This window comes from Adiantum capillus-veneris, chromosome 2 (assembly GCF_014529385.1).
Source record: "Adiantum capillus-veneris isolate H3 chromosome 2, ASM1452938v2, whole genome shotgun sequence".
NCBI lineage: Eukaryota > Viridiplantae > Streptophyta > Polypodiopsida > Polypodiales > Pteridaceae > Adiantum > Adiantum capillus-veneris.
The window spans coordinates 173741543-173876548 of record NC_140932.1 but is presented as its reverse complement, the minus strand read 5'-3'; the positions used below and the strand labels follow the sequence as shown (position 1 = coordinate 173876548).

The window sequence follows — 135006 nt, the reverse complement described above, 5'->3', positions numbered from 1 at the left end:
ATCAGCAGCTAAAAATCTTTTATATTTTTGATTATAGGAATTGATATTCAAAGATGAAATTGGAAGAAGGACAATTACACAAGGTCCACCTATGGCAATCCCCATATATATCACATGAAATACCATAATGCCTTTTTGGATATCAGCTTTATAAGCAAATTTCTATGGATTGGAAGGCAACAATGCATGTAAGCTAGATAATATTTGTTTTGGATGGAGTTTTTTTGGAATCAATTAAGGACAGGGTGTGCGATGCCAAGTCTGTATTTTGTTATGAATCACAACATGTATGTCTATGCACATAAGCCATGATGGGCTTCTTTGTAGAAATTCATCACATACTAACAAATGACTTAGTTAATTTTGATCCATACATTCAAAATGTCTTACATAAGGGGCTAAACCATATACCTACTCAACCCTTATGTATTCACATACCATGTGAAGAATTATGGAATTTGACACTTCACTCACAGATAAGGTGGTCTCTCTAAATTGTCCAATGGATCAAGTCAAAAAGCTATTTTGGGATTTTTGCAGAGTGAATTTACCAAAACACAAGTTCATCAAGCACATCCAAGACATAGATCAAGATGTGGATAAGTTAAAAATGGATTTTTTGGTCACATGTTTGGATAAAGCCCCTAATAATTTTGTCCTGGTATGTAAGGCTTACATGATAGAATATGCAAAACCAAGACTAGTTGAACCAAATTTTGCCCCATATAAAGTGTCTCAACTAAAAGCCTTGCAAAGCATATACTCCATATGTAAGCAATTTCACATCTTAAATGCCTCACCACTTCCCTACCTAATGGCTATTTATAAAGCTCACAAAAAGGATCTTAGATGGATAACTAAAGGGTCAAATTGCTGTTTTTCAAATTTATCTTTGTTACTAACATGTATCTTTAAAACATGCATACCTCTTACCAAGAAGACAACCTTTTTTCTGAATTAGAAGGCTTTGCTATGCTAACACATTAAAATCCAATATTGATGGGTTGTGGATTCTTTATATGATGTAGTCATCACCTTTCTCTAAAAACGTCATCAATTTTCTCAATAGATGTGAAAAAGTGCTATGAAAACATCGCCCATGAAGGTGAACGAGGTCTGCAATCCAACATATTGCAACTCATTAATTATATGCCTATGACCGATCACATGGGAATTATATCTCCTTCAAAACTTTCCACTATTTGAGTGAATGGAACCTGGTCTGATATGAGATATAAGAATGGATGTTATATCCTATCCCTAAAGACAAACCTATTTTCATCAACTCATGGCTTGTTGACAACATGATTGTCCAATGTAATGGAGACACCTACAAACAGGTTAATGGGATACCCCAATGGGATTACCTTATTCACCTATACGATGCAATCTATATCTTCACTCTTTAGAATATGACTACATCTCTACAAAGTTGCAAGATCCCACAACTAGGCATAAGGTAGCACTGCTCTAGAGTGCCTTTAGGTATTTTGATGATATACTATTGGTCAACAATAACGACCATTCTTTCTTGAGCATTGTCCCAATCCCCCTTGTTCAACAATTGCCCACATTGCAATAACCTTCTAGAATGGAGTAGGAAAAAGACAACATTCCTTAGTATGTAGATTGAGATAGAGGATGGTAGCATCAATCAAAAGAAATTGGAAAAAGAGATAATATTCTAAACTCAGATCTTCAAGTACATTCACAAAGCACACATAAGGTTATATCGTCACAGATAAAACCTATCCTTTTTTTTCAAAATCCTCATATCAACATGGGGCCCAAGACATAAAAAGGATGGTACATGACTTCTATAACAATGGGTTTGAAAGGCTCACACTATGGAGATGGATAAAAGGGTATATGTATGATTATCAATCGGAGTTTCACTATATTCCAAGTGTGTTATACTGCTTAATGGTGGGCACTAGATCCCTAAGGGAGCCCAATGCCCCCTCAAGTACCTCCTATCTTATACCTCGCGCGGGAAGGATGGAGGGCAAATTTCACTCTCAATAGCATGAGAGTTTTCATCGTGGGATTTTCAAGCAAAGCACTTGTAAGCCTTGGTTTAAGTCTAACAATTATCTCATCATGAGTAAAGATGGTTTGTTCTTATTATAAAATCAATGTTAAGTGGTATGAGCTGAAAAAACCGCATGCGTAATCTACTTAGATGGTGGGGAATTCCTCCATTTTCACCTCCGTCACCCCACTTCATAAAGCGAGAAATTGCCATCAGAACGGAAGCTTGCAAGAAATGGACCCATCTATCTTATGCTATTTAAAAGCATGTATATGGAATTTGCAGAGCTTAAGGCTAAACGATATACTACTTGGCCCTCACTTCTCCAACAAGAGCTTCCCACATATGGCTAATCAGGTCACTACAAAGCCTATAGTCCAATCTATGTCGGTATCAATAACAAGTGCATTGTTTCAAAGACACATGCAATCCATTAATTAAATACCTATTAAGTTTTGGTTTATGATGGATACAGGTAATAGGGACAATGCTTGCATAGCATGGCACTTTGGTTAAAACTAAGGGGAATTAACCAACATCATGATGGGAGCATAGATTATTTTACCATATACCTTGATAATAATTTGAATCTTTTTGCTTTATGCATAACTATGAATTGTCTTATTAATGTGGTCATTTTTGTATGTTGCTTATACACACACACAAACACACACGTATTCTTTTACCAAGGAGTGAATTATCAATATTTCATGGGGATGCCCACACCTACTTAATTATGACTCTTTACTAATGACTAATTGACTTAGTGGCTTAATGGTGAGATTAGGGACTAGGGATTAAGAGATCTAATCTCAATTGGTATAGGTACAAATTAATATGCAAAATGCATATAGTCTCCTTATGTAGGATTGAATTGGGCATCTAGAGATGACACACTGCATGCGCTAAAATTGCACAACTGAGAAAATCCACCCACAACTCTAGGGATGCCTATTTGACTCTAGCACATGGTATGTGGGAGCCTCTTTTACGTTCATGATTCATGACGTATTCTCATGGATACATACGTCAAATGGGGGTTCACAAAAAAGGAGCCATATGCCAAAACCAATTTCCTGTAAACATGCATGTATCATTCTAGACCATCGAGATTTCACAATAGGATGCTTTCACAATAGGATGCTGATACATACTTTTCAATCCTCTTGTTTGTATCACCCACTAAATTTCCATGCATGTTGTAATATTTCTACCTCCATATTGAGATTGTTTCAATGATGAATTTGGCTTCAAATGTGAATTTGATAAACAACTAATACACTAGATAAAAACTCCTTCATAAATAGCTTGGTGATACGTTCACAATATGGATGCTACTTGGTCTACATGCCCTTATTAACCGGAATCTGTAAAGATTGTGCTAAGCTCTACAAATTGGTTCCAAAGGTAGTGCTCAGAACATCAGTGCCACAGGCTCATAACGCTTTCCCATCGCGAAAAAAAAGAAAAGAACGCAGCGATGGGACATCACCATCACAAAAAGCTGTTTACAGAGCAGCCCCTCACCCCAAATTGCTTGCTCCCTGTGGCTTCCCTCTCCATGATGCCGCCTTCCCCTTCTGCGCCATTCACCACTACAAGTGAAGGACCACCGGGAGACACGCAAAGAGAAGCAGTGGCGCATTCCATTAAATGATCTCTCTTGCCCTGCGATGCAAGAGGGCTGGAGATGACGCACACCGAAAAAAACTCTCCCTCTATTGCCTTTGCTCGCACATGGCAATTATCTCTCTCTCTCTCTCTCTCTCTCTCTCTCTCTCTCTCTCTCTCTCTCTCGCCATCACCGTGGGTGCATTCCAGTAGTCCCTCACCCATTGTCTCAAAGGAACAGGCGCAGATTCCCCTCCGCAATCAAGCCCGCACTTGGCTTGCCCTCTCCCTCGGTGGGCTTGCACTGAACACACTGCCTCTCGCTCTCTCACCATGTGCCCTCTGTTCCGCCTCCAATTGCCTCGGTTATTACCTGCAGATGGCTGGAACCTGCAAACCCACACTCAGCTGCCTCTACCTGTCGCCAAACTTGTTTCCCTCTAGCATTGCACAACGCCAGCCAAAATCATGTCCGCCTCGGTCCGTAGTGTTGCAATTTGCCAGTTTTGGCCCTGTAAACACTCAACTGGCCTTTGCTGTGCCTTAACCACCATCCGCAGCCCTCTGCCCCTCTGCACTAGCCGAAACCACTTGGTCCTCGCTTGCACTCCGCGCCTCCCCTACACAGCAGCGAGACACACAAAGACAAAGAAAAAGGGTCCACACAAAAATCTCTCTCGCCTTCCAAAATACCTCCTCAGCCTCCTCCTCTCTCCACCACGTGCCCCTCTACCCCTCTTTTCCCTCAAAGCTTCAAAAGCATCTAGCGAGATTCCTATTAATTACCCCCTTCCCAAAATTGGGAGGACCTATAGCTTGGTGATACACAACACACTTACACACATCAAATTGCTCACAAAACAATACAAGACTGGTTAAATAGTGCCCCAGAATCCATATTGGGTTTTAAATAACTAGCTTGTACACTTTCTCTTTTTCAAAATGGTACATACATAGCAAGCAAAAACCTAGCAAAAGTGCCATCTAACCATAGTATGTGGTAAGAGGTGACAAGTGACACTCAAGATCAAGATGGATAGTTCAAAACAAGAACCTTCATTTGAGCTAACAAGTATTAAAATTGGAGTTCACATGATGTGCAATCTTAAAGCTTGCCCGAGACACAAGTATTAAGTCTTCCTATTTGATAATCTTTCCCTTTTAAAATGCTAGGGATTTTTCTCGCTTCATGGTCAACTTGATTATCACCATTCTAACTTCTCCAAATCCCTATGGTATGACGATGATTTGGCATCTTTTGCCAATTGATTAAACTTTTGTTCACACAAATTTTGACAAACTTTTTCATGTTGTAGTATGTCTAAGCTTAACACCCATTTTTAGACTTTCAAGCAATTTATATCCTATGGATTAGACGTGCTATGTCCACAACTATGTAGGTGCTACATTAGGTGCATAATGTGTCCTTATGGGTGCAAACATTACTCAAATACAATGTGAGCTCTTTTTAATAAGACGAAGCTTTCATGTCTTTTAAACATTGTATCATAAGTCGTAGTTAATGCGCTCAAGCTAGAAGAGCTGAGGTGCGTAAGTGTACCGCTATTACATTAGGTGGCATAAGAGTCAAACTTTGTAAATTGGTGAAGCAGCATAGAGTCCAATAGTCATGACAAGTGCACAATGAGATGAGAGCTCTTAATCTTGACTACAAAAACCCTTCTTAAAGGGATGGTAACTTGAAAATCGTTGCTCCGATGCTTTGATAGCTACGCCTACTTTTTGAAGTACCCATCAATACTGCTACTACATTAGGTGGCATAAGAGTCAAATTTTGTAAACTGGTAAAGCGGTATAGAGTCCTATAGTCATGACAAGTGCACAATGAGACGAGAGCTCTTAACCTTGACTACAAAACCCTACTTAAAGGGGTGCTAGCTTGAAGATCCTTGCTCCAATGCTTTCATAGCTACATCTACTTTTGAAGTACCCACTATCACGTTATATGGTTTTCAATGCAATTTTGTGCACTCATATGGATGTCCCACCATTGGAAATATACATTAGAAATTCCTTTTCTCTTTCACCTATCGGCAATTAGAACGTCATCGGTTCAACTTTTAATTCAAAAACAGCTAAGGTATTGACTACCTCGTCATTGTATCACTCAGGCTCCCTACACAAGGAAGCTTTCAACACAGCTTGTCTACAAATATAAGGGCCTAATAATCAAATCCTCTTGACAACCCACTGCTTATTGTAGAGGCTTTGTTTTCAAGGCTTTAGATCCCCATGCGTTTATACCAAAGGTATGTTTTTCCTACTTAGTTTTTTCCCTTTTGTTATCAAGGTTGTTTTCCCTTAATATTCCTTATTGCATAATAAGCTCCTATCTACATGCATGACAAGAAGGTCCCTTATATCTACACTTAATATGGATTGCTTCCTTGGCATTGGCCCTAACCTCCCGTTTTGATGCAGATACTGGCTACATCTACAAGAGCCCAAAAAAAAAATACAAGACACTGCTGAAAAGCATTACATTCATGGAAGCTGTTCATAATCAATTGCAACTAGCCTTTTTCAATGCAACTGGGTCCACCATTCTTCATGGCTAACATGCATTTTTGAACTCAATTCTAGAAAAGTAACACAATATATTTCTCAAATGTAGCGATACCATCGCTATTGCCATTCGAGCCTAGCCACACAAATTGTGTTGTCTTTAGACTCTGGTTTTAAAAGACCCATGCACTCCATAACTAGCTAAATAAGCATGGTTTTGTTAGTTATTGCAAGTATATGGAGAAGGGGGGAGAAGGAAAATAAACCACATTTGAGTAACAACATGGATGAGAGAGATTGGCAAGGCATGCTATCAATAACGCCCAACGGACCAGATGGAGGATAGCAAGAGTTGATAAGTCTCAGAACTTTTCCTAAGCGGATGAAAGACTCCGCATCCAATCACACAAGTCCATATGATATGATCGAAGGAGTTGCTCGTTTGCATGTGATGTTGTTGCTGAAGAGAAGTCAAGGAGTATGTTGGAGCTGCGATATCTTGTCTGCATTTTTGCATACCATGTGAGAGATCTGCATTCAACTAATGTCTCTGTGGAAGGCCCATCCTCGTCGCATTTCTCCATTCTGCACATTGACCTACTTTTGAGAGCATTAATAGGGTGGTAGCCAGTCTATGCAACATGAAACATAAACATCCCTTAAGCATTCAAGGTTCCCAAAGAGAAGAGAAGAGTGCAGCTTGAATCGAATGCCTTCTAAGACATTCGACGGACATGCTAAGGGAGGTTGAAGGAGGAATACACAATCTTGGGACAGAATCATAATTCGCATCTAGCTTTACAGATAAGTGTTTGAGCATCTCTACTCATGTAGAATCAAGCATCTTTGTTAGCTTGTCTGAAAGTTTGGCAAAGAATTTTGATTTTAAGGCCAAACTTGTTCAAGGCAAATGTAAAGGATGTCTAATGCTCATAGTATTACCATCGATGAGAAATTTTATTTAAACAAAATATGCAGTCAGTCTCACAAATTCCAAACTCTACCTTAAAGTCACATGATTGGCACAAGTTCCTACAATGTTAACTGGCTGTCAATAATATCTGATTGCGCAGGTCCAAAACATTGGAACTACAATATGCAACATCAATCCCTATGTATGGTGGGTTAGAAAAGGAGAGAAATCATAACACATTACAAAAATTGTCTCATGTAAGCATCATATTGAGGAGCCAATTATAATGATTCAAAAGATGAAGGAGAAGCAAGGGCACACAACACAAGAGGTCGTATTACTGAGCGTGCTAATACAAAGGTAAGTAAATCCTACCTGGGAGTGATCTAATGAACATGAGCTCACACTTATGGGGTAGGGAATGGCCCTTGAGTGGGCATGCCCTGTAAAACTTGCCACCAACTAGCAACCGACTGAAGCCAGCAGCCATGCTGGGAGAAAGTTTTACAGTAAATGGCCACTCACGGGCCATTCTCGGCCATCACAAGTCAGGGGGAGGAGGGGCCAAAGCAACAATTTGCAACAACGAGTTTTTGAGGATAATTGATGACGTGTTGTTGCCTCACGACATTTTTAGAGCTGACCTATAAGCACGTGATTGGAAGCTAGTACACAAAAGAATTTTTTCACAATGTTGAGGTGTCAATAGATTAGCCCATTCCTACTGCTTACCAACCAGCATTTGATTGGAGGCTTAGGCTTCAAATTTCATTTGTTGATGTGCTGCAGATTGGATGGATGGAGCCTTTGATTATGATGAGGAAAGGCAGTTGAATCAAGGGCGTGGATCCACTGCCCCCGATCCTCAACTGTGACCTATAAGGAAGTGCCGGACCTTATGTAAAAGGGGAGTAATCCCAAATATTTTTGGAAAGTTTCAAACTTCTCACAAGGCAAATTTCAAAGCCTTCGTGAAAAGTTCAACAAGGTTGTCTTCCATACGCACATGTGCCAAGCTAACCGTTCTTGTAGAAAATTGCTCCTTGACATAATGATAACGAACTTTGATGTGCTTTGTGCAAGCATGGAATACTAGGTTCCTCGCAAATGCCAAAACACTATGACTGCTAGTGAAGATCATGGTGGAAGACTTTCATCCAATGCCCAAGTCAATGAAAAGGTGGCTGAGCCAAATGCATTCAATAGTACCTAGAAAGGTCGCCCTATACTCACTATCATAACTAGGGAGTGGTCACTATATGCTGCTTCTTGCTCAACCAAGGTATGCACGAGCTATTGAGGATGAAACAAAAACTACTAGTGGCCACTCATGTGTCATAGAAATTAATCCAATCTAAGTCTAAAAACGCATGTAAATCTATTGGCAATGATCACCTTGGGATTAAACTACCCAAGATGGATAGTGTCATTCAAGTAGAAAAAGACAAGCTTATCTTCCAATGCGTAGACCTTGGGCTATGCATAAGTATGGTCACCTGCGAGACTGCATAATATTGACCATATGGCCTCGTAAAGCATACATTAATTAGATAACCAACTGATTATTGATGATAGAGAGTGACATCAAAGTAGTCTCCAGCATCATGAAGACTAAGCTTCACACCTGTCTCCATATGAGTAGCAATAGGCTTGCAATCTTCATTGTTGAATCTATGCAACACTATTTCAATATACTTTGTCTATCACAAATCAATATCTCTATCATCCACCTTAAACTTTATACCCGAATAATGGTAATCATACGCAAGTGGGAAAAAAAGTCTCATCCAAATTAATGCCCTTCTCTTCAGCATACCCTTTTGCCACAAGTCTAGTCTTATAGCGATCAACCCTATCATAAGGCTTATGTACTAACTTGAAAACCCACTTGGTACTAATGGCCTTTTTGCCAGAAGGCAAGTTACACAAAGACCATGTGCCATTCTTCACAATAGCATCATACTCACATTGCATTGCAGTTAATCATTTTTTTTGAATTTTGTGCTTCCTCAAATAATAAAGGTTCTTCCTCAATACACAGACTAGACACAGCCAGAATACGGAAATCTATTGCATACGCAAACATGCTCAAAACATGGAAATCTATTGCATGTGTGGCATGCTCAAAACCTGAACAACTTGGAATAGATAAAGGTGTATTCAATTTATTGTCACCCAAGGTTTGCACTAACCATTTTGGCATACCTCCAACCCTCACATTTTCAACCCTATCCTCATCAATTACCTCTTATAAATCTGCATTAAAATGGTTGACCTATGATGTTATTTGAAACCTGCATAGGCTACACATGTCCTTTTATTAGGTCGTACAGTCATACTTCCACCATTATATAGAGGCAATAGTATATCATATACATTGTTTGAGCTCATATATGTTTCCTCAGTATATGCTAACAATTGTTGAATTTCATCTTCCATAAAAATACTATCTAGAATAATTAAATATGTTTTGTTTATGAATGATATAGATGGAACCTTTGTTTTCTAGATTGTAGCCAACAAAAATACATTTCACAGCTTTATCATTTAAGTTTTTGTGTTGTTGCTCAACCACCAAAATGTAAGCCAACTAACCAAACACATGCAAGTGACTAGTTGATTTCTTCTTGCCATGCCAAACCTCATCTACAGTGATAGACTGAAATGCTATAGTGGAACACCTTTTTGGCAGATACACATCAGATATGAAAGCCTCAAGAGAAACCCTATGTGTCAAAGCTTCATTTTTGTCCATATATCTTACCACCTCCATAAGTGACCTATTTTCCCTCTCACCAACACTATGTTGTTGACATTTACACAACTTTATACATTGGTATTTTATCCCATGACTCATTATAAATGCATTGAATTTCAACATATTCTCCCTCCCTCGATCAAAACAGAGGGTATCCATGATACAATCATATACATTTTTAGCTACAACTAAAAATTCCTTGAAACACATAAACACTTCGGACTTTTCCAAGATACCTCCATGCATGTCTAGAGAAACCATCAATAAAGGTCACAAGGTACAAATGATTCTCAAAAATATATGCACAAACGCCACTTTGGACAAGCTACAATTTGGGAGTAGCTTGTATGGAACCATCCTCGAGAAACTTAGAGCGTTGCAATTGCCCAAAATATAGCCTTCACATACATGTTTAAATGGTGCCTTAAGAGGGGGCAACAAATCAATCATAGTAGATTTTTGCAAACATAACAAGCTTGAAAAGTTCACATCACCAAAATGTGCACATTAATGTCTTGGGTGAGAAAGAGACTCCACACAAAATACTTGCATTTTGAATCTTCAACACATTTCTCATAAGTAATCAACTTATATATTTCACAAAACAAAGTGTCAAATTCCATAATAGCATCTGCAATGTTCCATTTTTCTTACAAGTCTCTTTAGCTTTAAGCTTGGGACATTGCATGAGTAAATGATCGTTTCCTGTACATTTATGGCATTTAAGCTTCTATTTACCTTTATCACCAGAATTTGTAAACCTATTGTTGTTTTTGAAGAAGTATCTTTATTTGAGGAAGCATGTATAATGGTTACATTGACTCTTTCTTACAAGACTCTTTAGTTTTAAGCTTAGGAAGTTACTTGATGAGATGATCATTTGCCCTATGATAATGACATTTCAACTTCTTCTTGCTTTTATTAATGGATTTCTCAATCCTATTGTTTTTTGAAGAAGCAAGCAACTATAGGGACAAGCCTACTACCTGCAAAAGCATTGAAGGTGGAACCAGTGTATTCTCCTGTCTTGCGCTACCACAAACGCATGTTCAACCACATGCTGCTTAACCTTTTTTTTTTGGGATCGGGCCTCTTGTAGCAATACATAGATGAGACCATCAAACCACATCATCATATATATTCTCTATCACAATCCTAAATGTGGAGGTTGAAGAGTGATAAGGATCTAGAAAAGCATCATGAAATTTTTGCACAAGAGTACTATCAAGAATGCCCTCACCAATGGCAATTAATTTCTCATTGACATATGCAATATTCGCAAGAAATACATCTAGAGAATCCTCCTTATGCATAACCTTGGATTCTGGCTCTTTATGTAGGTAGGGAAATTTTCCTAAATCAAAACCTGCATACAAAGAAGTTAGTTTGTCCCATGTTTGTTTTGCTACTCTTGGTGAGTGAATGTGTTGGAGTAACTGAATGCTTACAAAAGAATAATCAATACATGAGCCTACCCAACATTAGCATCCCACTATGCCTGCTTAACAATAGGCAAAATGACTCCAGCTGTGGGCGTGGCGGGGGGGAGGGGTTCCACCTGAAAGTATGCAAGTGCAACACGTGAGTGCACTTGGACAGGTTTTTCATATTTCAAAGAGTTATAGAACTACATGTACAAGAGGCATTAAAAAATGAAGTTTTTTAACAAAAGTTACGGATCTAGGAAAGAAAAAGGGGTCTTTTACTTCATGGTGAAGTGTGTATGTAACCCCTTGAAAAATTTGATGGCATAATTTTTAGATCATATCCCATCGTCCACATAACCCTATCTTACATCATAACCTTGCACAATGTTCCAAGTGCCCTCTACAACAAGGAGATGCTACAACAGATCGTCCCATCATCCACATAACCCTATCTTACATCATAACCTTGCACAATGTTCCAAGCGTCCTCTACAACAAGGAGATGTTGCATCAGATATGCCCAAAGTGGGTAGTTTTCTTCATCCATTTCTTCCTCAAGAGATAGCATGCAAAACACATCACTATTGTCAGGTGATTGCAACTGATGCAAAAGCTGCCTTCATATAGGAAAACATACACAAAACTAATGTGTTATACCACACAACCTATAGTAGACGATAAAGTGATTGTTTGAAAATAGAGTTGGAATTTGATTTTGGATGCTAAAAATGGGTAATGATTGAGCTAAGAATACAATTGCTCTGTGCTTGATTTCTAAGACGGGTAACAATTGTATAATTGTGCTACTTTTTCCTTCAATTTCAATTGCAAGCAAATAATGGCAAGCTAGTTATGGTGGGCTAAAAAGGAGCGAAGACCAATAACAAATTGACCACCTTACAACATTGATATCCACTTATAATAAAATGTATGTCATACAGCCACATGCCCATTCACACATTTTGTTTTAGATGTGTGCATGCTCTCTCTCTCTCTCTCTCTCTCTCTCTCTCTCTCTCTCTCTCACACACACACACACACACACACACACACACACACACACACACACACACACAACCCTTCCTTGAGGAAGGATTTTTGTGTGACTTGCCCTTCATAGAGAAGAGCATAGGAGAGCTACAAAAATTTTCTATGCATGTGCAAGCTAAAAGGAAGGGCAAGAAGGATTGTAGTTTTCATCTCTCTCTCTCTCTCTCTCTCTCTCTCTCTCTCTCTCTCTCTCTCTCTCTCTCTCTCGTGTATGTTTTATTTTCTCCATTAAGTACACCACTCTAGTCGCTACTTAGTAATCATTAATCTTAGAAATTATTTATAATAAATATCAATAATATACCATTATTTCACCAATTTCTTGAACATACATTAGATAAAGGCATATTTGTATGCACAATTATCTCTCTAATTTTTTGACGAGTTGAGAGAGAGAGAGAGAGAGAGAGAGAGAGAGAGAGAGAGAGAGAGAGAGAGAGAGAGAGAGAGAGAGATCATACACAAAATATACACGGTTCACCTAAGAGTGTGGGCTACGTTTACGAGAAAGCAATCACTCAAACGCTTTACACGTCAAACTTGAAGTAATTCACAAAGGGCTTAGAAACCCCAAATGGTTTTCTTGTTTGTTTCCCTCTCTACTTTGCACTTCTTGCTCCCACTTCATGTGTAGAAGAGGCTTCCTTTTATGGATGAAAAGAAGCCTTTATGGACTGTCCTCTTGTAAATCAGGCTCTATACAAAATAATCTTCCACTCGGAGACTAATCTCTTGCAAACCTACGTCTCCTTGTTAACCACTCAATGTGTTTGTAGGATTGTGGCTTGTGTGCACCTTTCTAGGCTTTAGATTTTCCTCTTCCAAAAGATTACGAATGAAGTGATACCTCATTTCTATATGCTTTGTCCGAAAGCTGAATTCTTTGCAAGGTGAATGGCACTCTAACTGTCACTATATAAGACACAATTATCTTGCTTATATCCAAGATCCTCTAGACATCTGTAATGCCATAAAACCTCTTTGCTAGCTTCTGTAAGAGCTACATATTCTATTTCCGTGGTTAACTTCCAAAAATTCATTATTGAAGTGATCCTGATGATAAGCATGCACCAACAGTAAAGATATAGCATGTAGTACATGTATCCTTGTCACATGCCTTATCTGCATCAGCATATCCTTGCAAACAAATGTCAGTGCCTCCAAAACAAAAAGCATTTGTGGTTGTTTCTTTTAGATACCTAATTATCCATTTCATAGTTTGACTATGTTCTTTATTTGGATTCTCCATGCTACGTACTCACAACTTCCATTGCATGTGCAATATTTGTCCTTGTCTAGACCATACCATACATTACAGAATCTACTACTGCACCATATGGAACTTTAAACATATAAACTATCTCCTCTTGTGTCTTTGGATACATATCCTTGTTTAATTTAAAGTGATTAGTCAAAGGTGTAGAAACTGGTTTTACATTTTGCATTGCAAACCTTTTTAGTACCTTCTTGATGTAATTTTCTTGAGATGGTTATAATTTCTTCTTCAACCTGTCCCTTGATATTTTCATTGAAAAAGATTTAGAAAATTCTTCTTTTAGGTTGCTTATATCTTACATGTTAACACTTGCAATTAGCATGTCTTCAACGTACAATATTAGGATGATACATTTTCCATCCTCAAAATTCTTTGTGTATACACAGTGATATGAGTTGCATCATTTGAATCCCGATCTAACATTCATTAGTCAAATTTTAGGTAGCACTGTTTTGATGCTTTCTTTAAACCATACAAGCTCTTTCTCACCTGCATACCATTTTCTCCTTACCCTTTTTTTCATGCCCCTTTGGTTGAAGCATGTAAATCTCCTCCTCCAAGTCACGATGAGAGAATACCATATTTACATCCATTTGCTCAAGATTCAAGTCTTGAGCAATCACAAAGCTTAAGACAAATCTAATGGAATTCATCGATACTACCAACTCAGCTATGATGGTCTACTGATGGTCCCCATATCTGCACCCATAAAGCATAGCTGAAGTAACCTCATTTTCACAATAGGAGAAATTATTTTGTTAAAATCAACACGTTTTTTTAAGAGAATCCCTTTACCACAAGCCTAAACTTGTATCTCTTTTTCCCGCCTTCTCCTCCTTCAATTTATACACCCATTTATTTGATAGTGTTTGTTTATACACCCATTTATTTGATAGTGTTTGTTTAGATTTAGGCAAATCAACCAATTTCCATTTTGATTTTGATGCAATGAGACAAGGAGCATGCATGCAGAGATAGACTGCTCCTCTTTGGATTCATGTTGCATGGTCTTTTCATATGACTCTGGCTCTCCATAATCTATGACTAAGAGATGGTTGAAGGAAGGAATGAATGTCTCTTTGAGGGTCTATTAACTCTCGTAGATCTTTGGGGTATAGGTTGAGTTTCCTCATCTTGTTTGCATTGTTGCAAATTGTCACCACTTGCACTCTTTGAATCTTCGTTGTCCTCAAGCTCCATGTACTCATCACTTGTCCAAAAAAGACTTTATACATATTATGCTCATTAAAAATAATATCTCTACCCCTAAATATTTTACCATCTTCAAGATCCTATAAGTGATACCCAAAGTCTGATTCTCTATGGCCAATTGAAAAACATTTCTTAGATTTTGCATTTAACTTAAACCTTAGACTTTTGTCTATGTACATAAAGGAATCACATGCAGATACTTTGAGAAATGCATAGTTTACCTTTTTACCTGTCCATGCCTCTTTTGGAATTCCTCCATCCAATGTTGTTGAGAGGCCAATTTTTCTAGTAAACCGATGTACTTACTACTTCTGTCCAAAGTTCATTTGACAAACCTGCATATAGCCTCATGCTTCTTACTTGCTCTATGATCGTCCTATTCATCCTTTTTGAAACTCCATTTTGTTGAGGTGTCCTTGGTGTTGTCTTCTTCCTTTAAATGTCATTGCTAGCACAAAAGCTTTCAAATCCTTGGCTACAATACTCTCCTCCATTGTCTGCTTCATTTTTCACAAATGCTTTCTACCTTTCCCATGTCTTTCTAGTTGTACCATCTATAAATGTCACACAATACAATGAGCCACCAAGAGATGGTGTACTAACAAGACCCCATGTATCAAAATGAACCAATTCAAGTTTTTGATTTCCTATTTAAAAAAAAAAAACCTCCTTTGCTTTCCAAAAACACAGTTCTCACATAACTTCAAGTCTACTTCTTTCAAACATGGTAGAAGTTTCTGATTGAAGGATTTGCATTCCTTTGATACTACAATACCGTAGAATCAACCTTTCTAGATGTTGCATAAATGGAAGATTGTGTGCTAACGGCACACAAGTAGAGTGTACCCACCTTGTCTTCCTTTGCAACCACCAAAGATTCTTTTGAGATCTTTCGTTGTTTGTTTCCAAATGCAACAATATGGCCTTCATCATCTGATTGACATGTAGAGATTAAGTTTGTGTGAAGAGAGGAAACATGCCTAACATCTTTAAGCTTTCATTCTTTTTGCGGTTTTAACGACAAAAATGCTCCTTTGCCAACAACTTTACAAGTATTATCATCCCCCAAGTAAACATATCCAAAATTACCTTTGATGTAACCTTCTTGTGGAGTGTTGCATGGAGTGAAGCCCTGGAGTCTAGTACCCAAAAATTTGACACATTGTCCAATGAAAGAAGCAGAGCTTGCTCTACTTTACCTACCACATTTGCATCGGATATTGGCTTGTTTTGTTGAGATTTTGATTCCTTCTTCTTAGACCAGCAATGTTTTTGGGCGTGGCCCTTCTTGCCGTAATTCCAGCACTCTAGAGATGACTTTGTTCGTGATTTTCTACGCCTTGAACAATCACGACTCCTTTGGTTTTTGAATCTCTCCTTTGATCTTCCTCTTGTTTCTATTGACAATCCAGCACTTGTTGATGTTTTGCATGTGCTCTTCTTTCTCATTTCTTCGCTTAAGAAAACACCCACAATATTATTAAACTTGATAGTGTTTGTACATAAAATGGAATTACTTTACAACCATCACAAGACTGTCCCAACCATACAACAAAGAAGATAATATTAGGAGAACTTGGACTTCATCATTGAAGCTAACTTTCACCAATCGAAGCTGACTTATGTTGGTGTTGAAGTCGTTTAAATAGTTTACAACCGAACCATTCTTTCTCATTTTTAATTTGAACAATTGCTTCATTAAAAATACCTTGTTTGATGTAGATGGTTTCTTGTAAAGGAGTACGAGCAGAAGTGCGACGCGAGAGAGAGTGCGAGAAGAAGAGCACGACGATATGGTGAACTCGCTCTACTGTAATGTGTAGAGCATAGTGAGTTCTTATTAGGTTTTTACAAAAGAATATGTGTACATACCTGGCGGCCCGCCCACTTACCTGGGCGACCACATTGGGCTTTATACCCCAACAACCTCCCACTTAAAGTCCAATGTCGTACTTTAAGTGTGAGAGAAGCTACTATACAAGCTAATATACAAGAGATGTAGAGAAGTGATGTACTATCCTACACCTAACTGCTTGCGAAAATGCGCAAAGCTCTCTGAGGGAAGTCCTTTTGTAAGTAGATCAACAGGATTTTCTGTGGTGTGAACTTTGACAAGCTGAAGTTGCTTATCTTCGAGCATTTCCTCGATGAAATGATACTTCACATCCACATGCTTTGTCTTTGAGTGATAAACTGGATTGCGAGCCAATTGTATAGCACTTTGACTATCACAATATAACACAGGCATCTCTTCTTTGATTCCCAAATCTGTTACTAGTCGATTAAGCCAAATTGATTATTTGCATGCCTCTGATGCTGCAACATATTCAGTCTCTGTAGTAGACTGAGTGACACAATCTTGTAATCTAGAACGCCATGATACTGCTCCACCAGCCAATGTAAAGACATACCTTGACGTAGACCTTCGGTTATCTAAGTCACCTGCATAATCTGAGTCTGTAAACCCTTTACACTTAGCTCCTGACTCCCATAGCATATACGCATACTCTTTGTAGCTTTCAGGTATCTCAATATTCCTTTCACTGCCTCCCAATGTTTCTTGCCTGGGTTTAACATGTATCGACTTACTACTCCCACTGCAAATGCAATGTCTGGGCGAGTAGCAATCATTGCATACATTAAACTACCCACTGCAGACGCATATGGAATCTTATCCATTTCAGCCTGTTCTTCCTCAGACACAGGACAATCTTGTTTGCTAAGCTTCACATATGGTGGCAATGGAACACTCAATGCCTTTCCCTTCTCCATATTGAAACGTTGCAAAACCTTGTCAATATACTCTGTTTGAGACAACCAAATCAACTTCTTTGATCTGTCTCTTTCAATGCGCATACAAGTATATGACTTGCCTCACCCATGTCTTTCATGTCAAACGATTTTGCCATCTTTGACTTCAAAGCTGAAATTTCTTCCAAGTGCTTGCCAGCAATCAACATGTCATCCACATACAAAATAAGGATCAACCAACTACCATCCTTAGCCTTCTTTGTATATAGACAATGATCGAACTCACTACGTTTGTAGCCTTGAGAAAGCATAAACTTGTGGAATTTATGGTACCATGCCCTCGGTGATTGTTTTAAGCCATAAAGACTCTTTAACAACTGGCATACCCAATCTTCCTTGCCTTTCTCAACAAACCCTTCTGGCTGCTGGATGTGAATTTCCACATCTAAATCACCATGCAAGAACGCTGTCTTGACATCCATTTGGTGCAACACCAAATCTAATATGGCAGCCAATGCAAGAAAGCATCTCAATGTAGTCATCTTAACCACCGGAGAGAAGACTTCATCAAAGTCAATGCCTTGTTCTTGCTTAAAGCCCTTGGCAACAAGCCTTGCTTTGTACTTTGGCTGACTATCATGAGCGGTGATCTTATACCTGTAAACCCATTTACAAGGTAGAGCCTTTTTGCCCTGTGGTAATTTAACTAGCTTCCATGTCTTGTTTTTATGCAGATCTGTCATCTCTGACTGCATGGCCAATTGCCAATTCCCGGAGTCCTTCATTTGCACTACTTCCTTGTAACATGAAGGCTCATTGCAATCAGTCAACATGACATAGTTCATAGATGGAACAAACCTATCAGGAGGCCGCGTGACACGTCCAGATCTACGCACAATAGGTGGCTCAGGCTCAGTCACAACATGTGGTTCCACTCTATCCTGTCCTTGCTCCTCTTGAGCCCTGACATTTTGTCTTGCACGTGCAGGTCCATCTTCTTGGAAGACAACTCTTCTAATCTCCTCAACCCTCTCTGGTTTAGAATGATATTTGGATTCATTAAAGTGAACATCATTGCTGCGGACAACCTTTCTGGATTCGGGATCCCAAAGTCTGTACCCCATCTCACCAGAATTACCATAGCCTAGAAAGATGCACTTTCTACTCTTTGGCTCAAGTTTGTTTCTAAATTCCTTTGGAACGTGAGTATATGCCTCACAGCCAAAGACTCTGAGATGCTTGTATGAGGGCATTTTGCCTGACCATACCATCTCTGGAACTGAATCCTTCTGCAAAACCTTTCTAGGAGATCTATTTACAAGATGAACAGCTGTTCATACAGCTTCAACCCAAAACCCATTTGGCAGCTGTGCATTAGACAACATACTTCTGACCTTTTCTTGTATGGTCCTATTCATCCTCTCAGCAACACCATTTTGAGGAGGATTGTAAGGAGCAGTAAGTTCACGTTTTATACCTTTTGACTCACAAAAGTCCTGAAAGGCCTTTGAAACATACTCTCCACCATTGTCAGTGCGTAAGCATTTAAGCTTCTTGCCACTCTGATTCTCCACAAGTGTCACAAACGTTTTGAAAACACTAAACGCTTCATCCTTGTGCTTGAGAAAGTAAACCCATACTTTCCTCGAGTAATCATCTATAAATGTCATAAAGTAAGAAGCTCCCCCTAGAGATAGGTTAGGCATAGGTCCACACAAATCACTATGAACAAGTGCCAACTGTGTATCTCTTTTACTGCTTCTATGCTTATGTGGCTGCTGTGTTTGCTTACCATACAGACAATGTTCACAGAATTCAAAATCATTAAATGAAAAGCTAGGCAAATAACCAGAACGAGACAAGATTTCCATTCCCTTCTTGGACATATGTCCTAACCGGCTATGCCACAAAGAAACGTTCGGCTGCTCGGTTACATTAATTACATTTTTAGAGACATTTGATACATAAATCATGTAAAGTCCTCCAGACTTTACTCCATGTGCTACTGTCATAGAACCCTTGGATATCTTCCACATGTTTTGTCCAAAACTGGTGACGTAGCCAGCATCATCAAGTAAACCTGTGCTGATCAAGCTCTTTGTAATTGCGGGAACATGTCTCACATTCTTCAGCGTGAAAGAAGAGCCATTCTGAAACTTCAATTGAACATCTCCAACACCTAAGATCTCACATGTTTGCCCATTGCTAGCCGAACATGATCTTTAGTGGTCACATAAGAGGTAAACCACTCCTTGTTTGGAGACACATGAAGTGATGCCCCTGAGTCTATAATCCAGTCACTCAGTGCATTTCCATCAGATGCTGTAAGAAGAGCTGAGTCCATTGTATTCTTCAAGAAGTAGATGTCTCCTGACACTAGACTGTCATCCTCTGCAACAGTGTTTGTCACATTTATTTCTTGAATCTTCATTGAGGACTTGTTCTTCTCACCATGGTCTTCAGCTTTCTCTTTGCCTTTTTCTGCTTTCCATTCTCTGCAGTCTCTTTTCATGTGACCCTTCTTGCCACAATGGTAGCATTCTATGTCACTCTTGCCTTTAGCACTGCGGGACTTGCTACGAGACTGATTCCTCTTTCCACCTTTGTACTTTTCTTTGGTCCTTCCCCTGACAACTAAGGCTGTTCCTTTGCCTTTGTCCATTGTCTTTCTATTGGTTTCTTCAGTAAGCAGACTTCCTTCTACACCTGCTATGTTCAAACCATATGGAGGTGCATAATTACTCAAAGTTGTGCGAAAAGTGTCCCAACTTTCTGGCAATGTGATCAACAGGAACATAGCTCTAACAGGTTCATCAAACTTGACACCTTGAGCTGACAACTGACTATAGATTGTGTTGAATTCATTCAGATGATTGGACATAGGTGTCCCTTCTTTCATCTTCAAGTCAACAAGCTTCTTAAGCCAGTATACTTGTGAAGCTGCACTCTGCTTCTCATAAAGATCACTCAGCTTTAACCATGCTTGAAAAGCCGACATCTCGTCTGCTACATTGAAGTAAACGCTTTCTGCCAAAGTCAGCATAATGGTAGAAAGTGTCAATTCATCCATTTCGCTCCATTCATCTTCGTCCATATCTTCTGGTTTTATCCCCTTGAGCTTTATAGGTTTTATCTGCTTCTTTTGTACCAACACGTGCCAAATCTGCTTCTTCCACAATGGGAAATTGGTTCCATCCAGCTTCTTGATATTGTAAAGATCAGTGTCCTGTGATCCAGCCATAGCTACGCTTCACAGTAGTTTACTTTCCTTGGAAAAATTCGGCAGAGTTTCCCCTGTAAATTGACCTCTGAACCAATATCAACCTGTCAAATGAACCAAGAAAGCTTTAGATTCTGCATAAATTTCGGCAGAGTCTTCTTTGTAAAATGGCTATGGTGTACTAAAAAACAGACCAAAAAACAGCTCAAAAAACCATTGTCTCTCTAACACTGTAAGCTATGGGTAAACCTGTCCTGCACCTGTACTGTCTCTCACTGTCCTGTAAGCATAGACTGCGACAATGTCTCAACGACAGTAAAGCAAAGATGCAATCCCAATTGTCTAACTCACAGTCAATACATCCTAGCTGCCTATCTAAGGGTGCTCGAGGGATCGCTCCAAGACCTGTATCACCGAAAGGATCTCAACATTCGAGAATCCCCCAGCTCAATAAAACCTCACTCGACCCTCAACAAAGGCTGCAGTAAATCTGACAGTACATAGACTTCCCACAAAGTCATACATCCACAAATTTCCCACTGTATGCTATAACCGCTGCGGCGGTTGTTTGCTGCGTGACTCACAGCCAGCAAACCCTCAACAGACATACATCATCTCTGACAATACATCCCATGTGGAAGTACCTGCAATGTCAGGATGAAATCTGGAATATCAAGCAGCAAACACAAGCTACCTGATGAACTAGTGAATGTCGCCTATAGTCTGTGTGTAGATGCGCCCATGTCGTATGTGACACGCCTCCAAGAACTGTGAGCCGTCCTTCGATGTGTAGACAGCCACAAATCAACACTCTGGGAGTGCCGATATCCTCAGCACCTGTAGTCGTAGGCCGAAACCCCAAATTTGCAGAGTCGGATCTGCACCCACCGAGACCACGTAGTCGAAAATGGCATGCGCAGAACTTTGTCGAAGCCGAACGGTGGCCGAGATGACCTCAGAATGAAATTCTGAGAACAGCAAGCCCCTCGGGCTTGCCCACAAGATTTGGGGCCATGTCTTCGCCTGTCGAATCTCACTCCAATTTGAGCAGGTGACTCTGGCTACTGCAAATGCTACCTCGAGCCTCGATCTGAGCTCTGATACCAGTTGAAGGAGTACGAGCGGAAGTGCGACGCGAGAGAGAGTGCGAGAAGAAGAGCACGATGATATGGTGAACTCACTCTACTGTAATGTGTAGAGCATAGTGAGTTCTTATTAGGTTTTTACAAAAGAATATGTGTACATACCTGGCGGCCCGCCCACTTACCTGGGCGACCACATTGGGCTTTATACCCCAACATCTTGTAGAGGCCGTCAAGAGACTTTATCAAGTTCTCCATGGTGTTCATCTCCAAAATGTTGAATGTCACCGTTATTGTTAAGCAAAGCCAAATTATTCCCCATGCCTTTTGATGTTTCAAGCTTCATCTTTCATTGTTGTGGGCTTCTTTGCCATACCTCCCAATGACAAATAGAGATCCTTTTGGTAGAGATAATCTTTGATATGCATCTTCTAATGTTAGTAGTATTTGTCATTGAAATTCTCAATTTTGAACTTACCATCCTTTGCCATCACTGTCACTCAATTCAAGGAATACTTTTCTTTATATGTATTAGCTACTAATAGAGATAATCTTCGATCTCCATTTTCCAATGTTGGTAGTTCTTACCATTGAATTTTTTAGTTTTGAACTTACCCTCTGTCATCACTGCCATGCTCAATTCAAGGAATGCTTTTCTTTATATGTATTTGCTACTAATAATTTTTTCTCTGATACCAATTGTTAGGATTAATGAGTTACTAAGTAGCGATTAGAGTGGTGCACTTAATGGAGAGAAATAAAACATACACGAGAGAGAGAGAGAGAGAGAGAGAGAGAGAGAGAGCGAGCATACACAAGACATATGTGGTTCACCAAAGTGCGGGCTACATCCACGAAAAAACAGTCACTCAATGGCTTTATACTTCAAACTTCAAGTAATTTACAAAATGATTAGAAACCCTTAATGGTTGTCTCACCTATTCTCTCTAGCTTGAGCTTCTTGCTCCTACTTCATGTGTAGAAGAGGCCTCCTTTTATAGATGAAAAGGAGCCTCTATGTGCTGGCCTCTCACATGAGAGGTAGCCGTCCATGTGTTGACACGTCACCCAAAACGGACCACCAGCCATTGAACGTTGACCACCATCCATCAACCATAGACTATCGGCCATTGACTATTGACCACCGGTTATGTATTTACCGACCACTTTCCGACCACAGTTGGAACCATGATATTCCGTTTAAAATCAATATTTTGACAAGTGATTTTTCTCATACACAATAGCTTTCCCTTATAACAAGGGCCTTACAAATGTGTGTTTCTAGAACAAAAACTACAAGGGTAAATTGGACCAATTAATGAAAGTATTTCTATCAAGCTAAAGTAACACGTTAAATCTTACCTAAAACCAACTTAAGTGAAAGATTATTTTGTAGATTCTTTCAAATACTCAACAATGAATAGAATGTAAGCCAATACAAATACAAACACTACTAGTTTTTTTGGGAGCATGAATTAAAAAATTCAAAATAGAATCACATTGCCTTGGCCAGACCTGCATCCATCATTGTAGTTCATCTCAAAATAATGTTGGAATTTTATTGCATGTGTAGCTCTTTATTGCCATAAAAAATATTTAGAATGATAAGTGTTGCCTATCATGAAACATATGCTAGATTTTGTGTCCAAAGAAGGCATTTAATGCGATAATGATGTATGCTATGTGGAAGGGTGCTTTGAGATACATGATCAATCATGGTGTATTGTTCAAAGGTAAAGTTGATGATAAGGCACACTTCTCCCCTATTTGTGGTGTTCCATGGTTACAGTTGTCAAATGATGAACCAAAAATTTCATCATTCGCATGACAAAAAGGTATACAAATGTTACAACCTTGCAACATACAAGTAAGAATGGACAACGCTATTGTGTTCAATAACATGAACATTTCATATAGTGCAAGGGAAGTTAGGGCCAAACAATGTAGTTGCAAAAATTTGACAATATTAGCCTTTATTTTCCCGTATAACTATGCAAACCATTCTATGGTTTCGAAAATTTCACTCAATTTGAAAATGAGCTTGGACACTGGTGTTATACCATCTAACAGGAATGTTGTGCGTAAAGAAGAGTATACAAATAAGGAAAATTTACAAAGTCCATGCGTACCATTATGCAGATGCCAAGGCTGATCAAGTTGCTCATTGACGAGGGGATTAGAAATATGTTCGACACGTCGTATTGCAATGAGATTTTGTGTTTACTAGAGGCCACAAACAAAGTCTATTGGATGTAAGTGGATGTACAATGCAAAGCGTGGCATTGCTTCCATGATAAGTAGGTCCATGGCATGAAACATGGTGTATTTGTGAACTCTAGGCAGTGATTATTTGCTCTTGTTGCAATGGTAAGAGGTGTGATTGTGGTGGATGCATTCAAGGTCTTATTTTTGCATCATATAAACATTAAAACATCTTATTTCATGGTAATCCGTAAAGGAAAATCAAGCCCCACTTCTATGGTGCAATAAGGTCTTACAGAGTTGTATGTAGACTATATATTACTATGTATGCATGCTAAGTGATGAAAGGCATTGTTTTAAAGGAAGTTGAGGAGTTTTTAGAGAAGATTCTTGAGTACATGAAGGATTCGGGGTATTTGTGCTCGAGTTTTAAGTACTGAGATTGCATTGACAATATGTTGAGGCATGTTTTCTAGGCGGGTAGCATAGCTTAGTGGAAGCCTAAGCAATGCCATTAGATTAAAGTGAAAAGCTTAGTATGAAGTCGGGTGTTTTGAGAACCCTCCCTTGCAAACGAAGATGGTGAGCAACTTGATTTACATCACTTTAGCACACCATAATTGAGCTATGTCGTTGCATGGTTAGTCTATATATAGATGTCCCAAGCAAGGCACAATTGGAACGTGATTTCATCTTGAGATACTTGAAATTGATTCTGGCCTTTTACACATTCGTGCAAATCAGGTCAGGAGTATTTCCTTGAAGCAGTCTGCCAACAGTTAAATGTTCTCATTTGGGGCTGATGCCATTGATTAAAATAGCAAGAAGCAACCCACAATCGCTTGTTGCTTTATGTAAGAATCTTCCCGATGGAAAATCCCTAAACTCTTGGAACGTATATGTTCTCCAACATATGAAAGTTAGAGAAGGATGAAGTATGCTCGCTAATTTCTTCTGCATACTCCTAAATTTAACTAGCAAAATGACGAAAAGCATTTTTCATATTTAAAAGCCATTAGAAGGCATTCATGTTATTTAGACTTCTTACAACAAAAGCAATACGGGCTTCACTGCAACAAGAATCAGTGCCATTAGAAATATGCTTTAAATTCATATATATCCAAGGTATCCGCAACAAGAGCATTCCACTGAGCAGCAACATTTAAAATTAGTTCATATAGACCCAAGGTATCCTCAATGAAAAATTTGCATCTTACATGCCGCCGTTTACAAAACTGTCATCTTGAAACTCTTCCTTCGCCCCTTGTTACATCTCAGTAGACTAAATCAAAACAGTCAAAGATTGAATATACAACAAATGGTTGACAAAATAGAAACCTACGCCACAATATCATTATCATGGCTCTTTTAGGTAGATCATGTAACTGAGGTCACACATCTTCAAAGGCGACCACCGTTACATCTCAACTGCCACAATGTTATCCTATAGGGAAAATGACAGCTCTCTATTGAGCCAATGCCATGCCCAAGAACAAATAATTCGACCAAAATGGAAACCAGACACTACAAGGGTTCGGATGTTTGAGATTGTTGAGCAGGTATCCCATCATCAACCTCTGATTGCTGGAGGTCAGCTGAGTAATCTTGAGGGGCTGCTCCCTCGACTGATGCTTCTGAGCCATTGCTTGTTAGCTGAACTTCTCCATTTGCAAGAGACTCTGCAGCATGAGAATTAGCATTGGGTGGATTTTCTCTTCGATCATTGATAGCATGCACAGGCGATGAGAACCCATTGTTGTGTAGAACTGGAAAAGATGCTGTGAACACCAACTTGCGAAGGTTTTCCAGCAAATCTTTCGAATCTATCAAGTTCGAAGCAGGATAACATCTTTTAAAGCTAGAGATGCAATACGGGCATGCCACCTACAAAAATCGACCCCCTTTATCAGAAAATTCAGACTCTCCAGGCACACTTTTAACATTTATTGTTTCTTTAAAGACAGTACTGAGATAACATTCATCAAACTTCTCAAGCAGGAAGGTTTCAAGAACACTGCCACCACCCCTGCTTCCATCCTGGCCGCTCCCCACACGTGCATCAATTAAATTCAATCTAATGCAATGTAACCTTCAGTTTTTGGATCTTTCCAAACAAAAATTACATCAGAGAGAAAAACCTACCAACCTTAAATAGTTGTAAAGCTTAAAATATTAATATTTGTCCTTGTAGCATACATTCTTTCAAATGCTGCATAAGAATAATGTATCTGAAAATTCATTTTGGAAGACCATTGCATCAGGTATATTTCAAAACATGTCAGTATGCTACAACTAAGTCCCAAATGTGCTACGATGTGGCCTCGGGGTCCAAAAGCTACCCATTCATGCATACACACAAAAAATTCCAATGCATGCACACAATCAATTCCAAGTTCATCTGAGAGGATAAAGGGATTAGCAAAACCTCGATGAAAGCACGGCACATGGACATAAAGAGATTGGACTCATTTTCTCTCAGCATACAGGTTGCGTTATAGCGAAGAAGAGAATCTGATACAGCCTGTAATGCTTTCTGAAGTTCCGAGGCTAGAGCGTCCTTTAGATTTAAGGGAGCACAATGTCTAAGCTCATTAAGAGCTGCTAGAACACCTAAACATCAAAAAGAGAGTGTCAGTCAAGATGGAAAGCAAACAAACAGACAATTTAAAGATGAGAAAGTTGGGGCATTTGACTGCCTCTTACCATTGACAAATGCAGCAAGGGGAGGATGCTCCATCAGGACATACGGTGGATCTGCATTATCACTCAGGTTTCCATCAACAAGACCTCTATTGCCAGTACCAACCGTCGGAAGGGAGATCCATCGATGGGAGTCTAGAACATGCTGAAAAAAGAAAATCCATGTAACTACATTTTCCACATTGCTTAGAGTACTCCCTTTCATCATTACTGCGTAAAGCAAATAAAAGTTTCACTAATGCCTATGCCATACTTGTCGAGGCAAACTAAACATAGTGCATATTCAGCAGACCAATAAGCAAGTGATACACTGTGGTGTTACAATAGAGGACGAAGTTGTCCAATAGACCACATACTTTTGTGTAATTATTGATTTTGAACTAATTTTATTTACCAGTCCACCATCAAAGGGTCCAAACTTTAGCTTCAAGAATGCAGCAGAAGAGAGCAGGAATAAATACATTGGAGCATGCAAAGGGCCACAGAGAGAATATCCCACAAATACCAGCCCATCTTATAGTTGATTCAAGCTTAAATTACAGAAGATAGAACATTGCATGCTCAGGAAATAAACTAGATAAAGCAGGCACAGATTCACAAACGAGAGTCCAACTAAGTGACAAGTTAACCTGGAAATTTTCGATGGTAGCTGCCATGTTACTCGAAAAGAGGTTGTACACGGATCTTCAACAAGCAAAAGCATCAAACAGAATATCAGGCTCAGTAAACAAACAAAGTCCAGCAACATTCAAAAAACAAAATAGAACATACGTTTCAAAGAGAGGAGGTAGCAGACCTCTGAAGTCCATACCCACACGTCCAAGACTCATGCCACAATACTGTCAACAATTTCAGGTTAAACACATTTCTAAAATCAATGTAGCTGTGCCAAAACCCAAACTACAGCAGAATCTCGTCACACACATTAAACACAAACCTAACATCAACATCCAATTGTCTCAAAACCAAGGCTATGACAGAGCACTACGTCCGACTCTTACCATGCATTGCTCAAGCAGTGTTGCTAGCGACATCCCATCTGATATTTTGGGAAGTAAAGCGTGTAGCACAGCCAAGTGCAATGTAATTCTATGCATAGCCCAGCTGTAAAGAAGGCCTCCATCATACTTTTCCTCATTTCCAGACGTGTCATCTGTGAAAATTGCTCGGTACTGAGTGACTACATCAAAGAGGTGTACTCTATGACAATCGGCTAATCTCTTCAAGTAATCATAATGGTTTCCTTGATCCAGATCATCTAGAATCCCAGCAAGCCATGTATCTCTGCATCTCAAAAACTGTAAGCAAGGCTTAGACGTAATTAAGGAAAGTTAGCACACAATGTAATATTTCCTTTATCATATAATAAAACTATCCACTTCATACAATGCTACCTGAAGACGCATTTCATGCTCTGTAAAGACTCCCAGACGCCGTAGATATCCTATAACCCTGAGACATTCTGGCAACTAAAAAGGATAATATTGCCACTCAACATCATAACTCTTCAATTAAACATAAGAATTATTGTATGCAGAACTAATATCCTTACTTGAATGCTAGACCGTAATCTTTGTAACAGCTGTGAGAGCATAGAGTGAGTAATTTGTTTCACATCTGTCACCAATGTTTGAATGACAGGAAGCCTGGAAAGGAAGACCAGATCATTAAACATCCCGATACAAGAACATCTTCAAGCTTCAACAAAATCCCTCAAAGAATCCGTGTACTACTTGGAGTGCATAGTTGCCAGCTTAGAGACAAATGCCTCTAAATCAAGTGCTTCATCATAATTCCCATTTCGTACACACCTGCCAAGGAGTCAAGTATTGGATCAGTGCTTTGGTAACAAGAAACGTGATTTTTAAAGCTAAGCAATAAAGTCTTGTAATTCAACAAGGCCATAAGACAATCAAAAAAGGACTGTGCATCCTACGTGTCCCTACCAACCGAGCTTGTGCAAATCAAACAGCAATTGCAACCTGGTAGAACAATTGCAGTTTGCTGCCTTTCGCATGGCTGCTGACTGTGAACTCCAGAGCATGACTAACCCTATTCATAAATGAAAGTGTCTTCCTACGTACTTCTGTTGCATTTGCAAGGTTACTATGTCTTTCTCAGGCTGTCAGCTCAAAGAAGGGGTTTTGCAATAATGACCCTTACGCTAAGCAAGTTTTAGGAGACTTTTCAAGAATTGCAAGGTCACAATGCTGATGAGTGATAAATGTTATCAGGATCTTGCTGAAAGAACCTTGAGCATCTTTTTCTTAAATTGTGAGATTAAAAAGGGAAAGAAACCACTCTCGCTCACATCTCCATCAGCTGAGTAGTCTCTAGCAAGTGCAAGCTTGCACTAAGATTTGCTAGAAGCATCTGATATTTTAAAGGAATGTGGACACAATGTTCTTGAGTGAGAAACGTTATCAGGATCTTGCTGAAAGAACTTTGAGCGAGCATCTTTTCATGAATTGTGCAATTAAAAAAGTCGAGAAACAACTAATCACTCACGTGTCCATCAGCTGAGGAATCTCTAACAAGTCCAAAATTGCGCTATGATTTGCTAGAAGCATCTGGTTCTGGATGCGCTTCTCCAAAATCTGTTGCCCGTGCTCCATGAACTTGTTACAACCACCAGTAAGTTGAGGAATCTCACTTATCTGCAAACGATACATGTGAGCTAAGGCAAAAGTTTCAGGGGGTTCAAACTATCCCAAGAAATTGATGCACCATTTAGGCAAATCTCAATACTGAAAAACCACCCAATTCTATTGCAGAAGCACCTAAAATACAACTCCTTGGGAGAGTATGTGCCTGTGTGGAGGGGTGTGCATGCACAAACATATGTAACCAGGAACGCCAGAATCACCTATGAAGGAAAAGTACAAAATATAGACTCTTATAGTCATTTGGATAACACTATTACCATCATCAGCACCCAATAATGGAGCGTGTGAACTTAGGAATAAATAAATGCCCGCACGCACACACATGGGCACATACATTAATACCTATTGCAGAGAATAAGATGGCCTTTATTGCATCCATTACTCTCTACCCTTACTCTCTCTGAAAGCCTGAAGAAAGGCCTTGCATCAATGCTCTTTCCTCTCAAAGGCTTGAAGCTCCAGAGTCCACCGGAGTCCAGTCATACGACCCCCGCAGAATGGGGAGATGATCGCCTTAATGTCTCGCTTTAAATATAAGTATCTCGTCACTGGTTTTTTTTAAAAAAAGCCTAGTTGCTACAGCTCTTCCATAGATATGGCACAAGAAAATAATAATCTATCCCACCCCCACACCAACCGTCACAGGAAATAAATAGCCAGACAGGTAACCATTACTGCATCCCCTACATTCTGCCAAAAAAAGGGCTCTATCTCCGAGCCTAGAGCAAGACCCAGCGTCTATGCAGCTCTATCTCAAGACTCCCTGAAGCAGCTCATACTAACACCACAAAGGGCGAAACTCAAACCAAATATCTCTCACAGCCTCAACCCGACAAGTCCTCTGACCCTCAGAGGCCCACGTGCTGCAAGCTGTTCAAAAAAACCAAGCAGTGAGGTTGTGGGTCAGCTTTCAACAAAAGCCCCTCTTGGCCAGAAAATGGGGTCAAAGAGGTTTTCATTCTATGACAAACCTGTATCAAAGAACTATAGTCCAGCGGGCATACGCCCAGCCCCTTCAATGTCTGCAAAGCGGCTATATCAAAGCCAAATTTACCACGCTATCAGACAATCCCAAGCGCAGTAACATTGGAGTCTTGTGCAAAACATGGCTAGACTTTTTCTTCATGGGAAACATATTCCTGTTGACTAATAATAATGTAGTTACGCATACTAATCAAGGCATATGTCACGTGCACATCTAACCCTATGTGCATGTGGACAAGCTCTACCTACTTCTAGGGTTTAGGTAGCCTAGGAAGTGTTCTGGCACCTTTGTGAGCCTATACGCAGAACGTGCATGTTCAGGCACTTAAGAGTAGCTGCATACCCTCTGATTGCACAACCCATTAGCATTAGCATTAGTACCTAGTACCAAGCATAAGCATTTTCACCGCACGAAACCTCTTTCCCCAACAGCGCGTGAACAACCTCAGTATCAAGCATCCATTCTTCATTGCCATGTCTTTGAAGAAAGATCAACATTGGATACACGAAAATCCAAATCTTGAGTACCAGGATCTACTTGCCTCTTATGCAGATATGGAAGGAGTTGGAGACATGCTACAGGATCCCTAACCCTCTTCTGCATTCGCATTCACATTCGCATGTAGCGTGCATCCACTTCCGTTGACAAGGAACCCTTGGGAATACCTCCAAGCACCCTTATCTTTCAGCTTCACCCGCAATGTTTTCACGACAAGACTATGTTGGTTTAAATGTGTAAATAACCCCTTTTTGTACATTTTTATACTTTGTCCTGGTTCATATTGAACCTGGACACATTTTTTTTAAAGTCACTTATAATAAAAGTGGGAAAACCCAAAACTCACTTATTGAGTTTTCCCCAAAAACGTGAGCTCTCTCTCTCTCCCTGCTTCGATCCCTAACGCTTCCTCTCTGCTCCACTCCGCCTCTTGCTTCTTGCCCCAATCCTGCACTACATCGCGACGCGCACCTACCAGTACCTTTTGCTTCACGCTTTCAACTGGTATCAGAGTCCTAGGGTTTCAAAACACCCCCTTGCAGTCTGTTGGACAGTGAGTTAAAATTGCTCTCGTGCAATCAATTTCGCTTCCATCGCGAAGCCCTTTGCTTCCAGAGTCGAAAAGGTCACCAAAACAGCCCAAAAAGGCTGTTTTCATATCAAAACAGGTGATTTACAGGTTATAACAGGTCAAAACAACAATACGCAGGTGTATCAAAGTTGTGGGATCACATGTATTGATGTTTGTCGCGACAAATTGAGTGAAAAGCTGATTACAGGTGCTTGAAATTGCACTTTTCAACTGAAATTTCAGATTTGGATAGTTTCATGTAAAGAAATTGTGGTCTATCGTATGCAAAGTCTTGTGGTTGCTCCTATTTGTTGAAATTTTCAGGCTATTGCATCTCCCTTGTATACACACTTGTGGTTGAATTAAAATGGCTTCTTCCTCTTCCGCATCTGACACTAAAAGTTTGATGGTCAAGGCTTCGACCTCTGGCAAGAACGCATGCAAGGTATCCTTTTCTTAAAGGAAGATGCATTGGAAGAGAATAAGCTGCCAGGTTTGTCTGACGAAGAGTGGGCCAGGTTGAATAAGAAGGCTATGGCCTACATCAAAATGGCTATCAATGATGACATTTTGACGGACATCAAGCGTTTGGACTCTGCTTATGCAATATGGCAAAAGCTAAAGTCCAATTATGAAAACACAACGCCTGTGAACAAGGTGTATTTGATGCGAAAGTTGGTGAATATGCAGCTTGATGACTCGAAGTCAGCTTCTGAGCATTTGAGTGCTTTTACAGGTGTGTTGAGTCAGTTGCAGGACAGTGGGCTACGGCAATTCAATGATAAGCTGAAAGATATTTTCTTGCATATAACATTGCCAGATACTTGGGAAACCTTGGTTGCCTCTTTGAGCAACAGTCCCACCCTCACGTATGACGGTGTGAGAGGGTCTATTCTCAATGAAGAGATTAGACGCAAGTCTAGTGGGGAAGGTGGTAGTTCTGCCTACAATGCAAGAGGTAGGAATCAAAAGCGTGATGCGGGTAATAGGACTCAAAATAGAAGTAAAAGCAAAACAAAGGATAAGGATGTCACTTGTTATCAATGTGGCAGAAAGGGTCACAAGAAACCCGATTGCAGGTATTTCCAGAAAGAGCAGGAAAGGAAGAAAGAAACGCAAGATAATAAGAAGAAAGATGAGAAGAAAGGGGAAAAATCAGCAGGTGATTCCTCCAAAGATGCTGAGAATGCAAATGTATCCTCTAGTGTGGTCATTGAGGAGTTGTCAGATGTTGAGGAAATCTTGGTTGCAGCTTCATGCCCCTCAGATTTAGTGATAGCTAATGCACAAGACATGCTTATCTCGAAGAAAGATGTCATTGATGCATTGCTCAGTGCTAATGATGGCCTATCCCAATCATGGATAGTGGATTCTGGTGCTTCATTCCATGTGAATCCATCTTTGGAGTGTTTTGCTACATATGCTGCAGGCAATTATGGCAAGGTGTACCTTGGTGATAATTTTGCTTGCAATATTGAGGGAATGGGTACTATGCGTTTGGCTCTTAACAATGGTCAAGAGCTTGTGTTGAATGATGTCAGGTTTGTACCAGACATTAAGAAAAGTTTGCTATCTGTTGGCCAGTTAGATGCACATGGTTATACTACCATCTTTGTTGGGGGTTCATGGAAGTTGCCTAAGGGCTCTATGCTTGTTGCAAAAGGGTCTAAACGAGGTACTTTGTACTATCTTCGATACAAAGCTTTGCCTGGCAAGTTTCTTGCTGTTGCTGAAGTTGCTTCACACACGGAATTGTGGCATAAGAGACTTGGCCATATGAGCCAAAAGGGTATTGATGTGCTTTCCTCTCTGAAGAGGGTTGATGTAAAAGGTAAAAACTTGGATTTTTGTAATGATTGTCTTTATGGAAAGCAAAAGAAATCTTCTTATTACTCTGGTGTCTCTCGCAAAGCTAATCCTCTTGATCTTATTCACTCCGATGTATGCACTATGCCTATTAAGTCTTTTGGTGGTGCATTGTATTTTGTTACATTCATTGATGACTGTACTAGGAAAGGATGGGTGCATTTGTTGAAAAGTAAGAGTGAGACTTTTAATGCTTCTAAGAAGTTTTACGCTTTTGTCACTACGCAAAAGAGTACTAAGCTTAAATGTCTCAGATCTGATAATGGAGGAGAGTATGTATCTACTGAATTTCAGCGTTTTTGTGATGAAAATGGGATTAGAAGAGAGTGGACAGCCCCTTATAATCTGTCTTCTAATGGTGTGGCTGAGAGGTATAATCGTACTTTATGCGAGAGAGTGCGTTGCATGTTGTCCACCGCTAATCTTTCCCAAGAGTTTTGGGGGGAGGCATTGAAAACTGCAGTTCATATTTGCAATCACTCTCCTAATAGTATGTTGAAAAATGACATTCCAGAGGAGGTTTGGTCTGGCAAACCGGCCTCTTATGATCATTTGAGAGAATTTGGCTGCGAAGCTTTTGTTCATGTACGCAATGACTTGAGAACAAAGCTCGATATGAAGTCCATTAAAGGAGTCTTCCTAGGTTATGGGGAAGAAGGTGAAATGGGCTATAGAGTGTAGTTACCACAGTTTAGAAAGGTAATACGCAGCCGAGATGTAGTGTTCAATGAGGCAAAATTGCTTAAGAACGCTACAAAATCTGATGTTGACAAGACATGTCACGTGACACATCCCAACCCTATGTGTCCGTGGACAAGCTACACCATAGCAAGGTTCCCGTCAGCCAAGTCAGTTTAGATTAGCAGTGATCTGGCACTTTTGTGAGTCTATTCGTAGACTGTGCATGTCCGGTCACTTAGCATAGATGCATATCCTCCGGTTGCACACAGCATGATCAACGATTCCCATCAGAATCCATTCGCATCAGTTAGGGGAATTTTCCAGTGCATTTAGCCTATTTTCCTATTTATTGGGATTTTCACTTATTATTTTTAAGTGACTTTCCTACAAAAGTACGTAGAGAAATTTTGCTAAGTTAATATATAGGCAAACCAAAGTTCACACTTTCTGGCAGAAGAGGCAGCAGGAGCTTCCCGCTCAACAGGCAACTTCTCAACAGTACCCCCCCCCTCAGCACCCCCAGCGTTTGGAGTTCATCCTCGCCGGGCCAGATCTCCATCCACTAGCGTTTTCACAGACCATCCATCGCTTGAAGCCCTTCCCCTTCCTGGCGATAATTCCCTTGCAGAATCAGCCCCTGTACCTAGCGTTTTGGGATTTCAGCCCTCAGCAAAAACGCCAGCCTCACCTCAGTCCTTAGCGTTTTTGACCCTCAGAAACAGCAGCAGATTCTAGCGAATTTCAGCATTGCATAGACCTGCAGTAACCAGCGTTTTCAGCCCCAAACACTAACGCTAGGAACTTTCAGCATCAGCGTTTTTGCAGCAGGATTTCAGCATTGAAGAAACGCAGTTTTCAGCCTATGAATCGATAGCAGAACCACCCTAGGTTGGTTGCAGATGCTCCCCCATTTTCAGCCATCAAAACGCAGCCAAAACAGTCATTTTCCGCCACCGAAACAGTCCCGAAAAACAGCAGATCGAAGACCACAGATTTCAGCCGTCGTCGTCATCGTCGTCACCATCGTCGTCATCGGCATAGACCAAGTTGCATAGTCCATTGCATACACATTGTACACCTTTGTGCAATCAAGACATAGACCACTCTCGCTGACGAGAGTGGGGCCTTCGGAGGAGGGTTTTACAACCTCTCTGTGTCGTATCTCTTCTCACTCCTTCTCTCAGTCTCATTCACTTGCACGCACAATCCACTCACTTTGTTCATGATCATAGCACTCTCCACAAGACGGAAAGCTCTCTCTTTCCCTAAGAACTAATAGGAACCTTGAGCAATAAAGATCACTAATCTTGAGAAAATACAACATTCATTCCGCTGCACCTAACATTGGTATCAAAGCTTTGGAAGTGTTCTGCATTACTCAAGGAAAGAACCACAAGAATTTTTTTTGCTTGTTGCGATCGCACGAACCCAAGTTTACTTGGGCGTAGCGATTCCTAATCGTGTTTTGTTGAAGAGTGACACGAATCCCAAGAAAGAAGGGCTTGTCCAGCCTCCCCTTGTGTCTCTTTTCACTCATTGAGAGCGGACCGTGCACTTAGCGGCCGGCCAATCGACGTGAGGTGGGAAAAAGCAACCTTGGTGTGAGCGCAAGGCCGCCAAGGGGTGCGCCCGCAGAAAAGGGTAGAACTCGGGTGAAGAGAAGATCCTTCTCAACGCGATTTGCAAGCGAAGGAAAACCTCAAGAACCTCAAGAAACCAGGATCCTCAAAACTCAAGAACCTCAAAAACCCTAGATTCTCACGAATCAAGGACCTCAAGAACCTCAAGAACCCTAGATTCTCACGAATCAAGGACCTCAAGAACCTCAAGAACCCAAGTTCCTCGTGGACTTAAGAACCCAAGACCACAAGAACCCACGATTGCAGAATGATCATCACTCGAAGCGGATTGGATACTTCGCTTGGAAGTGATGAGCATGAGAGAGGCGAAGAAGAATTTTCCCCACTAGGAGGTTTTTCCGACCCTCCCCCTTTTCCATCTACGACAAAGATTGCACTAACTCCTATGGAGGCTTTGAACCAGATGTTTATGGAAAGGAAGTTAGAACGCGAAGCAAGAAATGCAGAAAGAATGACAAAATTTGATCGTGAATGCAAAGAAAGAAAAACAGAAATGGAACGCAGACACGCAGAAAGAAAAGCAGAAATGATCGCAGGCACGCAAAAGACAAAGCAGAAAGAGAAGTAGAAAGAAAAGCAATACAAGAACAAAGCGACCGACAAAACAAAGAGTTTTGGCAACTCTATTCTCAAGTTCAGGCACAGATGCAAGAGATTTGGGGAAAGGAGACTCTCTCAGTCTCTTCTTCTCCAAAGCATGACACACAAGATTTGCATGATTGTGTGAAGCATGATGATGATTTGATTGACAATGACTTGCATGATGATTTGAAGCACAATGATAAGCATGATGATTTGGATGCCAATGATTTGCATAATGATTTGAATGATAAAGACAAGCATGATGATTTGCATGATGATCAAGATGTGATTTCTCACAAGCATGATGAGTTGCATGAAGATGATGTGATTGTTCACAAGGATGATGTGTTAGTTGATGCTTTTTCTAGCGAAGCTAACCTCGTTGTAGATTCGATCAATCACGAAAAAGCGATCTTGGCTTTCGAGTCGAGGTCCAAAGAACCCCCACAGGACGATTCGATCATTCAGGACGAACCGATTTTGGCTCTCGAGCCTTGGTCCAAAGACCATCACACGAAGTATTATGTGTTCGCATGATTGATACGCACGCATTGTTCGAGTGTTTCATTCGCGAAGGTTTCCTGTATTTTAGTCAGCATCGTTATGTGATCCCTTTTCCTAGGCATGACATATTGTATGTTGAGCACGTTTCTATCATGGATGAGCACGAATGTATGCGGATTGTTCATGAAAAGTTGAAAAGTATGTATGTAAGGAAGTCACATTCCATGTCTCTTCCTTGGCATGACACAGTTTTTGAACGAGCACATGATTGTATGAGCACCAAACATGGGCATTTCCATTGTGATTTGTCACAGTTGATTGATTTCGATCAAACAAAAAAGATTCGATCTCATTTTTTGCATGTGTTTGATGATCGGTTTGTCACTCCGTCTCTATGTTCATCTACATTGCATACACAGTCCTTAAGAGAAGACAAGATTTTTTTCCTTCACTGTACATGGAATGGGTATGTTCATGGTTTTGTGTTGGAAATGGTTTCAAGAATTTTCAGCCATGGAGATTCTTGAAGACCAGAGAAGCAGGACTCTAGACAAAGTTGAAGCAAGAAAGGAGATTCAAAAGACTTTGTGTCGCTTTCGGCGCGGCCCAAAGAAGCAAGCGTTGCAGACCTTTATGAAGTTCAAGTACCGCACGACCCACACATCAGAGTGGGCCGGCGAAGAGTCCCTTCCAGGATTCCGGATGCTGTTGGCGATCTCCCTCGACGCCATACAGTTCGGTACCAGTACCTCACTTTGAAAAGGAGGGGATGTCACGTGACACATCCCAACCCTATGTGTCCGTGGACAAGCTACACCATAGCAGGGTTCCCGTCAGCCAAGTCAGTTTAGATTAGCAGTGATCTGGCACTTTTGTGAGTCTATTCGTAGACCGTGCATGTCCAGTCACTTAGCATAGATGCATATCCTCCAGTTGCACACAACATGATCATCGAAATTCCCATCAGAATCCATTCGCATCAGTTAGGGGAATTTTCTAGTGCATTTAGCCTATTTTCCTATTTATTGGGATTTTCACTTATTATTTTTAAGTGACTTTCCTACAAAAGTACGTAGAGAAATTTTGCTAAGTTAATATATAGGCAAACCAAAGTTCACACTTTCTGGCAGAAGAGGCAGCAGGAGCTTCCCGCTCAACAGGCAACTTCTCAGCAGTACCCCCCCCTCAACACCCCGAGCGTTTGGAGTTCATCCTCGCCGGGCCAGATCTCCATCCACTAGCGTTTTCACAGACCATCCATCGCTCGAAGCCCTTCCCCTTCTTGGCGATAATTCCCTTGCAGAATCAGCCCCAGTACCTAGCGTTTTGGGATTTCAGCCCTCAGCAAAAACGCCAGCCTCACCTCAGCCCTTAGCGTTTTTGACCCTCAGCAACAGCAGCAGATTCTAGCGAGTTTCAGCATTGCATAGACCTGCAGTAACCAGCGTTTTCAGCCCCAAACACTAACGCTAGGAACTTTCAGCATCAGCGTTTTTGCAGCAGGATTTCAGCATTGAAGAAACGCAGTTTTCAGCCTATGAATCGATAGCAGAACCACCCCAAATTGGTTGCAGATGCTCCCCCATTCTCAGCCATCAAAACGCCACCAAAACAGTCATTTTCTGCCACCGAAACAGTCCCGAAAAACAGCAGATCGAAGACCACAGATTTCAGCCGTCGTCGTCATCGTCGTCACCATCGTCGTCATCGGCATAGACCAAGTTGCATAGTCCATTGCATACGCATTGTACACCTTTGTGCAATCAAGACATAGACCACTCTCGCCGACGAGAGTGGGGCCTTCGGAGGAGGGTTTTACAACCTCTCGGTGTCGTATCTCTTCTCACTCCTTCTCTCAGTCTCATTCACTTGCACGCACAATCCACTCACTTTGTTCGTGATCATAGCACTCTCCACAAGACGGAAAGCTCTCTCTTTCCCTAAGAACTAAAAGGAACCTTGAGCAATAAAGATCACTAATCTTGAGAAAATACAACATTCATTCCGCTGCACCTAACAAGACAACAGTCAGATTTCAGCCTTCCGTGCCACCCATTGATGTTGAAAAAGAGCCTCATGATGCATTACCGCAAGCTGAAATTGATAATCAGCCGGTTAACCTTGAGCCAGAAGAGGTAGGACATGATTTTGATGCTCCTAATGAGGATGGACAGCCACCTGAATTGGCTGAAAATGATTTTTTCAGCAGCATGATAGAGCTGAAAATGAGTTGCCTTATGATGTAGAACCGTTGCGTGAGAATGTAGATCATTGGGTACGTAGGTCAACTCGTTTGAGAAGGCAACCGCAGAGATTTAACCCCTTTTTGGATCATGTAATGTTGACAGATGAGGAGGGTGAACCTCTTACATATAAAGAGGCCAAATCATGTGAGTCAAGCAATACGTGGGAGCTTGCGATGCAAGAGGAAATGAAATCCTTGTATGCAAATGATACTTGGGATCTTGTGCCATTGACTAAAGGGAGAAAGGCTCTTCCTAACAAATCGGTATACAAGATTAAGATGGATGAAAAACCCAAGTACAAAGCAAGATTGGTTGCAAAAGGATATGCACAGAAAGAAGGAATTGATTTGCAAGTACTTGACAGATTTAATATGGCTGATGCTAAGTCTCTTGGGGTACCTTTAACTCCTCCATACACTAAGCTTAGCAAAGCAGATTGCCCAAAGGATAAGGTGGCATTGAAAGCAATGAAGGGAATCCCTTATGCATCAGCTTGTGGTTCTCTTATGTATGCTATGGTTGTCACTCGTCCCGACATTGCTTATGCAGTGGGAGTTGTTAGTCGATACATGTCGAATCCTGGCAAAGCGCATTGAGAAGCTGTCAAATGCATTCTGAGATATTTGAGAGGTACACAATCAAAGTGTATCTGTCATGGCAAAAGTGATTTAAAGTTGCACGGATATTGTGATGCAGACATTGCAGGTGACATGGATACCACGAAATCTACCAATGGATATGTATTTGCCATTGTTGGTGGTGCAATCTCTTGGTGTTCTAAGTTAAAGAAAATTGTGGCATTGAGTACTACTGAGGCTGAATATATTTCAGCCCACAGAGGCTTCAAAAGAGGCCATTTGGTTGGGCAGACTTGCAAAAGAACTTGGCATGCCTGCTCATACACCCGTGTTGGGTTGTGATAGCCAGAGTGTTGTCTATTTAGCCAAAAATGCCATGTTTCATGCGCGTACCAAACACATAGATGTGCGGTACCACTTCATACGACAGGTATTGGAGGATGGTCTAGTCACCTTGACTAAGATTCATACACAGGATAACCCTGCAAATGTTCTCACCAAGAGTCTTGCTAAGGCTCAACATGAGCATTGCATACAGCTGGTGGGAGTTGGTTAACTTAAAGGCATCATTGAACCTGGACACATTTTTTTTAAGTCACTTATAAGAAAAGTGAGAAAACCCAAAACTCACTTATTGAGTTTTCCCCAAAACGTGAGCTCTCTCTCTCTCTCCCTGCTTCGATTCCCTAGCGCTTCCTCTCTGCTGCACTCCGCCTCCTGCTTCTTGCCCCCATCCTACACTACATCGAGACGCGCACCTACCGATACCTTTTGCTTCGCGCTTTTAGACTATTCGAGTGGTAGTACATGCTCGCAAGGCAAAGTCAGCACCAAGGATAGTATTCTGCAACAGTAGTAAGGCTACCTAGTAACTTGGTTGGTCGGTGCTTACATCACAGCCGATCTATATCCGCAATATTCACCCGTTTGGAGGAATCTTAATCGGTTATCATCCACAAGCTTCAGAAGTCAGCATCAAAAGTACAGAAAGAATCTCAAGATAGAAGTTTGGCAGTTGTGCCTTACCTTTAATGGGGGGATATCACGTGCGCACTTCACTTGCGCTACGTGGACATGCTTATGCTACAGTCTAGAGTCAGTCTTAGTTTAGCTTATGACCTAGCCTGGCACCTTTGTGAGCCTCTAGCACAACGTGCATGTCCAAGCCGGTCATAGTTGCATACCCTCTCTTGCACAATATAGCATTTTCAACATGTAGGTGTTTTGCCGCATGTGAACCACCTCTTAGCCTGGCACTTTTTTATTTAAGCGACTTTTCATAATCCAAGGTCGTGGGGGCTGATTTGAGCTTGCTCAACCCAGTTGATTGGCACCTATAAAGGCAGCCTATGGACGCCAATAGAATGTAGAAGACATTAGGGGCCAGGAGTACCAGGCAGCACCTATAGCACCACCCAGCCCTTGGCATTTTCTCACCAGCGTTTTCAGCCCAGAAAGACCACCCAAAAGAACCAGTGTTTTCAGCCAGAACAGCCAGCAGATTTCAGCCTGTCGTCGTCCTTGGCGATAGCATTCAGCCCTTACCTCGTCATGGTCACAGATCCTAGCCATCGACATCGCTAGCGTGTTTAGCATTCAGCCATAGCCTCGTCGTCGTCGTCGACATAGTATGCCAGGACCTAGTACCCCTTGTGTTTTGGCTTGGCTCCTGCCTAGTTCAGCATAAGGACTCCCCGTACCTCGTTGTCGTCATCATCGTCGTCGACATAGAACCCCTCAGTACCTCGTCATCGTCGTCGACACACAACCCATTAATAACTCAGTACCCGCAGTACCCCTCGGTACCCATCAGTACCCTTCAGTCTCTCAATGGTACCCAGCATCGGTAGCATCCGTACCCATTAGCATCAGCATCTCAGCATTTAGCATCATTGTATGAGCATTGTGCAAGAATAAAGAAGTACTTGCTCTGGCAACAGAGCAAGGGGGCCCCTGAGGGTTTGGAGCCCCACATTTGGTGTCATCTCTTCTCTCTCTCTCTCTCTCTCTCTCTCTCTCTCTCTCTCTCTCTCTCTCTCTCTCTCTCTCTCTCTCTCTCTCTCTACATCAGAGGCATACCCACACACTGCACACTCAGTTGGATCGGAGGCAATATTCTGGGAGCATGCCCCAGAATAGTTGGTATGATGAGGAGTGCAGAGAGATGAGAGCCCAGCTTCAAAGGGATCTTCTTTTAGGAGTCATCACTTACAGACAATCTCGGATTGCTTCTAGATGGAGCGAGACTTGTGTCAGTTGTTCTAGAGTAGAGACTCAGGAGAGGCATGGCGATTCTTTTATGAGCACTCCCCTCCCCCAGTGATTACTTCTCATGATGTGTGGGGCTAGTATGCCTCATCGTTATATACGGTTCCTGGACAGAACCCCCTTCCAGATCCTACAGAGCCATGCCCACCTACCAACACCTTCTTTACCACTAAGATGGTAAAGAGAGCCATTGACAGGATGAGGACCAGCAGGGCATATGATCATGATGGTCTAGTAGCATAGCACTTTACACATGCTAGAGATATGCTGGTAGAGGCTCTTGCAGTGTTGTTCAATCGTGCCATGCGTGAGGGATTACCTGAGACTTGGAGGTTATTGTGCCTATCTTCAAAGCAGGTGATCCTACAGAGCCTGGGAATTACCGCACTATTATGGTTAGGCACACATTGGCACAGTTGTATGCATCCATTCTTGAGCAGCAATTGAGTAATTGGGCAGAGGGTGAGGGTGTAAGAGCAAAGGGCCAGGCCGGTTTTAGGAGGGGTTTCTCCACTCTTGATCATATTTGACACTCAGAGCCATCATTGAGGAGGGTAGGTCACATGGAAGACGGATTTATTGTAGATTTGTGGATTTCCGCAAAGCATTTGACATGGTATCGAGAAGCTCGATTAACGCGCAAACTGCAGGAGATGGGGGTGCCCATAGTGTTGATTTGGAGGATTATGGCTCTATACAGATCAGTGATGGGACATGTACGCACTTTGGAGGGCATATCTGATCTAGTTCACTCCACCATTGGGGTGAAACAAGGTTGCCCATTGTCTCCTACTCTATTTGGTATGTATGTTGATGAGGTGTCTGATTACATTGACAGAGAGGGTGATAGAGGTGCCCAACTGGTAGGGACGTGGATCCCATTGTTGTTATATGCTGATGATATTGTGTTGATCTCTAACTCACCAGAGGGTATGCAGCGACAGTTGGATGCATTACACACTTTTGCAGAGGATAGTGGATTGTCTGTAAATTTTGGTAAATGTTGGGTTAAAGGCCCGTGTGCCCGGCTGCCCGTTGTTTAGCCGCCCATGTACAGCCATTCATTTACTCATTCATAATAACTATACTCATAACTACACATTGTAGCGTGAGTACCGCCCTGCCACACACTGTGTCTATCTCCTTCTTCGTGTTGTCTCTGTGTGTGTGTGTGCTCTCCGATCCCAACAAGTGGTATCAGAGCTTGGTAGTGAGAGCATTGAGAGCTTCATCATCATTGTTGAGTGTGTTGAAAATTGCTGTTGTTTCATTGCCGTTTTTCGGTTTCGCGCACGCGCGCATTTCTAAAGAGTAGAAGGTTTTTCTGAGCTTGGCATTGGAAGGTTCAGCACTCCGCGAGTATTTTCACCGGGCGTCCTAGGGTTTAACCCCCCTTTCGGAGCCATTCGTGCCATCAGAAATCCCATCCGAGCTACAGACTAGGAGCTGCGTTTTTCAGCTCTCTTTGGTAGTTTTCTGCTGCCAGAGCTTCCATAGCCATTACAGGTGCCATTGTTGTAGTGTCTTCCACTTACGTGAGCCCACAGCTCATTTGAGAGTGTGTAGCCTCTTCTTGGAGTGGCCTCATACACACAGATAGAGTGGGAGTTTGGCGACATTGTCTTCTTCGACTACAGGTACAGGTACAGGTACAGGTGCAGGTACAGGTACAAGTACGGGTACAGGTTACAGATTACAGGGAGCTTTGGATACAGGTTTCTTCTGTGGTTACAAAACATGTATTTTGACTGTGGGACAGCCATGTATATGGTTGTGGTTTGAGTGGGAGCTTCTACTCTTCTTGGCAGTCTGTTTATGCGTGTTCTTGAGCTACAGGTTGACATCATCTATGTATGTTGATGGATGAGGATATGGTGTTTGATATATTTAAGCAATGGTTGGCTCTTGTTGAGAACCAATCAGGTTGTAAGTTGAAGTGCTTACGTACGGACAATGGGGGTGAATTTATGTCTCATGCTTTCACAACATTATGTGTTGAGAAGGGTATACGGCGCGAGCTTAGTGCTCCCTATACACCTCCTCAAAATGGTGTGGCAGAGCGCATGAACAGGACTATACAAGAAAAAGTCCGTAGTATGCTTTCTATGGCTGGTTTGTCAAATGGATTTTGGGCTGAAGCTGTTGCCACTTCTGTGCATTTGATAAATCAGTGTTCCTTTGGGCTTCAAAGTGCCTGAAGAGGTATGGACAGGTTTGCCACCTTCGTATGGTCACCTTTGTGTTTTTGGCTGTGAAGCTTATGTACATGTACCTAAGGCAAAACGCAGCAAATTGGATCCAAAGAGCAAGAGATGTATCTTCTTGGGTTATGGTAGCTCTGGTGAGATGGGTTATCGATTGTGGGATCCTATTGACAGGAAGATTGTACGCAGCCATGATGTTGTTTTTCATGAGGACTCTATGTATAGAGCATCACCGCGAACGGTTGAGGTTCGGCGTGTGATATTTGAGGAGGATGGTCATCGGTATGATGGTCCCATGGCTGCTCGTGGGCAGCCCATTGACCCTCAAGTGGGAGATCAGCCCTTGTTGGGAAATCATGTAGATGTGGGACAGCCAGATGCACCTCCTGCACAGTCTTTGAGGCGTTCAGAGCGGCATGCAAGACAGCCTCAGCGTTTTGTGCCTTCTATGGATTATGTATTGTTGACTGATTGCGGGGAGCCATCATGTTATGATGAGGCCATGTCTAGTGTTGACAAGCTCAAGTGGGAGCAGGCTATGCAGTCAGAGATGGATTCGTTGATCCAAAATGAAACGTGGGAGCTTACTCCTTTGCCAAAGGGTAAGAAGGCACTACCATGCAAGTGGGTTTACAAGATAAAATTGTGTTCAATGGATGCAAAGCCTAGGTACAAAGCAAGGCTTGTGGCCAAAGGATTCAAGCAACAGAAGGGCATTGATTTTGACGAGATCTTCTCCCCAGTGGTGAAGATGTCTACTTTGCGTATGTTGTTTGCTTTGGTAGCTACAGAAGACATGGAGTTGAAGCAAATGGATGTAAAGACAGCTTTCTTACATCCGGACTTGCACGAGGATTTGTACATGGAGCAACCAAGTGGGTTTGTTATTCATGGTTCAAAGAAGATGGTATGCCGGCTTCTTAAGACCTTGTATGGGCTGAAGCAATCATCTCGTGAATGGTATCGTAAGTTTGATGCATTCATGAGTTCATTGGGCTATGTACGCAGTTATGAGGACCCATGCCTCTATACTCGCAAGGCTGCAGATGGTAGTCTTATTGTTTTGGTTTTGTATGTGGATGACATGCTGATCGCAGGGAAGTGTATTTCTGATGTGGATGCCTTGAAACATAGGCTACATGAGACCTTTGCCATGAAGGATCTTGGGGATGCCAGTCATATTTTGGGTATGCGGATCACTCGTGATCGTTCTCACAAGATGCTCTTTCTTAGTCAGAAAGAGTACATTGACAGGGTGCTTGAGCGTTTTCATATGGAAGGGGGGAAGGCCATTAGTACCCCGTTGCCTCCATATGTAAAACTCAGCCATGATGACTGCCCTCAGACAGATTTGGAGACTACAGAGATGTCTCAGATTCCCTATGCGTCAGCTGTTGGTTCCTTGATGTATGCCATGGTGGCTACGCGTCCAGATCTTGCTCATGCAGTTGGTGTGGTTAGCAGGTACATGTCTAACCCGGGCAAGCGTCATTGGGATGCAGTGAGAGGTATTCTCAGATACTTGAGAGGGACTTCAGAGTTGTCCCTATGTTATGGTGAGAAGGATATGTATGTTTGCGGATATACAGATTCAGACTATGCAGGGTCAGTGGACTCGAGGAAGTCTACTAGCGGCTATGTGTTCACAGTTGCAGGTGGACCGGTTTCATGGGCATCACGTTTACAGCCATGCGTTGCTTTGAGCACTACAGAGGCTGAATATATGGCTGCCACTGAGGCTGCCAAGGAGGCCGTATGGCTCTCACGACTAGTGGGAGATCTTGGTATGGCTGGTGATGCTCCGATTCTACATTGTGATAGCCAGAGTGCCATAGCGTTGGCACGGAATCCTGTCTTCCATGCGAAGACAAAGCACATTGAGGTGAGGTATCACTTCATACGAGAGGTGCTAGAGGACAAGCGCATAGAGCTTGTCAAGGTACACACTGACGATAACCCTGCTGATCTACTCACGAAGTTGTTAGCCTCACAGCGGTTTGCACACTGCAGATCGCTGATGGGTATGGCTTGACTTCTTTTGCTGTACTTTGGCCACTTTAAAGGCACACTGCCTTTAAGTGGGAGATTGTTGGGTTAAAGGCCCGTGTGCCCGACTGCCCGTTGTTTAGCCGCCCATGTACAGCCATTCATTTACTCATTCATAATAACTATACTCATAACTACACATTGTAGTGTGAGTACCGCCCCGCCACACACTGTGTCTATCTCCTTCTTCGTGCTGTCTCTATGTGTGTGTGTGTGCTCTCCGATCCCAACAGTAAAACCAAGGTTATGGTGTTTAACACCACGCCACAGTGGATCAGGAGATCAGCACCGACTTTCACATATGGTCAGGAGATTGTAGAGTATACAGATGCATATACTTACCTTGGGGTTGTCTTCACTAGGCCGAGGTTTTGTTTGGGGAGAGCAGCAGAGACTAGACTAACTAGAGATTTTGTGGCCTTGGGAGGCTTGGAGAGGATGTGTTCGCAGGTTCAGTTCTAGGAACCTCGGACAAAGTTATGGCTCTTTGATACTTTAGTAGCCTCAGCTATGTTGTATGGGGTGCACATATGGGGACCTTCTGTAGGCCAGGATGGTTGGAGACGTATGGAGAGGCCCTTGGTATCTATGATCTCTTGACTCATCAGAGCTAAGGCCTCCATACCCCATGCTATCATTCGAGCAGAGCTAGCTGCCCCTCCTATGAAGATTAAGGCGCTTACCAGATCAATCTACTTTGTGCACTGCTTGTGGGATACTACTAGAGACAGGTATGCTAGATTGGCCCTTGAGTCTTCCAGACAGTTAGCTCTTCAGGGGGACACTTCATGCTGGTATGTACAAAGGACATCAAGGTTTCAGCTTCACCATGGATAGGCTGCCCCCTTTCCAGTACTCTCTTCAGGCACCCTCAATGTCTCTTACACGGGTGGAAATTACTAGACTCGTTCCTCAGGACCTGATCCAGCTGGATACCAGGAGGACATGGATAGAGCCGCCACAGGAGTTGGGTACGCAGATGGCTTTCTATAGAGAGCCTCTTCTCCACCTCACATGAGATGGATTTGTGATTCGACCCAGCTACATGGACACACATATGTCTCATGGTTTGCGGTGTGCCATTGGTCAGATACGCACATCCTCCATCAGCTGGAGATTGAGACTGGTAGATTCATAGGGATACCAGCAGACAACAGGATATCCACTTATGCCAGCTAGAGCCAGAGACAGAGCTACATTACATATGTCATTGCACAGTGTACTATGAGATACGGGGCCGTTTCCACTGCTTATTCAAAGTGTGTCACAAACTGCTGACGTGTCAAGCCACTGAAGAACGGGGCCAACCTTCAGGTCCCGGCCAAGGGGCCAAAACTGTAAGAAGAAGTAGCAAAAAAAGAAGAAGTTTTACAGACTTACAAGTCTTGAGGAGTGGCCTATTTTTTAAGAAGAGTTCCCACCAACTTACAGGACCCCGTCCGATGGGGCCCAAATGACATAAAGGCTTAAAAAATAAAGCAGAACACACTCAGAAGACTTTGCACATCAAGATATGATGACATGCACATGTACGGATGTTCTGCAATTTGCGGCGCACCACGTGCCAATAGAAAAAAACAAACTGAACAACTTTAAGCACTTCAAATAACAACTGAATGCACGACACGAGACGGGGAGTGGCGGAGTTCCACCCCAAGGAAGCACTGCCCAAATGCTGGCGCCCTTTTCAGTATTTCTTTATTATTGCTGATTCGCAAAGTACAACAGCTGGGGAGCACCTCCTTTGCAATCTGCGCGTTGAAGAGTGCCAAAGAGGGCCCCCAAGGCTCATATTTAAAGGCCCAAAGCCTAAAAGCATCAAATATGAAAAGCTGACCCCAAAAAAACACTTTCGTAAAATTTCGGGATTTCCCTAAAAATTCGCCGCAAACTGCGGAACGTCCGTACAGGTGCCATGTCATCATATCTTGATGTGGAAAGTCTTCTGAATGTATTCTGCTTTATTTTTTAAGCCTTTATGTCACTTGGGCCCCATCAGACTGGGTCCTGTAAGTTGGTGGGAACTCTTCTTTAAAAATAGGCCACTCGTCAAGACTTTGTAAGTGTGTAAAACTTCTTCTTCTTCTTTTGCTGCTTCTTCTTAGGGTTTTGGCCCTTGGCCGAGATCTGAAGGTTGGCTCCGTTCTTCAGTGGCTTGACACGTCAACAGTTTGTGACATCCCCTCTTCTTGAAAGAAAGTAATCGTCCGCGATTACAACATATCTGCAAAACAACTCAAGTTAGCTCAAAAATTTCCGAGGGTCATTCCGAGGGACATTCAATTTGCTCTTTTCGTTAAGGAGTTAGGTTCTCCTTTCGGGTCTTTTGATCAAGGAGTTGGCTTCTCCTTTCGTCGTGATCGGAACTCTTGATATTCCGGCGTAGTAAAATTAGCCATCACACTTAGACCGCATTGATCTTCCACGGGTGTCTTGATGCACTAAAATTAGATACCCAAACAATCTCATCCAATTAGGAATATTCAGTGGTTGGCACATCACAATGCAACACAAATGTTCACATATGCATGTTATAAGACATGGAAACATATAGCCGCCGATGAGCACTCCTCCCGCATAACCTAACAAGGTCCGGGCCGGGAGATAATCAACGCTCCCTTATCACTCCTCTTGCATAACCTAAAAAGGTCCGGGCCGGGAGATATAGAGGCCTTTTACAACCAAACGCCCCCCAGACCCCGCCTGTGTCGTTTGGAGGTGCTGAGAGTAACCACTGCTCAAACTTCTTAATACTCCTCCCGCATAACCATCCATGTCTGGGCCGGGAGTCACAATAACAATACTCCCCCCGTAAATAACCACAAGGGTCCGGACCATGAGTAAAACCAACACTTTTCAATCATGCAATACTCCCCCCACAAATAACCACAAGGGTCCGGGCCATGAGTATGAACAAGCATTCTCAAACATCATTTCTCACTACTCCACCCGGGGGTAAAATCACCAATCATTGAAACCAGTATTAAAACAGAGTCAAACAGTTCAAATCGGCACCAAGACAGCTTCAAAACAGATACCATCCATTTCAAACAAATTCCAAACAGGATCACCAAACAAGTTCTCAAACAGATTTCAAACTTAAAAAAAAACAATCTCAACATCAATCGAGCTCAAAAAGTTGACTGGCTTTCCATCCTCAAACCTTCACCAAAAATTAGGGTTAGATTCCTTCCATAAGGTCGTAGCTGACCACAGCATGGTCCATCAACTCTCGGACAAACAGTGTTCCTCTAGCGGCAATGGTAGTCCCAAGATAACAATCGCATCGGACCTTCAAGGTCATCAACTCGTGAAGAGACATCTACTAAGAGATGTGAAGAAATTTCAAGTTATAATCTGCTAGGGTTTCCATGGCAAGCATTTCAGGATTCCCCACTCTGCCAGAAGTTGCACTCCGAAGCGAGATGTCAAAAACCATATAACTTCGGGCAAAATTTTCTTGAAAGCTTGCCAAGTCCTTAGAGTGTGCGGCTTGGTAGCTATCAACATCTACATGGCACTGCTTCTGAGAAAAACAATGACTCGAAACAGATCTTGGATCCTTCTCTTGCAAGTGATCTTAATGGCTTATGGCCTGTAAGACATGAGCGGTGAAGACGGGAGTGCGCCTGATGCGCGAGTATGAAGGGTGGGAGTGGCTAATAAGTCCGGCGTTGGGACCTAAAGATACTTCAAATAAAATTCCATTAGTCCCTCGTTTGCTTTGTCTGCTCTTTGGTAGGACCGGTATGCTTTTAGAAAAGCACACGCCTGATGCTCTAATACCATTGTCACAAGACAAGCACCACGTGCCAATAGAAAAGAACAAACTAAACAACTTTAAGCACTTAAAATAACAACTGAACTGAAAAAGATGCACGACACGAGATGGGGAGGGAGTGGCGAAGTTCCACCCCAAGAGAGCACTGCCCAAATGTTGGCGCCCCTTTCGGTATATCTTTATTATTGCTGATTCGCAAAGTACAATAGCCGGGGAGCGCCTCCTCTGCAATCTGCGCGTTGAAGAGTGCTAGAGAGGGGCCCCAAGGCTCATATTTAAAAGCCCAAAGCTTAAAAGCATCAAATATGAAAAGCTGATCCCAAAAAAACACTTTCCAAAAATTTCGGGATTTCCCTAAAAATCCGCTGCAAATTGCGGAACGTCCGTACAGGTGCCATGTCATCATATCTTGATGTGCTAAGTCTTTTGAGTGTGTTTTGCTTTATTTCTTAAGCCTTTATGTCACTTGGGCCCCATCGGACGGGGTCCTGTAAGTTGGTGGGAACTCTTCTTTAAAAATAGGCCACTCGTCAAGACTTTGTAAGTCTGTAAAACTTCTTCTTCTTCTTTTGCTGCTTCTTTTTAGGGTTTTGGCACCTTGGCCGGGATCTGAAGATTGGCTCCGTTCTTCAGTGGCTCGACACGTCAGCAGTTTGTGACAGAGAGGGTTTCGGTCCTTTCTCTAGGGTCATGACTTATGAGGATCAAAGATGTCTTGGGCTATATCTACTTGAGTTACACAGATATAGAGACACTTTGCTGGGGAGAGATAGAGAGAGACAATCGCAGAGACAGATTACATGTTTCTTTTCACTAGATATGGGACAGCCAGAGGAGTAGCCATCACTGCAGAGCTTGGCCCACACTCATTTGACCACTACCGGCACTCTCATCAACCGAGCACTGGAGCTACGGAGATCCAAACGGCCACGATTGAGGAGAGCGGCTACACAGCATCGACGGAGACTACAGCAGAGGATTCGAGCCATACTCTCTCGACATCCAGAGTGCAAATGAGGATGGATTCTAGTAGTATCTTTGTTCTAGTTCTTTTGTACCTAGACGGGGTATTAGATTCACCATTTTGTAACAGATTGGTCTCATAGGTCATTTTGGCCTTTTGAAGACGTTAATATAACATTTCACTTCATTTCTCTCTCTCTCTCTCTCTCTCTCTCTCTCTCTCTCTCTCTCTCTCTCTCTCTCTCTCTCTCTCTCTCTCTCTCTCTCTCTCTCTCTCTCTCTCTCTCTCTCTCTCTCTCTCTACGCGAAATGTATGTTTGACATGTATGCTTGATGTGGGAGAATATGTATAAATAATATGGAAACGCCTTTGCATATAGTGCAGTCTTGTTTCTACTACCAAAAGTTCTCGTACCCTCTCATTTGTGGCAGCCATCAAGCATGAGGAAGCACAATTGTAGCAGGCTACAGTCACTTTCACAGGACACACAGTTAGTACAATTGGTCTGGTCTGGTTCACATTGGACGGACTCTCTGGGCTGAGCAGTGACACGTGGCACGGATACGGACGGTGGTCTAGTGGACATCGTGGCCAAGTCACCACCACCACTCAGTTTGGGGATAGACTTAGATGGCTGACATTTATGAGCCGTTGGTGGCTCTTTATGGTTGTACATGTGAGTAGTAGCTGTTGGGTCATGATTATCATCTTCTTCGTATATGGTCCAACGTGCTCGTCTAGAATAGCGAGTCTATACACAGCACGTCTACACCATCCCTGCACATCTGAGTCTCGACACCCCCATTGTACCCGTGAGTTCTGGGCTGGAGCTAAGTGTGCTGCCACGCCAGAGTCTGTATCGGTTCCTTTGAGATAGTCGAGTCCATATGTTCTAGTCTGCTGTTGTGTTTGTGTTGATCAGCTGTTATCTATTGTTTCCTTTGTTTTTCATTCTGTTTTGAGTGAGATGTCACGCACATTGCACTGAGGAGCACCCACTGTAGAGAGCACAACACACTATCCGCGCTACAGGTGCTCTCAATTTTGGCACGCCCGGTGGAACCTCAACTGAAGTCTCACTCTCTGTTGAGGTGCAAATCGAGGAGCTAGCTGGGTTTTACCTAGCCTCGCCTACTTCGCCTTGCCCAGTGAGCCTGCTGGTCTGGTCCTCTCTCGCCTTGCTGCTCTAGTCCTCTATCGCCTTGGTCCAACCAGCTCTCGTCCTGGTCTAGTCCTTCCTCGTCCCTGGTCCAGCCAGGTGGTCTAGTCACTCGCCTTGGTCTAGTAGAGTCTAGACTTGTGTTCAGCCAGTTAAAGGTCTTCTTGCCCAAAGCTTGGTTGGGTTTGTGGTCACTGCATGACACATACAAGGCGGTCATTAGAGCGTCAAAGCGCACTACTCAGTCCTCTGAAGTAGTACAACAGAAGACGTCAACCCTTGGTACCTAGTAGAAGTCCACCAACCTCATCACCCATACCTCCACATACGGCATTATCCATTCCTCCATCCGGTTGCATTTTTCAGGTCACCTTACCTAGTAAAGCTCTCTCCCATTTTGTTACAGCAAGCTATTGAGCAACGGGCTCCTGAGCAAGGGGTCATGGAGGCGTTGACCAGTGTTTTGGCCAAGGTAAACATCAAGTTTCCTACTTTCAAGGGACTCTCCTCAGAAGATGCAGATGACCATACAAGGAGGTTTGTATCTCTCTGTAGAGGTCGTGGTCTTAATAGAGAAGATGCTTATTTGGTACTCTTTCCATCTACCTTGGATGGCTTAGCAAACAAGTGGTACAGTCAATTTGCAGAGAACCATTTTGCAACTTGGGCAGCTTTAAGACAACAGTTCTGTGCAGCATTCAGGCCAGGTGACTTCCAAGAAAAGGTTTTGGATGAGTTGGCCACCATGGTGCTCCAGCCAGAGGAGACTTTTGCACATAGTTACAGGGGACGGGGGGGACGGGCCCTAGGGCCGGGGAACGGCCGTAACCGGGCTGGGAACAGTTGGGAACGCCGAGGGACGGACGGAAAACGGGCCGGACGGGCGGGTCGCAGGGGGGACGGATCGGGGACGGCCGGGGCCGGACCGGGGTCGGACGGACCGGACGGGGACGGCAGGGGTCGGCCGGGGTCGGATTCAAAAAAGTGACCGTTTTTGACCGTTTGCAACAGCTCTGTGCAGCCCCAACTGCCATATTTTTTAAGCCTTGGCCCTTGGGAGGCTATAAAAGGCTCCCTTGGGTCTCTTAATACTCATAGTCTCAATGCTCAATGCTCATTCCATTTCCCTCAAGCTCAAGGCTCAAGCTCATTCCATTTCCCTCAAGCTCAAGGCTCAAGTTTGAACTTTGAAGCTCTCCTCTCCCTCTTCTACCCACTTTGAAGCTCTCCTTTACTCTCTCTCCACACAAGCTCTCCTCTAACCCTTCTAACTTCTAAGCTCTACTCTCTCGAGTCTCTCCACCATCATGTCATCTCAAGCCAACTCCCGAGCCGGAGCCCTCATACGTTGTTGACGACCTCGACTACGACGACGATGTGGAGATTCAGCAGGCGAGCACTTCTTGAGTTTGATGATCATTGATCACTCGACTCTCGAGTCTAGACTCTTGAGTCTACGACTCTACCTACTACATAGCCCTTTGTACTTTTTGTTATCCTTGAAGCCTCAGGCTTGTCCTAAGTCCTTTAGGCTTTTTGACTCTTGAGCCCTTGTGGCATGCACTTCTCATTTTGTATCCATCGATCATCGATGTTTTATTAGCACATTTCAGCCTATATGACTCGTGTTCTTTGGTCTATTTAGTGTAAATTTATGGTCAAAGTGATGCTCTATGTGTGTGGCATGTGTGTAGGTCAAAAAATGCCAAAAAAACTCTCTTTTTTTTTTTTGCCGTTCCGACCCCCGTCCCTGTTTCCTGACTTTTGCCGTCCCGACCCCGTTCCCGACCCCGACCCGCCGTCCCATGTAACTATGCTTTTGCAGAACTCATGACTAAAACCAAGTCTCTGGTTGCCAAGCTTCCTCAGCAACCAGGGGAATTTATGGTCAAGAAGTGGGTAGAGAAAGCTCTTCCAAAGACGTCTCAGCAGAAACTACGCGAAATTCTTCGACCTGATGCATCTCTGGAGGAGTTTATAGCGGCCGCTACCAGGATAGAAGGCGCAAGGAGGCTATTCAAGGACCCCCTTCAGGTGGAGACTACCTCAGCACTCACGGAAAATTCCTCTAACCCCTTGCTGTCTTTACGTAAGCAGTTACAAGCACTGAAGTTACAAAGAGCACTTCAAGAGGAGAGGTCCTTCTCTCTTAGACCGGAAAAATCTCCACAGCAAGAGGTTTTAGAACAAATCAAGCGGGAGCTAGAAGAGCTTCGGGCACAGCAAGACACTAAGCCGCTGATAGTGTGGTGTTCCTCCTATCGCTCTCCATGGCATCCTCCTCAGGACTGCCCACTTCGAGCTTACTGCCATTTCTGCGAAAAACCTGGCCATGATGACAAAGAGTGCTATTATCTGAAGGGAATGCGGCAACTACAACAGAGCCTCGCCCCCAACCTTCAACAAGGGTTGACACTTGCATCCAACATGGTTTCACCCTATGGCCATCAAAACCCGATGCCACCTCTGCTGACAACACCTCCTATGCAAGGTATGCACAACAACTTTGCATCCCCCAGCTTTTATCATGCTAATGCTCATTCAGTTCCCCAAAGCTTCTACACATCAGCATTCGTCCCCATGCAGCAAGGGCCGAGACCACCTCGTCCCTCCAATAGGCCAATTTTGTGCTACAGGTGCGGGGAGTATGGACATTATCAAAGCAAATGTTCGTTGCTAGAAGGGTCCCCTCCTTGATCACACTGCCCTGAAGCTAAAGATCACTATAGTAAGGATTGCCCAAAACAACGCGCATCCACATCTGCAAGCACAAGCAAGAACGAGCAGAGTTTACATTCCCAAAGATTAACCTAATCACAGTTGCACCATTCCACAGCCCCTGCCTTCCATTCTTGTAGTTGCCTCTCAAAATGGGTCGAAAGTGTGCTCACACGGGCACAGAGAGCTGCTCTTGGTCTCAGCCTCCCTAACGGTCCAACTTTTTCATCTCTAGTCACACAAATGAGTCAAACTCCCCTAGTAGCTAAGAAACCAGCAAGTAGTGCCAAGAGCCAATCTACCTCTCTTCTCTCAGATATTGATGGTGCTTTCATGGAAGCAGTAGAGGACTTACAAGCTCAAGATACCAGAGCAGGCACTGATCAAAAGAGAAAAGCCTACAGCAGAGACTATCTTGAAAAACACCTTTGAGCAAGTGTCCTTGTACGACATGCTTCGACTTGATGCAAATTTTCGAAGTGACACCCTTTCCATCATTCAGTCTCTGTATCCTGGTGCAGGGCCTAGTGGCGGGCACCTACCAGTGCAGCCCTTGAGACCTACATAATTTCATTTCCCGCTACACCGCTCACTGATTACAGAAGTCCTCGTCTACCGCGTCTATTCTAGGGAGCGACTTCTCCGGTGTCAGTAGATGGTGGGTCGGGTATCAACTTAATGCCCGAATTCACTATGATGGCATTGAGTCTCCAGCGGCCCGCTCCCTTTACAGTGACTTTGGCAAGCCAGAGAACTGTCTACCCTGTAGGAATAGTAGACAAGGTCCCTCTGCAAGTACAAGACTTCACATTCAACCTAGATTTTGTTGTGGTTCGCCTCCCTCAAATTGAAGGTGGATTTCCATTACTCATCGAAAGACCATGGCTCCGACACACAAAGGCATTCCATGATTGGGGAACTGATTCGATGTGGATACATAGCCCGGGATATCCAATGAAACCTATCCGCCTTGAAGGGGGATGGATCCGGTGGTGAATCATAATTCTCTATCAATGGAGTCAACTCCCCAACTGAACCAGCCTACTCCACCGGATGGACCAGAAGAAGACCTGCTAGAGTGGTTGGAGGCTACCCACTCTATGCCTTGCTATGTGGTCTCTATTCAAGCCTTGCTAGAGGACACACCATCTTCCAATGTTGCTACAGTGGTTGAGCCCAGCGCACCGACTCCATTGCTCCCAGAGGTTGATAGCTGAGTTGGCCCCTCAGTAGAAGCCTTTGGACTTGGGGAGCCTATCAAAGACCATTGAAGGGGTAAGAAATCTCCTTTACAAGAGTTGACCCACGCCACACCCTCAGCCTCACCTGTGTCTAATACCCTACCCCAGTCCAAGCTATCCTATGTACCAGATGAACTTCCCTTCAACGAGCTTCCACCGGGATGGTTACAAGAAGAGTATGCCGATTTCAATATCGATCAGACGCCAGCTCATGATGTTCGGAAGCTTACAGAGGCGGCAAGGTTTTCTCTTCCTGATGCATCCTCGCCAACTACACTGCCTGACCCCGTCAGAGAAGTCAACCTAGGCGACCCTACAACCATCAGCCCATCCTATTAGCCGCTTGGTTATGGGATCACCCCACGCTACTCGACCAGGTAATCTCTTTCGTGCACTCTTTCAAGGATGTGGTTGCCTGGTCTTACCACGATTTGGAAGGGATCCCAACAAAGTTAAGAGTCCACACAATCCTCTGGTTGAGGGGGCTAAGCCGGTCAGAGGACGGGCTTACAAGCTCAACCCCAAGTATGCAGAAGAAGTCAAAGTCGAGTTAGAAAAAATGCAAGAAGCAGGTATTATTGTGCCAGTGGAGCACTCATAATGGTTGTCCCCTATGGTTATCGCTCCCAAGAAGCAGTCCAACAAAATTCGAGTTTGCGTCGACTACCGGTTCAAAGTTTTGTAGGCCAAACATGCTATCATCGGAGGTTCATTCGCATGTATGCAGAGGTTGCCCAGCCCTTGACACGCCTTACTAGTGCTATTGTACCCTTTCAGTGCTACATAGCTGAATCCCAAGATTTTGCCTATCTCAAAAAGCGCCTAATTGAGGCACCTATTCCTGATTGGTCCACTCCTTTTCATGTCTATACTGATGCTAGTCAATTTGCGGTCAGCGCGGTTTTGACTCAACCGAGCAAGGAGTTCAACCTAGATCGCCCAATCCACTATGCCAGTCACCTGCTCACAAAGGCTGAGTGCAACTACAGCACCACACGAAGGGAAGGTTTGGCTATGGTGTATTCTTTACAAGTTTCGTCATTACTTGTTAGGGATTCACTTCACTATCATCACGGATCATCATGCGTTGCGCTATCTTCTGAATAAACCCTAAGTTGCAGGAAGAGTTTGGAGGTGGCTACTCATATTCCAAGAATTCAATTTCGACGTAGTTCTCCATCCAGGCAAGCGGCACGTCATGGCTGACCACCTCTCTCGCATACATACAGGTGACCCCGATACTCGGGTTGATGATGACTTTCTGGATAGTCATCTCTTCAAGGTCGACACAACCCTAGAATGGAATGGAGATGTGTTACATCTGCTCTCTACTGGCCTTTATCCTGAGAATGCCTCTCCCTTGCAAAAAAGAAGACTCTTGCTCAAGTCTAGACCCTTCTCTTTGATTGGTGGACAGCTCTACAAATCTGGGCCAGATGGTGTGCTGCGCAGGTGCATCTCCCCTCATGAAGTAGACCACATTCTGAAAGATGCACACAGTGGTCCTACAAGTGGCCATTACCCTGGTCACATCACGGCACAAAAAATCTTACATACAAGCTTATGGTGGCCCTATCTATTCAGAGATGCTATTGCTCATGTCAAGATTTGTGATGTCTGTCAGCGATGTGCACCCAAGCCTAGCAAGCAATCCAATCGCCCTCTGCAAGTATCTATGGCGTGGTTGCCCTTTGAGCGATGGGGCTTGGACTTTGTTGGTCCAATTGCTCCATCTGCTCAACCCAGCAATCGTAAGTATCTCCTAGTAGCGACGGATTATGCAACAAAGTGGGCCGAGGTGGTGGTTACCATCGACTGTACAGCCACCACGGTTACAAAATTTTTGTATGAAAATATTTTTTGCAGGTTTGTGTGTCCTCTGGAAATCACAAGTGATCGAGGTAGTCATTTCGTCAACGACCTGATCTCCACACTCCTCACGAACTATAAGATTTTTCATCGCAAATCTTGCTCTTACTATCCCAAAGCAAATGGACAAGCCGAGAGTACTAACAAAATGCTAATCGCGCTTCTCAAGAAAGCTCGTCACCTGCATCCAACTTCTTGGGCTCAAGCTATCCTCAGCACAATCTAGGCTTATCACACCTCCTTCAAAGCAACCATTAACCACACTCCATTCCACCTAGCTTTCGGTCTAGAAGCACTCGCACCATATGAGTTCAACTCAAGCTCAGCAAGAGTGAAAAGCGTTCGCGTCACAGCGGGGAATGCTTCCGCAAACCTCTCTCGTCTCTCAAAGTTAGAAGAAAGCAGGATGTTAGCTTCACATGCTCTGCAAGCCAAACAACTTCGTCGCAAAGCATGGCATGATCGCCATCTCAGGAAGCTGAAAATAATGCAAGGAACACTGGTGCTACTCTATCAAGCTAAATATCTAAAAAAAGCTAAGAAGTTGGTCCCAGCCTAGCAAGGGCCATTCATGGTACAAGAGATTTTTCCACAGGGAGCTGTTCAGTTAGTCACTTTGGAAGGTGTTCCCTTTGCACTAGTAAATGGATATTTAGCTCCTATATCAAGCTAAATATCTGAAAAAATCTAAGAAGCTGGTCCCAGCATGGCAAGGGCCATTCATGGTACAAGAGATTTTTCCACAGGGAGCTGTTCAGTTAGTCACTCTAGAAGGTGTTCCCTTGCCACTAGTAAATGGATCTAGAATCAAGTGTTATCACTCGCCCTGACTCTTTAGAAATCTGGTGATGTTATCCCTTCCACCAACAACCGTATGACTATCCCATCCTCAACTCTCTTCGGCCGTCCATTCTTCCCTCTACTGAAGTCTTCCTCAAGTCAGTTCTCATCTCAGTTGTAATCAATGTTATCTTTAAAATTCTTCTTGTTTTACTGCATGCATCCATTTTCCTCTCATATCATTGATATAATTCGGTTTTTGGAGTCCTACTATGATCCAGCTTGTCCTTTTAATTCTTTGAATTCACTCATAGATTGGATTGTCATCCTCCTGTTTCTGTTTCTGTCTCTGTGTCTCTATCTCTAACTTTGTGTCTTTACTACTCTGTCTCTACTGCCTCTCTATCCTTGGAGATTTGTTCAATGTCCGAGGTTCAACTCTAGTCGGATAGATCTTTCATTTTCCATGGTATTGTTCCTAGGACATTAGAACTACTCTGTTGCATCTCTCTCTCTCTCTCTCTCTCTCTCTCTCTCTCTCTCTCTCTCTCTCTCTCTCTCTCTCTCTCTCTCTCTCTCTCTCTCTCACACACACACACTCACACACGGTCGCTTCTCAAGCACCCGAAGTTCCAAAACCAAGCTACCCCCTCCCTCTCTCTACACTATGTCTCTATCAGTGTGGAAGTTTTGATTAGCCCATTAATTCTTCAGCATCTCTCTCTCTCTCTCTCTCTCTCTCTCTCTCTCTCTCTCTCTCTCTCTCTCTCTCTCTCTCTCTCTCTCTCTCTCTCTCTCTCTCTCTCTCTCTCTCGTGACACATCCAACCCTATGTATCCGTGGACAAGCTACAACACGACAAGGGTTCAGTCAGTCCAGTCAGTCTAGATTTAGAAGTGATCTGGCACTTTTGTGAGTCTATTCGTAGACCGTGCATGCCCAGTCACTTAGTGTAGATGCATATCCTCTGGTTGTACACAGCATGATCATAAGCATTCCCATCAGAATCCTTCAAGGGAATTTTCCAGTGCATTTAGCCTATTTTACCTATTTTTGACATTTTTCACTTATTATTTTTAAGTGACTTTTGTTGGAAAGTAGGTAGGGCAAATTGACTAAGTTTGTATATAAGCAAACCTAGACTAGCACTAATTGGCAAAAGAGGCAACAAGAGCCAAGCTCAACAGGCAACTTCTCAAGCAAGAATCTTGGTGGTTTCGCCTCCAAGCAAGATCCCATCCTTAGTGTTTTGCATCAGGTGTTCATCGCCCTCATCAGCTTCAGCCTAGCGTTTTCAGCAAGAGGTCATTGCCATACAGACCCCAACATCTAGCGTTTTTGAAGATCTGCAGCCCTAGCGTTTTTGGAGAGTTCTAGCGTTTGCAGCCTTTACAACTTTCAGCCTTGGCGATTTTCAGCAATGAAGACCAGCAGATTTCAGCCCATAGCGTTTTTGGACAGCAGATAAAAGGTTGCAGATTTCAGCCCTTAGGTCGGTCTCGCCATCATCGTCGTCGATACCGAGATAGCCTAGACTTGCATCAGTCACATGCATTCAGTTTGTACCAGTTTGTGCAATCATAAGTAGACCACTCTCGCCGACGAGAGTCGGGCCTTCGGAGGAGGGTTTTACAAAGTCTCTGGTATCGTATTTCTCTTCTCTCTCTATCTCTCAATCTCATACACTTGCACGCATAGTGTCCATTCACTTTGTTTGTGTCCATTGCACTCTCTCATTAAGAACAGAAAGCTCTCCCTTCCATAAGAACAAAAGGAACCTTGAGCACAGTTCGGAGCACTCATCTTGAGCAAAGTTCAAGCATTCATTCCGCTGCACCTTACATTGGTATCGGAGCTTTGGCAGTGTTCTGTAACACTCAAGGAAAGAACCACAAGAATCACAATAATTTTTTTGCTTGTTCGGTCACACAAACCCACGTTCGCTTGGGCATGTCAATTCCTAATCGTGTTTTTGAAGAGTGACAGGAATTCCAAGAAAGAAGGGCTTGTCCAGCCTCCCCTTGTGTCTCTTTTCACTCATTGAGAGCGGTCCGTGCACTTAGCGGTCGGCCAATCGACGTGAGGTGGGAGAAAGCAACCTTGGTGTGAGCGCAAGGCCGCCAAGGGGTGCGCCCGCGGAAAGGAGTAGAACTCAGATGAAGAGAAGATCCTTCTCAAACACAGATTGCAAGAGAAAGAAAACCTCAAGACCCTCAAGAACCTCAAGACCCTCAAGAACCCAAGAACCCAAGACCCTCAAGAACCCAAGTTCCTCGTGAACTTCAGAACCAAAGATCATAGTGCATGATCATCACCCGAAGCGGAATGGATACTTCGCATACAGGTGATGAGCATGAGAGAGGGGATGAAGAGTTCTCCCCACCAAGAGATTTTTCCGACCCTCCTCCTTCTCCATCTATGCCACGAGTTGTACCAACTTCCATGGAGGCGATGGTCAAGTCGATGTTGGACATGATGGCCCAACAACAAGAAGCCAATCGCGAAGCGACTCGCCTTGCGCTGGCACAACAAGAAGCAAATCGCATTGCTTTAGAACGCGAGCGCGATGAACGAAACGAAAGAAAAGCACAAAGAAAGGAGGAACGGGAAGCTCAAAGAGCGGCTTGGAGGCCGAGCGTGAGGCTCAAAGAGACCTCCGCACTCAAGAATTGGTTCGACAAGTACTTACCTCGAAGTCCGAACCAGCCAAAGATCATGGGAGTTCCTCAAGTGGCGCAAGCCACGATGCAGACTCCAACAATCCAGCCACAGAGAAGTTGACTTTCAGTAAGTATGATGGTAAGATGGATGCTACGGTTATTCATTCTTGGTTGCATCAATTTAATGCTTATTTTGCGACAACTAAGAAGGCAGGGAATAGCAAGGTTTTGATGGCAGCTATGTACCTTGCCGGTGATGCCATCAATTGGTACTACGCATGGCAAGAGGCAGAGTTAGCCGCGCACCTAAAGGAAGCCGACGAATTCACGCCCCTTTCCTTCAATTGGGCTGATTTCCAAGACAAGCTCAAGGCACGGTTTATGCAACCTCAGTACCTCGCATGATTGAAAGGACAATTGGCGCGCTCTCAAGAAAAATGGTATGCCGGTTATGTCTTTTTCTAATCGTGTTTTGCAGCTAGGTACCCAATTACGCAAGTCGGATGATGAACGCAAAGAGGCATGTCTTTATGGATTGGACGAGTATATCAAGTACGATGTCGAGGTGCTCGATCCAATCGATCTCAACAAGGCGGTAGCGATTGCTCTCGCACAGGAGATGAAGCACAACAAGGGAAAGCCTAAGGAGAACAAGACTTCCACAAGTACCTCACAGACTTCTCAGAATCCTCAGAACGGTAAGAATGGTAAGAACGGTAACCAATCTTCCAACAGTCTCTCAGAAAAGAATTCTTCCAATGAACCTAAGGGTAAGGCTAACATAATTGCTAAACCTAAGCACTCCATATGAAAAGGTAGCACAAGGACTTTTAGGAGGATACATCACGTCGAAAGAGCAAAGCACTTATTCTAAGGAAGGTCATCGTTTCCATTGTCACATTAAGGGTCACATAAAAAGAACATGTCTTAAGCTTGAATCGAATGAATCTAAAGAATCCACAGAACCCACTTCCTCTGTCAATGCAATTAATGATAACACGAGTGTGCCCCAAGTTTCTCCTGACCCTCCCATTGATGATTCTCTCATTAGATGTTATGGTCATATAACGGGGCAGCGTTTTGTCATATTGTTTGACCCAGGTAGTATGCATATGTGATCAGTCCCTCTCTTGTGTTGAGAGCCCGCCTAGAGGTTAGTCAGAAATCTCCTCTCGAGGTCTCTGGCTTTGTTCCCGGTATGGACTCTCTCATCACGCAAGAGTGTCTTGGTGTGTTGTTTTCAATTCAACAAGCTGCTTTGCGTAGAAAATTTTTAGTCTCTCCTCTCTCAGGATGTGATATAATTTTGGGCATTCGATGGTTTCGTGAGCATAACCTCTCATTGATTTGAGAGGCTAACACTTTCACTCTCAATGTCAAAAGTGACTCTCCCATTCTCATTCGTGGAGAGGAAGTTGTTCGTTCTCCCTCTCTCATTGCTAATGTGTAGGACGGATTCAGAAGAAGGAGACTCTCTCAATCTCTTCTTCTCCAAAGCATGACACACATAATTTGCATGATGATACGCATGATGATTTGAATGATAATGATGAGCATGATGATTTGGATGACATTGACAAGCATGATGATTTGCATGATCAAGATGTGATTTCTCACAAGCATGATGAGTTGCATGAAGATGATGTGATTGTTCACAAGGATCATGAGTTAGTTGATGCTTTTTCTAGCGAAGCTAACCTTGTTGCAGATTCGATCAATCACGAAGGATCGATCTTGGCTCTCGAGCCTAGGTCCAAAGAACCCCTTCAGAAAGAACCGATCTTGGCTCTCGAGCCTAGGTCTCAAGAACCCTCACAGGAAGTACTATGTGTTCGCATGATTGGTACGCACGCATTGTTCTAGTGTTTCATTCGTGATTGTTTCCTGTATTTTAGTCAACGTCTTTATGTGATCCCTTTTCCAGGCATGACATATTGTACGTTGAGCACGTTTCACTCATGAATGAGCACGAGTGTATGCAGATTGTTCATGAAAAGTATGCATTCAAGGAAGTCACATTCTATGTCTCTTCCTTGGCACGACACAGTGGTAGAAAGAACACATGAAAGTATGAGCACCAAGCCGCGCATTTCCGTTGTGTGAATTGCCACAATTGATTGCTTTAGATAAAAAGAGAGAGATTCGATCTCATCGTTTGCGTGTGTGTGGTGAACCATTTGGCACTCCGTCTCTTTGTTCATCGACATTGCATGCACAGTCTTTGAGGAAGACAAGATTTTTTCCAGTCACTCTACATGGAATAGGTATGTTCATGTTTTGTTGTTGAAAATCAGCCATGGAGATTTTTGAAGACAAAAGAAGCATGACTCTAGACGAAGTTGAAGCATTGAAGGAGCCACACAAGACTTTGTGTCGCTTTCGGCGCGGCCCAAAGAAGCAAGCGTTGCACACCTTTATGAAGTTCAAGTACCGAATGACCCACACATCAGAGTGGGCCGGAGAAGAGTCCCTGAAAGGAGGAGATGTCACGTGACACATCCAACCCTATGTGTCCGTGGACAAGCTACAGCATGACAAGGGTTCAGTCAATCCAATCAGTCTAGATTTAGAAGTCATCTGGCACTTTTGTGAGTCTATTCATAGACCGTGCATGCCCAGTCACTTAGTGCAGATGCATATCCTCTGGTTGCACACAGCATGATCATAAGCATTCCCATCAGAATCCTTCAAGGGAAATTTCCAATGCATTTAGCCTATTTTACCTATTTTTGACATTTTTCACTTATTATTTTTAAGTGACTTTTGTTGGAAAGTAGGTAGAGCAAATTGAGTAAGTTTGTATATAAGCAAACCTAGACTAGCACTAATTGGCAGAAAAGGCAACACAAGCGAAGCTCAACACGCAACTTCTCAAGCAAGAACCTTGGTGGTTTCCCCTCCAAGCAAGATCCCATCCCTAGCGTTTTGCACCAAGTGTTCATCGCCCTCATCAGCTTCAGCCTAGCGTTTTCATCAGGAGGTCATCGCCATACAAACCCCAGTATCTAGCATTTTTGAAGATCTGCAACCCTAGCGTTTTTGGAGAGTTCTAGCGTTTACAGATTTTCAGTCTTTACAGCTTTCAGCCTTGGCAATTTTCAGCAATGAAGACCAGCAGATTGCAGCCCATAGCGTTTTTGGACAGCAGATAAAAGGTTGCAGATTTCAGCCCTTAGGTCGGTCTCGCCATCACCGTCGTCAACACCGACATAGCCTAGACTTGCATCGGTCACATGCATTCAGTTTGTACCAGTTTGTGCAATCATAAATAGACCACTCTCGACGACGAGAGTGGGGCCTTCGGAGGAGGGTTTTACGTCGTCTCTGGTGTCGTATTTCTCTTCTCTCTCTATCTCTCAGTCTCATACACTTGCACGCACAGTGTCCATTCACTTTGTTTGTGTCCATTGCACTCTCTCATTAAGAACGGAAGGCTCTCCCTTCCAGAAGAACAAAAGGAACCTTGAGCACAGTTCGCAGCACTCATCTTGAGCAAAGTTCAAACATTCATTCCGCTGCACCTTACACTCTCTCTCTCTAACTCTCTGGTTTACCGTGTCTTGCTTCTAGTTTCCTTTCATTTGATCTTTGATCATCACACCCTCGCCCCTAACTTTGGCCCCTAGTCCCTCCCCCTCGCCCTAACCACCCCTCGCCCCCCCCCCCCCCCCCCCCCTAATTAGCCCTCGCCCCCCTCACCAGCCCTCGGCCCCCCTATCTACCTCTCGCTCTTACCAGCCCTCGCCCCTCCCTTATCTAGCCCTCGCCCCCCCCCATCTACCTCTCGGTCCCCCTCTCTAACCCACTCCACACCCCCCCCCCCCCCCATCTACCTCTCGGCCCCCCTATCCACCCCTCCCCCTCCCCTATTCAGCCCTATCTAACCCTCGCCCCCCTGCTAACCCCTCGCCCCTCCTTCCCTCTACCCAACCGTAGTCTATCTACTCAGAGCCCCTCCCTCGGCCCCTACCCACCTTCATCTCTCCCCTCTCGCCCTATCCAAGCACGACGTCTATCTACTTAGCGCCCCTCCCTCGGCCCCTACCCACCTTTATCTCTCCCCTCGCCCTATCCAAGCGCGACACAGGACGCGATGATGTGTTTTTGGTGTCTTGTCCCTGCATGCCTGTGTGCACTGTCTGCACAGTTGTAGCGATCAGGTATTTACGCTTCTGAAGGGGCACTGGATTGGATGTCTAACTTCCTCATCCGTCTGTCTTCCTCTTTCTCTGTTGTCACCTGAGAATCAATCTACATCATCAGCTTGCTCTCAGTCAGATTTTCAAGATACCACTTTTCAGCAGCACAGAAGTCGGGATTATGATGTATACAGAATTGCATTGTGTATGAAACATACGGTGATGTACTGATGGATGTATGATCCTGGGGATGTTTTCTATGTATGCTCTTGTGGGCCTAACCGAATCTAGTCTGCAGTGAGATCACTGTAATAAGCTTTTGGGGTTTTTGAAAAATACCGCTTCAGTGTTTACGGATAGTCGTCAATCAATGGCTATGGCAGGAGGTAAAAAATTGTTGCCGAGGAAAAGGCCTCAACCACACAAGTAGGCTAATTATGAAACTGAAGCAGAATCAGATCCTAGCAGCCATGGGGTCACGGATATGACGTCCGGTGCTCCATCTGACAGAAGTTACAAGGCCTTGGCATCAGATGCAAATTCCAGCTCAGTCTCAGACAGTGGTAGCGGCTCAAGTGGTAGCTCAAGTGCACAAGAGAAGGATCCAAATGGGAAAAGGATAATAATGAGTCACATGATCAGTCATGAAGTTGCAAGGCCTGAAAAAACAGGACACAAAACAAAATTTTCACTCAATTTTCACATGCAACAGCCCAAGCCATCTCTTACAAATGTTCTCTCACAGGACCAATTGGACAACTTGGGTGTAAAATCGCTAGCTGAAGTTGTCCTTCCTGATGACGTACCTGTCGGCATGATTCATGAAATGCTGAAAATTTTTCCCAAGGTCAGAGGACACACTTTGACAGCAGCGCGTTAAGGGCATGCAATGGGGATGACCAACTTTCCCTCCTTGCAGCCCAGTACTAGGTCTTATTCAAAGCTCTCCAAAGCTGATACCATACAAGCCCTCAAAGAAAATGCTGGTCCCCTAAAAACCACTCCAAGGTAAGTGTAAGCATCTGTATATTCCATTGTCTCCTGGCCATATGTGAATGCGGGCACTGACCTCCTGATCCAATGTGGGGTGGTATTAAATACCATGACCTTGGTTTTACCAAGGTTGACAGACAAGCCACTCTCATGGGCAAACCTATGCAGAGCATCCAAGTGACGTTGCATCCCCTCCAGAGAGTCGGAGATCAACACAATATCATCAGCATATAACAATAGCGGAATCCATGTCCCTGCCAGCGGTGCACCTCTATCACCATCTCTCTCAATGTAGTCAGAAACCTCATCCACATACATACCAAATAGAGTAGGAGAGAGCGGGCATCCCTGCTTCACCCCAATAGTGGGGTGAACCGGTGTAGATAGACCCTCTGAGGTGCGTACATTCCCTACTACTGATCTGTACAGTGCCATGATCCCCCAGATGAGCTCTGTGGGTACTCCCATCTCGTGTAATCCACGCATCAATCTAGCTCTGGGTATTGTGTCAAATGCTTTGCAGAAGTCCACAAAGCTACAATAGATTCGTCTCCCACGGGATCTGCCTTCCTCTATGATGGCCCTGAGTGTCAAAATATGGTCCAGAGTAGAAAAAACCTCTCCTGAACCCTGCCTGCCCAACAGCACGCATTCCCTCCCTCTCTGCCCATCTACTCAACTGCTGCTCAAAAATGGATGCGTACAGCTGTGCCGATGTGTTTCCAATCATGATAGTGCGATAATTTCCAGGCTCCATAGGGTCTCCTGCCTTGAAGATAGGTACGATTGTAGACAGGCTCCAAGTATCAGGCAAGCCCTCACACATGGCACGGTTAAACATAATTGCTAGAAGCTCTGCTAGTAGATCTCTGGCATGCATGAAATGCTCAGCCACTAAGCCATCATGATCATATGCTCTCCCAGTCCTCATCCTGTCAATGGCCTTCTTCACCATCTCACCGGTGAAAAAGGCACATGTGTGTGGGCATGGATCGGGGGGTCGGGAAGGGGCTGCTATCCAAAAACTGTGTACAAAGATGATGTGTACTGACCCCAAGTCTCTGTAGAGGTAATGGCAGGGGGAGGAGACTGCTCATGAAAGAGCCTCCATGCCTCACGCGAGTCCTGACTCAAGAATAGCTGGTATAGATCCTGCTCTAGTCGAGCCAAAAATGCCCTCTTCTTCCGCCGCACTAGGCGTCGGAAGTCAATCTGTGACTGTCTGTGTGAGATGTCCCCCAAAAGCACTTCCCTCTGAAGTCTAGCTCTAGTCTGACGGCATTCCTCATCATACCAGCTGTTCTGAGGCATGCTCCCATAACGACGTCTCTGCTCAGGCTGTGTGTGTAGGTATGTCTCTGCTGCATCATCATGTAATATCTATGTCAGTATGGTAGTAAGCTCCTCCAGAGGTCGCCTCGGCTCCTCAATGGATAAGCGCCTGTAAATCCCGTCAATGTATACAGAATCCGTCTCCCGCGTGAAGGTGTAGCAAGTAGGGGCTGCTACACGTGGAATATGTGCTACATTGAATTGGAAAGAGCACGGTCAGCGACACAATAGCATGATCCACTGCCACCCCAACAGGACTAGGCCCAACTGTGAGATTCTGTATACTAGATATGAGGCTCGGCTGTGCCATGATATAATCTACCATGCTGGCTCCATGTCTATGTGGAAAGCATGTGAAGCCACCCGCATCGGGAAATCTTGAGAGAGAGAGAGAGAGAGAGAGAGAGAGAGAGAGAGAGAGAGAGAGAGAGAGGGGCTAGAGCCAGTGTTCGGGAAAAATGTGTTTCAGCTTAATATTATGCCGGTTTCAATCGCAAAAATGCCGGTTGAGGACAAGGGGAAAAGGAGAAATTCTAGCCCAAAATGGAGAAAAATAGGGTTAAAACCCAAAATTTAAAACTAATTTTCTAAAATTTCCTCTCGGCAAATTCAAGGAAAGGAATTTTGTATGTTTGGAAAAATGATTTTTCCCGAACACTCGCTGGCTGCAGGTCAGATCATCACACTAAACCTATGTATCTTTCGAGCACCAATTCTGATGCGGGCTGCCAATCGGGTGGCCAAGATGGACATCAATAAGCAGGTACCTACACACACACACAGCTATTTGGAAAGTTGGGGAATGGTTGCAGCTGCGAGAATCAGTTGTACACAATTTTCAAGGCCTTTGCTGCAAGCTCCAAACCTCAAAACGTCTCTCTCTCTCTCTCTCTCTCTCTCTCTCTCTCTCTCTCTCTCTCTCTCTCTCTCTCTCTCTCTCTCTCTCTCTCTCTCTCTCTCTCTCTCTCTCTCTCACACACACACACACACACACACACACACACACACACGCATGCATTGAATCTTGGATGTCCGTGTACAGGTGGTCACCTGTAAACCACCAAGGCCTACACCTCACGAAGAAGGCAACTTCCAATCATGCCGGAAAGGGAGCCTCTCTCTCTCTCTCTCTCTCTCTCTCTCTCTCTCTCTCTCTCTCTCTCTCTCTCTCTCTCTCTCTCTCTCTCTCACAATCGCAAGTGGCTGCGGCGCTCTCTCGCTCTCTCTTGCGTGATCTGTAGTCTGTAGAACCCCAAGGTCCACACCTCACTAAGAGGGCAGCACCCAATCATGCAAAAGTGGGGATTGGGCAGGTTATATAGAACGTCCTTGCTATGGCGGGCATCAGAGGTCGAGGCTATTGGAGCCTGGAGGGGATGAGTTCACATGTTGCGGGCGGTAGCTACCGGCTACAATAGCTTCTTGTAAAGCATGGGAGCATTATGGCGGTGATACCTGTGACCTCTCTCTCTAACCATGGAAGAGGTTGATGAGATCCGACGGTGATTGATAAAAGATTTCATATGAACCCACCAAACCCCCCCCCCCCGTATCTCGTCTCAATCCCGAATTAACTTCATATTTATTTCCTTTCTCCTTAGTGTTTTAGTGTTCTAGTGTTAGTTCTTTGTAACTGTAATTTTCGTACTCAAACAAGGTGTCACATTCTGTCACAAACTGCTGACATGTCAAAGCCCTAAAGAATGGAGCCAACTTATAGATGCCGGCCGAGGGGCCTAAACCCTAAGAAGAACAAGTAACAGAAGAAGAAGTCCTACCAACTTATGGGGACCCCGTCTGATAGGGCCCCAAGTGACATAAAGGATTAAAATAAAGGAGGACCCACACACACAGAGAATTGCGTAGCAGCTGATGACGTGGTAGCTGTACAGAAATTCCGAAAATTGCGTTGACATGATGACGTGGCAGACTGTATGGATTTCCGCGTTTTGTGCTGACTGCTGTACAAAATTCCGTGATTTATGTTGGCATTGCTTTTGGACCAGAAGCTTTTGAGTTTGAAGGCTTTTCATGTAAACTGCTTTTCATAGGCCAAGGACCTTTAAATATGTGCTAAGGGCTCATTCTCTGGCATGCTTCCTAGAGAAGCTGCAAAGCGTGGAGTTCCGGCTTGTACTATGTTAGAGCAATATAAAGAAATACCGAAAGGGGCGCCAAGGTTTGGGGCCAATACTCTCTGGGATGGAATTCCGCCACTCCGTGTCGCATGTCGTCTCTCTCTCTAGTTCTATTTTTATTGAAGTGCTAAAAGTCTGTTCAGTCTGTTCTTTTCTATTGGCACGTGGTGCCCGTTGTTGGGGTGGTAAAGCCCAATGTGCCGCGCCTAAGTGTTGGGCGGCCAAAGACTACCGGGAACTAATACTGACCATTCATTCTACATAAAAGAATAAGGACTCATAACCTAACACTATTGTGTTTGGAGTCCGCCCAAGCCTGTGTCTCCTTTCTTCTCTATTGATGCGCACGCTCTCGCACGCGCTCTTCAACTGGTATCAGAGCTCAGGGATTGGAAGCACCATTGGAGCTCAGCGGAGAGGCAAGCGGAGAAGCAGCAAAAACTGCAGCACATTTTTCCAGATCTATTTTGGCCTACCAAAACATCTTCATTTGAGCCGATTCCCGCGATTCCTGACCGGTTTTTCGTCCTCTTCAACTTTGCAAAAGAAAGTTTCTCAAAATCTTCACCAATTTTGAGATACGTCACTCAGACTGCCTATAGGTCGTGAAGTAGAAGCTGCAGATTTTTACAGATCTGTTTTGATCTGTAAAGACAGCTTATTTCAAGTCCATTCCCCAATCGTTTTCACGTGGTATACAACTTTGCAGAAGGAAGTTTCTTCAAATTTTGCATAGTTTGATATTCAGTTCAGACAGCAGGGTGGTCTATCCTCGTCAGTTCTTCTGCGTACAGGTTTTCGTTGCAAACTCTTTCTGCAATGTCTATCACATGCATATTTGATGCAAGTCTTGAGGGTCTGTTATATCAGACAAACCGCCGCAACGGTTACAGAAAAGGGTTTTTGTGGTTGATGTAAGATCTTATGCGGTTTATGTATTGTGATGGAAATATGCAAAGCCTATTATTGAGGGTCGTGGTAAGGTTTTATTGAGCTGGGAGATTCTCAAATGTGGAGATCCTTTCGGTGATACAAGTTTTGGAGCCAGCCCCCGACATCCCCATAGTTTCGGCATCGACATAGGATGTATGTTTATGCGGTTAGTGCAGTATTGGTGTGCATCTGCTGACCCGCCATTGTTGACATTGCTGTCATGTTTATGCGTATGCCTTTGACAATGTTCAGTTGGTCAGAGACACTCTTCTAGAGTTGGAGACATTGACAGTGACAGTTCTATGAGATTTTATCTTGCCGGTTTAGCCACTTTGATCAGCATTTCAATCTTTGTACACATTTATTTTGGGTTCAGAAGTCAGTTTTGCAGGGGAGAATGCCGAAATTTTTCAAGTTTTCTATCATCTTCTTCAGTGGAGCGGATCTATCACTTTTGTTTCTTGTCGAGTGATGGCTTCATCATCGGAGAACTCTTTGTTCAACATTGAAAAGTTAGATGGTACTAACTTCCCATTTTGGAAGGAACAAATTTACAATGTCTTAGTACAAAAGAAGCAGATCCGGCCAATAGAGATGAAAGGGATAAAGCCTGAGGATATGAATGAGTATGATTGGTAGGAGTTGGATGAGCTTGCCAGGTCCACCATCATGCTGACTTTGTCAAAGAATGTGTACTTCAATGTGAACATGGAAAAGACTAGTTATGAGCTGCGGAAGAAGTTATGTGACCTGTATGAGAAGCAAAGTGCACCATCACAGGTTTATTGGCTGAAAAAGTTGGTTGATTTGAAGATGGATGAGGGCACACCCATGTGCAACCATCTCAATGAGTTCAACACAATTTTCAATCAACTTTCTGCACAGGGAGTCAATTTTGACAATTCGGTCAAAGCAATGTTCTTGCTAGTTACGCTGCCAGAAAGTTGGGATACTTTTCGCACAGCCATAAGTAACTCAGCACCTCCTGATGGTTTAACATGTGCTGATGTTGAGGGCAGTTTACTTACTGAAGAGGTTAGCAGGAAAAATCTTGATACTTCTCGTGGTACTAGCAATGCTCTCGTTGTTCATGGTCGATCACAAGAAAAGGGCAAGCAGAATCAAAGAGAAAAATCTCGTAGCAAATCACGTGGCCGAAAAGACATTGAGTGCTATCATTGTCAACAAAAGGGTCATATGAAGAAAGACTGTCGAAAGTGGAAACAAGAGAAAGGTAAAGACAAGAAGTCGGAAGAAGGCAAGACTAAGGAAAGCAGTATAAAGATTGAAGAGATCAACAATGTTTTGTTGAAGATTCTGATGGAGATATTTATCTCACATCTGCCATGGATTCAACATTTTTGGTTGCCATTGATAACTATGCTTTCCAGGATTGGGTTATTGACTCGGGTGCATCGTTTCATGTGGCTCCTCACAGAGAGTGGTTCAGTACATATGATGCAGCCCGTAAAGGTCATGTTCGTCTTGGCAATGATTTTGCTTGCGACATAGTTGGTGTCGGCGATGTGCAGCTGAAATTTCAGAATGGTTCTTCATTCATGCTCAAGAATTTGAGACATATGCCGAAGCTTACCAAAAGCTTGATTAGTACAAGACAATTGGATGACGCAAGATATTACTGCACATTTGGTGATAGTTCGTGGAAGATCACCAAAGGTTCTTTAGTGGTAGCACATGGTTAAAAGTCTGGGACTTTGTACATGCTACATGTATCCAATATTAAAAAACCATGTAATTTGTGTAACAGAGCAGCCAAGTGTTTCTTTGTGGCATCGCCGATTAGGACATATGTCTCAAAAGGGAATGAAAATCTTATCTCGTTTTGGTTATGTGCATGGCTTCAATTTCTCAGACTTTTCAGTTTGTGAGCATTGTCTTTATGGTAAACAAATACAGTCACCACACAAAAAGGGAAGCACTTGAAAAAGTGAGCCATTAGAGTTAGTGCATAGTGATGTCTGTGGACCTATGCCTAGCGTATCCATGGGAGGTTCATTGTACTTTGTTCATTCATTAATGACTTCTCAAGGAAAGTGTGGGTATATCCTCTCAGAAAGAAGGATGAAGTTCTTTGAAAATTTCAAAATTTTGTGGCATTAGTGGAGAATCAGTCCGGCAAGAAAGTAAAGTGCTTGAGGTCAGACAATGGTGGTGAGTATGTCACTAAAGCCTTTCTGAATTTTTGTGATTCCAAAGGCATCAAAAGAGAGTTGACAGCTCCATATAACCCTCCACAAAATGGTGTTGCTGAGAGGATGAACCGTACCATACAAGAGAAGTTACGTAGCATGTTGTCTAATGCAGAGTTGCCTGAAGGATTTTAGGCGGAAGCGTTAGCAACTGCTGTCCATCTTATTAATAGATCTCCTAACAAGGCTTTAGATGAGAAGGTACATGAAGAGCTTTGGTCTGAGAAGCCACCTTCTTACAAGCATCTTAGAGTCTTTGGCTGTGAAGCGTATTGCCATGTTCCAGAGAAGTTTCGAAGCAAGTTGGCTCCTAAGTCAAAGAAATGCATATTTCTTGGCTATGGCAATCCTGGCGAGATGGGATTTCAGCTATGGGATCCTGAAGCTAAAAAGATAGTTCGCAGTAATGACATATACTTCAATGAAGAAAAGATGCATAAGAAGCCTGTGCATACAGTGGAGGTCGAGAGAGTTATCTTCCAAGAAGATGGAATTGTCCACAATAGGGTTGAAGTGCCTAATGTCAGACAACAAGTACAGAATCCTCCTGCAGTACAAGATGTTGCTCAAGGACAACCGGCTCAAGCAGTTATTAGAAGGTCTACATGAGTTTCAAGGCCTCCTGATAGATTTACTCCCTCATTGGACTACATTATGTTGACAGATTGCGGGGAGCCTTCCTGCTATAAGGAAGCCATGTCAATGGATGACAAGGCAAAGTGGGAGAAAGCTATGCAATAAAAAATGGACTCGTTGCATAAGAATCAAACTTGGAAGTTGGTTCGGTTGCCTAAAGGTAAAAAGGCATTACCATGCAAATGGGTGTACAAGCAAAAAATTACACCTCATGATAATAAACCCAAGTATAAGGCACGACTTGTTGCTAAAGGATTTAAGCAGCAACAGGGTATTGACTTTGATGAAATCTTTTCTCCGGTTGTCAAGATGACTACTCTGCAGTGTGTACTTCCCTTGGTTGCTAAAGACGACATGGAACTTGACCAGATGGATGTCAAGACGGCGTTCTTGCATGGTGATCTTCAAGAAGAAGTTTATATGCAGCAGCCAGAAGGTTTTGTTGAAAAGGGCAATGAAGACTTGGTGTGTCAGTTAGAAAAGACTCTTTATGGTCTAAAACAGTCATCAAGGGAGTGGTATCGTAAATTCTACTCGTTCATGCTCTCTCAAGGCTACAAACGTAGCAATATGGACCATTGCCTCTACACTAAGAGAGCTAACGATGGTAGTTTGCTGAGTTTGGTCCTTTATGTGGATGATATGTTAATTGTCGGGAAATGCAGGGATGAGATTTCAGCCTTGAAGTCAGAGTTACATGCAAACTTTGAAATGAAAGACATGGGTGAAGCAAGCCATATCCTTGGCATGCGCATTAAGCGAGACAGATGCAAGAAATTGGTCTATTTGTCTCAATCTGAGTACATTGCTAAAGTGCTCAAGCGTTTCAATATGGAGAAAGGGAAGGCATTGAGTACTCCATTGCCTCCATATGAGAAACTTTCTAAAAATGATTGCCCTAAGTCTGAAGAGGAAAAGGCTGAAATGGTACAAGTGCCTTATTCATCTGCAATTGGGAGTTTGATGTATGCTATGATTGCTACACGTCCTGATATTGCTTTTGCAGTGGGAGTTGTTAGCAGATATATGTCAAATCCAGGCAAGAAACATTGGGAGGCAGTGAAAGGGGTTATGCGATATTTGAATGGTACAAAAGACATGTGCATTTTCTTTGGAAGAAAGGAAGCATGTGTAATTGGTTACACGGATGCAGATTATGCAGGAGACTTGGACAAGAGAAGGTCCACTTCAGGCTATGTTTTTGAATTCACTAGAGGTGCAGTTTCATGGCGATCTCGTTTGCAAGATTGTGTTACCTTGTCTACTACAGAGGCTGAATATGTTACAGCTTCAGAAGCTTGCAAGGAAGCTATAAGGCGTGGTCGGCTGGTGGGAGACTTGGGAATCAATGTTGAGATGCCTGTGTTACATTGTGATAGACAAAGTGCTATACAATTGGCAAAGAATCCAGTGTTTCATGCAAAGACAAAGCATGTGGATGTGAAGTATCACTCCATTCGTGAGGTGCTTGAGGACAAAGCGATTGCAGCTTGCCAAGATTCACACCATTGAAAACCCTGCTCATCTTCTAACAAAGGGCTTACCTTCAGAGCAGTTTGCACATTGTCGAGCACTCATGGGCATTGGGTAGATGATCATGGTCATTGTCTACCTGTATTGTGTATATATATACATTGTTACCCTAGCTTAAAGGCACATTGTCCTTTAAGTGGGAGGTTGTTGGGGTGGTAAAGCCCAATGTGCCGCGCCTAAGTGTTGGGCGGCCGGAGACTACCGAGAACTAACACTGACCATTCATTCTACATAAAAGAATAAGGACTCATAACCCTAACACTATTGTGTTTGGAGTCCACCCAAACCTGTGTCTCCTCTCTTCTCCATTGCTGCACACACACACGCACTCTTGCACGCGCTCTTCACCCGTCTTGTGACAGATTCACCAATTGTAACTTTTTGGTCTCATAGGTCATTTTGGCCTTTCGAAGACGTTAATATAACATTTCATTCATCTCTCTCTCTCTCTCTCTCTCTCTCTCTCTCTCTCTCTCTCTCTCTCTCTCTCTCTCTCTCTCTCTGTGTGTGTGTGTGTGTGTGTGTGTGTGTGTGTGTGTGTGTGTCACTGTCCGCTACTGGCATGAAGAGCATTTGACATGTGTCCGGTGGAGGGACCCGAATCCCTTCCCCTTTTATTAGTGTATAGATATAGCAGGACTTGAAAATTCTACACTTGCTTGGGAGAAAGACGTGACTTGCATACAAGCTTGTGTGATCCAAAGACTTACGTAAGTGAGTCGCGCTAAAGAGACAAGACAAAGACAATATTTCATCAAAGATGGACTTTTTTTTGAAGTAGAAAAGTTTGTGCGCTGGAATTCGATGAGGTTCAACAAGGGATTTTGTTCAGATGTCACGATGTTCCTAACGTTGGGGCAACCAGGCGTCCAAAGAACCTTAGCATCGGTCAAAAAATATTTATAGTGGCCAAGGATGCACTCTTACACAGACAAGTATGTGAAGAAGTGCACTCAATGTCGGGTCAACCAAGTAGAGCGCCTTAAGAAAGCTCGCTTGCAACATCCATTAGAAAGCCCTGCTGCCAAATGGCGAGTATTTGCATGGATTTTATGGTTGGTGGGTTGTGGCAATAATGCCATTTGGGTCGTTGTTGATAGACTCACAAAGTTGGCAACATTGACTGTAAAAAGCTGTGAGTTGGCATTCTTATTAGTCGATCAGATTTATAAGGTGTATGGCCTGCAAAAGAATATTGTCGATTATCAAGAATCATCTTCAAAAAGTCCTATCTTATTCATAAAGCGAAATAATGCTAGTTCATCCATAATTTTCTATCTAATATCTAATCTGGAACGAGTATCTCCTCGCCCCATTCTATTTTTGATCTGTCAACCATTTTCATTATTGTGCCTTCTTGGGGCACCATGCAAAGATATGTCCATGTTCTCCACATTCAAAACATTTTCCTGCTTTGAAATATTCATCTCTCTGTTCTTCTGTCAGTCGAGATCATGTATCTCTCTGTCGTCTATTTCTGTTATGACTTGTTGAAGGTTCATCTGGTGGGTAAGTCAAGTTACCCGAATGTAAAGCAAATCCCCACTTTGCATGTCTTATCAACAAATGTATGGACTCTAACTTCTTTTCAAGAGAGTAGTCTCGGATCTCTTTAGGAAGTCCACAGCAAAAACGCTCAATTTGCTCCTTGAAACTGATCTTCTTAAAGGATGAAGCAGGTAGGAAGACATCCCAAAAATCTTTCACAATAAGTATCCAAAGGTTCTACCTTGACCATCCGAATATGATTCCAGTCAGTAATCACGTCTCGTTCGTATTCTTGTGTGAGCCATGAAGAAATAAAGAGTTTCTTAAATTTCAACCACTTTGTCGGTGCTTCTTTCCTTCACAAAAGAGTGAACCACCATGTCCGTGCATTGCCTTTCAAAAAAAATGATGCCCGTCTAACCTTGGAGTGCTCTGTATAGCGGCCTCCAAAAAATGCTATATCAAACTGTTGGATAAAGGCTAAAGCCTTGGGAGCATCTCGAAACCCTAAAAAGTACTCAAACTTTACTACCACCTATCCTCCCTCTTTGAATTCCTTGGCCGTTTTGCCCTTGTCGTCGAGAAGATCATACTGATTGGCTCTGTAAAAGTGCTTCCTTTTTTAATAAAACCTATGGTCCTTTCATCGTTTCTTGCCCTTTCTATCCTCATCACTGGAGTCAAAAGAGAATGAGTTGTCCGAGCTGTCAAAAGAAGATCAGGATGAACTGGACAATCCTTCGAAGCGTACATGCTTCTTCTATTTTCTTGCATTCTCGAAAGAGGATTTTTGGCCCAAGTAACCAGGGAAGTCAGTTCCCTGGTTACGTTTATTTAATTGCTTCTCCTTTGACCCCAACAATTGGTTGACTTGTTTTTCAACAACGTCCTCGAGTTCATCTTCACTAAACATCCGTGGGACAGGAGGTTTCTTGAGGGCTGACTTTATCAAGGAATCGATGGCTTTCTGCCGATGGGAATGCACCTCATCCATCGGGTGCCGGGTCAAAAATATAACATATTGAGGATCCTTTGCAAACTGAAGTATCTGCTTTGCGCAATCATCAACCTATTGTTGACATTGCATCTCCATAAGCTGATACTGTGTAGGCTGAGACGGCCCGTACTCGTGATCTGCTAATCCACTCGAATTCTCCGTACTACCTCCCGTTTCCGATGTGACGGGAGGAGTCATTTGATTCTTGCCGAAATCCATGGGTGTCGCGAGAAAAAGGATCGGATTTCCCGGTAGAATAGAAATTGGCCGTGCTCTGATACCACTGTCACAAACTTGGACACCCCAAGTCTGGAATTTGTCGCGACACAAGAGATTCACTTTAAAAAAACTTCACAACTTTCTCACACTTTACAATTGAGTCGACACAGCACAGCATAGTTCCGTGCCCAGAGGTGTTGGCCCCAAAATCTCGCGCCCCTTTCGGCATTTCTTTATTATATTAATGCTTGAGCAAAGTACAAATCCGAAGGGGTCCTCTGCGCTCAGATTCTGCGTCCAGATACTCTGAAGAGTGAGGCCCCTTAGGTACTTTTAATCTTACCAGCGATGCCAAACGCAGAGCCCCAAAAGCAGTTGAACTCAAAAGCAATTGGTTCCTAAAAGCAATAATCCCAGAAGCAACTTGTTCCAAAAAGCAACTGGCTCCAAAAGCTGCCAGAAAAGGCATCAGCGCAAAAAGCGGAATTCCGTACAATCTACCACGTCAACACCCTGTCAACGCTTTTTACGGGCATCCGTACTACCAGCATGTCAACGCATTTCACGGGGAGCCGTATTGTCTGCCACATCAGCTGCCATATAGCCAGCCTGTACAATTACTGCCACATCATCACTGTGTGTTCGGGCAATACTGCCATGTCATCACTTTGTGACACACCCCAATTCCGATGGATAGACAGAAAGGTCAGGTTAACAAGGCAGAGCATCTTAAGAAAGCTCACCTGCAACATCCATGTATGGCTTGCCAAAAAATATTGTCAGTTATCATGATACATGCCCAACAGACATGATCAAGCTAATGTCGAGGATACTGCAAGCTGCAGCAGTCACCAATAGACCGCATGGACCACCCCAAGATGGTTTCTTCCAATGGCTAACCAAAGAATAGGCAAAGTGGCAAACTTTCAACCTGCTGCCCACCCAAAACCACGCCTGCGAGGGGATGTAAATGTTGCTGTCCAGAAAAAATCAGCATGCTTGTCCCCTCCTGGACTGTACCGTAGGGTTGTAAGGTCCAAAATGGGTAGAATCTCTACGTGCACAGCCTTCGGAAGTCTGAAACAAGAAAAAAACAGTGTATAACCCTTAAGTAATCACTAGAGTCCGTTGTCGCCATTGATCCAATGGTAGATCCAGTGTAGACGAATGTCAAAAGGCTAGATCCAAGTCAGATTGAGGCTCCCAAATGACTCTCAATCCGCAGAGGCTGACCCGTACCTCACGGCAAGTAATCTCTCTAATCGTCAACACGCAGCAGAGAGGCATAGGTTGACTAACAGCATGGGGAATCTCGAATCGGAAGCTGTATCAGATGCAGCAATGCCAACGCAGATGGTGAAGGCACCCTGAGGGGGCTGCCAGGCACATGCCACAAACACCACCGAAACTGAGTATTACAGCCAGAGCGATGGGTGAAGGTGAGGGGCGCCCAGCAGGCCAAAGCCCTTGGGTTTCTGCTGCTCTTCACAAGCTCCTAATCTGCAAAGACACAAGCCCTCTTTCGCACTCAAAGCGACCTTAGATCAGCCATCATAACAACGTTTTTGGCAGCACCAGATCAACCTATCGTTAGGCATCCAACAAGCAGCAAGACCCCAGTCAAGAAAAGTCCAGAATTAGTGTCAAAGCCCTTAGAATCAGATCAGTCCCGTAGATTTACCGATCAAAGCCATTAACATGACACCTTCCATGCAATAGAAGTTATATTTGAAGCTCACCCATAGCAGCCTCTCTGCTTGCCAATTAGTAAGTACGACCAATGTCTTAAAAGAAGACTTCATCCTCTCATCTACAACCAATGAAATGAAGTGGAACATAATGAGTGTTGTCTTACACATTAGAAATTACCTAATAGTGATTCTGCTTGCCGATTAGTAAGTACGACCAATGTCTTAAAAGAAGACTTCATCCTCTCATCTACAACCAATGAAATGAAGTGGAACATAATGAGTGTTGTCTTACACATTAGAAATTACCTAAAAATGCAAAGCTACCACACTTAAGGAGCTGTCTGCAACACAGAAGTCAAAAACTGGATCTCAATGATGCCAATTGCCAAGAAATCAATATTTTTCTTTGAGCTACCGTAACACATAAAAAGACCCCATCGTTCCATCCTATTTGTCAAAACTCACTCACGTTCTTCACTGGCCCATTTGACTAGTTCAACTGAGAAAATCACTAAAAACAACAAAAGCTAGCTAGAAATTCATACCAGAGTTTCCAAATGCTTATCGATCGATGTCATCTCTTCCCCAATAGAGTGTAGAGCTTCGGCTGCCACAATGAAAGCTCGGTAATGCCCAACTGCCAAATCTTGCATCTGTCTCCGAATTTTTTCGGAATCAACTCGTAAGAGCTCAGGTTCCTGGCTTGTTCAAAAAAAATAGTTGTAAGCAGTGAAATATACTGAGTGTTCATCAATATGATCTGTATAAACTAAGATGATTGCACAGTCGATTAGATTAGTTTAATGTACACTTGTAAAGCTAGAATTACAATTTCTATTCTCTGGTTTTTAACACTCCCCTGCAAGTTTCCGTCTTTTAATTACTCAAGCACAAGATTGTAGAACTCCCAGAATGCTTATACGAAAGGTCTCTAAATGATGAGTTACACAGCTTTCAATGACTAGAGAAAGCAAGCAATTGAGTATAGAAACAACCCTGCACTGCCTGACAGAAAATTCGATTTAAAAACAGCCCTAGATCTCTTCTCCTACGATGCAGTTTTAAATTGATTGATGTTATCACAAACAATTACAAGACTAGCAAGAGCTGATAGACAAATCGCTGGCTTGATTTACCATACCTTGTGCAACCTATCCAGACTGAACGAAAGAAGCTCTGAGACATATGCTTGCTGCGAGGCATTATTCAAAGAAGCCGGAAGTACATCCATGCTGCTCTTTACACGGAAGACTGCAGCCAGGAGAAGAATAAAAAGACCGCTAGCACATTGTAACAATCTGCATTATCAAAGAGTCAGGTGTGGCGGGTAAACATCTGCAACAACCTGAGAGGTAAGCATCTACATATGTATGCATCTAGCAGAGAAGAAGCATTTGCACCGCTAGCATAGTTCATGAAGATTTGCACTGCTTTGCTTTGAGGTTAGTTTCATTTAATCATTTAAAACGCTACTTAGTTTTGAATGTAATGCTTATGTCTTGAGGTTTGAGAAAATTACCGAAATACCCCTGAAATTTGTGGAAATGCCCAAAATACCCCTCAAATTTCAAAGATTCCTAAAATACCCCTCATATTTGCCCAATAATTCCTAAAATTCCCTTCAATGCCTCCAAAAATTTCCAAAATACTCCTCATTAACCTCCAAAACATTTCTAAAGCAAGTTTGATTTTCAACTCTTCCTAAAAAAACTAGAGTGCTTCGTTAGCCTGCATGACCGCAAGTGGATAACAAACTGGTGTAACGGTTCAAACCTTCATGGCGATTGCAATTAGAGAGAGAGCTTCTCTTTGGTAGCTGCATGCGTATGGAAATGAATGGAGAGTAAGGGCACTATTGTAATTACTATTTTGTTCTCATCAAAGCATTGAACAAGAGTATACATTAGTAAACAAGAACATAGAAGTGAAAGATGAGAGAGAGAGAGAAAGAGCGTGCGTGCGCTTATTATTTGTTTTTGACAAATCTTGTTACCCTAAGTGAGTAGAAGTCACTCATAAATACAAGATTGTATTTACTGTTTTGTTCTCATGGTTGCACTGAACAAGAGTATACATCCATAAAGAAGAATGTAGAAATGAAAGGTGAGAGAGAGAGAGAGAGCTTGTTATTTGTTTTGCACAAATCTTGTTACTCTAAATGAGTATAAGTCACTGAAACGATTTGATGTAAAGAGTATGCAAAAAAATTGTTGATGAATCAAGAACGGAACTAAGCAAGCGAGAGTTGGGAAGACCTTGAATGTAGCATGCAGTGATTGCTTTACTATGCAATGGACAAAACTTTTGTGGAGAAGAGGAGGAGGACTACGTAACAACACATATCAGTGGGAGTTTTTGATGCAGGAAGAAAGGGCTATATCGGTAAGATGATGTTCAAAGTTGCGCGTGTGGCTAACTGGTTGTCAGGAAAGTAGCGTGAAACGAATTGTTTAGTTGACTGAAGGTGGTTGGGGACCACATTAGAGTAATTTAATTCTATAGTCTCGAGTAGGCCGAGCAAGTCCGCAATCTGCACGAACAACATACAACGGTGCTTTGTGGAGCAATTAGCCAGTACGGCGATGTCGATGGTGATTTGTCGACCGAGTGTATTCCAAGTGATGTGATGTAGATGCCATGGGGTAGGTGGTTGAAGGGGTAATGGAATGAACTCACTCCATTTACACATGTAGTGTCTGAGCAGCCCCTCTTGTAAATTTGGGTAAAGGTAGTATTGCAACTTATACATTGCAGTCTCAAATTCTGTCCGCTACTCAATCAGATCAGTTGGAATTGGCCTACCCATTCTGAACGGAAAAAAGAAAAAAGCATTTAAATCGAATCAGTCGATAAGTTGTCATGTCGATAATAGTTTGAACGGAAATAAAAAGACATTGTTGTAGCCAATGATTAAAGTTATGTGACAAAGACAGTGAACAAAACAATGAAATAAAGATGACAGAAGTTTGCAGCTATATTTTCTTGTGTTTTTTCAAAAAATAATATTTTCTCAACCTTGGTGGATGTCCATAACAAACGTTATAACCTAATGCAGTTGTTGTTTTCCGTTGTTTAATATAGAATTGTTCTAAGTTTCTAGCTTTATGTATATTGGTACTAATTGCTAAAGAGTAATTTCAAAATTGTCCTCGAAAGGACTATGTGTATGCATGCCCGCTCGAATTCTCTAGGATTGCGTTTGTGCTGGCCAACGCGTTTATGGATGTTGTTTGTAACTCCGATACATCTGCTATCGTTTTTCGTGCATCGTATATTGTAGACTATGTATTCTTCCCGCAACGTTGCTTTTTCTGGGGTGGAAGACCGATGCTTGTCTCTGGTTGTTGATGAGTGTCTAGATCTATAGTCCATGCAGATTGGTTAGGTCAGAAAAAAAATGACGGTGCTACAGAGAAATGAATGGAAGGTAGTGATACTTGTTATCCATACTTGCCTTGGTCTATTGCAGCTGGCTCGTTTGGGGAGGCTAGTTGGCCGTAACTTACTTGTGTTCGTTGTAGTGCCATGCTACCTTCTGGATTGTGATAGGTGGATTAGTTGCGTCGTGCGTGTGGTTTGCCGAAGTCATGAAATTCGCCAAGATAGCGGCACAGTTTTCTTGAGTAGCTTTTGAAAGTTCAGCCAAATCAATGTTGTACCCAAACTGCAGCTGCTTTATTGTATACAATGTAATTCCTTCGGTTTTTGTGTCGAGGAGTTGTTGTGCTTCAACATTACGTAGCATACTCTCATCATCCTCGTACTAGATATCAAGCTCTTCAAGTATTTGCTTAATGAGACCTGCAGGATGTAGGAGCAAGCTGGTTAGCATGACAGACAGAAGGTAATAGATTTTTCTTTTCTAATAGTACCTGTTGTCATCCTGTCTATGTTTGGTGTGGCCATCGTTTGGTTCAGAGCTTTATATCTTGCGTCGCACTTATTCATGAAGTTGCGACGCTCTTGAAAAGTATGGAACCCCTCAATGTACGCATGGGGTTTCTCACCTGCTGACTTAGCCAATCTCATCTGCTTAGTCGTGAGGTAAAATTTCTTAGGTTGTATCATGTGTTGCGTTTCCTTTGCATTGTTCGTGTATTGCTTGAAGAGTTGTACAGTAAGATGAGTGATTAATTTGCATGTGTACATATAGGCAGCTGCAAGATCAGACAAGCGTGCAGAATGTACCATGTTGTGATCCATTTTTTGATTCAGTTTCCTGCACATAGAAATAATTATTTTGATGATATCTTACAGTATTTCTGAAGCATAAGATCCGATAAATGTTTAAACACAAATGAATGAAGTGAGGAAGGGAAGAGCAGTAAATTTGCAAAAGGTGGATCAGAGTGAGCAGAGGTGATAGAGAAGATGTCTCAGCAATGTAACATATTGAACATGACAAGTTGACAGACGAAAATATAAGCAGTTGAACAAAAATTTCTGTTTTACATACAAGGCAGATACAAGGCGATTCAATCAATTTAATACAAAGAGGAACTGATACTGAAGAGGGGGAAGGAAAACTTTCACGTTTAGATGGTCAAAATCCTAGATGGTGTGAACATCTCTGGCGTAGGGAGCTGCAGTAAATGTAGCCGGGTTTGCTCAGTGACGCGCGGTAGCATCACATATAGAAGGCCAGGGGCAAAAACTTCTTTTACAATGAGCAAGACCTTTGTGTTGATTGTTGCACCTTGAGACTTGTGTTCAGTCATAGCATAGGCGAGAGCTATTGGGAATGTGGACCTATGGTACCAGTGCCCATTGAATGTCCGCCTGCTATGCTTTGACCCTCAAAGTGTAATTTCCTATTTGGATGTGTCCAGTGTCACTTTGATAGCTTTGACGCCGCCATCTTCATCTTAGGGGATTTCGTCTACGCGACATAATGATCCATTGGCTGCTCCAATTGTTAAGTCTATGTTCTCTGTTATCACCGCCTTTGCTCCTTTTGCTATTCTGTCAATTGCGTGGAAGTCGGGATCTTGAAGCCATGCTTGGAGCTCAGGGACGTTGTGTGCATTCGTCTTGAGGCCAATTTGGATGATGTGACTATGGCAACGAAAGCGTTCCAAGTCTTGTGTGTGCAAATGATTGTCATGTTCCTATCCATGTGTTGCTCTATTTCATCCTGCTTTATGATGCGGTCACCGAGCGCATCGTCAATCTCTTTCTTTGTGGGGATCCTGACTCTTATTGTATTGAGGAACTCTGTGAAAGAGATATATTTTGCATGGCGCACTGAGAAAAACATAAGTATATAGTAACAGAGGACCAATAAGTGGAGCTTGTGATGTTGCAAGACTAGCACTAATCACTTTGATGCCCGCATACCGGTGGCAATTGTGCTAAATCATTGAACAGGAAGACCTTTTTATCTTTGAATGGGTCTAGTAGTGTGCCGTTGGTAACATTCACAATTTGTCGTACTATGAGATCGAAAGTTTGCTTTGTTAACATAGAAATCTCATCTATGATAATCGCGTTTGCTTCTTTAATACTCACGTATCTATCATCAGTTTCGGAGATTGACAGGGGATACTGTTGTGTGCGCATTGGTATCTTGAATTGGTAATGGACAGTTGTTGCGATGCTACTTAACCTCGTGGCTGCTCCACCGATCGAAGCAGCGAGTGTGACAATTTTCCTTGCATTATGAGTTGGCTTGTGATATATCTTATGAGGAAGCTTTTGCCACTCCCAGGAGTGCCTGTGATCACATACAGTCCACCCTTTGAGGCTGTGAGCTTCTTGTAGATCTCTGCTTGTTCAGTTGTCAGTGACGCGTTTTATACATTTTGAAACTCATTTAGAAGTGCAGAGATACGAGATGACGTGTCCTGTTGCTCGTAGTCTGTTTGCACATCTGGAGATTGAAATGAGGGAGCCTTTGTTGAGGATGTCTTTTGTAGTATCATGTTGTGAAATTGGTGTGTTTGATCTGTCGTGAGCATATTTTGCAGTGTGTACTCTGTGATGTACATCTTAAGGTCCTCATCTGTCAGTATCAAATTTCTAAGTTTGCACTCAAGATAGTATGACCTGGACGTGTTCTCAGGTGAGAGCAGTTGGGATTCATTTTTGAAGGCGATGCTCTTTAGCAACACGTTGTAAAAGAAAGCCTCCGGATGATTCCCTGGGTGAAAGTCTATGAAACCGACCAATCGACGTTGTCGTTGTAGCAATTGGCCGTAGGTATTCTCCTCTGAAAGACTTTTTTCCCTTCATCACTATGTAGTTCTTGTGGAAGTCGTAAATCCAGAATTCGTGGTCGTGCGCAATATAGATCAACAGGGTGCAGCACGACATCATTGTTGTGAGAAATGATTTGTTGTCGTAGTGTCGGGGGCGATGAGCCAACGTATTGGACGCTATCGCTCTTTGAAATGATTGGGATTTGCAAACAATTTAATGCCACTTCAGTTGCTGAGATAGGTTTCGACAGTAAAGAGGTTGAGATCAGCTTCAATTTTATGGTGTCGACGCCACCTAGGCCTAAGCGCTCTGCATCTTCTGAGTGGATGTTGAGATGGCCCATTGCTTCAGTTTTGAGTGCATACTTCAAGAGGTAGTGGGACAACGATGAATTAGTGACCCGCTGTATATTCATATGTGCACCCCATAGCAAGAGCAGTGTAGGGTGGTACGGTACGACATTTCTGTCTTCATGTCGCGGCCTGAAGTAGTGCCATCTATGATTTTGTTCATTGAAGACTGGGTTTGGATTTGGCTGCACATGAAATGGAAACCCATGTTTACATATTCCATCTCTTTGACCATGGTAACAACTGGTACGGCACTTGTGAAGTTGTTTCCTGAGTACGAGTTCTCGGAGCCGGCTTATTTTTGGCGAAACCACAGAGCTAGTTTCCGTCGGGATGTATGCAGCTATTTCAGCAGATAGTTGCTCTTTGTCTTCTTCATGCATCCACAGTATGACATGAGCATGCAATGGTCCTCTATTTTGAACCTCATATCTAACCAAGTGTGTTGCACACGGGCCAACACACCTTTCGCAAGTATATATTTGGACATAAGCATGTGGAACTTAGAGTGGAAGGTGAGGGCGCATTCGACTGGAAAGTCTGTCCAAGTGAAGGAGGCATTTAACTGATGCACAATTAGCTCAATTGTGTCAATCTCAGGCCATCTTGTGTCTGTGACCTCATCGGCAGTGAAAGTCAAGAAGAAATCAGGCATTCCCCATTCATTCACGATTGCTATCAAGTCCTTTAGGTTCTTGCAGTGCCACGAGCAAGAGCCTGGCATGGTGGACGGGGTGCTGTATCGAAGCACATGCCTCATAGTATCTTCGTCAGTTGCTGTACGATTGGCCCTCTTGTAGTTGTCAATGTCCTTTTGCAACAAGCTCGTGTGTGTATTGCTAGCCAACATAAGTGCCTGCTTTAGTTGGTACATTATGAGCAGGTATGGCTTGTACAGGGTGTCAACGGAGAACGGTCGATGCATGGATCTTTACATATATACTGAAGTTGAATTTACCATCATACTGGCCTTTTCCAAAAGGGAATAGGAATGGAAACGCTGTTGTCTCTATTGTGATGTCGTTTGCAGAGCTTGATGGGGCAGGCATGCCGTTGAGCTTGAAAGCAACTGTTCTCGTACGCAATTGTTGATGGCCACAGAGCTGCAGAGAAGCAAATTCGTAAGTATCGCTAGCGGTGAATGCTCTTCTCCTGGCTGGTTCAACGTTGTTTTCGATGATACCAAACATCAAACTTGTGTCAAGCTGCGCCATTAGTGCAAACGGTGCGTTGTCTTGTTGTTGTTGAATGATCTTTCTCACGCTATCTTGACTTAGTATGCAGAGGCCAAGCTTCTTATCGGCCGTTCAACCATCGACATGTACTTCTATAGTACGAAGTTTTTCTCGAGATTGAATGCAAGTATGTATGCCACTTGTGATGTAGCTAGATCTTGCTATGTGAAGGTTGTTCTATGCTCTTTACTCCATGATAGCAGAGGGTTATCTAATATTGAACGTCTGTTTAGTGTACCTCGTGCAATTGTTGTCACTGTTGAGATGGAATTGACAGATATGTCAATGACACTCAATAGCTGTATGTGAAGCTAATCTCCGTTCAATATTCTTCTTGTGAAGTCTGGAAGTAAGGGCACACAATATCTGCGACGTGAACTTGAGTTCTCACAGGTGGAGCACTGCACCCATTGCGTTTCTATTCATGTAGCCTCTAAGCTGGATACCAATAGACTGCTAGCAAACATTGCAGTCGAAGTCTCGTCTGGAGCTCGAGTACAATCAAAAGAGACGCTTCTTTGGATGAAAACTACACCACAAACAAAGCATATGCTTAAAGGTCTGAATATCGTTGCAACGTCTAAACTCCATCGGTAGACTATATTGATGATATCAATCCATGATTGTGAGCATGGTAGAAATCTAGCCTTCTTCTTGATTGAAGTGCGATGTCTTGCATTCGATCTGCTGGGGTGTATCCTACGCTTTCGGTGATGTTCCATTCAAGGCTTAAGTCGGACTCAATCTGAATGATTCAATGCGATGAAAACCTTGTGATATCTACTAGTCACGTCTAAGCAACGAACAATGCAGGCATTTGAAACAACCATGTACTTGGTGCTGGATTGTGCTGCTGTGGGATTTCAAGCTGGGAAGAGGCAAGCGATAGCTGATTTCCCGAATGTCCCTTGCAAAGAATAAGTACGAAGCATTAGAAAAGTAATAGCACAATGTTGAAGGTTCTGAGAGTAATCTCATTATTTTGTGTGTTCTTTCATTCTTATGTTATAGAAAAAAAAGAAAACGTGTTGGTGTCCTTGCACGGGGGAGTTTGCATAGCCCTCCCCAATTTTTATAATACGAGGGAACATGCCATTCCCACGGCAGCATGCAATTTTCGGTGTGTTATTTTTACTATGTTCTCAGTGTTCAAGACTAGAATGTGGCACTTCTTACTCACCGCACGTTGGAATATGTCGCCATTGCAAATGTAGAGGAGATGTGTCCAAGGTTCTCTTGATCTGTTTGCAATGAAACACAGTAGAGTTAGACCATAACTAGTTGCACCTGCAGAAACGAGCTGAGTAAGGTACTTGAAGCTGGACATACTGTTCAACTAGCCACAGGGTCTTGTTACACACAAAGCTGCTATGATTGCTACGTGGGGAAGGCGCAAAGGCTTTACTGCAAAAGAAGGTCGATTCCAATATGCCGAAGAGGCAAACAGTACTGACATTGTCGACCTTCTACTACTGAATGAATAGGGAGGAGCTTGGCCTACAGAATCTATGATATTGAAGAATGCTCTCACCATGTCGACGAGGCAAGGCTTTTCTTCATGGCTCTTTGCTTTCATGTGAACAGGCATAAGGTGTCAGTACAACAGCTAGCTGCGCAATGGTTCCATTAAAGCTCTATGCAAACAAGTACTTCTAACTTTTGTCTCCATTGCTTTCTCTTATATGACTTCATATGTGAGTAGAAGCTGCTAATTAACCTCCTAATAAGTTGCTTAAGCGTAGGGTAAATGCGAGCTATTTTGGAGCACATAAGAAAAGCATGGAAAGAGAAGGGCAATCTATAGATCCACATGTAGCAATGCTTGTTTGCTTCCTGCAGTACTAGCTACAAAGAAGTCACAGTCTCGTGTATCAATTACTCTTGTGAGTATGTGTGTGCAAAAATTTTAACGTGCTGCGATGATGGCTTTGGTTGAAAGGAGGAGCGTCAAAAGATGCTACTAGCTTCATAGCCTTCTCTCTCTCTCTCTCTCTCTCTCTCTCTCTCTCTCTCTCTCTCTCATACAGTGGCCAGAGACAAACCTGTAGACAAAGCTTGAAGCTGATTACTTCTGGAACCTGCAAACTGCTTGTGGAGAAGATCGAATTTGCTCCTGCGAACTGCTTACTTCTGGAACCTGTGAACTGCTTATGGAGACGACCGAATTGCTCTTGGGAGCAACGAAGTAAAGATTGCTTACTCATGGGAACGTGCGAACTGCTTGTGGAGAAGATCGAATTGCTCGTGAGAGCAACGCAGAATGATGTTTTTATTTTATTCACTTGGTAGCTTCTGACGGCGTAGTTTTTTGTAGAGCTTTTCTGCGGTAATGACAGGCCTTTTTTTAAGAGCTTTTGAGCGCTGGGCTGTTGACGGCGCTGTTTTTTTTAAGCTTTTGAGCGTTGCACTGGGCTTTTGATGGCACTGTTTTTTTTAGAGCTCTTGAGCGCTGTGCTTGGCTGTTGACGGTGCTGGAGCCACGTGGGCTGTTGACGGCACTGGAGCCACATGGGCATTTGATGGCGCTGGAGCCACGTGGGCTAATGACAGGCCGAGGACTGGGAAATGCCCACTACGCTAACGAAGTAATAACGTCTCCTGCAATTGTTATCTAGGTTGATATTGTGGTCTCTCAAGATGAAATCATTTATTATTTCTAAACACAGTTGTGTCTATTTATGAGCTCATTGGTGCATAGTTTTGTATGAGACACTTAAAGATAGATCACTATTGGGGATGACACTCGTTGATGTCCCCCTCCCCCCCCATGATGCTCTCCCTTCTTCTCCTTTGGAGGAGTTGGTGGGCCATTATCCTCCTTCTGACCCACATCCTTCACGTTCTTCCTTTCTTCGTTCGTTGTCACAACAACAAACATAGATGGAGGATTCTGCTCCGCCATAGAGGGACTCGATTGAAGCCCCCTCGCCCGGCTCTGCAGAACCAACCATCCGACTTGCTCTTTTTCCAATAGAGCAAGCGAGCTTAGAGGCAAAGGTGGTGCACCTTCAGGCCACCTCTGTTATCTACAAAAGATAATCAGCACCTGACCTAGCAAAGGAGAGGTGTGTGACCTCCTCCAAGCTCATCTTTTAGTAGAGGTAAGAAAGATCGTAGACGTTCAAGTTCTCGGGGTGTGACTACTATCAGATAGAGTTTGAGACTTTTGAGGTGGCATCCAAGGTCATTGCAATGAGCCCCCTAGCCATCTAAGCAGCCATAGATCATTTTTGACAGGGACGCCTTTTGATCCTTCAAGTTAGGTTTCTATGTAAACCATTTTATACTTTCATGGTAAAAAAATTCCAAATTGGGCATCGATTCGGCTACCGATGATCTTGTTGAGGAGGTAGACCTACCCATTTTGGTTTGTTTCCCTGGCCTGAGGAGAGAGTAACTCTTGCTACTTTCCAAGGTTGGGATCATATTGGAGACACCACACACAACAACTTCCGTTGCTGCTAGGGTAGCATGCATACCTTCAGTATGTGTTCTGGTTTGAGACACCCACACCCTCTCAAAGGTCGTTTTACTACCTCGGGTGAGTGGTGGTTGGCTCTGTCAGAATGTGGAGTATTTGGGCCTCCCAATTAGTGCTTTATTTGCAGACAGATGGGTCATCTTGCCAAGGCCTATCCATGGAGGAGGACCCGATCCGCGACACACACCCAGCCCATCAAGGCTAGCAAGGCTCAACATGCAGAGATGCAAGGAGCATAAATGGGTACTGCCTCCGAGGCAGGTGTCTAGGCAAAGGAGGGCTGCCCGGAGGGCTGGCAGCAAGCTCGTGGTCAACTTTGCCAGGGACCGCCATGTCAGTTTGACACCCTTGGTGGTCGGTCTGCACCAAGGTAGCAGCAGTGGGTTCCCACAGGAACCGTTTCGACCCTCTACGGCAAGATGAGCCGATAGATACCCTTTCCACCTCAGCTTCACCATCGACAGCCACCCCGCCCACCTATTGTCCCCACCCCTCTGCCTCCACCACCACCTCGCCCCCTCTGCCTCTCCCATCTCTCTCGCTAGCCCCCCCGCTCCATCGCATATTCCCTCCCATATCTCGCGTCGATCCTGGGGACAGGTCATTGTTTGGAAGCTCAGAGGTCTCTTGGCAATGCATTTGCCATGAGCCGCTTGGAGCGAGAGGAGCAGCCTTACCTACGGACGCCCTTGTTGGTGTAGGCGTCCCCTTCTGCCGCAGTCCCTTGTGGACTGACCATCTTTAACATCCGTGGCCGTTAGGACTTCTTTGACTACAACTTCACACGATTCATCTGCAACTCTTCTCTCGACCTTGAGGCGGCTTGCTTCAGAGTCCGTGTACTATTTTTGGCAGTTGGAGGGGCATAAACCCTAGACATATTGGTTGGTTTCTCCTTTCCACTATGTGGCAGGGATCAGACTAACTGGACTATGCATACAATGTTGAAATGGCTTCATGTTCAGGCTCTTGAGTTCTCTCACCACACGGGAGGCTTGGGGGTGACAAATTTGATACAGACTTTGTGGACATTGGCCAAGCTCTCTGTGACACCACTAGATACAACAGGATGTAGACACATTGTGGTACAATTTTTTGCAAACACACAGAGTGCACCATGCTATGCATATGCTCACGAGGACTCTTGCAGCTCTACGGATTGCACGCCTAGCTTGGGTATGGGTGTAACTGACAAACACTCCAGATAAAACTTTCTCTAGGTCGCTCAAATGCAGATTACTCCCCATCCAAGCTTGCCTCGAAGATTGCGAGTTTGGTTGTGATGGCACCATTAGCCTTTTCTCACTGATCCCATGAGGATAGTCTCATGGAATGTGCAGGGGTTAGGTGGGTCTCAATTTCTATGCCACAGGTTAGACTCAAGAGCTCCAAAGATGCCTTGTGGGTGGAGTGATTGATATGCTTATGCTCCAGGAGCATCACTTGTGGAACATCAAGCGTTGGGGATAGATCTTGCATGGTCGCTATGAGAGGTTTTGCTTAACTACTTTTGGGCTTGGTGGTATTCAGCGAGGTATATGTATGATTATTGCAAATTCATACCAATAGGCCATTGTGGGCAGAGGCATCAGTGTGCCAGGCAGGGCCCAATGTGTCACTATGTAGATACATGGCTGCCTTGTGGGTTTTCTGAATATTTATACGCCCAACCATGCGAGTGCATTGTGTCGAGAAGTTGACGTGCTTGCCAAGAAGTTACTGGACCTCTGGCTATGAGAGCTTATGAGGAGGTAGCAAAGGATTCACTCCATGAAGTGTGATGTTTGGTGGTGAATACTTAAAGTGCAGCCATAGAAGAGTCTCTCACCCTCTCATGTACACATAGACTCTTAAAATAAGACAAAGATGAAAACATCCAAGCTTTGATCATATCTAATCAAGGGTAGGATGAAAGGATTTATTGATGCAGTTATAGTGGCTAATCTTTGTCTTCCAAACAAACCCCGAATTGTTCTTTGAAAGTGTAATTTCGTACTCACAAAGATATATATATTTTGCCGAGTGATTGGAATGAGTTGTGTGTATAAGTCTTCACGATTCATAATCAAAGAAGACTCACCCTCTAGAGAAAAATAAATGTGTGCACATCTAATGAGCTAGAATAAACCAGGAATGGAAAAATAATGGGGAGGAGAGAGAGAAGAATCTATTTTAGTCTTTCAGATACAAACAGAAATACAATTCTTTGTTGGAAGTGAATTTTTCGACTTAAACACACATTAACCCTAAGAGATTGTACATTATGGAAAGGGTGAAAGTTGGCATCGTGTGGGTTATTCATTTAAGATAATATAAGCATATAGAAAAGGATCTGCTTATGGCCAGCTAGAGATAGAGATAGAGGCTTATGTAGAGATAGATAGGTGATTATGGAGCAAGATAGTTGGAGAGATAGATTAGCAAAGAATGTAAGGGGGAGAGAGATAGATTTGGTTAGAGAAGGAGATAAAGCTGGATTAGAGATAGAAAAGAAAACAACAAAAAACCAAAAAAACCTCAAAGTAAAACACATCTTATTTGACAAACCCTTCGGGAGTTATTTGCCATTTTGATGGAGAGAGAAGAAGAGGAAAGACTTCAAGCTTTGATTGATGCACCAAGTTCAAGTCCTTCTTTGATTAGAGTTGATCTTTGAAAGATTGCTTACAAGATTAACTAGTCTTCCTCAAGAAGCAAGTGTAAGCTTAGGCTTATGTTTATGGCTAAGTATAATTAACCATTAATCCTCTCACTCCCTAAGGGAATGGTTCCTTCACCTATAAAAGGGGACCTCTTCTTCCTCAAGAAGCAAGTGTAAGCTTAGGCTTATGTTTATGGCTAAGTATAATTAACCATTAATCCTCTCACTCCCTAAGGGAATGGTTTTCAAGGAAGAAGAGGTCCCCTTTTATAGGTGAAGGAAGACTAGTTAATCTTGTAAGCAATCTTTCGAAGATCAACTCTAATCAAAGAAGGACTTGAACTTGGTGCATCAATCAAAGCTTGAAGTCTTTCCTCTTTTTCTCTCTCCATCAAAATGGCAAATAACTCCCGAAGGGTTTGTCAAATAAGATGTGTTTTACTTTGAGTTTTTTTTGGTTTTTTGTTGTTTTCTTTTCCATCTCTAATCCAACCTATATCTCCAACTTTATCTCCTTCTCTAACCAAATCTATCTCTCTCTCCCTTACATTCTTTTCTAATCTATCTCTCCAACTATCTTGCTCCATAATCACCTATCTATCTCTACATAAGCCTCTATCTCTATCTCCAGCCTACCGGCCATAAGTAGATCCTTTTCTATATGCTTATATTATCTTAAATGAATAACCCACACGATGCCAACTTTCACCCTTTCCATAATGTACAATCTCTTAGGGTTAATGTGTGTTTAAGTCGAAAAATTCACTTCCAACAAAGAATTGTATTTCTGTTTGTACCTGAAAGACTAAAATAGATTCTTCTTTCTCTACTCCCCATTATTTTGCCATTCCTGGCTTATTCTAGCTCATTAGATGTGCACACATTTATTTTTCTCTAGAGGGTGAGTCTTGTTTGATTATGAATCGTGAAGACTTATACACACAACTCATTCCAATCACTCGGCAAAATATATACATCTTTGTGAGTATGAAATTACACTTTCAAAGAACAATTCGGGGTTTGTTTGGAAGACAAAGATTAGCCGCTATAATTGCATCAATAAATCCTTTCATCCTACCCTTGATTAGATATGATCAAAGCTTGGATGTTTTCATCTTTGTCTTATTTTAAGAGTTCTATGTGTACATGAGAGGGTGAGAGACTCTTCTATGGCTGCACTTTAAGTATTCACCACCAAACATCACACTTCATGGAGTGAATCCTTTGCTACCTCCTCATAACCATTAATCCTCTCACTCCCTAAGGGAATGGTTTTCAAGGAAGAAGAGGTCCCCTTTTATAGGTGAAGGAACCCCCAAGGGTTACACAAGAAAGAGAGGAGCCAGTGTGAATAGGAACCGTCAAAGTTTGAAATGGGCCATCTTGCATGATGTGGGTAGACTGGGGTCCACCATTTTGAGCATATCTCCTCAACCGTAGCTCCAAACAAAAAAATAAAAATAGGAGCAAAAAATTCAGCTCATAGCTACGACCCCATTTTATATACTTTTTTCAATTTGGATCAGAACCATGTGTTAAAAAATTATCAAAATAAGATATCTTTTTGGCAGCAAAAGTCTTCTTGTGATCCCCTTAGCATAAACTTTCATTTGATTCCAATGGAAACCTCATGCAATATGAAAGCGTGACATTGCTCCTTAACAACGTTTTGTAAGCATCTTTGCAACAATGCATTAAAATAGGTGTATCTTTGAAAATCATGCAAGCTAGTGTCCCACTAGGATTTGAATCCTTCCTTGTAGCTATTAAAAAAGAAATATAAGAAAAATATAAAAAATACATAGAATATATATATATATTGAAAATTACACTAGTTATAGGATCTAGCTAGAGTTTGACGTGATAATGGGATAGTAAAAAGAAATAACCATTGTTTTTTTACACAAGTTAAAGAGGCGCATCTATTGACGCTTTTTTCCCATAATACTTTAGTAACAGTAAAGTAAGAATATGTTAGTATTGAGATAAATAATGGGATGAGATAGAAAGCTTATAATTATATTAGATATGTTTATGTACATTATGAGAAATATGCTTATGTATATCTAAAAAGTCACAAAATAAATCTCCTAGCATTCATTCCCACTATGTCCGTGCCACAACACGACAACGGACTGAGTTTTGGTCACATTTGGTGGAATCCCTACCTCATGCAGAGTGGAATGAGCTGGACACTTTCAGACAGCTATTCCAAGTTGGTGGTTAAAGTTAGTTCAAACCAGACAAAAGACTTCATATCAGACCAGACAGTACCTAAAAAATAAGACTGGAACTGAAAAGAGATTGACAATAAAACTAGGAACTAAAAATGGAATTGTATTATTCAGATCAAATGATTGTATACAAATGTAGTCAGTGAGACAAGTAAGCCTTCACCTTAATGAGAGTTACAAAGTATGAATAGCTCTTAACACTAGGCTCAAGATTGGAGAATTAGGGATTCGGTACTCTGTCCCTGTAAATGAAGTAATGGGCCCTATTTATGGCTCTCTGACTGACTGTTCACTGTGTCAGTTACCCCAGTAATTGTCTCTGGTAATTACCATCCTAGGCACCTAAGTCTGGTAGCTATTTCCAATGGTTACATTCCTTCTACACTTTCTTAGATTTGGATGTACACCAAAATTTGCTAGTGAGCAGTCAACAATGTCAGTCCATCCAACACGCTTCTTCTTGTATGGTGCCTCTTCTTTGGAGGTTTATATAATACTTTGTATGGTTCTGAAGCGCTGGGACTAGGACCCGTATTCTCCTTCTAAATTAGGCAATACAATGCCTCTTGCTCTAGCTGAACTTTTCTAATTGTCTTCATTTTAGATTCATATGGCATTAGTGCATTCCACATCTTTGTGTCGGGGTCATATAAGGTTCTCTTACCTCTGGTCAGGCGGGCTCAAACCAATTTATGATAATGAGGTAGTATGAATCCACCCTTGAGGTAGTGGCTAAATTGCATTTGATTCTAGCCTTAAACAAGATTTTAGCCATCTCTGTGGACTGGGATTCAGAGGATGCTTTGTTGGCAAGTTCCTTCTCAGGAATCTTAGAGGCTTCTACTGTTAGTTGTAGGAGTTCATTTGTAATCTTGATCAGTCATTGGAGCTACACCTTCCACTGGCCATCTTGATCTGAAAATTATGAACTGCTTGAATGAGATTAGAAACCAGATCTTTCTTCAAGGCATTGATCAACACTTGCTTCCAAGCACTCCATTCGGTGGTGGCTTCCTAATACCACTCTCTGAGCTGATTAAAAATCTTGATTTAACATTGTTGATGTGAAGGTTCAAGGTATGTTGGATATAGTGTTGGAAATAACCTTGGGAGCTCAGACTCTTTAGCCAAAAGATTATATAGCAATGTGGGGGAATGTGGGACAAACTCCAAAAAATTCATTACCACCTAGTTCTCTTGCTGCATCATATTCGTACTGATTCTTACCAGGTGGAATAAGTCTTTCCTGTTCTCCCAGACTTAGTCTGGTAAAAGGGGTTTTTTAATTACCCCACAAACACACGTTTTATAGAGGGGGCCCGAGGATTGGTGAGGGAAGACAAAGAACTTTGATTTTCCCCTACACCTTTGCCTAGAGATTTTCAGGGGATCAATTTTTGTTGTAATGACCCATTACAATACCTATGGTTAGAGCCAATTTCTATGAAATCCCACATGACTTAAGCTCCAACATGGATATTCATGTTGTATTTGAGGGTTTGCAAACACATAACTAACCACTTGATGGATGAGGGAAACCTTCTTTATATGGGGATGATCGTCCACGCTCCTTACTTGCATACTAATTGAACTAGGACCCCTCTCTCTCTCTCTCTCTCTCTCTCTCTCTCTCTCTCTCTCTCTCTCTCTCTCTCTCTCTCTCTCTCTCTCTCTCTCTCTCTGATATTTGGGATTAAGAAAATGTGTGTGATAGCACTCTTGTCCAAAATAAAATGTAAAAAGCCTATGTAAGGATGTCATAATAACTAATATCTAATTATCCTAAATGATTTTCTCATGTTAAACTGATCATTTAATATGGGGAAGTGCCAGGGGAGAAAAAGCTAGAATATTGGTTAAGCTGGCAGACCGGCTGCCACAGTAGGGATGCAAAGGAGGGAAAATAGGGATCCAAAGGGGGGGCCATCTGCAAAAGAGCAATGTGCAACAACGGGCTTAAAAGACCCTAAGGTTCAACCCATTAAGACTTCCAAAATGCTAAGGTTCCAAAATTCAAAGGTTGTGTCCAAAGGTCAAACATTAGGAAAATTGGATGCTTTGTGTGAGTCCCAAAAGTCTTCATGCATCCCTACATAGGAGGGGGCGAGCCCTAGTTGTGGGAGATGAGAGAGAAACTCTCTCTCTCTCTCTCTCTCTCTCTCTCTCACACACACACACACACACACACACACAAGCTCCCTTTACACAAAGGAAACGAGGGACACATGTCAGCTCCCTAGCCTAGATGCCCACAAGGTGTACTCAAATCCTATTGGATGACCTTGGAGGTGGACCACTGAGAATTAGGCTAGAATAAATCTAATTTAATTAATTTAAAAACACTTAATCAAAGAACCAATGGAAATTAAGCTCTCTAGGAGACTATTGGACAGTCTCCCAAGGGGTCCAATGAGCATTCAACAGCCCAATGGGTTGCCTGATTCCTATTGGCCAGGAGACAAAGGGATCCAATGAGAATTTAGTTGCATTAATTAATTACCTAAAGCTCCCACAAAAGGGGAAAGGGGGACACATGTCAGAAGGCTATCACTTATGCTCCTGAAATCCTATTGGCTAAGCCTGAGGAGGTCCAATGGGGTGTCTGCATGAGCAAATAGCAAGATGGGTCGACCAAGAGAGAGAGGGGGTTGATTTTCTCAAGGCATTATTGCATTACACACTCACATTGGTCTATGTGTGGAGTAAGAAGACTCTCTCTCTCTCTTCTCAAGCTTTAATGGAAAGCTTATCACCTACTCCAAGCTTGTGAGAAGGGAGGCATACACCAACAACTCTTGGCTTTGTGATGCAAATCCAACCAAGAGACAAGCTTCAATGCATTCTCATCTCCTCTACCATGCTAATTACTAAGCTAAGCTATGCTAATATGAGTGATTATGTGAGGAGATGTACATCTTTCTCGTAAGACTACTTCTTCCTCTCAATCTACTCTCATACACCGCTAGCTCTCACCATCTTCGAAGGTGTGTGAGGTCTTGGGTTTGAGACCGTGAGGGAATTGATGTTGTGTTTAATAATTATTTTGCTTAGTGCTTGAAGTTTCCATCTTCATTGCACTAGCTAGTATTGAAGGAACACAAATAATTGTATTGTAAAATGTCTCTCTTGATTGGAGAAACCATAATACAAAGCCTTTTGGAGGAGGGGGGACCGGCTCCATGAAAATCCGGTCCTCAACTTTTGTCAATAGCCTAAATTTTTCTCTCTTTTGAAGTATTTTTCATGCTATCTAACTAGGTGTTATGCTTTTTGTTGCTCTTTCCACCCAAGCACTCTTGTTACTCTCATTAGGAATCTATTCTAATGAAATGCTCACTATGTTCATGCTAATTTCCGCTACACACAAGTTACTAGGCCATTAAATGTTACATTGGTGTCAGAGCACAAGGTTTCTCTTTTCTTGCTCAAGAAGGGAGGTCCTCAAGCTAGCTATAAATGGTTGGTATTATTAATTGCATGCGAGTAAGTAGAATAGGGATTTTTCAGCCTTGCAGTGCGCTTGCCTTTGTGTAGTTAATGGGCATCACTGTCGAGAGCTATGGTCTTAATAGTGGAGTCCTACGGGGCTTGCCTACGGCTTAACCACTATTGAGCTATTAGAAGCTTGACAGGAGCCGGTGCTATTTTGGTGTTGAACGACCCTCTCTTCTATTCCTTGCAATTAATGGTATTTGAGCCACAGGTACAGTAGCTTGAGTGCTTTTTCTGAAGGGGTAAAGAGGAGTAGCAACTAGGGCTTGAAGTGCCAAAGTACACCTAAAAAGTTTACACCTAAAAGTTGTTAGAATGGCTGACAATAGTAAAGAGAGTGAAATTAATGTTGATAACTTTGATTTTGCTAATGAGCAGGCTACTAATGATGCCCCTATGCTTGTTAACTATCTTGTTTTTAGGCTTCAACAAGCCATGGGCAATGCATCCCTCCAAAGTGAAGTGCAACGGTAGCTTCATGCTCATGGGATTCTCCAAGCTCCCCACCATGACGAGAGAGTACCTAGGAAGCCTCCTTGTGAGGCTTCCAAAAGAGGCCTCTCTCTGATTCGGGAAGAAGAAGAGGATCCATATGAAGGGCTTAGAAATTTACTTCTTGATGATGCATCTCCTTCTCAAAGGAGAACTCAAGAGCCCCCACCAAAGGAACAAGAAAGAAGTGAGTCTCTTGCCACCTCGGCGGAGATGGCTCCAGGAAGACGGCGGGCTAAACGCTCTCCATCACCTCGAAAACAGAGAAGACCATCGCATGCTTCTCCACACCATAATTCAAAGAGGGATGACAAAAAGCAAGAAAAGAAAAAGGCAAGAAAGAGGACACCCTCTTCTCCATCTTCTTCATCCTCTTCCTCTTATGAAAGTGATGGTGAAGACAAAGAAGATAAAGGCAAGGAAAAGGCGAGAAAGAGGTTACCCTCTTCTCCATCTTCCTCAAATTCTTCATCTTCTGAAGAAAGTGATGGTGCAACTTTTGAACCATAAAAAAGAAGAGGCCATAGGAAATCCTATGCCGCATGGAAGTGGTCGTCCAAGCTCAAGAAGTTCAAAGAGGGAGGGAAGAGCATCTCTTTCCTTACCTACGATGGCACCTTTGGTGCTACGTACAAAGTCTTGGCCTTTATCCAACAATTTGATGCGGCGTTTGGAGATGAGGGCTTCACGGAGTCCTCGAAGCTGCGCCATGTAGGTATGCACTATCAAAAGTCGGCCAGACAATGGTGGTCTAGCCTACGGGCCAACGGTGAAGTTCCACAAACATGGAAAGCTTTAAGAGCTTCCATTATGAAGCAGTTTTTGGCCATCGATGCCAAAGACAAAGTACTCACCGAATGGCAAAGCTTGAAGCTCTCTCCCTACGAATCCATTCACAAATATGTAGAAAAGTTTTGGGACTTACAACTCAAAGCCACTGTCTTCAAAAAGTTGGATTTTGGAGAGCAAAAGCAACAATTTTGTGCAGGCTTAGCTGAAGAAATGGCGGAGTATGTCAACTCCTAAAGGCCACGCACCATATCGGAAGTTATACACCATACTATGGTAGCTTCTCGAATCAATTTCCAAACGAGGGCTAAAAGAAATTTTAAGCCCATGGAAAACAAGGGTTCCAATGAGCCTAAGTGGAAGGACAATGCCCAAAAGTCTCCTAAGGGAAACTCCAACAAAGCTAAGGAGAAGGGAGTTTACAAAGGCAAAAAAAAACTCTCTCCTGAAGAGCTTGAGCATTATCGCAAGGATAACCGTTGTTTCAAGTGCGGTCAGCAAGGGCATGCGTACCACGCTTGTCCCCAAAACAACACCCGCCATGAGCCTCCTAGAGCTACCTTGGTCGAAATCCAGAGGAGAAAACTCACCACAAAGGATCTCCTCTATGCCATGCTTGGGGAAAGGTAAGAGAACATGATGCTTTTATTCTCTTTGACCCTGGTTCTACTCACAATTTCATATCCACAGAGTTGACCACCAAGCTAGGCATACAAGCTGACGAGATGGGAAATGTCCTACCCGTAGATGGTGCTTTCAAGGGGCAAGAAGCTTCAGTCACTCCCTTAATCGAGAAACTGAGGCTCCATGTCCAAAGCTATGTGGACAAAGAGGACTTCTTTATCTCTTCTCTCAAGCATGAGTATGTAATCCTAGGGGCACCATGGTTTGATTGCATGGTTGCCAATGTTAAATTCCCTGAAAGAAGAATCTACTTTAGGTTCAGGGAAAAAGATATGTACATAGATGCCAAGCAAATGGGTAACACCATACTCATTGTACATACGCAAGCTTTCAATAAGTCAATAAAGAGCTCTATTTTCGGGTACATGATTTTTGTTAAAGATTCTCAAAATGAATCTAATGTTTTAACAAATAAAAATAAACACACTCACAAGGAATTAGGGTTATCCAATTTTCTCAAGGGGTTTAAAGATGTCTTTATTGACGACATCCCTTGTGAGCTACCTCCTAAACGAGGCAATGATGACCATGCAATTGAACTTCTTCCAGGAAGTTCACCGCCTAGTAAACCTCCTTATAGAGTTTCTCAAGCTCAACAAGAGGAGATTATGCGGCAAGTGCATGAGTTAGTTGAGAAGGGCATGGTTAGGCCTAGCTCATCTCCATTTTTCTCTCCTGTGCTATTAGTGCAAAAGAAAGACGGCACATATCGTATGTGTGTCGACTATAGAGCACTAAATAGGATCAATATCAAAAATAGGTTTCCCCTTCCACGGGTAGAAGACCTATTTGATAAGCTACAAGGGTCCACCTACTTCAGTAGGATTGACCTAAAAAGTGGCTATCATCAAATAAGGATAGTTGATCAAGACATTATAAAGACCGCATTTCGCACTACATTTGGTCTTGACAAATATATTGTCATGCCTTTTGGCTTGACCAATGCATGAGCTACATTCAACCGCTTGATGGAGAAGCTATTCAGGCCTCACCGAACCTTTACTGGAGTGTTCTTTGATGATATCATCATCTACTCTAATTCATTAGACGAACACAAGCAACACCTCCAAGTGATATCTCAAGTTCTAAGAGAGAATAAACTTTATGTTAATCGAAAGAAAAGTGAATTTTTCTTACAAGAGATTCAATATTTAGGTCACATTATCTCTCAAGATGGCATCCAAATGGATCCATCAAAATTAGAGGTAATAAAAGGATGGCCTAAACCAAGGAATCTTCATGAACTAAGAAGATTTATAGGTATGTGTGCATACTTTTGACACTTTATAGAAAAGTTCTCACTAATAGCAGGACCATTACATGACCTAACAAAGAAAAAGTTTTAGGTACGCATGGTCTGCCAAGGAGAACAATGCTTTCAAAAAGCTTAAAGAAAAGCTTATCTCTCAACCTGTGCTTACACTACCGGATCTCTCAAAGCCATTTGAGGTCCAATGTGATGCTTGTGGTGATTGCCTTGGAGCTGTTTTGCTCCCAGAAGGGCACGCCATTGCTTATGAAAGTCGAAAGCTCGACCCTGTTGAGCAAGCTCTAGGTATATATGAAAAGGAACTCCTCACATTTCTACATGGCTTAGACTCATGGAAGCACTATTTATTGGGGACTCCTTTCATTCTACAAACGGATCACCAAAGTAAGTACTTCATGACGTAGACCAAGCTCTCCGACAAACAAATGAGGTGGGAAAATTTCCTTTCGCAATTTCATTTTCATATTGCTCACATTGCTGGCAAGCATAATCAAGTAGCCGATGCACTCTCAAGACAGCCGAGAGTGAATGCGGTTTCCATAGCAACTCACAATGATCTATCTTCTATGATAGATGAGTATGCTATTGATCCCGATTTTAGAGATGTGATTTCAGCCCTTGCATTAGGGAAGAAAGAGGAACCATTTCCTTTACAAGATGGTTATCTTCTCTATGGCAATAGACTATGGGTTACTAACTCACTCCGTGAGAAAGTAATGTATGAATCTCATGCTCCTCCTTATGCGGGGCATAGAGGGATTCAGTCTACCCTAAAGGGGATTGAAACATATTTCTATTGGCCTATCATGAAAGCAAACATACAAGAGTATGTTTCTAAATGTGTGGTATGCCAAAAGACGAAGTTTGACAGAGGGAAGCAACCTGGATTGCTTTAACCTTTGCCAATCCCTAATTCACCATGGGAGAGCATATTTATGGATTTTATCTTTGGATTGCCTAAGTCTATCCATGGGAATACGAGAATATGGACAATAGTAGACAGGTTTAGTAAACAAGCTCATTTTATACTTGTCAAAAAGACTATCAAAGCCCATCAAATCGCAACCCTCTTCATTTCACAAATCTTCAAGTACCATGGCTTGCCAATGTCCATAGTGTAGGATAGAGATCCTAGAATGACCAGTAATTTCTGGAAGGGTCTCTTTGAGAATTTAGGAACAAGGCTAAACTTCTCTTTGGCCTATCACCCGCAAACGGATGGCCAAAGTGAGCTAACCTAACAATTCTTGATCTACTAAAAGCCTATGTAATGGAAGTAGATCAAAGATCCCAATGGGAGAAGTACATACCCTTAGTGGAGTATGCCTACAATAACACTGTACATACTTCCACGGGAAAAGCACCTTTTGAGATAATTGAGGGAAGATCAAAAAGTCCCCTGCTACTTAAGGTACACGGGAAGATCTTTGCTGCAGATGAGTATAGTCGAGACCTACAAGAATCTTTCCAAAAGATTAAGGATGCTATCTCTATCTCACAACAAAGGCAAAAGGCTGCTGCTGGCAAGCACAGAAGAGCCCAAGCCTTTAAAGAAAATGATTGGGTCTTACTCAAATTTCCCAAGGCTCAATTAAGGCACATGACGGGCAAGAATCCTACAGGACACCAAAAGTACTACGCTAAGTTAGCAAAAAGGTACTATGGTCCCTTCCAGATTCTTAGACCAATCAATGAGATGGCCTATCAACTCAAGTTGCCCAGCCATTGGCTCATACACAATGCTTTTCATGTGAGCCTACTAAAGCCTTACAAAGCAGAGCCACCCCAAGAACCAACTACTAAAGACCCACCGGAGATTGAGGACCAAGAAGAGGTGCTGCAGCCCGAGTCCATCCTTCGACATGAAGACAAGGTACTAAGAGGTGGTAAGACTATCCGACGATATCTTATTAAGTTTAAAAATTATCCTTTTGAAGATGCTAGATGGATGCAGGGCATACAACTAAATCATAACCTAAACCTTGTCAATGCTTACAATGCTTCCCAAGAGTAAGCAAATGTACAAATGTTAAAAATGAACAAAGTTTTTATCTTATAAGACTCTCTTTTTCTTTATTGTGCACAAAAATGAAGTAGTATGCATGCTTAGATCAAGTTTGCGGAGACGACGTCTCTCGAACACCAAGTAGAGCTTGTCACTCTACTATGGAAGATTGATATGACTAATGTGCATACATGCTTGCGGAAGCTTAGGCTTTCGGGAGCCAAATGGACTAGTCATCCATTCTGGAACGATGTCATAGGGATCGTCTACCCGCTAGGAAAAGGACTAATTAATATGCTTTATCTTCTCTACCCCATAGTCGAGGATGACTATGATTTCAAGAGAGAGGTAATGTCATAATAATTAATATTCAATTCTCCTATATGATTTTCTCATGTTGAACTGATCATTTAATATGGGAAAGTGCCAGGGGAGAAAAAGCTAGAATATTGGTTAAGCTGGCAACCGGCCACAGTAGGGATCCAAAGGAGGAAAAATAGGGATCCAAAGGGGAGGCCATCTACAAAAGAGAAATGTGCAACAATGGGCTTAAAAGACCCTAAAGTTCAGCCCATTAAGACTTCCAAAATGCTAAGGTTCCAAAATTCAAAGATTGTATCCAAAGGTCAAACATTTAGGGAAATTGGATGCTTTGTGTGTGTCCCAAAAAGTCTTCATGCATCCCTACATAGGAGGGGGCGAGCCCTAGTTGTAGGAGATGAGAGAGAAACTCACACACACACACACACACACACACACACATACACACACAAGCTCCCTTTACACAAAGGGAATGAGGGACACATGTCAGCTCCCTAGCCTAGATGCCCACAAGGTGTACTCAAATCCTATTGGATGACCTTGGAGGTGGACCAATGAGAATTAGGCTAGAGTAAATCTAGTTTAATTAATTTAAAAACACTTAATAAAAGAACCAATGGAAATTAAGCTCTCTAGGAGACTATTGGACAGTCTCCCAAGGGGTCCAATGAGCATTCAAGAGCCCAATGGCTTGCCTGATTCCTATTGGCAAGGAGACAAAGGGCTCCAATGAGAGTTTAGTTGCATTAATTAAAGCTCTCATAAAAGGGGAAAGGGGGACACATGTCAGAAGGCTATCACTTATGCTCCTGAAATTCTATTGGCTAAGTCTGAGGAGGTCCAATGGGGTGTCTACATGAGCAAATAGCAAGAGGGGTCGACCAACAGAGAGAGGGATGATTTTCTCAAGGCATTATTGCATTACACACTCACACTAGTCTATGTGTGGAGTAAAAAGACTCTCTCTCTCTCTCTCTCTCTCTCTCTCTCTCTCTCTCTCTCTCTCTCTCTCTTCTCAAGCTTTAATGGAAAGCTTATCACCTACTCCAAGCTTGTGAGAAGGGAGGCCTACACCAACAACTCTTGGCTTTGTGATGCAAATCCAACCAAGCTTCAATGCATGCTCATCTCCTCTACCAGGCTAATTACTAAGCTAAGCTATGATAATATGAGTGATTATGTGAGGGGATGTACATCTTTCTCGTAAGACTACTCCTTCTTCCTCTCAATCTACTCTCATACACCGCTAGCTCTCACCCTCTTCGAAGGTGTGTGAGGTCTTGGGTCTGAGACCGTGAGGGAATTGATGTTGTGTTTAATAAGTGTTTTGCTTAGTGCTTGAAGTTTCCATCTTCATTGCACTAGCTAGTATTGAAGGAACACAAAGAATTGTATTATAAAATGTCTCTCTTGATGGGAGAAACCATAATACAAAGCCTTTTGGAGGAGGGGGGACCGGCTCCATGAAAATCCGGTCCTCAACTTTTGTCAATAGCCTAAATTTTTCTCTCTTTTGAAGTATTGTTCATGCTATCTAACTAGGTGTTATGCTTTTTCTTGCTCTCTCCACCCAAGCACTCTTGTTACTCTCATTAGGAATCTATTCTAATGAAATGATCACTATGATCATGCTAATTTCCGCTACACACAAGTTACTAGGCCATTAAATGTTACATAAGACAACTCTCTCCTTAGTCTTCATCTTCTCTACAATATTGCAGTATCTCAAGTTGTACACATTTCTCTCCTTGCTAGAAGGAATGATTGAAAGTACGTTCGTGTACACAAAATGTGTGCGATGCATGCATGCACGGTAGGGGGGGAGCAAGAGACATTGTGTGGGTGGAGCTTCTCCTCAAGGTGAAGTAGAAGAGCTCCTTAATTTTTTTGGGGTATATAAAGAATTAGGAATGTGGGTAGACGCCCAACCGCTTAGCACCCGCCAGCCATGGGCAAAGGCATAGAGCCTTTACCCCAATCATTACTCGACCATGGGTAGAGGCATAGAGCCTTTACCTTAATATACTCCTACTTAAAGGCGATGCACCGATGAGTGGGACCTACTAGCTAAACTACTAGTATGTACAAGAAAAACAGGTGAGAGACTCTCTCAACCTACACCCACTCACTCACTTAATCGATCTACATGCAATTGTATCGACTCTAGTGATAGGCGAGCATGCGTATCCATGCTAGAGCTTTCCTGGAAATCCTGCAGATGTGTATGGTCTACATAGCTCCACAATGCGTCATGCTAGTGTCAGTCACTGTACAACTGACAATCCTTGCTGCAAATGCTCCCACTTGCAGCTGCAAGGTCATGCCTCGACAGTAGTAGGTACAGTAGTAGGTCGTACATGAGACGCTAGAACGCTGACAAAATCTATGCAAACTTGGTTGTCCTAGCCTCCCTTGTGCTATTTGCAACCATTGCATCATTAGGACTACTCATCGCATATAGATGTATCATCGTCGACATTGGGATGACTACATCCCTCTCAACCATAGGGGAAACTATGTGTCCTGGCATCAACTCATCAACCTCTAGCATGAGTATATCAAAGAGCTCCATGTCCGTAATCTTTGCTTGGGTTTGTAGGGAGCATACCCGCTCTACCTCTACCTGCACAGATGCTGACAACACCTGTTGTGTCTCACTAGAGCACTGCCACTCTACCTTTGTTTCTACAGAGTCTACTGTCCTGCATAGCCAAATGAGTCTATCTTGTGAGCATTATGGAGCTCACCCACAAAGGAGACACGTCTTGTCTCCTCTCGCTCAACACATGCCAACAACAAAATGAGAATATGTCATCTTGTACCTAAGATACATGTATAGGGTATACCAAGCCATTGCGGGATCCCCTGACAATCACTAGTGATCTGTAATGCATCTAGAAAGATTGCTCTCTGAGCAGTGTCTGGCACCCACAAAATGCTCCACAATATGCTAATTATCTCATTGATCAAAACCTATTTTAGATGGGGGAACATAGTGCACATGTCATAGCATATAGGATGCACCATTGGGCAATGACAAACAAACATCTCAGGCACCTGCAATGCTATATGCGGAACCATTGGCCAAGTGTACACAACCAAAGTTCCCACTAGAGAATGTTGAACCACTCACAATGTGGTGTGACGTGGAAAATTGTATCCTCATATAGCAACCAACGGGGAGAAGTGCCACTTCTCTTGAAGACATGTAAGCAGGAGGAATGCTAAAGATAAACGTGACATCACCGTCACTGGCACATGAAGCCACCGCTGTAGCATGTCTAAAAACCTCATCTACATCATGCATACATCTCTATTTCTACCTCATACATCTGAAATAGTGGTGTCTAAACGTGCCTTGTGTGACCAAAATGCCAACAATGCAAGTATCGGCAACTATGAGATTGTCGTCTCTCACGAGTCATGTCTGTAGACTCTGAACTATCACACATGTCTCTTACCATCAGTGAATGTCAAAGTGGGAAATCACTCAATCACCACACAATCATGAAAAATCATGATACAGTCGCATCAAAACCAATGCTTGCATATGCATAAAACAGCTCCACAATTTGCTATTTGCATGCATACAATCTAGGAAAAACAACTTGTTACCATATACATGTGGTAGTGATGTGTGTGAACACATTAGGACCGCCGGGGCATTTTTTCCCTCTTTAGGAGGTTTTTTCCCCGAGCATTGTATATACGCCCATCACTCTAGGGCTATCTATGTTTTCCATAGCACACTAAGTAACACACTCTCTATTGTGTGCCCCCGGGGGATTCACCATGGAAAACTTATCGCACCACGTAAGTGCAAGGGAGGGGGGTTTTTAAACAAGTTACATAAGCGTATAAGTTAGGGGCAGGCCCCCAATAATTTATCTCCCAAGCTTAAAAATAAGGGAGAGGGGTATCATATTTAGGTGGTGGTGGTGGGGGGGGGGGGGGGGGGGGGACTGTCCCAGATTGATTACTTATAACGATTGGTCACCAATGTGCCCTAGAACTCATATAAATTTAGGGGAAGTTTTTTTTCCCAGGTTACACATCAAATTTTGCATCAAGCCGGTCATAGATAAGGGCTCATTTGGAGCATGTCAAGGGTTGATTTACACCAGCTTTGGATAGATGCAGGCTGATTGAGCACATAGATTGAAAGTCAAACTAAGACACATTGAGGGTACATCTAGTTATCAACAGAAGTGGTTCCTTAGTATGTTGCAAATCACTATGCTACACACTCTTTAACTAGTTTTACTCAATTAGATAATGTGAGATCTAAATTTTATATGTACGATAGGGGTATGATAGTTTTCTTCATTGATTATCGTATAAGCGTAGAAAGGGGGGTCATATTCCCTAATATGAGTTGTATATAGGGCTTTTATCAAAGTTGTCCGCTCGCAGGTGGTGTCCCGTTTTGTATATAGAGTGAATCCCCCGGGTGTGTGCCTTGAGCTTCCTTCGTCTTCTCCAAGCTGTGTGTGTTTCTCTGCAACCCTAATTCCAACAATTGGTATCAGAGCAGGTTGCGTCCTCCCGAGCTTAGTCACCAGCTGCTCCAGCACACGCCTGCTCACTTGCTCCGATTTCACTATAGATTTTTGATTTTGGGTATTTCGGCCTCCGTTTCCACTACATGCAGTACTGCACATGCTATTTAGTCATTTTGCGCAGAATTTCTGTCAGTGTCGTTTTCTGCATAATAGGTGCCTTATAGTCTTCTACGGTTTGTGCCATATAGCACGTGTTGTTCCCGCTCCGTTTCTCCTATTTTCGGGCAGTTTTCACATTAGGTGCAACATTTACCATGGCTGACAACAACAACACAGATGTGTTCAAGATGTTTGCTGCTGAGGACAGGTTGGATGGGGACAACTACCCTATGTGGGCTTATATGATGCAACATGTTCTTGTGTCAAAGGGCGTCTGGAACATTGTGCAAGGCATTGATGTACGTCCTGGTTCTGAGGATGTAGGCGATGTTGAGGATGTTGCAGGTCTTGCTGCAAGGATTGCTGCTGTTAGAGTTGTTTTGCCTACGGTAGAACAAGCTCGTTGGGATGTAAAGGATGTGCAGGCTCATGCATTGATTGCGTTGTCTGTGAAGCGCACCATTTTTCCTCACATCCTTCAGCAAAATCTGCAAAACAGGCTTGGGATATTCTAGCAGGTCTTTATGCAAGCCGCAATGAGGCTAAAATTTCTTTGCTGCGTAAAGAGCTGGAGTCAAAGATTATGCATGAGGAAGATGATATGGACACTTTCCTTACTAGTGTCAAGGATATCAATGAGCAACTTATTTCTGTAGGTGAAGTCATTTCAGACAGTTCCCTTGTGCAGACTGTTCTTGATGCCTTACCAGATTCCTACCAAACTTTTGCTAGTACTTGGAGACCGATGACCCAAGGAAATCCTGAAGTTATCAAGTTTGATGCATTATGCACATTGCTGTTGCAAGAGTCACTTTCTAGAAAAAACAGGACTAGGCAGCGTGCAGTTGAACAGGCTTTTATTGCTTCTCAAAGAAAGGGTGGTAAAAGTAATGCAGCCACTTCTTATGGTTCTGCTGCTGCGAGTGGCAAAAATTCTGTTCCTAATGCTTCTGCTGGCAGCAATTCGTTTGGAAATTCTAGTGATAAGGGCAAAAAGAAGATGGTTGCCATTATTGTAAAGCCAATGATCACTTGATCAAGTCGTGTCCTAAGTTGAAGGCCAAAGAGGCTAAGAAGAAAGAGGATGGTTCCATTGCAAATGCTGGTTCCACTACAAATGCAGCCATTGTTGAGTCTTCTGTGAAAGGAGACTGTTGCTGATATTGATGCAGAATGGGCTTTTAGCACAGAGTGCACTTACAATCCTGCTGTCCATGATGCACGCTTGTCAGTTGCTGCAGATTCACATGTGTGGTACTTCGACAGTGGTGCTACAAAGCACATTACCTCACATCGTGAATTGTTTACCTCTCTCGAGTCTATCCCTTATGGGAACTCAGTCACTTGTGCCAACAACGCCTCTTATCCAGTTAAGGGAGTTGGAAAGATTGTGCTTACTGTTGCAAATGGCAGTTCCTTCACACTTGTTGATGCACTTTATGTACCTGGGATCAAGAAGAATCTCTTGTCTGTATCTGCACTTGCAAGACTTGGACTTGTAGTCAAATTTGTGGATGACAGATGTATAGGTCATGATCTCAGTTTTGGTGATGAAATTGTTGCATCTGGTCTTTTGTGCCGTGGGCTATATAAGCTCACTTTGTATGACAAGTGTGGACAAAATTTTACAAATGCTGTTGCAGATTCAAGGGCTATTTCAGATGCAAAACTTTGGCATGCACGTTTTGGTCATCTGAATTTTTCCAGTTTGCTGCGTTTGTAGAAATCTGATATGGTTGCTTCTTTGCCGCCTCTTGAAGCACCTGTCAAACATGTTTGTGAAGGCTGTATTTTAGGTAAGATGCAGTGTTCTAAGTTTCCAAAGGATGGTTCAGTTCGGGCCACATGCAGGTTGCAACTTATGCATAGTGATGTTTGTGGGTCCATGCAAACTCCGTCTTTGGGATATTACCTATACTTCGTGACATTCATTGATGATTACTCCAGGCATGCATGGGTATTCCCGCTTAAAGCGAAGTCCGAAGTTTTTATGTGCTTCAAACAATTTCTGGCTATGGCCGAAAATGTTTCGAAATGTACTATGGGCACCCTCCGTTCCGATCGAGAGGAGGAGTATATGTCTCATGAATTTAATGCATTTCTGGCTAGTCGTGGGATAAAACACCAATGTACAGTGCCTTATACACCTTAGCAAAATGGTGTTGCTGAGAGGAAAAACAGGTCACTGACGGAAATGGCACGATGTATGGTCAAAAGTCAAGCTTTGCCGCATTCTTTTTGGCTTGAGGCCATCATGTGTGCCACTTATGTACTTAACAGGTGTCCTACGAAAGCTTTGCAGTCTATTACTCCATATGAAGCATGGCATGATAGAAAGCCTTCTATTGAGCACATGCGTGTTTTTGGCTGTTTGGCATATGCTTTGGTACCACAAGTGCAACGCAGAAAATTGGATGATAAGGCTGTCAAATGTATTTTTGTTGGTTATAGTGCTGAAAGCAAAGGTTACAAGTTGTATCATCCGCAAACAAAATGTATTCTGGTTTCTCGGGATATAGTGTTTGTGGAAGATTCTGTTCAGCCCTTGCTGTCATGTACTAGAGACAGTAATGTAAGCTCACAAGACATTTATGACACTTTGTTGCCTCTTTTCAGTGGTGGAAATACCAATGTAAGTTCCAATGAGGCAAATGTACAGCCTATGGGGGTTTCTGAAAATGTTCTAGATCAGCCTATTACTGATGCAGATGTACATGATGTACTTGATGAGGAAAGGGCTGAAAATGAGCAGGCTAGAGGTATGCCAAAATGGCTGGTGCACACTTTGCGTGACAATAAATTGGATGCACCTTTGTCTAGTCGTACTCGTTCAGGCTCTCGCCATGCATCTTATGCATCAGATTGTTATGCTTTGGCTGTGTCTAGCTTACATGATGTTGAGGAGCCTCTGTGTTTTGATGAAGCACATAATTCAGAAAATTGGATGGCTGCCATGCAATCAGAATATGATGCACTTATAGAAAATGACACATGGACTTTATGTGATTTGCCTCCTGGCAAAAAGGCCATTGGTACGAAGTGGGTTTACAAGTTGAAACGCAAGCCGGATGGTGAGATCGATCTCCATAAGGGTCGACTTGTTGCAAAGGGTTATGCACAGCAAAAAGGCATAGATTATAAAGAAACTTTTGCTCCCACTTGTCATATGACTATTGTGCGTTTTCTATGTGTATTGGCAGCTCATTTTGGTTGGGATGTACATCAATCAAACATTGTTACTGCTTTCTTGAATGGTGACATATTTGAGGAAGTTTATGTAACGCAGCCTCGCGGTTTTGTCATAAAAGGACAAGAGGACAAAGTGTGCAAATGTAAGAAGGCTTTGTATGGGTTGAAGCAATCTCCTCATGCTTGGTATGAGAAAGCTGACACTCATTTGGTCAAACAAGGCTTTCGTAATAGTCCAACAGAAAGCACATTGTATGTAAAGCGTGAGGGTGATGTACTTCTCATTGTGGTTCTTTATGTTGATGATTTGCTGATCACTAGACCAAATGAGAGACATATTGCTGAATTTAAGACTGATTTGAATGCTACTTTCAAGATGAAAGATTTGGGGCTGTTGCATCATTGCTTGGGTATACAGTTTAAGCAGTGTGATGGTGGTATTGCCTTGTCTCAGAAAAGTTACATAGAGACATTGCTATGTAAGTTTGGACTTGAGGATTGCAAACCTATTGCCACTCCCATGGAAACAGGTTTGAAGTTGAGTCTACATGATGCTGGTGATCCTGCTGATGTCACTCTTTATCAAATTGCTGTCGGTTGCCTCATTTATTATGCAACACGAGGCCGGATAGTCAGTTTGCAGTCTCACAAGTCAGCAGATTTATGCATAGCCCAGGGTCTAAGCATTGGCAGGCTGTCAAGAGGATTTTACGCTACCTTAGTGGCACTTTACATCTTGGATTGTTTTATCCCAAGGGGGGATCATTTCCGCCAGACTTACATGCTTTTTCGGACTCAGATTGGGCTGGTTGTTTTGACACGCGAGTGTCCACAAGTGGTTTTTTTTTCATGCTTGGCAGTTCATGTATATCATGGTTGAGCAAGAAGCAACCTACTGTGGCCACTTCAAGTTGTGAGGCTGAGTACAGGGCAATCTCATAGCTATGGTTGAGTGTGTATGGCTCAGATGCCTTATGGTTGATTTGGGTGTTGGACAGGACACTGCCAACACTATCTACACTGACAGTCAGAGCGCATTGGCAGTTGCGAGGAACCCAATTTTTCATGCTCGCACAAAGCACATTGAGGTGCATTACCACTATGTCAGGGAGAGGCTCTCAGCAGGAGAGATCATCTTGGCTTATGTGCCAACACAGGACAACCTTGCAGATCTTTTCACAAAGGCATTGTCTCGTGAGAAGCTTGAAGCTTTCCGCAAAGCTTTGGGCTTACTCCCCTTTGTAGACTGATCATGTCCTCAGGGCATGGCACTTCCCTTTACTCATGTGCCAGCTCTTATTCACCGCATCACTCTAGGGGGGATTTGTTACGATATACATGTGGTAGTGATGTGTGTGAACACATTAGGACCTCCGGGGCATTTTTTCCCTCTTTATGAGGTTTTTTCCCCCGAGCATTGTATATACGCCCATCACTCTAGGGCTATCTATGTTTTCCATAGCACACTAAGTAACACACTCTCTATTGTGTGCCTTGAGCTTCCTTCGTCTTCTCCAAGCTGTGTGTGTTTCTCTGCAACCCTAATTCCAACACAACTTAATCGAGGGCAAAGTGTATAACCATATATGCAAGTAGTGAGCAAACACACTCAAAACGCATCCCACAAGAAAGCTAACTACATAAATTTGAAAAAACCTATAAAGGTTGTGATCTTTAGTCACATGAGCATATGCTACTAACAAAACTTGTCAAAAGTGGGAGTCAAACTCGATCACTAAGCCATCAAAGAGTAAACTGCAGATACCACAAAACAAGGTGAGAAATTGGGGAAAACCTAGCAGAGTCTCCTCTATAAACTAGGTAAAAACTCACCAAACCTACATAGAGCATCAATAGAGACTTAGTGTCTCAATTGACAGATCCACAAATGGTATACATAACTTGCCAAAAGCCTGGCAAAATAGTTCACTCCTGAACGAGTGGCTCTAGGATGACTACACTTGTCTTAAAATACCTATAAATCTGTGGATCTGCCACCTGCAAGATATACCTAGCTCACGATATATTCACATATGCATGTATAGCATAAACTGCACAAAATTGTGCTGAAATCACTCTCTGGAATGACCCACATAGTGATATATGAGCACTATTTGTGCTGCATAGTCTACACTGAAAGGAATGTGCAACCTGTGAGCAAAATAGCCTAGAAGCTAGCACACACTACCTCATCGATTGGTAAACACCATCCAAGAGCTGAGCACGCTTGAGGGAAATCCACTCCGGAATGGTCCGTCGAAGCAGGAAAATGGGGAACCATCGGAGCAAAATTGCTCTAGAATAGATGTGGGAGGGTAGCTTATGGCGAGGCTACATCAGAGGAGAGCCAAACTGCTCTCGCTAAGTCAAAGCCGAGAAAAGTGCTTGATGCCACCATCTGCTATCGGATGGAAGTAGCTAGTTGAATCACCAAGAAGCAGAAAAAATGGCACTAGGCCCAAGCTACTCTCTTTCTCTCTTGCTCGAGGCTGGGGGTGATCGGACGCCTTCGATCACCAAGCCAATGCAAGGGAATAATCGAGCTTAATTGCCTATGAAGCCAGTGTGTACGCGTGCACACTCTTCACTTCTCGCTCCAACTCTTGATACCATTGTTGACTCAACCTATTGCCCGAGTCTCTTTCATTGCTCAATGCCTTGATTCAGTGGCAATGTGTGTGTGTACACACTCTTAGAGAATTAAAAATGGATCAATTTTAATTCTCTCTTGCAATCACTTCCTGCTTCTCTTTGCTCTCTAATGCACACCACTACCCATGTGTGCCTCAAGCTAGTGTGTGTGTGTGTGCCCAGAGGGGTGCAATGCATCCGTTCTTTCCTCATTGTTGATAGGTTGCACCCCCTTCAAACTCTGTGTGTGTGTGTATGCTACACACACACACACACACACACACACACACACACACACACACACACACACACACACACACACAATGCGCCTTGCTTGGTAGCATTATCGTATTGCCATCACTTTCTTCAATTTCAACTCAGTGTTATCTCAAGTTAATGTAAAACACCAACACTACTTTGCTCAGACTTTGTTAGGACCATAGGGGCATTTTTTCCCTCACTACAAGGTTTCCCCCCCCGTGCATTGTATATATGCCCATCACTCTGGGGCTATTTTTTCTTTCTATTGCACACTAAGTAATACACTCTCTGTTGTGTGCCTTGAGCTTCCTTCATCTTCTCCAAGCTGTGTGTCTTTCCCTGCAACCCTGATTCCAACAATTGGTATCAGAGCACGTTGCATTCTCCCAGGCTTAGTCACCAGCACCTCAAGCACACGCCTGCTCACTTTCTCAGATTTTTGTGAGCTTTTGTGATCTTCGAGCTTTTGGCCTCCATTTCCACTGTAGGCTATTTTGTCATTTTGTGCAAGATTTTTGTTAGTACCATTTTTGCATAAGAGGTCCCTTACAATATTTTTTGGTTTGTGCTATGTAGCACGTGTTGTTCTCGCTTCATTTCTCCTCTTTTCAGACAACTTCCACATTAGATACATGCATTCGCCATGGCTGAAAATAACATAGATGTGTTCAAGATGTTTGTTGCTGCGGACATATTGGATGGGGACAATTACCCTATCTGGGCTTACATGATGCAACATGTCCTTGTGTCAAAGGATATTTAGAACATTGTGCAGGCCATTGATGTACATCTTGATTCTGTGGATATAGGCAATGTTGAGGATGCTACATGTTTTGCTACAAGGATTACTGTTGTTAGAACTGTTTTGCAGGTGGCTAAGCAAGCTTGTTGGGATGTAAGAGATGCGCAGGCTCATGCATTGATCGCATTGTCTGTGAAGCGCAGTATTACTCCTCACATTCGTTCAGCAAAATTTGCAAACCAGGCTTGGGATATTCTGGTTGGTCTTTATGCAAGTCACAATGAGGCAAAAATTGAATTGTTTCTTAAAGAGCTAGAGTCAAAGATTATGCATGAGGAAGATGAAATGGACACTTTCCTTGTTGGTGTCAAGGATATAAATGAGCAACTTATTTTTGTAGAGGAAGTCATTTTTGACAGTTCCCTTGTGTAGACTGTTCTTGACCCTTTATCAAATTCTTACTAGACTTTTGCTAATACTTGGAGACTTATGACCCAAGGAAATCCTGAAGTTGTCAAGTTTGATGCATTATGCACATTGCTGTTGTAAGAGTCACTTTCTAAAAAAAATAGGGCTAAACAACATGCAGTTGAATAGGATTTTATTTTGCTCAAAGAAAAGGTGATAACAATAATGTAACCACTTCTCATGATTCTTTTGCGAGTGGAGAAACTTTTGTTTCTAATGCTTCTGCTGGCAGCACTTTGTCTGGGAATTTTGGTGATAAGGGCTAAAAGAAGATGCATTGCCATTATTGTAAAGCTAATGATAAATTGATCAAGAAGTGTCTAAATTGAAGGCAAAAGAGGCTAAGAAGAAAGAGGTTGGATGAACTACAAGGTCCAATACAAGTGCAACTATTGTAGAGTCTTCTATGAAAGGAGATTGTGATGTTGATGTAGATGCAGAGTGGGCTTTTAGTGCAGAGTGTGCTTATGATCCTGCTATCCATGATGCATGCATGTCAGTTGCTGCAGATTCACATGTGTGGTATTTTGATAGTGGTGCTACAAAGCACAATACCTCACATCGTGATTTGTTTACCTCTCTTGAGTTTGTACCTCATGGGAATACTGTCACTTGTGCCAACAATGCCTCGTATCCGTTTCAGGGAATGGGAAAGATTGTGCTTACTCTTGTAAATGGCAGTTCTTTCACACTTGTTGATGCATTGTACGTACTTGTGATCAAGAATAATATTTTGTTTGTATCTGCACTTGCTAGACTTAGAATTGTAGTCAAATTTGTGGATGACAGATGTATAGTACATGGTCTCAGTTTTGGTGATGAAATTGTTGCATCTGGCATTTTATGATGTGGACTGTATACGATCACTTTGTATGAGAAGTGTGGGAAGAATTTTGCAAATGCAGTTGTCAATTTTAAGGCTATTTCAACTGCAAAACTTTGGCATGCACGTTTTGAGCATCTGAATTTTTCCAGTTTGCTGCGTTCACAAAAATATGACATGGTTGCTTCTTTGCCACCTCTTGAAGGACCTGTCAAACATGTTTGTGAAGGCTGTATTTTGGGTAAAATATAGCGTTTGAAGTTTCCAAAGGATGGTTTAATTAGGACTACATGCAGGTTGCAGCTTGTGCATAGTTTTGTTTGTGGACCTATGCAAACTTCACCCTTGGGCAATTACCTTTACTTCGTGACTTTCATTACTGATTTCTCCAGGCATGCATGGGTGTATCTGCTTAAAGAAAAGTCCAAAGTGTTTATGTGGTTCAAACAGTTTTTGGCTATTGCTGAAAATTTCTTGAAATGTACTATGGATACCCTCCGTTCAAATCGTGGGGGGGGGGGGAGTATATGTCTCATGAATTTAATGCTTTTTGGCTAGTCGTGGGATAAAACACCAATGCATAGTGCCATATACACCTTAGCAAAATGGTGTTTTTGAGAGGAAAAATAGGTCACTTATGGAAGTGTCACGATGTATGGTCAAATTCAAGCTTTTTCGCACTCATTTTGGCTAGAGGACATCATGTGTGCCACTTATGTACTTAGCAGGTGTCCTACAAAATCTTTGCAGTCTATTGACTCCTTATAAAGCATGGCATGATAGAAAGACTTCTATGAGCACATGCATGTTTTTGGTTGTTCTGCTTATGCTTTGGTGCCACAAATGCAGTATGGAAAATTAAGTGCATTTTTGTAGGTTATAGTGCTGAAAGCAAAGGTTACAGGTTGTATCATCCACAAACAAAGCATATCTTGGTCTCACGAGATGTTGTGTTTGTGGAAGATTCTGTTCAGCCCTTGCTGTCATGTACTAGAGACAATAATGTAAGCTCACAGGACATTTATGACACTTTATTGCCTCATTTTAGTGGTGGAAGTTCGAATGTAAATTCCAATGAGGCAAATGTATAGCCTATGGGGGTTTCTAAAAATTTTACAAATCAGTCTATTACTGATGCAGATGTACATGATGTACTTGATGAGGAAATGGTTGAGAATGAGTAGGCTAGAGGCATGCCAAAATGGATGGTGCATACTTTGCGTGACAGTAAATTGGATGCACCTTTGTCTACTCATACTCATTTAGGTTCTCACCATGCATCTTATGCATCAGATTGTTATCCTTTGGCTGCGTCTAGCTTATGTGATGTTGAGGAACTTCTGTCTGTTAATGAAGCACAAAATTCAAAAAACTGGATGGCTGCTATGCAATCAAAATATAATGCACTTATAGAAAATGACACGTGGACTTTATGTGATTTACCACCTTGCAAAAAGGCCATTGGTACAAAGTGGGTTTACAATTTGAAATGCAAGCCGGATGGTGAGATTGATTGCTATAAGGCTCAACTTGTTGCAAAGGGTTATGCACAACAAAAAGGCATAGATTACGAAGAGACTTTTGCTCCCATTTGTTGTATGACTATTGTGCATTTTCTATGTGCATTGGGAACTCATTTTGGTTGGGATATACATCAGTCAGACATTGTTATTACTTTCTTGAATTGTGACATATTTGAGGAAGTTTATGTGACGCAGCCTCACGGTTTTGTCATTAAAGGGCAGGAAGATAAAGTGTGAAAATGTAAGAAAGCTTTGTATGGGCTGAAGCAGTCAAGGCTTTCGTAACAGTCCAACAGAAAGCACATTGTATGTAAAATGTGATGGTGATGTACTTCTCATTGTCATTCTCTATGTGGATGATTTGTTGATCACTGGACCAAATGAGAGATATATTATTGAATTAAAAGATCATTTGAATGCTACTTTCGAGATAGATTATTTGGGGATGTTGCATCATTACTTGGGTATACAATTTAAGCAGTGTGATGGTGGTATTGCCTTGTGTCAGACAAGTTACATAGAGACATTGCTATGTAAGTTTGGAGTTGAGGATTGCAGACCTATTGCCACTATCATGGAAACAGGTTTGAAATTAAGTCTTCATGATGCTGGTGATCCTATTAATGTCACTCTTCACCTTGTTGTTGGCTGCCTTATTTATGTGTGCAACACAAGGCCTGTCATTCACTTTGTAGTCTCACAGGTCAGTAGATTCATGTATAGCCTAGGGTCTAAGCATTGGCATGCTGTCAAAAAGGATTTTTTTGCTACTTGAGTGGCACTTACATCTTGGCTTGTTTTATCCCAAGGGGGGATCATTGCCGCCATATTTACATGCATTGTTGGACTCAGATTGGGCTGGTTGTTTTGACACACGAGTTTCCACAAATGGTTTTTGTTTCATGCTCGATAGTTCATGCATATCATGGTTGAGAAAGAAGAAACCTATTGTGGCCACTTCCAATTGTGAGGTTGAGTATAGGATAGTCTTCACACAGCTACGGTTGAGTGTGTATGGCTTAGATGCCTTATGGCTAATTTGGATGCTGGATAGGACACTGCCAACACTATCTACACTGATAGTCAGAGCGCATTGGCAATTGCGAGGAACCGAGTTTTTCATGCTTGCACAAAGCTCATTGAAGTGCATTACCACGATGGTAGGGAGATGCTCTCAGCAGGAGAGATTAGCTTGGCTTATGTGCCAACACAGGACAACCTTGCATATGTTTTCACAAAGGCATTGTCTAATGAGAAGTTTGAATCTTTTTCGAAAGCTTTGGGCTTACTCCCCTTTGTGGATTGATCATGTCCTCACAAAGTATGGCACTTCCCTATACTCTATGTGCCATCTCTCACTCACCGTGTCACTCCCAAGGGGGATTTGTTACGATATACATGTGGTAGTGATGTGTGTGAACACACTTAGGAACGCCTGGCCATTTTTTCCCTCACTAGGAGGTTTTTTCCCCCGTGTAATGTATATACGCCCATCACTCTAGGGCTATTTTATCTTTCCATTGCACACTAAAAAATACATGCTCTGTTGTGTGCCTTGAGCTTCCTTCCTCTTCTCCAAGCTGTGTTTTTCCTGCAACCCTAATTCCAACAAGATTTTCCTCACTTTACTTGTTGCTCAAAGGCTTTAGTGCTACTGCTCACAATAAAACGTTTGGATTTGTAAGCCTTAATTCAATGAGCTTGAGAGAGCTTCAATTTCCACACTGGTTTTGCTTCTAGTTAGTGCTAATCACAAAATATCTCATGGCTTCAACCCCCTTTGCTCTCTTGCATGTTGCTTCCTAATTGCATAGAGACCTTATCGTGGCTGCCCAACCTACTATCCCGGATGCTCTGTAGCCCCTGAGCTCTTACTTGGTCAATTCTTTGCAAAGATCCTCGATTTCAAGCTCCTACTACCTTGCTCAGCTCGCAAACTCTCGATTCTATGCTCAATGTCGAGTTGATTCGAAGTTGTAAGATGCTCAACTTCTTCAAGCTCTCCTTCAAGATTTCCCTCAAGTTCAAATCTGCCTGACCTTCTACAATGATCTCCCGATTCCTCTGTAGATTCTCTGAGAATCTCTCAAGCTTCTACAAGCCAGAAAAGGGGTTGCGCATGTCAGTGCTCCGAGATCTCCTCTCGATGCCTTTGATTCTGTTCCTCCTTGGCGGCTCTACCACCACCAAGGTCGAGCTTCCATAGCAGAGCTCCGTCACCTTTACACCTAGCCAAGAAGCCATTACATGTGCATCGTTTGTCGTAGGTTTGATACCAGTTGAAAGTGCCCTCTGTGCAAAGAATGCGTGCGGTGCGTGTGTGCGGGGAAGGGGAGAAGTCTCCATATTTCATATTTCTCTCCATAAATGCTATCTCTACATTTGAAACACTCTTTGGCTTTGGAGGAAAATAACTCGCCCACGAATCGCTTAAAAATATTTGAGCCTTTGTTGCTTTGTGGATATTCATAAAAATTTACACATGACATGCAACCATGTATGCTCTCTCTCTCTCTCTCTCTCTCTCTCTCTCTCTCTCTCTCTCTCTCTCTCTCAACACAACCACCCAACCAACGACATCGGAAACCATGATCATGCCATACTTGAAATCATTGCAAGAGAACGTAAACAAACAAGGCGAAGACTTACGAGCACTTGCAATGGAGAATGGTACACTAAGGGTACTTGTGGTTGAGAATGAGAATCTCAAGAGGACACTTGAGATGCAAACAACACGTTTGATGAAGAGGAAGTCAAGGAATGTAAACGCTCTCTTGCGGACTTGAATGCTTTGAAGGAGTGGATGAGCAAAGTAGAGCATGACCATGTATTGAAAGAGGATAAATTTGACACCATGAGCCAAGATGTATGCGACATGAAAAATGTATGCACAAAAAAGTCTTGGGATGATGTATGTGGTAGCAATGTGGTTTCTAATTCCTCACTCATGCATGCTATGGTTTAAACAAAGAATGTTGAGAATGTGGGTGTGGAGGAGTTGAAGGAACGGTAGCGACGTTCCAAGAACATTATTATTCGTGGAATTCCCGAAGAGAAGTTAGAGACACCTCCTTCTCTTGCCATTGTTATCAAAGATTTCTTCAAAACCCACTTTGGCAAGTCCAGAGTTACGGTCTATGGAACACATAGAGTGGGGAAGCAAAGACCTCCTCGCTCGAGAGAACGGCCAATTGTATGCACCGTGCCGGATGAGACCAAGCGAAAGATTATCCTTGATAATAGTTGGATCTATTTGAGGGAGACAAAATGTTTTGTATGTGAAGATCGCACTATTAAGCAACAAAATATGCGTCACAAGGCATATGAGGAAAAGAATAAGAAAAACAAGGAGATCTCTCATGAAGAAAATGTGTCCAAGGAGGAGGAAAGTCCTTCGAGCAAATAGGGATGCGTGACCTATGAGACCGAGTTACAATTGAAAATATGCTTTTGGAATTGTAATGGATACCCATGGAATGCGGGGATTGGCATTGATGAACTAACAAGCAAAGCCGATGTTGTACTTCTTGTTGAAACTTGGGAGCATGATACACAAAGGATTAACGGCTTGGAGAATTACAATGTACATTCAATGATATGGTCAAAGAATCTTAAGCAACGAAGAGGACAAGGAGGGGTAGCATGTATGGTTAAGAAAGGATTGGAATATCTTGTATCATTTGTGAAAGATGACAAGTACAAACGTTATGTATGGCTGAAAATTATGACACCAAAAAGAGCACCCATTTTTGTAGCCGGTTACTACATTCCTCATCATGATTCTCCCTTTTATGCTTGCATAGATAGAGATCATCCATTTTTTGATTTAGAAGAGCACATTGCTTATTTCAAAGGTGAAGGTGATGTTATTGTATTTGAGGATATGAATGGTCGCACAAAAACATTGCAACATGATACTCAACAATTTGATATGCCATACATTTCAAGGGAGTTGGAGGAAGTTCACTTGTATGATCGTTTGAGAAAGAGCCGGATCACTATGGAAAGTTACTTTTACACATGTGTAATAGCATGGGTATGCTCATTGCCAATGTTTTACCCATAAGTGGATGTGTGATATGTTCAACCTTGCACTTCAACATGGTATGCCTTATGATTGGAGTACTAATTGGGTTAAGCCTTTGCATAAAGGAGGGGATGTAAAGAATGTAAACAACTACCAGACTATAATGATTGGGTCTCTAATGGCAAAGTTGTTTGGGTGCATAATGGAGATGAAATTGAGTGATTGGGCTGAAGATAATGACAAGCGTGCAAAGGGACAAGTGGGTTTTGTCGATGCCATAGCACCATTGATCATCTTGTCACTCTTCGTGCTCTCATGGAGGAATTTGGTTGAAAGGCAAGCGATTGTATTGTTTTTTTGTGGACTTTAAGAAAGCCTTTGATATGATTCCATGTAACAATTTGTGGAGAAGGATGGAAGAACTCCAAGTGCCAAGTGAGTTTATGCTTGTAGTTTCTCGAATCTATGAGAAGGTGATTTGTCAATTCCGCATGGGAAGAAATCCAGTGGGTCATGCTTCATACATTACACCACCCATATTGCCCCCAACTACAAAACCATGTTCTTCAGTGAAAGAGAAAACCGTACTCACACTTACATGCTTGAGCCTATCCCCTTGTTGGTGATACACACTATCACAGCCATTCGGCTTACCTCCCATTTCCTTCGATGTGAGATAGGGCGTTGGGGCAATGGAGAAGGGTCAAATTGAATGTACACATTTTGCTCACTGCAAGTTTGAGAGTCTGAGTACCACACACTACTAGAGTGCTTAGCTTTTGGTCACATCCAAACTTGCTTCTCTCACATTTTCAGCCATAACTTAGACCTACACACTTTCCTCTCCCAGCCACAGTGTTGTGGGCTCTCCATTGTGACTCTCATCACCACAATTTTGGAGCATCAAGAGTCACTTATCAGCCATACACATACTACATCACATGTAACTTTGGTTCCATAGGTCATATTTGACCTCCGAGAACGATAATAAAATCTATCTCTCTATCTCTATCTCTCTCTCTCTCTCTCCCCCCCCCCCCCCCCCCCCCCCCCCCCAATGCATGTGTGGTCATTCAAGGTCCAGCTCAGGTGGATCTCTGGCTCTCAACTGGCTACCAATCACTTGCAAACTGTTTCAGTTCTTGTGGGTGGTTTGCAACTGATTGGAAAGTAGCTGCCAAGTTGCTCCTAGGGGTGAAGGTGGAGCAGGCGGGGAACCTCAAAAAAAAAAAAAACTTGGTGTGAAGTTTCTTTTTGGCTTCGCAAAAAGAAAGCATGCTTGTTTTATCTGCACCTTTTGGATCTGCACGCGTGTACACGAACAAAAATGTTGTCGGTTGTCGGTTGCGCACTTGTGCGGAATCTTTCAACCACGTGAATTGACTCAAAGTTCTCTCTCTCCCCCCCCCATGCAAGTGGGCGCTAGGTGCCCACTTAGTAGGGTTAGAAGAACACATTTTCCCTAACCGGTGAAAATAAGGACAAACTTGAAATTCTCTCAATTCCCAAGTAAAAAATTGAAGCTTTTGCGAGTCATTACAATAAAACTTTTGTAAATTTCTCAGTTTGTAGCACCTATGGTCATGTGTGTAATTGTGGAATCAAAATTCATTATTTCAAGAAACGAAAGGATCTATTGATGATAGCACTGACAAATCCTGAAGCAGTCAAGGCGGATGGGGCTAGTGGGTCCAAGGAAATTGAAGCCAGCACAAGTACTAGAGGTAGTGACACTAGCATAGGAGGTACCAGGGAGGAGCCGGTAGGGACAGAGGTAGAGGAAATTTTGAGAAGCAAAGCCTCAATTGCTATACATGCAAAAAATATGGACATTTTGCAGCCAGTGCCCAGAAGTGCCAAAACTACAAGCATCGACCAGAAGGCAACCGAACCACTGTTGGTCAGGGTAGTAACCATAAGCAAGGGGGTCGTCATTGAGGAGATCCCATATGAGAATGAGGGAAAGTAGACTGCAAAAACTAGAGAGTGGTAGCAACAGAGGGAGTCTGGAAGGCTAAGGGCAAGGATAAGGTAGTGGATGAATGGTAGGAATAGCGAGAGCTTGTAGCAAAGATCACTAGGAATTTGGCCAAGAAGCTGCTAGAACAACTCGAATGTTCTAAGGTTCACATAATTCAGAAGCTACTGACCCAGTATTCAAAAGGACATAAACACTAGAATGAGAAGATGGCATCTGGAACAAGTGAATCCATGATCTGTGGTACAAAGTTTGGCAAATGAGGTACAACAAGTAAGAACAGACTTGGCCAAAGCTAGATCCACTGGTCTAATGAAGGATCAATCAAAGAATACACCTCAGAGCCAACTAGCAACTAGACAAGAGGAACCAATGGAATGGAATTGTGAAGATAGTCAGGAGGAAAAATCTTTCAGTTCAGACAATAGCTCTGGTAATGAACATGATGAGATATATGTTAAGGTCTACAAGAGAATATAGAAGTTAACAGTTGGACTCGATGATATTAGGAAGACATTACCAGCAGCTGCAAAATTCATTAGGCATAAGAGAAAAGTTGAGGCTGAAGCCAAACCAGTGGACCTGGAAACTATTTGAGATGACGAGGTTCCAGTTATTCAGGTGGACTACAAGCTGAGAAAGCAATGGAAACCATTCTCAAGAGTCATACTGGATGGTGGCATTGGTGTGAATATCTTGGGGGAACATCTCAGGCAAAAGCTGGGAACCATGAACTTAAGATGAACACCATTTAGAGTAAGGATGGTTGACCACAAGGTGGTTCATGCTACTAGGCTAGTTGAAAATATGCAATTCAAAGTGGGGAAGGAGAAATTTAAGACCAGCTTCTTAGTGTTGGATGTGCAAGGAGCATATGGGATGCTTTTAGGTAGACCTTGGCTCAAAAAATTTGGTGCTATACATGATCATGCAAACCAGACATTGACTATTCAAGGAGTTAGCCGAAGGATTCAGATAATGTAATGGAAATGGCCTATGAACTTTGAGAATAGAGGAATTAAGAGAATTAAAGTAAGCATTTTTGTGCGATCACTTTGAGAACATAGAGGGTGAACTTAATTGATGGTAGCAACATGAACATAGTACTTAATTAACTTGGCATGAACAATACTTTTGTAAGAGAGAGAGTATTAGAGAATATGACAATAGTTGAGGACCGGATTTACTTGGAGCCGGTCCCCCCTCCAAAAGGCGTTTGTATTATAGATTCTCCCATCAAGAGAGACTTGGAACAATACAATCTTTGTGTTCCTTGTGACATTGGTGATGCTACGAAGATGGAAAGCTTCATGTCACGAGCATAACATAAACTTTGCAAAAAGCATTAACTATCCCAAGCCTAAGTCCTAGGGCCTCAAACACCTTCGAAGGTGGAGAGAGCTAGCGGGGAATGAGGGTAGGGAAGAGGAAGAAGAATTATTCATAGTAGAAAGAAATAGTTCCTCACTCTTCTTGCTCAGCATAGCATAATAGCATAGTAATGAAGATGGCAAGCTTAAGCATTGAAGCATGGCTCTTGGTTGGATTTGCATTCCATAGCCAAGATTGTTGGTGTAGGCTCTCTCCTTCTCAACAAGCTTGGAGAAGGGGATGGAGCTCTTGCACTTTGCACTCCACACAATGAGAGAATGTGTGTGTGTGTGTGCGCGAGAGTATACCCCCTCTCAAGCTTGGTCCACCTCTCTCTCTCTTGTATTATTTAATTATATCATTTATACATGTGTCCTCTTTTTCCTTTTTGAGAGAAAGAACTTAATTATTTATTTTTATGCATCTAAATTCTCATTGGCCCCTTTTAAATCCTATCCAATAGGATTCAAGAACATCATGAGAGACACGTGGAGGATTTTGACATGTGTCTTTTATGCTTCTGTAGTCATATGGTTTGAATTGAACACTTCAAGCACTTAGTCAATTAAGCATGGAAACCATTTATGCCTCTTGAGAGTTTATCTATGAATTGAACACTTTAAGAACCTTAGTCATTTAAGCATGAGAATCACCTAAGCTTGGGCAAGGTTCCCACAAACATTTTAAGCACTTTACATAGCAAGCCAACAAGCACCTCACGCTTGGGTAGGATTCCCACCTCAAGGTTAGCCCTAGCTTGCCGAAGGTCAAAGGACTTTTTAACACTAACTTTTGGAGGTCTTTAATGAAGCTAAACCTAAGGTCTTTTAATCTCCATTAGATGCACGTTGATCTTTGATAGACTACCTCCTTTTGGACCCCTATTGAGATGTAACCATCTCTCTTCTTGGTCTCTTGCTGAGGTAAATCTAGAAGCACTTATTGCACATTGCTCTTTGGTAGACCGTCTCCTTTTGGACCCCTATTGAGATGCAACCATTTCTCCTTTTGGTCCCCTATTGAGATAGGTCTAGAAGCACATATCTACATCCTAACTCTTTTTCCCCTTTTATCTTCTTATATTTAATGATCAGTTTAATATGAGAAAATCATATGGTAAAGTTAGATATTATATTTATGACATTACCTCTCTCTTGAAATCATAGTCATCCTCGACTATGAGGTAGAGAAGATAAATCCTACTCATTAGTCCAATTTCTTAGCGGGTAAAGGATCCCTTTTTACCCTACGACATCATTCCAGAATGGATGACTATACCATTTGGTGCTCGAGACACTTAGCTGCCACAAGAATGTCTGCTCTTTAGTCTATATCATACTTCCAAAGTAGAGTGACAAGTTCTACTTGGTGTTTGGGAGACGCCGTCACCACAAACATGATCCTAAGCATGTATACTTTTTAAATTTTGTGCACAATAAAAGAAAGAGAATGAGTTTTATAAGACAAAAACGTTGTTCATTTAAAATGCATTTTCATTTGCTTACTCTAGTGTAGCAGTGTAAGCATTGACAAGGTTCATATTATCCTTAAGCTAGGTTCCTTGCATCCATCTAGCATCTCTAAAAGGATAATTCTTAAACTTAACAAGATATCATTGGATAACGTTACCGTTTCTTAGTACCTTGTCTTCGTGTCGAAGAATCGATTTGGGCTGCAACACCTCTTCTTGATCTTTGATCACTGGCGGATCCTCCATATTGGTTCTTTTGGTGGATCTCCTTTGTAAGGCTTGAGTAGGCTCACATGGTTAGCATTGTGAATGAGCCAATGGTTGGGCAACTTTAACTAATAAGCCATCTCATTGATGGCTTAAGAATTTTAAAAGAAAGGACCATAGTATCTTTTTGCTAGTTTAGCATAATACTCTTGGTGGCTCATAGGATTCTTGCCCGTAGTATGCCTTAGATGAGCCTTGAGAAACTTTAGCAAGACCCAATAATTTTTCTTAAAGGCTAAGGCTCTTCTGTGCTTATTAGCAACAACCTATTTTGCCTTTGATGTGAGATGGATATAACCTTTTTTATCTTTGAAAAAGATTCTTGTAATTCTCATCTATACTCATGAACATCAAAGATCTTCCCATATACTTTAAGCAGTAAGGGACTTTTGGATCTTCCCTCTTTAACCTCAAAAGGTGCTTTCCCCATAGAAGTATGTACAATGTCATTATACGCATACTCTATAAGAGGTAGGTACTTCTCTCATTGAGAACATTGATCTACTTCCATGACGTAGGCTTTTAGTAGATTCAAGAATTGTTAGATTAATTATTTCACTTTTGTCATTCGTTTGTGGATGATAGGCCGAAAGAGAAATTTAATTTACTTCCTAGATTCTCAAAGAGACCCTTCTAGAAATTACTAGTCATTCTAAGATCATTATCCGACACTATGGATGTTGGCAAGCCATGATATTTGAAAATTTGAGATCTAAAGAGGGTTGCTGTTGATGTGCCTTAATAGTCTTTTTGACAGGCACAGAGTGTGTTTTCTTGCTAAGCTTATTGGACTGAAACAATCCAAGTTGCTTCCCTCGATCAAATTTCAAGTTTTGGTATCCCACGCATTTTGAAACATACTCTTGTATGTTTACTTTTCATGGTAGACCAACATAAATACATTCCTACTTCTCGAAGAGTAGATTATGGAATCCCTCTTTGCCTCGCATAAGGAGAAGCATGGGATTCATACATGACTTTCTTATTGTATTGGTGAGTAACACATAGCCTATTGCCGTTTGGAAGATAACCATCCTTCAATGTGAATGGTTCTTTTTTTCTTCCCTAATGCAAAGGCTATAATTACCTACTTCAAGTCTTGGTCAGTAGCGTACTCATCTATCATAAAAGATAGATCATGATCATTGTAGATAGATCATTGTGAGTTGCTATAAACACACATTTATCCTTGGCTGTTGTGAAAGTGCATCGACCACTTGATTGTGCTTGCCGGAAATGTGAGTAATATGAAACTTAATTGCGAAAGAAAATTTTCCCACCTCATTTTTTTTCCGGAAAGCTTGGTTTGCGTCATGAAGTTCTTGAGGCTTTGCGATCCATTCGTAGCATGAATGGATCCCCCAAGAGATAGTGCTTCCATGTGTCTAGCACATGTAGAATAGCTAAAAGCTCTTTTTCGTATATGCCCAAGACCCGTTCATTGGCATTGAGCCTTCGGCTCTCATATGCTGATGCATGCCATCCTTGAAGCAAAACTGCTCCAAGGAAATCATTACAAGCATCACATTGGACCTCAAATGGCTTTGAGAGATCCGAAAGCATGAGGACTGGTTGAGAGGTAAGCTTCTCTTTGAGCTTTTCAAAAGCATTTTGCTCCTTAGCAGTCCATGAATACTTAACGTTCTTCATTGTTAAGTCATGTAGTGGTCCTGCTAGTTGAGAAAAATTTGCTATGAAGCGTCTATAGTATGCACACATACCAATAAAGCTTTTTAGCTCATGTAGATTCCTTGGATTAGGCCATGCTTTTATCACCTCCGACTTTGATGGATCCATACGGATACCATCTTGAGAGATAATGTGACCTAAATATTGAATCTCTTGTAGGAAAATTCAATTTTCTTTTCATTAATGAAAAGCTTATTCTCTCTCACAACTTGAAAGATTACTTGGAGGTATCACTTGTACTCCTCAAGAGAATTTGAGTGGCCTGAAGATTTTTGTCCATCGTGAGTTTGAACGCAGTTGGAGCATTTGTCAGGCCAAAACATGTAGCTTATCAGATATCTTCTACCCGCGGCACCGAAAATCTTTTTTTTCTCTAGTGATCCTATTTAGTGCTCTTATAGTCGACACACATGTGATATGTGCCATTTCTCTTTTATTTACAGTCATGAATTGCTGAAAAGGATGACTTCCTTCGCCGTCGGACAAGAGAGTATCATGGAAGGGATGCAGCACTAGGACAATACCTTGCCAAACTCCATGAGGCACCCATACTAGTATCTCACAATGGAATGTCCCAAGAGGGAAGTACTGCAACATTAGCTCTCAAGACGCTATCACGTTTTGTAGGTGGACTAATGCTACCACAGAATGTAGACAAAGTTATCCTCGTTTGATAAAGTTTTTTCTACAGAATGTTTTGGATACTGTCCGGGGTACACTGGTGGTCGTGCAGCTTATTATTACACATACACAACAATGGCACTCACTTTGGGGAAACAAAACCCAAATGAACTATTAGATTATGGCAACATTTAATGATCCGATACAAGGGTAATGTGCCAAAATATACCCACTACATGTCATCAAGTTGAGAGACTTGTGACTTGTATTGTATCAATTTTCTCATTACGCATCTCTTGTACATGTTGTTACCTAAAATCAAAATCTCTTGATCCACATATGGTTACCACATTGCATTGTATCTCTCCACTTTCTTTGGCCTTCAAGAGCACTCGAGTTGTTGAATGCCTCTACTCGTTTCCGTTTCCTTTCTTGCAAATGACTAATTGCTTGTGCTGTTGTCGAACAGTCTTATACATGTTTTTGTTGCAGTCGATGAAGGATTCTGTGATAAAACCATTGGAACAACTCTTTCAAACTATTTGCCTTATCTCAAAAGCCACCATGGTGTGTGTGTCTGAAATATACATTCCTGGCTATGTAATGAGACTTTTCCAAGCCTTGGGTGCTCCATATGCCTGGGTTTCCATACTTTTGAATGAAGTATGGTAAGTGATTGAAAATGATGTGTTGCAAATTAAACAGGTTGTCACGAATTATAAACAACCTCTTAGCCCTTATCATTTAAAAGGGTGCGTTAACAATACCATGTAATGAGTAATCTGAGTTTCAGTCCATGCTGACCTAAATGATTTCTTTAGTAGCTGAAGGTTCTCCTTAAACTTGTTTAGATCATTTTGTGTCCACTCATCTCACACATCTAAAAGAGCACATCGATGGAACGCCACACTTCACCCTTGGCATTGCGAGTTGTGTGTTCCTGGTCCTTCACTACCATATGTAGATTTTTCCATTGCTAAAACTCAATTTTGCTGACATAAGATTGATATATCCTTCCATGCTTGGTTAAATTCCTATCTTTGATGCCTGTTGGCTTTGATAAAAAATGACATGCCTTGACCCCACCAATAGATGGTTTGAAAGGTACATCTTTATCATTGGTTGACCTTTTCTCGTCCCGCTGGTGATTTTCACATTGCTCCCATGGAGACCCATCTCTGACAAAACTAGTTCCAGGGCTGCTACCGCAACCTTCTGTTCTTTCGAGCTCTTGATTTTCCAAGAAAACCCAATGTACAACTATACCAACTTCTCCAAAATTCTCCAAAGAGCATGCATTGTACAAATGTGGACATTTACGAAGTGGAATGTCTAGAACTAGGTGGAAATTAGGATCCTCATTGTGGCGAGTAGGTGCCTTTGTCCACCATTTTGGGTCCATCCTCCTTGCAGGCTCCATACAATACAAGACTGAAGCGTTTACCATAGCACCCATTCCACAATTATACATACACTTCAGTGTTTTAAGGTCACCTGCAAGATGCCATTGGACCTAAAAGTCTCCCCTCCCATTGACAACCAACACCTTTCCATGATTCATTTGTTTGTCAATGATATCAGGTGATGGAACACCCAATATAAAATGTCGTGGTCTTCTTTATTTACCTTCAAGATTAAATCCGCATGAGACATTAAAGCATATCTAAATTTAATCTCAAGAGGGCTCACCAAAGCTGTACAGAAAGTGAAAATGGAATACCTGAAAACCAAGCCACCATATGTTGATTTCTGATTGAACACTAAAGGATGAAGGATCATCAGTGGGGCTTTTTGAAAGAGCCCTATTCATCAATGTTATTGTGACTTGTTCTAGCTTCTTCTCTTTGAGGATCTCACACTCATCTAGCTTCAAAACAAAATGTAGAACTCCACCTGTCTCTTCAAATGTTATATTGTATAACTCAACCATTCTAGTTTGCAACAAAGTGAGGTCCATGAAGATATTGTTGTACTCATCGTAGGTTACACTTGTTCCCTGAGATCTATAAATACCATCAATATGAAAGGGACATCCAATGAAGTCTGTCTGTGCATGGTTGAGTTGAAGTCTCTCTTTTCAAACACTTGCTGATGTTGGTAGAAGTTTAGACTTGATTCCATTCTTCACAAAAATGGAGGAGATAGACTGCTGAATAACTGAGTACCCTCTCTTACTCGTACCAAGTGAGTCAAGTGTGCCATGTATTTCACTTGCAGGCACTGCACTCTTTGTAATAAAACGATCAACAACATCCCGCTGCAAAACCTTATACTTTTTGTCATGCATTATATCCTTTGCAAGATCACTTATTATCAAAGGCTTCAGCTGCTTTCCTACATTTGCCTTTGGATCTATATTTTCTTTGTCTGGATATATAGCATGTCTACATAGAAAATATAATAGACATAAGAAAAAATAGTGTATAGTTAAAATCAACTAAAAGGTTCACAATCTTGACCCTCAATGCTTGTATTCTTTTCTTGAGACCTCCAGAGCCAACCTTCAAGGTTTCAAGATTCCATAGTCTCTTCTTTCGCAGATGAGCACCCAAGCTTGTATCTTTCCTTTGTAAGTTACACACTGTTTCTTGCAATATTTGTATTTCTTGCATGCACTGCAAAAGGGTTTTTTGTTCCTCACAATGCAAATTAGAAAGTCGTATAATCTCATTCGCTTGATGGTGAACCATGCTTTTCTGAATTTCTGATTTTCCAGTTAGAGCTTTGCAGTAGCCAAGTAAACCATTCTGTCCGTCACCTGCAAAGGTCAATAAAGTAGTCGAATTGACAAAGACAGGGGAGGCATTGGTCATAGGATTCAAAGGATAGAGGGAGCCATTTGTCCATAAATCTATGTGTTTTGCTCCTTCTACTTCGAGTCTTGCTTTCTCCGTTTGTGTTACTGTTGTGTTTGTTTTACTTCGCTTGCATAAAGGTTCATATTCAGGTTCAAATCAACGTGTAGATGATATTTATGATGTTTAGTGAGAAGGTTTGAGGTGGTGGATGAAGAAGCCATGAATACACACTCAAGAAAATCAAGAAACCAAAGCATATAGCGTCATTACTCCCTAAACTATCTACTACATACATCGTATGTAAAAGAAATTCCTTTCAGGAGATTCAATATAACTGAAAAGGGACATTCCATCAATCATTACAACCGTTATAACTCTATGAAAAGAATCCACTTGGAAGTACACTTTTTGAACGGTTGATGAGGACACCTTTTCTTTTACCACACCAATTTTCTAAAGAGAGAAAGGCAAAAAATTGTATTTTCTTAGAAGGCCCTCCAAATGACCTCCCAAATTCTCTAATGGTAATGTTTTTCATGATAGATTTTCACTAGGAGTAATGTTTGCCATGTGCAAAGCTACAATGTCTTAGTCACTTGTCCTATCTATAGTCTACGAAAATTAAAAATAACTAATCGTGTTACTATCAAAGCTTCTAATGCTTTTAAATTTACGTACAACTCTAGATAAGATAAATCATACTTGTTTGCCAAAAAGTTTGCATGCAATATCTCACCATGGATTTTTTATGTTTTTGCATAAAATCATGAAGCACGGCTTTACAAATGCATGGTGGTACATATCTTTTGAAAAAAACAAGTAAAAGGATCACGGTGGCTTTCTAAAACAATAAGAAAGTGAAATGGGACTGAAAGATTACTAGAAAATAGAGTCTTAGAATGGCTTGATAGATGTTGCCTACCGACTTGCGAGTCTAGGTTCAAGAGGAAAGCATGGCGATGGCCAACAGACAGACACTTCCGAAAATCACATACCAAGGATGTGTACAACACCCTCATGGTCTCACTGGATTGGTTCTCCCCCTTGAACACGTAGTAGGGCAAGCAATGACCAGAATCAAGATGGGTGACAATTGTAAAGAACATCTGGTGCCCACACTAACATGTTGGGATGAAGGTCTTTCTATGGAAGGTACTTTGGAAGACTTTGCCGACTGGTGTGAAGGTCCAAGCTAGATGTATTGGTCCAAATAGATGCTCGCAATGCAGATCGTCAAGTGAGGACCTCCCCCCCTTATTTAAGGACTGCCTGGCAATCTGTGGCCAGGTAGGAAAGATTTTCAAGTGGGTTCAAAAGACATGGAAGATTGGATTCTTCAAGGATGATCTTTTTCTGGGTGGGAAGGTGTTTGAGAGCAAACCGTTGCTTATTAGTACACAAATTTTCAGCTTCTGCTACTTCAAACATGTGTGGAAGGCCAGGAACTGTCGACTATTCAAGAATTCCCTTGAAATAGCTAGGTTCACGAAGATCATTCAAGAAAGCAAAGAAGCAATTATTGCCAATGGGAAATGGAGGAACTTTGATGAGTGGAATAAGGTTGTGAGTGCCACAATGTCTAACCCACATGGGTAAGTGTATGCTCCTTGTCAAACCAAGTGTCTTGCCTTTGCCGTGGGGTGGCGCCCCATTAGCCAATGTAACTATGGTTGTTGGAAGACGTCATGGCTCGATACGAGCATGACTAGTATTTGTAA

At 42.5% G+C, this 135006-nt stretch overlaps 1 protein-coding gene and 1 pseudogene across 2 annotated transcripts; one reads left to right on the top strand and one right to left on the bottom strand.

The window, feature by feature from the left end:
• Window positions 1-25203: 25203 nt before the first annotated feature.
• Window positions 25204-81055, bottom strand: LOC147464086 (conserved oligomeric Golgi complex component-related / COG complex component-like protein). Of its 2 annotated transcripts, XM_086492707.1 has the most exons (13): window positions 80922-81055; window positions 80718-80827; window positions 80122-80274; window positions 29269-29417; window positions 28494-28571; window positions 28313-28406; window positions 28155-28229; window positions 27762-28058; window positions 27532-27599; window positions 27390-27444; window positions 26764-26905; window positions 26486-26670; window positions 25204-25944 (listed from the first exon to the last, which is right to left on the bottom strand). In XM_086492707.1, exons 1-13 carry the CDS (start codon window positions 80950-80952, stop codon window positions 25585-25587), a joined length of 1797 nt encoding a protein of 598 aa, XP_086348833.1. In that variant the 5' UTR covers window positions 80953-81055; the 3' UTR covers window positions 25204-25584. The 2 variants fall into 2 exon arrangements, with proteins under 2 accessions (XP_086348833.1, XP_086348842.1); XM_086492716.1 differs by lacking the exons at window positions 80718-80827; window positions 80922-81055 and adding an exon at window positions 79755-79823 and having other exon boundaries at window positions 80122-80183.
• Window positions 81056-99522: 18467 nt separating this feature from the next.
• Window positions 99523-125815, top strand: LOC147464085 (uncharacterized; annotated as a pseudogene).
• Window positions 125816-135006: the final 9191 nt, after the last annotated feature.

What these genes read in the sequence shown, in the direction of transcription:
- LOC147464086 (XM_086492707.1), bottom strand. Translation starts at nt 80,952, where the DNA reads ATGCATACATATGTAGATGCTTACCTCTCAG. An exon ending in TGTAGATGCTTACCTCTCAG is followed by an intron (nt 80,828 to 80,921) that starts GTTGTTGCAGAT and finishes TCCTGGCTGCAG; the next exon opens with TCTTCCGTGTAAAGAGCAGC. An exon ending in CTACCTCCTCTCTTTGAAAC is followed by an intron (nt 27,445 to 27,531) that starts GTATGTTCTATT and finishes TGCTTGTTGAAG; the next exon opens with ATCCGTGTACAACCTCTTTT.